The sequence below is a fragment of the Zalophus californianus genome, chromosome 9 (assembly GCF_009762305.2).
Source record: "Zalophus californianus isolate mZalCal1 chromosome 9, mZalCal1.pri.v2, whole genome shotgun sequence".
In the NCBI taxonomy this organism is placed as follows: Eukaryota; Metazoa; Chordata; class Mammalia; order Carnivora; family Otariidae; genus Zalophus; species Zalophus californianus.
The window spans coordinates 4,929,081-5,068,766 of record NC_045603.1 but is presented as its reverse complement, the minus strand read 5'-3'; the positions used below and the strand labels follow the sequence as shown (position 1 = coordinate 5,068,766).

At 58.2% G+C, this 139,686-nt stretch overlaps 2 protein-coding genes across 5 annotated transcripts; both read left to right on the top strand.

Annotated features, from left to right (window-relative positions):
* Positions 1-46,424: 46,424 nt before the first annotated feature.
* LOC113922445 lies at positions 46,425-56,685 on the top strand. Its single transcript, XM_027594335.2, has 5 exons — positions 46,425-46,437; positions 46,875-47,002; positions 49,284-49,462; positions 55,325-55,462; positions 55,721-56,685. The coding sequence occupies exons 1-5, from the start codon at positions 46,425-46,427 to the stop codon at positions 55,917-55,919; spliced, it is 657 nt and encodes a 218-aa protein (XP_027450136.2). The 3' UTR covers positions 55,920-56,685.
* Positions 56,686-70,363: 13,678 nt separating this feature from the next.
* On the top strand, positions 70,364-121,739 carry PRR5 (proline rich 5). Of its 4 annotated transcripts, none has more exons than XM_027595001.2 (9): positions 70,364-70,387; positions 94,304-94,423; positions 103,883-103,963; positions 109,003-109,051; positions 110,177-110,234; positions 114,910-115,001; positions 115,434-115,574; positions 118,962-119,097; positions 120,745-121,739. In XM_027595001.2, the coding sequence occupies exons 2-9, from the start codon at positions 94,314-94,316 to the stop codon at positions 121,218-121,220; spliced, it is 1,143 nt and encodes a 380-aa protein (XP_027450802.1). In that variant the 5' UTR covers positions 70,364-70,387; positions 94,304-94,313; the 3' UTR covers positions 121,221-121,739. The 4 variants fall into 4 exon arrangements, 3 of the variants coding, with proteins under 3 accessions (XP_027450802.1, XP_027450800.1, XP_027450799.1); XM_027594999.2 differs by lacking the exon at positions 70,364-70,387 and adding an exon at positions 70,673-70,720; XR_004819327.1 differs by lacking the exon at positions 70,364-70,387 and adding an exon at positions 120,437-120,660 and having other exon boundaries at positions 94,042-94,423; positions 120,745-120,843.
* Positions 121,740-139,686: the final 17,947 nt, after the last annotated feature.

Here is a 139,686-nt window from a genome sequence, read left to right as displayed (position 1 = left end):
TCACTTGAAAAACGGTTCCTGTTGATTGAAGCATAGATTTAAAAATTTAAAGGCTAGTCTAGTTCAGCGCTGTCCCCTACTAGACGCATGCGGCTCTTGGCCACTCCAAATGGAGATGTCCCTCAAGTATAAAATACGCAATCAGATTCTGAGTCACTTCAGACGTGACTCACCTTTATATTTCTACTGGACGGAGCCGGTCTCGCCCAACCATTACATTTCTGGGAAATGGTGCACAGAGAGGTTAATGAACTTGCTCAAGGTCATACAGAGGCATGTGAGTCTAGAGTCGTGAAGCTGAGCTGCCTCATGAGTTTATAGAGGAAATTCAACGTCCCACTCGGAAAGTGAACAAAACATCAGAGTGGGAGGTGTCTTGTTCCAGCATTAACAACCCCCCCCCACACACACACACCGAGGCCGAGAGGGCTGTGCAAAGAGCCTGCGTACACGAAGGAGAGCAGCAGAGATGGTCAAAGGGGACGGTCTCAATGAGAGCGTGGCTCGCTCCACCCCTACCTGCCTCGTATCTGAAGATCACAGACACCCCCAGGAACAGGAGGAGGCAGAGGGCACTGGCTGCTGGACCCCTCATCTCTGATCCTCCCTGTCCAGGTCAGTGAACGAGGGATCAGGGACTACTCGCCGAGTCAAGGACTCAGTGGGCTTGTCTATTACAGGACAGGTCAGAAAGCCCAACTCACGTGCTAAGTAAAGCAGAAACCCTGCTTGCTCCTCAAATGTCCGGCGGAAGGCATAGTTTGATCCAGATGCTCTCGTGATGCTGACCATGTCTGCCTCTTCCCACTCCCAACTCTATGCCCCTGTGTTTGGGGGCTTCATGCTTCAGAAGACGCACCACATGAGGGTTTGGCGGCAGCTGGAACCCCAAATCCTCCCTCTGCAGCACCCAACCCTCCCACCGATTCCATCAGGATAAGACATTTGTCACTCAAGAAGGGATTGTCAAGCTGAGAGTCATTTTTAAATGATAGGCGTAGTCTCCTGGGGTGCGGGAATGTTTTAAAACATAATGGTATGTTGTACGAATCATACCTCAATTTTTTAAAGAAAATAACACACATGTGCCTTAGACATCTTCTTTCAAATTGACAGTAGCTGATTGTATGTTCTTTTGATGTGGGGACTTTTCTTCGGCGATGATTGGCATGTCTTAGAGCATCTGCTGCAGGAGCCTAGCTCCTGGTGCCTCATCAACCCTTTCCAGCTTCGGTTTCTCCCCAAAGGAAAAACAAAGATAGACCCAAAGCAGTCAGCATGCAGAATCTTCTGGGTTTTAGATGCCCTCCCTACTCTTCAACGGCGCAATTTTAATGTCGTTTCCTTTACCAAGTCTTCGAATACTGTGATTTCTTTTTCCAGAGAAACAAACTCACTCTCCCCACTCACATTGGGTCATTCGGCAGTGGTGAGGACAACTGGCATCAGCAGGTTTGGAAGCAAGCACGGGATGAGTGGGCGATTGAAGCAGCCGGTGGGCTGAGGGGAGTGAGCGTAGGGCTGCCGTGCCAGCCACGTGCCTCTCGCAGAGAAGAGCGTGTGTGCGTGGGGGCCGGGAGGGTCAGCTCCGTGGAGGTCAGTCACGAAAACTTCTGCTGTAGCTACTCAGAGGCATCTGCCAGAACTCTGGCAGGCGGTGCTCAAGCAAGGAAGAGGTGTATTCTTCTTCTTTTTTTAAGTTTTATTTATTTAAGTCATCTCTACACCCAACGTGGGACTCGAACTCACGACCTCGAGATCAAGAGTCGCACACTCCTCCGACTGAGCCAGCTGGGTGCCCCAGAGGTATATTTTTCTGAGGTAACAAAGATTCAGAGTCAATCTATGGCTGATGCTGTTGCTGGAACATGTCAGACTCCTTGTTTGTCATCTGTCACATTTGCATGAAATTTAAAGAGTCAAATAGTTCTATCATCCACTTCCCCAAAACAACAGACTGCCCCCATTTCCCACCCCTTCCTGTTCCCCTTCCCAAGGGCAAGCTATTTCAACTGTTTTAGATTATTGTTTTGGTCTTTATCATATCTCTAAATAACCTGCTTGTTTTGATGATTTGGGGGGTGGGTTGGGGCTTCCTTTTGGCTTTTAGGTTGATGAATTATCTCTGGGCTGTCTGCTATGGCAGATGGGGATACAGCTTTCTTTCACCTGCTACCAACCTCATACTCATGTTATGGCTATTTCATGGTTTGATGGAATCAACAATGAGCGTTTCCATAACGACGCCCATGAAATGCTATGGACGGTCCAGCTGCAGAGTAAACTGTAGCCTTCCCTACCCAAAATTTGTTTTCCTAAAGTTAATATGTTTCTATAAGCAAGCTCCACACTGAGCATGGAGCCCCATGCAGGGCTTGAACTCATGACCCTGGGATCAAGACCTGAGCTGAGATCAAGAGTCAAATGCTCAACCAGCTGAGCCACTCAGGTGCCCCTTCCTAAAGTTAATATTGATTGATGTACTTGTTTTGTTCTTGATCAGTTTTTAAGTTCTTATTATCAGTTTAGCCATAAACTCCCTACTGATAATGTCTACACCCCACGCGCTCTATCCTGGAGGCTTCCAATGTGCTCATGTCTGGTCCATTGGTCTACAACGCCTTGGTGCAGAGCTGGTGTCCGGGACTCTCCTTCTCCTCTTTCCTGTGTTGGATCCTCTATATCCTGTATCCCATATCCTCCTTTGGTTTGGATGTTTTTGTCTTATTTTGGAGTTATGGAACATAGCCTTCAGTTGATTCGTGAGAAAGAGCCTGTAGGAGATAGATGTTTGCCATGGTGCACAACTGGGAAGGTCTCTACCATCATACTTGATGGATAGTTTGGCTGGGTATATTAGATAGATTTGATGGAGGAAGAGAAGCCATGGTGAGAGCTGTAGGAAAAGGAGCTCCTTCCCCCAAGAATTGGGTCTTGCACATTGGAGGAAGGGCTGGGACAGTGGCATTGGGGAAGAGGGAGGTTGGGACTAATGAAGAATCAGTAGGCCAGAGCTTGCGGGGATTCACTGAAGACACACACAGCTAGCCGCCATGGTGGGAGCACCCAAAGAGAGCTGCCGGAGAGGTCTGTGGTCAGCTGCTGCCTACAAGGAACCACCACCTCTGCAGGGGGACCTGGGCCAGTGCTGGTCAGCAGGATCAGTGACAGAGGACTGTCACCTTTGACCAGCAGAGCCCAATGGTGCAGAAACAGCAAATAAAATTATCTTTCTTTCCAGCTTTATTGAGGTATAACTGACAAGCAAAATTGTGTATATTTAAGGTGTACATTGTGATAATTTGATACGTATCGATCATGAAATAATGGCCACAACCAAGTTCATTAACACGTCGATCACTCACATAGTTGCCCTTTTGTGTGTGTGGTGAGATCGGTTGGTCTCTCGTAGCCTTGCCGTCCACAGGTGCTTGATCCAGGGGACTCCAGGTAATGATTCAAGTAACTTTCTTGCCAACATATGCAATAGAGGAGGGGTCTCCTCTTTATCATTAGTGAGTGATGGGGTCATTAATGCCTTTACATCTGGCCAGATCAGAAAACCAATTCCAGATCTCTACTCATACGTTTCTGGAACTGCTTTGGAGGCCAAGACTGTATCCAACAGTGAGCATTCAGGGAGGCAGAGCTACCATGGGTGCTATGGGGATTTATTATAGAAATTAAACCTTGCAGTCTGGGGAGAAGCTGGGAAGTGAAGGTCCAGAAGAAGAGGGGAGGGTCAGAGAGGAGGCACTGACCAAGGTCCCGGGGCAGGATATACATGGTCAGGCCCAGAGTCACAGGAGCCAAGAGCACTCAGCCTTCCACACGGGAGTAAATCAGAGGGGCTGGAGGGGAGGTCTGGGAAAAGTCTGTGACCTCCGGGGCTGGGCCTTGGGCTGCAAGTGGTCCAGAAGGGAAAAGAGGAACATGTGTGAAGAAGACCGACGCACAAGCTGGCGTCCACTGGGTATGTCTGCAATGCCATCCACAGTTCCGTCCACAGAGACTTTCAGAGAGCAATGACTGCTTACCTCCCTCTGCTTGCAAGTCCCACGGACTACCCTCCCCTGGCCAGCTCCAAGGAAACCACACGGAAGGGCATTCTGTTACTGAGCTCACGACAGGACCGTTCTCAGCACACCGGGCATTGGGATCCACAGGAATCGCTCCGTGGTCATTTTGCTCCCAAAGTTGGTCTTGACAAGATAAAGACATTCTCAACCCTGATCCTTTGCCTGTAGCTTTGTCTCCATTCCAGACTGATTTCTTTGTCTCTAGCATTCTGAAAGGTTAAAGTAATATGTTCTGGTGTTGGTCTGTTCTCATTAATTTTCCTGGGCATTCGGTAGACTTGGCAAGTAGAACATTTTTGATCATTTCATGAGTGATGTCTTCCCTCTGTCTTCCCTGGTCTCTCTTCATTCAATTTCAATCTCTGGACATTTACTTCCTCGACTCCTCTCCAGTTTCCTTATCTTTCTTACTTTCCATCTCTGGGTCTTTTCCATTCTGCTTCCTATAGGATTGGGTCCTAGTCCCCAGCTCTTGTACTGGGGTTTAAATTCCTGCTGCAATATTTTTATTTCCCCAGAACAGCCTTATGTCTCTACAGGTCCCTATTCGACGGCATCTTGTTCTCATAAAAGGACCTCTTGTTCCTCTGAGCACATCATTGAGAATCAGCGTGGCCTTTTCTCATAAACACGCCCTGCCTGTGACCACGCAGTTCTGCTTCTATCATATGTCCAACTACAAGATGAAAGCATGTGTCTGCATAAAGACTTGTACGAAAGTGTTCCTCGCAGTTTTGTCTATAATTGCCACAAATTGTCAACAACCCAAATGTCCACCAACTGGAGAATGGATAAATTCAAGTTTGTTATATCTAAACAGTAGAACACTATTCAACCATAAAATAAGCAAACTACAGACCCACGCAGCAACCTGGAGCCCCACAAGCATCCTGCTGAGGGGAAGAAGCCTGACACAGATGAGTATACGCTGTGGGATTCCATGTCCATGAACTTCTGGAGCAGACAGAACTTCCTGATGGTGGTAGAAATCAGAACAGGGTCCACCCGGGTGGGTGCTGGGAACGGGACTAGGCTTGATGGGGCTGGTGAGAGGCTCTCCTGGCTGATGGAAATGTTTGACACCTCCAGACAGGTATGTGGTACACGTGCGTACACAGTTATCAAAACTCATCACACTGCACTCTTGAGATCTGTGCACTACACTTACTTCGAAAAAAGGAAAAGCTAATTGGAACCGCTGGGGTTTGCCGAGCGGGGTCTTCACTGGATGGGCCATTTCCTTGGGGACCATGCAGGTTCAGAATGTTGGCTCTTTTCACTTGGAAAGGTCAGGTTCCCTGAAATGATCTCTGACCTCTTGCCCGCGGAAGACAAGACCTGGCTGCCAGTTTTCCGGCAGGTGCCAGGAGGAAAAAGGCAAGGGATCTTAATATTGAGTGTGATCCCCCGCTGTCAGGGTGGTCCCCCATCCTCAAGTGTTCCTGGTACCCCCAGTGCCTTACCCTTGCTATGGTCAGAATATTTGTATCTCCCCCAGATTCATACGTTGGCATCCTAATGCCTGATGTGATGGTCATAGGAGGTGGGAGATGCTTAGGTCACGAAGGTGAAGCGCTATGAATGGCATCCATGCCTTGTAGGGCTCCCTTGTCCCTTCCACCATGTGAGGACACAGTGAACAGGTGCTGGCCATGGACCAGGAAGAGGGCTCTCACCGGAGTGCGACCATGCGCGAGCTTTGATCTGGGATTTCCCAGCTTCCAGAACTGCAAGAAATAAATTTCTGCTGTTTATAAGCCACTCAGGCTGGGTATTTTGCAGTAGTAGCCTGGAGGAACAAAGACAATCCCCTCTTGAAAATAAGCCTCTGGTTTTCTGCTGGGCTCAGGAAGAGGCAACCGTCCAGCCGAGCGAGCAGAGGGAGACTAACCACCGCTCTTGTTTCAAATAATCCTCCTGCCCTCCCACTTTCTGTCTGGTGGGCCACGGTTCGTCCACAAGTTTTCCAGCTTCCAAAACACTGCTTTGGTCCCCTCTCCTTTTCTCTTGGTACTTGAGAGTGATGGTACCAAGAGGCGAGCTCTTTCAGGTGATCTTTACCATCATTTACTGAGCTTTCAAGAAGAGACATGTGTGCACACCTGCGTCTATGCCACTGGCTCTTTCCCAGATGGCCCATTCTTTGCTCTGTTCTGCCATCAGTGGTGCAGCTTTTATCCTCATGGTTGCAATGTGGCTGTTCCTGCTCTGGGCATCAAATCCACATCCCAGGCAGACTGAGCCCATCCGCTTTGATAGGGAAGCAAGCCAGCTCTCTTCCTCTTACATCACATGGCCAGTCCTAGCTGCAAGGGAGCCTGATAACATCTACTGTTGGGTGGGTGCATTGGCACCCCAACAAAACAGGTTCTGTTTTCGGTGCAAAAGGGGTTATTTCCACATCCTTCTTAGGCCATGTGCCCATTCCTGAGTCAGTCACAGGACCTGGAGGGAATGGGGCATGTGACTGGCTGGCCCAGGTCGTATGCCCACTCCCATGACAGCAGAGTGGTGCGGGGATCAGCCAGCACCATGGGGTGGGGGTGGGGGGCTGATCCCCCAAAGGAAATGTGGTGCCAGCCCCAAAGACAGGGGACGGTTCCTGGGCAGGCAGTCATGGTGCACCCGTGTCCAGCACGGTGTCCAGTCAGCTTCCCACTCCCACCCCGTCTCGGACTCAGGGCGGCCCCTGCCCAGGCCCAGGGTGGGGGCTGCGAGGCGAGGGCCCACACTTTGCTAAGCTTCACGGAACAGTGACCTCAGACCTCTGAGCCAATGATCTCACCCGTTTCTGAAGGAGGCAACGTTCCTGGGTGTTGGCCGAGATGCTAACAATAACCAGGCGTGGTGCGGCCTGATTGCAGCCGCTAAAAATAGCAGCTCATTCCAAAGCCTCATCAGGGGAGAAAGGGCGATGAAAGCAGGTTTGCAGGGGTGGGGGGAGACGGGAAGGCGCAGAGAGGGTCTGGACCCTGATGCCGGAGCCTCAGGAGCTGTGGCCATCCAGGAGCAGCAGATCCGCCAAGCGCCATCCCCTGCCGAAGATGCCCCCGGCCATGACCACAGGCAGCTGGCCACGGGCGTGCTGGACTTCCCTACGGCTCCCTCCCTCCCGTGTCGGCAGATGTCTGCTGCTTGGAGCTTGGCCTGCCCCGGGAAGCAGGAGAAAGTGCCACGTCCTCCAAGATCCCACTACACGACCGGGCCCAAACCTCCCACGGCCTCACGGCACAGACCCTTTGCCATCACCCTGCACATTTCACAGACGAGAAGACCCTGTCTCTGCCATCCTGCAGTGCCCTTCCAAGGTCTGGCCCACGCTCTACGGTCAGCCTGCCTGGGATCAAATCCCACCTCTGCCCTGTATTGGTTGTTGACCTTCAGCAAGTGTCATGCTCTCTCTGGGCCTCAGGACCCTTATCTGTTAAATGGGGAAACCAAGGGTTCCCCCTCCTAGGCGTATTGTGAACACCGAGTGCAGTGATTACCCTTGAGACCTTGGCCCGGTGCCGGGCAGGTAGGGCATGCTAAGTAAGGGCCAGCTACCACTGTCACTGTTCATACTGCGGGCCCATGGCCCCACAGCAGTAAATGTGGGGCCAGGGATCTGCACGCAGGCCTCTCTGCGCCCAGAGTCTGGGCACTTTCCCATGACCCAGCCGCAGAGTCTGGAGCTGGAGGTGATCTGGACAGGTGGGCACAAGAAGCACTGGGTGGGGGTCCACAGTCTTGGCTTCAAGCCCAGAGCCCCTGGTCCAGCGGCCAAGGCCTTGAGTGTTCCCAGGCTTGAACTTCAATCCCCCTTCCCCAGGGAGGCCCCACCTCCAGGGATCAGGAGACCCAGAGGCGTCTCCACAAGGGTCTGCTCCATGACAAATAGCAAAGGCTGTCTGAGGAAGCCGTGTCCAGGGGAAGGGGTATGTGGCCACACCGGGAACCTTGCCGACCGCCCCAAGTCAGCACTGGGCACATCTGAAGAGCACCCTCCATGGAGGCCCTGCCACCCACCCTGTGCCCAGCTGGGGGCCACGGCGCATAGGCTCACCCTGGGGCGTGGCTGCAGGTGGGCACACAGGGGACCTTAGCGAGCTTCCCCTCCTGCCATGGCCCCTACACCCCCCGCGGCTAGGTCCCGAGCCCGGCCCACAGCCAGTGCTCAGTGAGCAGCAAACGGTCACATGCCGGCCACAAACAGGACACTATGCCCACCGCCCAGAACCCAGAGTCTGGGACCTCACAGGGGGAGGCCCTTCACAGTTTACGAGGCCCTTTGGGTCAGTTTCCATCACCCATTCTGCATGGTGGAAGAACACATTTCTGGGTGACAGGGATGCTCAGAGAAGCCAAGCAGCCCGCCCAGGGTCACACAGCAGAGAGTGCCAGGCCAGGCTGGCCCCCAGGGGCAGTCACCTCCCAGGCTTCTACCCCAGACGCTGCCCAAAGAGCAGGTGTGTGAGCTCTCTGGTCCTGTCCACCAGGGACTGACCCTAGAATGACTGCAGAGGTCCCTCACCAGATGCAAACGCCTTGTCACTGTCCACAGCTGTGTCACAGCGCGGGTGGGACAAGCCTGTGCCCCAGAGAGGGAAGCCAGCAGGGCTCAGCCTGGAGAGGCTCCCTCAGGGAGCAGAGAGCTTTCCGGTACCAAAGGCACATTCCAGCTCGGCCTGGAAGGAGCTTCTTCGAGAGGTGGGTAGTCTGGAATGGCAAGGGGAGAACCTTGGGGGGTGGGGCTGGCATTCCGGTTGGAAGGGACAACGTGATGAGCCAAGGAATATTGGAGCTGCCCGGAGCAGGACACACTTGGGCTGAGCCTCAGACCTGGGCAGAGCCTGAAGGCGGGGGCGGGGGGGGGGGGCACGGGGCTGTGGAGCAGGCCTCGGGGATGCCATCAGCTGAATAATGGCCCCCAAAGGTATCCACGTCCCAATTCCCTGTCACTTTGCCCAGTCGGTGGGACTTTGGAGACACTGCAGACAGCGGGCCCCGGGTTAGCCAACCGAAGACAGTTTATGCATTTCAGGGAACCCACCCAGGGCGCCACACCTGGCCAGAAACCCCCACCCTCACCGCCCAGGTGCTCGGGCATGAGTGCCCTGAGGCCACGGCCACCCCCCGGGGCCCACAGTGCCAGGGCCTGGTCACAAAGTGACTTATTTTTATCAGCGGAATCATGAGGCCCTTGAGGGCATCTCTGTAAGACGTTCTGCCCACCACACGTCCTGGCGGGGCTGGCAGGGACCTCGGGGGACAGTGCTCAGCCGGGGGTCCTGCTCCCTGACCGTGCCTGCTTGACCCTGCAATGGACGTCGTTTAGGTATATGACATATGTCACATTTTATATGCACTCCAAATCTGTGCCTTTAACTCTATGTGGGGTGGGAGGGTTGATTGCTGGAAATTTTTCAGTAAGATTTCTGACCCATCCGTCTGCCCCGTGTGAATGGGGACCCAACCTGCTTGGTTCAGGGTCACCGCTAAGTCAGACACTGTCACTGCCCTGAGGACGTTCCTGTTATGGGGCTCATGGGGGAGCCTTAGAAGGGGGCCTGCTCACCTGCCAACCATGGCAGGGAATGGACTCGTTCCAACACCCAGAAAATAGAGGGAAAGAACCCAGCATTTACCCCGCCTTTCCCATAGGGAGACACTGCCTCTTCACCAGATAGTAGGTGAGGGGCCGCCTCTCTCTATAAAATGATTCCAGATGACAAACGAAGGTGGCATGATAGGACCAGACTATTGCCACTCCACAGCCCCCGTAAATCAATGCATGCACAGCCTCCCAGAGCAAGAACACCATTACCAGCCTGAGCAAGCGGGAAACTGAGGGCAGAGGAGCATTCTCAGCAACACCAGGAATGTGCAGTTGGCCCACTGCCGCGGGTGGGCAAGTCCACGGTCAAGCAGCCCCCGCCCCCTGATGGACACAGGTCCCGTGTTGTGGCACAGGTCACGTGGAGGGGTTTCTGGGGTGACTGGCCAAGTTCTAACTCTTGACCTGGGAGATGGTTCCGGCCGTAAGTCATTAAGCTACATGGTTTTTGTATGTGTTTTTTCCATATCTGTGTCTTATTTCACAATTAAAAAGAGCCCTGGCCCAGAGGTGGGGCTGGGGAGGGCCTCGAGGAGCCCAGGGGCCTAGTGGACCCCAGGTTCAGACCGAGCTAGCTGGGCTGGGGGGACTGTGCCACCTGGATCCCACCCCCAACAACTGCCCCAAGGAGGTTCCTGAGACCAAACCAAGCCACTCCACTCCCCATGACTCAGCCCGGCCCGCAGCTTGATCACGGGATCTGGACATGCCATCCTCCTGCTCCAGGCGTCAGGGGCTCGGAGAGCACCGAATCCCCTGTGTTAAATCTCCTCCCGAAGTAAGTGCTTTCTGTTTTCCTAAGTGAACCCTGGAAGACACACCTCATGAAGGCACTTGTTATAATTAACATGATGTTACAATAAGCCTGATTATAGCAATTAGCACCAAATGTGTGCCATTGGACCCTCGCAGGACCCTAAGGGGCTACCTCATTAGGCCACTGTTCCCAGGAGGAGCCTGGGATTCAGAGTCGGGGTGGCAAGTGCGAGGTCCGAAGTCAGCCCCTGGCCATGCCTGGCCCTCCGCCCCACCCGACTCCCAGCGTTCCAGCAACCCTGTTCCAGGCAGCCGCTCCCGTCTGTCTGCGGCCACACCGTCCCCACGCTTACTCCTCTGGCCCCAAACACACCCTGCATCTCCCTCCTCTGGGCCTTTCCCAGAAGAGCCCTTGGACGTCCCTTTCTGCCTGCCTGTTGCCTCCCCTGGGAAGCCCTGCCTGACGATCGCCACCCCCGTGGGGTAAGCCCCCCCCCAGCTCTGGGTCCTACTCTGTGTGACCACCACCCACGTGGGCGGCCGTCTCCCCTACCAGCCTGTGATGTCCTCGAGGCCAGACCTGACTCCCGTCCGTGTCCCCAGTACCCAGCCCAGGGTCTACACTGTCGGACTGCCAGCCTCAGATATCAACCACAAAACCCCTCAATGGCAAATGACAAAGTCAAGGCCAGAGAGGGGAAGCGCCATGCCGGGGGCCACACAGTGAGTAAACCGGGACTCGAACCCAGGTTGCTTGCCTGCTGACTCTTGCTTTTACACCGTACAGCTCCTGGAGGCAGCAGAGGAGGTGAGAGCAGGCCGGCCAGCCGGAGGAGGCACTCAGCTCCTGCAGAGGCCACCCCCACTGCTCCCCAGGAGGAAAAACGAGGCCTGAACTGATCGTCTCTGAAAAGGCAAAGTCACAAATAAAGAACAGCTTCGAGCCTGACGATTGGACGCGTCAGCTTCGTTGCCATCTGTTGCAAATGCCACCGCAAAGACAATCCAAGCGCAGTATGCATCCCTAGCGGGAGCTCGTTCCAAGCTGAAATGTGAGCCCTGGAATCCAGGGAAGACCAGGCTGCTGGGCCTTGAAGTCCATGGGGCCCCTCGTCTCGGCCGGCCCCAAGCTGGGAACCCTGGGCTGTGGCTTCCGAGCAGACCTCAGGGCCAAGCAGCCACAGCTCATGTTTCCGGGCCGACCCCTGGGCCGGGCCAGATACACAGTGCAGGGCAAAGTACAGAGGCCTCAGAGCAGGAACCCTGCCCCGACCTTAGAACAGGGATATAGAACCCTGTATTTATGGCCACGATAATGCCGCACAACAAACCACCCCAAGACTCAGGGCTCACAGGTCAGCTCTCCAGACCGGGCTCTGCTACGTGGTCCCTGCTTTTTGCACGGGGCCCAGGCTGCTTCTCCTGGGGCCACAGAATCTCCCCTCCACGTGGGACCTGGGTAGAGGGTCAGAGGTGATGCCCCCTGCATACCCCACTTGCTCTTCACTACCCAAGGGAGGCAGGGCCGGCTGAGAACCAAGACTCAGAGAGGCCAAGTGATCTGCCTCCTGCCACACAGCTATGAGTAAACTATAGGACTAGAACCTGGCCCACCTGCCTCCTCCTGCTACCCCGGGGAGTATGTGCCTGTGGGGGCTCTGAATCAGGCCAGGGTCAAAGCCACAGCCACCTGCCAGGGAGTCGTAGAAGGGGGCTGCTCCAGAGGGAGTGGGCTGAGAAAGGCGGGAGCTCTGCTCCGAGGAAGACAAGGGCCTTGGTGACTCGTGACAACCACCTGTGTCTTTCTCCACCTGTTTCTCTGAACATCACCCCGTCTCCCTCTAGGGGTCTTTTGGGTGGCACAGTCACTCCCCGGGGACACCCCGTGACAACCTCATGTCTCTGCACTGGGCACAGTTAGATGGAATTGGGATATTACTAAAAGCCACACAACGGGGGTGCCCCGATGCTGGGCTCTGGGAAGGCCAGGTTTGTTGCTGAGATCCTGGGAGGAGCTTCTAATGTCATGGGCTTTTCTACCACTGGAGCGTGGAGAGGGCAGAAGGGAACAGAATGTCACAGAAAATGATGCTATTCCAGGATGGGTCCCCAAGACAGCAAACAACTGGAAGCGCGGGACTAAAGTCCTATCTGTAGGCGCTCCCATCTTCCCCGATGGTACGCATCACGGAATAGGTTGCTATGGTGATGGGATGGGGGTGCTGAGCAGGGTGCTGATGAAGGCATCACAAGTAGAAGGGGGTGGAGTTCCTGCTTGGGACTTCGGACAGACACCCCTCTGCTCTCCCTGGTCCCCAGGAGGTCTGTGCCGGGCCCTGCAGCAGCACAGCAGAGCCCCTTCTCCCCAGCACCCCTTCCCAGCCGCGGGCCCAGGGATCGCTGAGCGCCACCTCGGCAATTTGCCGGAGCTTGTATGCAACTACTAAGTGGGTGACTAGATCCATTGTTCAAAAGTTATCTTTAGACAAGAGCATTTATCAAGTTTAATTAACGTGTCAGGGACTCTGGTGCAAGAGATTGCTCCGAAGGCAGTCCTGATAATACTAATTTTTCTACATTAATGCCAACTCGGCACTGAGCGCTGAGCAGGAAATAGACCGTTAGTGCCACCACCACCCAAAACATAGGGATGATTTCCCTCCCTAAATCAAATTAAACGTGCGTGGATGCCTGAGTGGTGGGTGGGAGGCTGAAAGCCCAGCCAACAGCCGGGCTCTGCCGCTCCCGGGCTGAGAAGTCGGGATGCCCTCTGAGCGGCCCTCGGCTCTGGGCTGGGCCAGGCATCTGCCCACTTTCAGTGGAATCCTCACATCAGGTTGGTATTTGCTGCCCTGATTTTGCAAAGGTAGAAGCTGAGGTCCAGGGAAGCACCATGATTTGTCCGGGACACAGGGTTTAGTTGAGCGTGGTGCCAAGACCATCCGGCTCCCCCGACCTCCAGGCGTGCCGAGCCCGGCAGCCGGCAAACTCCAGCGCCTACTGCACGCAGACTCCGTTCTAGGGGGCGAGCCTCCGGCCGCACACAAGCATACAAGACCACTTGCTCATGGAGCGGACATTCTGCTGGGGGTACAGACAGTGGGGCAGGGGGGGAAGGAGGAGAAGGGGGGGAGGTGGGAGGCAGAAGAAGGAAGAAGAGCAGGAGGAGGCGGCTGACCAGGGCATCCTGGGGCTGGGAGCCCGGTCCTTGCAGAGACTGGGGAAAGGGGACACTCACCCGGGCACTAAGTCACCGTCGCAGAGTTAAGGGTAGAGTTGGTGGAGCCGTCCGCCCTGGGACTGAGATCCTGCTCCCCGTGGACCAGCTGTGTGACCTTGGGCACCTCCCTGCACCTCTCTGTGCTTCCGTGTTCTCATCTATGACATGGAGGAGAGGAAATCTCTGACTTTCAGATTTGAGGAGTTTACAACCTGAGACACAAGAGGGCCCTCAGTGAACGCAGGCCACTGGTATTAGCGTCCCGAACCAGGGGTGAGGCCAGCAAGTGACCACGGGCTGTGGGAGGTATCGGCATACCTCCGGTGGATCCTGTGAATAATTTTGGGCAGGTTGAAGATAAGATCCCAGAGGGATGTTCTAAGGAGACAGACTTCAGCTCAGGAGAGACAGACGGACCCTAACAGGGGCTGCACTGCCTATGTGGGAGTGAGCTCCCCATCACGGGAGGATGGAAGCCAGGTCCCGCAGGTTAGCTGAGTTCAGGCACCATGGCCTCTGCGCTCCCCAGCTCACGCTCTGCACCTGGGAACATGCTTCAGCCCTCCTGCCCTCAGGGAGGACAGGCCTCCGTGGAGTCAGGGGAGAGATAAAGCAAAGGCAGTCTGCAAGACCAAACGGCCAACGCTGCTCCTCAAGGTCGGGAGGTCCAGGGAGCCCAGAGCCTTCAAAAGTTGCCTGCTGCAGCTGGGAGGGCCCAGGTGCCACCAGCCCGACAGTGCAGGGTCCCACAGTCCAGGCCTGTGACGCTAAGTGCTAAACACCGACCTCTCCATAACTGGGACGTTGGCTTGGTGCCCCCTGGCGATCACCTCCCTGGCCCTCTCCGTCTTCTGGGAGTCCCTGGCCCGCCCCTCACTGCACTCAGCTGGGTCCCACTTTGCAAGACAAAGGCCACCGGCTCCTGGCTCCCTGGGCAGCAGCTCCAACAGAAGCTGTAATCTGCTCCCTCCGTCTGGCATCCTCGGTCGGGTCGTGGGCGTGGCTCCCTTACCTGCCAGGGCCTGGAAGTGATGCCAAAGGCCCATGGGTCTTTATCTTCCAGCTGTAAGTGGAGGATTCTAGGGGTGACATAAAATCATATTCAGGGTCCCTATATGGGTTGGGATCCTAGCGCATACACCACCCCCGCAGCTCAGTACCTCCCACTCCCCTACCCCCAGCCTCCAGCAGTGGCCTTTCTGGGCCTCTCTGGGCTCCTTGCAGTCGGTCATCCACCTCTGCATGCACAGACAGGTTCTGGAGGGCCCAGTCACCCAGCTGATAGAAGATTCTAGAACTCAGCCTGCACTATGCCAAGAGCATTGGGCAGGGGGCTGGGAGGAGGGTGCTGTCCAAGCACCCCCACAACTTTGCAGGCACTTTGGGCAGGTCACTGTCCCTCTCTGGGCCTCAGTTTCAGCCCCGTGGGAGGAGGGGTGGAAGGCATGAACCAGGCCCTCGCATCTCTAGGTCTCGGCATTGCTAAGTAATTGGGCAGTGTTAGGGAGCAGAGGAGGCATTCGCTGAGGTTCCCCCTACCCCAGTGACTGGCCTGCAAGGGGGTAGGGGCAGTTCTTCAGGATTGGGGCCTGAATCAATGAAGAAATGAAGGAGGCAACTCTTCTTCAAGGGCTTCACCCCCCGTCCCTCACTGACAGCTGGGGTGGTCCCTGAAACCCCCTGCAGTGTCCAGCCTGAGGACTCCTGAGAGGTCCCCACGTCCTCCTTGGCTCTCTCTGCCTCTTCCTGATCTCACCGAGCCTTGCTCTGGCTCTCTGTCCTTCTAGGAGTTGATGACACAAGATGACTCCCCATTTCTGTCGCCGGGAGGCACCACCGGGAGGCTGTCAGGGCCACTGGGTCCTGATAAACTCCTGCCACGTCTCACTTACATAATCTCCGCAACACTGCACGATGAACAATTTGGACTCAGAGGTAGAGGAAGATGCTAGAACAGTCATGTCCTAGAATGGGCTAAGTCCTAATCATCAAGTACGTGGATATCTCAAATCTCCTTACTGAGCCCCCCAAATTCCTCCTGCATGCTAAAGCACAACCTGACCACATCCCCCCAGCCACCTGGCACTCTGCAAGGGTTCCCATTGCCCGTGGGAAGCTCTCTCTCCCTCTTTCACCAGCCAGATTAGGTCCAGCCAGGTAACAGGAAAACCTGAAAGAAGAGAAGCTTAAACAAAATGGAAACTCACTCATCCTGCAAAGCTCAGCATGATAGCTGGCCACTCCTTGGAGACACTAGCATTTATATTTCTGCTCTACCATCCTCAACACATGGCTTCCGTCCTCAAGGTCACCTCTTGATCCAGAATGGCTGCTGGAGCTCCAGCCATCACACTCTTATCAGACTGGAAGGAAGAGGAAAAGCAGACAGATTACAAGGGCCACTCCTCCAGCCAAGCCCTTAAGGACCAAAAGTCTCAACATTTCCTCTTACATCTTAGCCAAAACTTCATCATGTGGCCAAACCTATCCACCAAGGGGCCTGGTAAAGGTAATGCTTTATTCCCAGAGGTAATGCGCCCATCCAAAGCTTGTCTTGTTTGGTACTTAAAGAGAGGAAGAGTGGCTGTTGCGGAGCATCTGGCAGCCTCAGTTCCTGTCCCATCTCCTCCAGGAACCCCTCACAACCCCTGCCCCTGGCACCATGCAGTCTTGGTCAGGCCCCCTCAGGGCCCTCAGAGCCACCCATGAGTCCCTAACCTACTCCCCGGTGCAGTGGGTCCACCACAATTTTACTCATCTACCGCTCACCGCCCTCAGGCACCTGGCCAGGTGCAGTGACAGGTGCATCAGGTGTGTTTGTGTCCTTGAATCCTTAACTTGGGGTCTGCTCTGGGGAAACCAAACTGGTCCCTGGTGCTTCCTGGCCAGGCAGTGGGCTAGCCACTTAGCCTTGCCAGGAAAGCTGGGACAGGTCCTCTCAGAGTCTGTGGCTCACCTACCCTTCAGCAACCCAGCACCCCTTAACTGCATATAACCACAACACCCCTTTTTTCTGTGTGTAAACCCAATGAACGAATCACAGAACCCATTCAAGAAGAGCTGCTACAACCTGAAACACGATAGAGATTTCTAAAGAGAAGAAAGGAAGGGACACTGCATACAGCTCTACAGGTTGTGCACTGCACAACACCGGGGGATATCATTTACGTAGACCCATTTCTCCCCACGAGCAAATAAGGCTCAGACAAGTACAGTGACTTTCTCAAAGTCGCACAGTTAGGAAGTAGTGGACCAGAGTTTGAAACCTGATCCATCCCCGGCCCCAAGTTCCATTCTCCAAACCCATACCGACTCTAGCACGCTGCTCACACGAGCGCCCTGGCAGACTCCGTGTCGATGCCTGAATGGGCTTCTAAACTGCAGAGTGCCCTCCAGGTGTGGAGAGGGGGGTGTCAATATTATACTTAACGCCTCTGCTGAGAGCTAGAATTCCTGCAGGGCCCTTTTGGGCAGGGGCCACGTGTGCCCACCAGGGGCCTCCTCTCTGTGCACACCCCCCTCCAACACACTTGAACCATCTGCTCCTTGCACATCAGGGAGGAAGCACTTTCAAGAAATACTGATGAAGAAGCTGTTTAGGAACCAGCTTCAGGCTTCAAAAGGCAGGTGCCGGGGAGAATCTAGGGCATAGAGAGGGAGGCGTCTCATTAGAGAGGACGGAGCACAGGGTTAGGGGTAGGGTTAGGGGTTAGGGTTAAGGGTTAGGGTTAGGGGTTAGGGTTAGTGTTAGGGTTTGGACCCTTGTTGGGCCTCGGTGCCACTCCTCTGGACCTTGGCATCCCTATCAGATCTCCAGCCAGAGCAAGAGCGGAGGAGACCACCACTCAGGGGTCCCTGAGTTCCAATATGGAAAGGACCCCTCCCCGGTTTCACAAGCAGATCTAGTGGAGATGGTTACAAGCCTGTCCTAGGAAGGCAAAGACATCTCAGCAGTGGCAGACGTCCACCAGGACTTATGTCCCCATGACACAGATGGGGAAACCACGTGCCCAGAGTCACCGGGGGTGGGGCAACAGAGAGGCAATCGGATTCTTTGATTCTGATTCCAAAGAGCCCCTTGAGGAGACGGGCCCCGCCTCAAAACTTGCACCCACAAAGTGAGCACTTTGTGCAGCACCCGAGGACTGGGATTTCATGGGTGGGTCTCTGTCTCAAACACACAGGCGTGCTGATATTAGGGGTTCCTCAGCAAGGTGAGAACCAGCCTGGCTTCCCCTTGGGGCAGGCCTGCTCTGTGAAGGGACTGGGACTATTTTCTGTAATGACAGCCCGGGGGAGATGGGGTATAAGGCCCAGACAACAACTCATCCTTGTTTGGGGGACTCTCAGCAGGCCAGGGGAGCCCACCTGAAACACAGCACGCATCAGAATCCCCTAGAAGACTTGCTGACCCCACCCCAGAGTATCAGTAGGTCTTCAGTTGGGCCCTAAGATTTGCACTTCCAGCAAGTTCCCATCTGATGCTTGCTGGCCCAGGAACCCCACTTTGAGAACCACTAGGGTAACCAGAAGAGGCCGTGCTGGTCTAGAAGGCAGGCCGTGGTGAGTGGGGTCTCCCTACTGTTATTTCTAAAACACAGACGGACCCCACTTTACAGTGTACAAGGTGTTCTCACATCCCATCTCACACCTCCCCGCCCCCACACAGCCCTGGCTCTTCTGACCGCATTTCCCATTTGCCAGGGATGTGGGGCGACCGGTCGGGGGCCCTCAGGCCTGGCTCAGCAGGTAGCTAGAACAGAGTCCAACCCGGATCCGGTGCCTCTTTCCAACCGTCTTAACTGCTGGCTTTGTTCAGTTCACGGTCAGCTCTCCCAGGAGGATTTGCCACCTTTCCTGAGCACCTACTATGTGCCAGGCACCTCCTCACGCATCACGCACATCGTCCCAGGTGACGCGTGTACCTGATGCCCACGGCAGCCACACAGGAGGAGGAAGCTGAGCTCGGGGCTGGCGACGTCTCCTGCTCCCTAGGCGCTGGGCTCAGGGTTTGAATCCACATCATCTGGCTCCGCGCCCCGGGCTGTCCGCGCCACCAAGCGCCTTCCACACGGATGGCGCCGGAGCCAAGCTGCGGCGCCACCAGGCAAGCAGCAGGAGGGACCCCGAGGGTAATTGGGTTCCTGTGGCCTCGCACACTGGCGGCCAGGGCTTGGGCCCCAGAACGCCTTCCGTGACCACAGGCCTTTGTTCTTAGCCCTTTTCCAAACAGACTCTTCAACCACCAAGTCCCTCCTTTTTAGCTCCCTTTTCTCAGGTCCTCAGGGTAATTATTCCCAGGCTGAAAATGACTTCAAACTCCAGAAACAAGTCATTTCGGATGGCAGAGCTCATTATCTGCGTTGTACACGTGTCCCTGGGAGAGCAAGGGAGATGGGTTCCGGCCTGGAAGCGTGATTATGGGAAACGTTCGAACAGAGCCGCGGTTGGCTCTGGCGTCCACGCATGGCCGGCTCCTGGCAGTGGCGGAGCCCGGCTCCCGTGCCCTTCACCAGGCCGGCAGCCTCTGGCACCCACCGCTGACCAAGTGCCCTGCGGGCTTGAATAGTGTCCCCCGATATTCCATGCCCACCCAGAGCCTCAGAAGGTTGACCTCGTTTGGAAATACGGTCTTTGCAGATGTGATTGGTTAAGGATCTTGAGATGAAATCATCCCAGATTTAGGACGGACAATTAAATCCAATGATGGTGTCATTATCAGAAGAGGAAAAGACATAGGCACTCACGGGGAGAGGCCATGGGATGCTGGGGGCAGAGACTGGAGCGACGCGGCCACTGGGAGCCCAGGAGCACTGGGGCCACCCTAAGCTAGAGAGGCAGGAATTCCCCTCCCCTGGAGTCTCAGAGGGAGCACGGCCCTGCCCACACCTTGATTGCAGACTTCTGGCCTCCAGACTGGGGCAGTGGATTTCCGTTGTTGTGAGCCCCCCAGTTTGTGGTCGTCTATAATAGCAGCCCTAAGAGACTACCCTGGCTGCACACAGCAGGAGTCCTCCCCAACGCTCCTGGTTCTCCTCACACCTACTAACCTGCATCCATCTCTGCCCCCTGAGCCACCACCCGCGCCCCACGTGTGGGCGGCCCTCAGCAGGCTTCTCTTCTCCCCTCCACCCTCTGCCACCCACCCTGCTCATGAGTCCCCATGTCCACCTCCAGCCCAGACTCCAATGTCCAACCACCTGGTCAAGCAGAACCACATGTCTCCTTGCTCCTCAAACACAGCTTCAGCAACCACTCTCCTCAACCTACTGATTGCCAGGCCCTAAGGATGCCCAGGGAGCCAGACCCAGGTCCTAGGAGAAGGAGGTGGCAGATATAATTGGGAGGAAGTTTGGAGTCTGGCTGAGCCATAAATAGACTTCATGGACCACCTGCTCCCAAAAGCCTTCCTGCTCCCAGGTTGGCAGGGGCTTCCCTGAGCTCCCCCGGCCCCTGTTCACAATCAGTCCTGCAGCACTGATGCTCAGGAGTAGACAGAACAGGGCTGGTATCATACTCAGGAAAGTCGTCAAGACCAACTTCTGGCTTCCTATTATGCCTATCTCAGCATGTGCCCCCTCATGGTCACATCATGGCTGCTGTGCATCCAGACATCACCTTCACATTCCAGGCAGAAAGACCCAAAGGCTGAAAGTCACAAGCCATCTCCTTGGAAGGCTTTGCCCTTTCATTAGGAGAAAAAACTCTCCCCAGGGAGTTCTGCCTACCTCTCATCGACCAGCACTGGGTCACATGACCATGTCTAGCTGCAAGGGAGGCTGAGAACTTGTAGGTTTTGCTCTCCAGTTTCTACATTAGAGGAAGGTAAGAGAGAAGTGGGTGAGAGTAGGTCATTCAAGGCCATCAGCTCTGGTTCAAGCATCCCAGTGTCCCAAGCAGCTCCAGGTGTGGCCACTTCCTTCTTCCCATGTACCCTTGGCCCTACTCAAATCCTACCTACCAACCTACCTCCTGCCCCTTGATGCCTGCCTGCTCCTGTGGCTTCTTCAGCCTGGCACACCTGGCTTTCCAAACCTAAAGCATCAGTCACAACCCCTCCAAAAGGCCATTTCCTCCATGAAGCAGTCCCTGACCTCTGCATCCAGCCCCCGGTGGACCCCACCCCTTGCCACCTGCACAGTGTCAGAGTTGCCCGTGCCCTCCTCCTGTGTTTGCTGCTGGCAGAGCCCCCAGCCAAGGTCAGAGGCGGTGGCCAGCTCCGCTCTGTCCACAGCCCCCAGTCCAAGGTGGGCCTCAGCGATCCCCGAGCTGTGATCGGAGCTGAGTCAGAATCAGAGGGCTGTTCCATTCCCTCCCCATCCCGACGCTCAGTGAAGCAGGAGACAGAGAACAGCCACAGGGGGGTGGTGTGCTTGTGTTTTGACCTCAGAAATGAACCAGGATGGTGCTCTCATGTGTCGGCAGACGGGGACAGGGGCCACCGGGCTTTCCAGGAATAACAGACACCCAGCAAAAACAGGAAATTGGTGCAGACGACCTCTCTCCTCCCTGCCAGGGTCCCAAGCGAGTTGAAAGGACATCGGTCACCCCAACTGAGCACACGGGACAACTGAGGCTTTGAGAAGGAAGGAGCCTACTGGAGCCCCTCAGGGAGCAAGGGCACAGCCAGGGATGGGCACTTCTGGGTCTGGAAGCACATGAAAGAGCAGGAAGGACGAGTCCAAGAGCCTATGGAACCTCGTGCCTCCCCGGGCTGTCCTGGGGGAGCTTAGCCCCCAAGCAGCTCAGAGGGCAAAACAAGGGTGCGGGTGGTTTCACGGGCTCCAAACATCACTGGTCATGCCTCCTACAACTTCTAGCCAAAGCCCCCAGCAGCCCTCTGCTGGATACTGCTCCGGCCCTGACTCCCCGGCTGGATACTGCTCCGGCCCTGACTCCCCGGTCTCCGCCTCCCTGCCTCCCCCCGCCCCACCCGACCTAGCCAGAGCGCGGGCTCTCCTCCTGACTTGGCAACTGGAGTGATCATGTTTCTCCATGGACCTTATTCCTGGCCGTCCCGATCTATGCACTACAGAAATGTATAGTTTGTGCACAGTCTCTCCCGACATCCCTGCTAGAATGTCAGCTCCACGGGGTGGGGGTCTCCCGCTGTCCTCCTCTCACACGCCCCCAAGCCCCGGAACAGCACCGGGCACCCGGTGGGCACCCACTCAGTCCTTGCTGGCTCAAAGAAGAGGAGATGGGGCCAGGGTGAATTTGGGGGCAAAGTGTGGTCACCAGAGCATGGCAGGGACGGTGGCCCCTGGGACGTCTCCGAGCCTGGCAGGGAAGCCGGGAGGCTGCCAGAGAAGAGGTTCTCTACACTCAGACCCGCTGGGGAAGTGGAGATACGGCAGTGTCTCCGGAGAGACCCAGGCAATGGGGGTCCCCGAGAGCCAGTCCCAAGGGCAGCTCTGGTCTCCCAGATGGGGGGCATCGGGCAGGCCCCAGCCTCTCTGAAACCCACTTCCTCCTCTGCCAGATGGGGTCGTGAGACCTAGCTCAGGGCCGCCTTAAGGCCCGTGGGGTAAGTGAGGATGAAACAGGCTCCTGGTCACGGAGCATTTGGCCTTTGCTGAGCATGAGCTTCAGAGCGAACCCCTGTAACCATCGGATGAAGTACGCTTGTTACCCTCTGTTGCTCCAACACCCACCATCCCTTGACTCTTCGCGCCGAACCCCTGGAGCAAAGCAAATCTTGAAAACAGCAAGGTGGGTGGTGGTCTGAACGCCATCCTGTCCTGACCACAAAGGAGTGGACGCCACTGAGTGGGCCACCGGGAACGGGGAAAGAACAGAGTGGGGCTGTCTCGGCCATCGTGAAGCCCCTGGAGCCGCACACCGCACCGTGAGGGCACCCCAGATGGGACAGCCCTACACAGGTGGGCGAGCCCCAGGGTAGACATTCAACCCCGTCTCAGGAGGGAGAAGAGCCGGGTTTCCCAGCCAGGACAGCATCACCTCTGCTCTGCCCCAGGGCAGGGCTGCAGGCAGACACCCACCGGGGACGAAAGCCCGGGGAGAAAGAGACCGACATCCAGAGAGAGGGGAGCCGGTCACAGGGGCACCCCAAAGTCACCCACGGTACGTGTGTGTCATTTCACAAATGCTGAGACACGATTTTCAAAGAAAAACCAAAGGGAAAAATAATAAGAGACTCTGGAAGCAAATACGCCAATACACCAGAACAAACAGACTATTAGGGCAGAGTCACCCAAGCATGAGCGAGATGCAAAGATGCCATGGCAACCATGCAAACACACAGCATCCAAAAGAGAAGGGGAAAGGGGGGGGGAGCCTTCGCAGATGCAAAAGAGAGACAAACACCCCAACCCAAACAAGATCCGCCAGGAAACAGAAGGAAAGTCTCCCCGACTGCTTCACGCTGTAGGATAACTGAGTGCAACCGTGAATTCCACGAACGAAAACTCGCGGAGGAGACGTGAAGACAACAGAATGAGCTGCAAAGGGAGATTTCAGACCCAAGGAAAGAAATTAAGGACAAAATATGCTTGGGGACCAATAAATGGGAAGTGGTAGAGAAGCTCACCTCCTTCCCAACTTGGCTCAGATGTCCCTTCTCCCTGAGGTCCTCCCGACAACCCTCCCCCATCCGCTCGACGGGCTCACAGCCCTTACCAACTTCTCTCGTGCTCTAGGATGTGTTCATCCAGCCAGTCATCTCTCTGGCCCCACAATTTCCAAGACGGAGACTTTACCTGTCTTGCTCTTTCCCCCAAAACCAAGAAAGATGCCCGCCAAATAGGAAGCCACCCACGAGCATGCAGTGAATTAATGAACAGAAGAGATGCTGACCACAATGGAATTAACGACGTAGAGGAAAACTCTGGGACAGTACCAGCGATTGCAGCTGAGAAAGACAAAGAGAGAACAGAGAATTCGAGAAGGGTTCACCGATGTGGAAAGCAATACAACACGAGGATAGTTGGCGTCCCTGAATCAAAGCCCTGAGCGTGTGTGACAAATCATGCCGTAAACACCGGATATGGGAGACCATCCTTGGGATGAAGACACCATGGAACCTAAAACTCAAAAGAGCACTCCATGTTTCAGAAAGCTCTGCTGCAGAAGGCTCCACGTATTTCTTAGCGGAGTTATGAATTTCAAGGAAACAGAACCCATCAAGCATTTAGCCTGAAAAAAAATTGTTCCCAAGGAGGAAAAGAACTGCCAACTTAAGGAGCGATCTTTTAAGAAACGGTTCGCTTGAATTTTAATAATTCCTCCCGTTGTTTTTTAATTTTACCTGGAAGTAAAAATTAAATATAATATTTTCATTGAAAGTTTTATGTAATGAGATAATATTTATTTATTTATGGGGGGGGAGTGGCAGAGGGAGAGAGAGGATTTGAAGCTCCACGCCCAGCATGGAGCCCAACACAGGGCTCGATCCCACAACCCTGAGATCATGACCCGAGCCAAAATCAAGAGTCAGATGCTTAAATAACTGAGCCACCCAGGTGTCCCAAGATAACATTTTCATAGAAGTCTCTCTTTCTCTCTCTCCCTCATTCCCTCTCCCTCTCACTCTCTCTCTCTTCCTTCATTTGTCTGGGGTGATGATCACTTCCTATCACGGGTGATCACTTCTGGGTCATAGGGTGTGGGTGCCTTCATACATTCAACACTGTACTTTCTCTGTTTTATCCGCATCCTCTTTGATGGGTGTGTCAGTCATGCGGGCATTCTCGATCTCTCCCCCAGGCACCTGATGGGGTCACACTCCTCTGGCCCTGGGACACCAGGTGTGGTCAGGTAGCGGGCTCTGGCTTAGGGAATGTGAGAAAGACAGTGCTGCCGCCTCAGAGGAGAGGCTCTAATGTCACTGATATTTAGGGACTGTTTGTTACTACAGCACAACCTAAGTTGTTCTGACTGATACAATAAGTACGTATCATTTTATGAAAACAACAGAGCATTTTTTTCAACAAGCAGAAAGAAAGAAAAGAAAATTAGAGGCAAATATGCCGAAATGTTAACACGATTAATTCGGTGAGGTGGAAATCTTTGATGTTTTCATCAGTGAGGGTGAAAGAGGAAGAGAGCAACCAGGAGGGACTGTGGATTTGGGGGAAGGGGAGAGGCGTCGAGACCACATGGGGCCCCAGGCTGAGACCCTGGGAATTGAGAAGTTCCCCGGGGGGTGGAGGTCCCGGACCAGCATTAAGATCAGGGATGCCCCTGATCTTAGGCTGGTGGAGGCCACTGTTTGCTCCTCGCTACCACTTCCTATTATCTAGAACCTTCTGTGTGTGAGGCATACAGTGGCCAGTGAGTCATGTGCTTTGGGGAAATCAAGGATAGAGCAGGTGGGAACCACGCGTGGGTCAGTACCGGCGATAAAACACAAAGGGGCCTCGGGGATGGGTCTGGGAGCTGGAGAGTTTCCACAGAGCCGGAAGCTGAGCCAGAAAAGACCAGATAAAGCACCAGAACATCGTCGGGAAGCGGGGGGCAGGGCGGTCCACAGACGCAACCAAGAGAAGCAATGGGGCCAGCCGAGCTCCAGGTCCCACCCAGCCTAGCTCATCCTGTTCCGTTTTCAACACAGTGAGGAACAGAATATCCGTATGCCCGTAGTACAGACAAGGAAACAGGCTCAGAGAGAAATGTGATTTCCCCCAAGGTCACACGGCTATCAGGGGCAAGTGGGGACCCACCACCAGGCAGGGTCCCCCTTGGCTCCGATGACAGCTGAGCAGGGGCCCCGTTCTGCGAGTGCCAGTTCCCTCACTGGCCACGGTCTCCTTACGCCTTCACTTGGTGCCTCGCTGAGGGGCCTCCTGGCCCTGCAGCTGGAGGAGGACCCCAGCAGGTGTGCAGGACTCGGTCCCAGGCCAACGGGCCAGCCGCTGGGCCTGCAGCAGGTCACCCACGCTGATCCCCTGTCCGCACAGCAGCTGGGAAGGACTTGAAGAATCACAGCTCCCTCCCGATCCTGCCGGAAGACGGATGAGCCAACCACACACAGGTTGGACTTATTCATTCCCCCAAACAGGGGTCCTCACCTGCACCCCAGCTACCCACCTGCCTCGAGCACCAGAGACAGAAGTCGTCTCCTTTCACACCCTGTGGGGGACCCTCCTGCTCTTGGCCACCCTGGTGCCCAACAAACCCTTAGCCCCATTCTGCACCATGCAGGCCCCACGCAGCCCACCCAGAGACCCTGAGACCCCAGGCTCCCCTGGGCGACAGCCCCCCAAACTGTTACTACAACCCTTTGGAGCTGCTTTGTTCTTTGCCAGTGATTTCAGAGCTAAAAATAGGGAGGCAGGTAGGGGAGCCAGGTGTGAGGAGGAGGGGCGCTCCTGTTCCATCGAGCCTTACAAGCCCCACCTGGCAGCAGACAGCCCTTCCTGCTGCGTCTGGGTGTGCAGATGGGAGGAAACCCTGACAGGGACAGAAACAAAGCAGCAGGGAGCAGCCTGGCAGGGGCCCTGGGACCCCTGAAAAATGTGCCCCATTTTTCAGAGAGAAAGCAAGGCTCTGAAAACAGAGGAGGCCTGCTCCAGACCGTGCAGCTGGTAAGGGACAGGCCAGGTTTGGGGCTGGGGAGGGTTTGGGGAGAGCCACCCCTCCCCTTCCCTGGGGGGGGTTCCTCCTGGATGAGCGTCCTGTGACCGTTATAACAAGTGACCGCAAGCAACACAAATTTATTCTCTTGGGTTGGAAGTCCAAAACCAGTTTCCGGAAGCTAAAGTCAAGGCGCAGGCAGGGTGGGCTGTTCTGGGGCCCTGGGCGGACAACAGGCTCTAAGGGCCCCAGCTCCAGGCGGGGCTGCACATCCTTATCCGCCGGATCGGTTCCAGGGAAGTGTAGACCAATAATTTCCATGTTTCCACTGAGGTGGGGAATGTCAACATTCATAAGAGGTTCTTGGGTGTTCCCTATAAATTGTGCAGAAGGTGCTAGTAGGGGTCTTTACATAAGTTTCTGGGAGTCACAAGGGGGCATTGAGAGAGCACGCTGGACGAGATCACCATGGCCACTTGGCCACCCCACTGTCCTGAGGCTTGACCCCTCAGCGCCCCCTGCCCAGCGCATACCCGGGCGCAGGGAGCCCACTCCCCCAGAACCGGCCTGGGTGCCTGTTGGGGAGGGTCCCTTGCACTCCCATGGTTTCCCCACCAGGACCAGCTGTGCCCCGGGAGCCTCAGACCCTGGGGACACCAACGCTGTCCTCTCGGCCGGTGCTGGGGGGAGGGAGGTGACAGTCACAGTCCCCAGGGTCTGTCACCATCACACACATCACTTCCTTTCATGTGTGCACCAGCCTCATGAGGCAACTCGTCAACAACAACAACCACGGCTGTCGTTCACACGTGGTGGGTACCGGCTCTGCACGCGGCGGGCACCCAGCCACCTCACATGACCCTCCAACGGCCTCTGAGATGACACCACCTCCCCCCCTTCACCACGAGGAGCCTTGTTGGCCCAGAGGCCAATTCCCTTGTTGGGTGCTCCGAAGACCATGAGGGGGAGACTTGGAATGTTCTGGAACTGAGAGAAGGCCAGGGTGCCTGGGACAGGAGAGGAGAGGTGTGAGCCAAAGCTGGCAAGGAGGGAGGGCAGGCCACAAAGGACTCAGAGGGCCGGTTCAAGGGTCTGGGTCTGGAAGCAACCCGCGGGGTGCTGCACAAGGAGCCTGAATCGCAGAGCTGACTCAGGTGTGGGGGGCCCAGTCCTGCTGCCGGCCCCCCAGCCGCACAGCAGCTGGGAGGCGCTTGCCTCCCCCACAGTGGGCCCCCTCCAGGTCCTCAGCAGCCCCCCCGAGCCTCCCCCGCACCCCCAGTGCAGCCTCTCAGGTCCCGGGCCTTGACAAAAGCTGTGTCCTTCTCTTCCTTCCCCCGGCCCGTGCTCTCGGCTACCAGCGCTCCCCCCACTGTGCCCAACCCTCAAGGGCTCCTGGCAGAGGCCAGGGGGCCCAGAACTCTGCCACCGGGATCACAAGGGTTCAGAATAATGACAGCGGCCACCGGGCGCCCACTCTATGCCAGCACCCGTGCTGGGGGGGTCACATGGAAATGGGCGTTCTGGTTCCCAGGGCCCCGGGGTCACTCACGCCGCCTCCCCCTCTGCACCAGAGCTGCGGGGGCTGGGCATGCGGGGCTGGCAGGGGGAACGTGCGAGGGGGCTCCCGGGGCAGACAGAGGGCTGGGGGTGAAGAGCGCCAACACTTGAGCCTGGGCCGTTGCATGGGGGCAGTGAGGGGCTGTCCCACTCTGTCACGCACCCGCCACCCTGGCGAAGGAGACACATCCCTGGGGGGTGGGGGGCAGCAGTGGTTAGCCAGCTCGGGGTGGCCCTGGACCAGCTCCCCTAGGAGGCACAGCAGGTGGGGGCCAAGGAAGATGTGTCGGGGTCCCTTTCTGCTCTTCTGGAGATTTTCCAAAATACGTGGGACAGTGAACTTTGGGGAGAGGCCATGACAGAGAAGAGCGAAGGTCTGTGATCTTGTTCTTTCTTCCGGGAGGCCTGGCTCACTTACGTGTGGGTCACACTCTGTCAGCTTTCACTGTCATAAGCCCGGCCCTGGATTCACTCACTCAGAGTAAAAGCCAGAGTCTGTACGAGGCCCCCGGCCCCTGCGCTGCCTGCCCCCTCATGCCCAGGGGAAGCTTCACGGCTTGTCCCCTGGCCTCCCCACCTTGGCCCCAACGTCACCTGATCCTAAGGCCACCTCTTATTTCCAAATTCAAATGTGATGGGAAGATGGAGAGGCCAGACCTTTGCACGGCGTTGCACCTTCCGGCACGCCGTGATCCGACTCAGGTGTCACGGGAGCTGCTGAGGCCGCGGTGTGGGGGCCCGCGGTGTGGGGGCCCGCGGTGTGGGGGCCCGCGGTGTGGGGGCCCGCGGTGTGGGGGCAGGGAGGGAGCGGGAAGGCCCGTCGGGGGTGATCGCAACAATGCGAGAAGTGATGAGTTCAGCCTGGACCCGGTGATGACTGTGGAGGCAGGGACTGAGGCCATTTGCAGCTGAACTTTGAAGACAGAGACAATGGGAACTGCAGTTGGACCGGCTACAGGTGCTAGAGAAAGTGGAGTCGGGGGGGGCCCCCAGACTTTGAGTCTGAGCCACTGGGAGGATGGAGCAGGTTCGAGGAAACACAGGGTGCCTGGGAGTCTACCTCTGGACACCAAGTGGGGACATCGGGTTGGCAGGTGGGTGTTTGAGTTTAGGATTCGGGGAACCTAGGAGGCTGGGTGGGATTTCCCGGGCTGGGGTGTGGAGAGAGGAGCGAACAGGAGACATCGGGAGCAGGGAGACGAGGGGAAACGGCAGCGGAGGCAGCAAGCCGGGGTCCTGCGAGGGGGGACGATGAGCAGCTGGGGCTGGTGTTTTGAGACTCACAGGCGAGGGCCCAGGGAGAAGGAAAGGGCAATGATCGGACGTGTTAGCTGAATTAGTGAATGAATAAATGCATGAGTGAGTGACTGACCAAGAAAGTACAAAGTTCGGTGGATGACCGAGAGCCACCCAGCGACACCCTCCGCCGGTCGCGGGGGTCCCTCCGATGGGGCCCAGGCAATGTGGCCTAGCTGTGCTGTTACTCAGACCTTTGTCCCCAACAGGCGGATGTCCCACGCTCTTGCTGGCAGCTTCTCCTAGGAGACCACCCAATTATGACGCAAATGTCACACGATTTGGTGGCAGGAAGCAATCACGGCGGCTGTTGGCGTTTATCTGCCGCTGTAACTCTGCCCTGTGCCTAATGGGGCGGCTCCTTCCCGGGGCCGTTAACAGCCGCCTGACATTTGTAAGGCAAGCAGGGAGCAGCCCAGAAACGAGGCCAGAGCTCATTCCTGACAGCCGGCTGGCCCGACACGCAGGGTCGGCCAGTGTTGTCACGTTTCTGCATCCCGAGAAGCTGGAGGTGTAGGGGGCATTGCGGGGGAGCTTGCAGGGAGTCTGGGCTGGGGTGTCTGGGAGAGTGGCAGAAGCTTCTGGCTGATGACTGCCATTCCCAGCCAACATCCTGAATTTCGTCCACTTGTCCCATGGAAGTAGCACTTTGTGATTTTAAAATACACTCTTGCAGGGCGCCTGGCTGGCTCAGCCGCTACAGCGTGCGACCCCTGATCTCAGGGTCGTGAGTTCGAGCCCCATGTTGGGGGTAGAGTTTACTTAGTTAAAAAAATTTTTTTTCAAAAAGAAAAACACTACAATACACTCTTGCATTTCCTTTCTAACGTGATCCCAGAAAGGACAGTGTGTGGCAGGGGCTCCTCTGTACCTGGGGCCAAGCAGGGGGCCAATAAGGAGCCTCCCAGGGGCTTCACTGGATGACAAACCCAGAGACCCCCCCCGGGAGAGGATTCGCCTAAAGGAATCACAGGGTAATCATGGCTACTCTGGCCTGACCTGCACGGCCCCGGCTTACTCGCGGCCAGGTCACTGGCCCCCGAGCAAACTGCACCCCAGAGCAAACCATCCCCTTCACCTCCAAACCTGGCCACAGCTGCTGGACAAGGGTGGTAAAAGATTCACATGGACAGCCCGGGCCAACGAGCACCGAACGAGATATGGACTCAGCACCCACGTCATGAGCCCCACATCACCCAGGAGGACACTGAGTCTGGGCAGCCCACAGGTGGTCAGATTTGGCCCCGGGAGGCAGTGGGCTCACCCTCTCGCCCCCTGGGTCTGCTGCCAACACTCACAGTGGGGACTTACAGAGGCTAACCAGGCTGATTCCTGACCCCGTTTGGCCTGCAACCTTGGTGCCTTCTCCATGGTCAAGCCCCAAGAAAGGGGCACCCAACCCCAACCCCACGCCCAGAGGAAGGCACGTCTGTGATCAGTCCAGTAGTGACCTTGAGCTGACGTTGGCTAGTGAGGACTGTGGCCAGCCTCAGCGAAGCAGGGATGGCGTCCCCTCCAGGCCCACAGCGGTGGCACCTGTGGCTTTAGGGGTGGCACAGGGGAGGCTCTCAATCTCCCTTGCCCACCCCCTCTCCCTGGGGCCACACCTGGCTGGTAGATGAGCCAGTGGAAGTCACGGAAGTCAGTGGAAGTCACGGATGGGAAGGCCCCAGGCACAGAGGTTGGGACCTCTGTGTGGTCCCAACACAGAGGCAGGTGTGGACCGTTTTCCTCCTCTGCTGGGCTCTGCCCAGTAGAAAGATGACAGCTGGTGAGGCTGGGGTGACAAGGGCACCCCTGAGCCAGGACACCAAACCCAGCAGTGCCAGCTTAGGTCACAGGGAGCTCACTGGCCTCGGCCAGGCTGCCCCTCTGAGGAGACCCTGGGGCCTCGGGAGCAGCCCAGGCCTGGGAGGGAGAGGGCCTGGCCCTGGGGGTGCACAGCCGGGCCGCTCCAGGGCAAGGAGGACCACAGGGGACCAGCTTGGGGAAGGTGGGTGCTGGGGAGCAGGGAAGACATGAATAAGCAGGAGGCTGGGGCGTCTGGCTGGCTCAGTCAGTAGAACACAGGACTCCTGATTTCAGAGTTAGGAGCTCCAGTCCCATGCAGGGCCAAGGCATAGGGATTCCTTTAAAAAAATTAAAATCTTAAAATAAATAAATAAGCAAGAAGCTGGAGTGGTTGGAATGAGGGAAATACCTACTACGTGTTCCTTAATCTTCACATTAGCCCTAAAGGCTGAGATGATTATATCCATTTCACAGATGAGGGGGCAGAGGTGGGAAAGTCAGGTGATTTGCCCGTGGCCACCCAGTCCGGGACCCAGGTCTGAGGGACGACGCTCTGATCCTGTACGTACCCAGGCCCAGGTGTTTGCCAGCCTCAGTTTCCCTGCGCCCACATGACATTTCCAGCACTTGTGTTTCTTCTGAGGTCAGCGGGAGTGTGTGCCCCCAGCAGGTCCCACACCACCCTCTCTGGGGCCGTCAGAACAGGCAGAGGCTTCTTCCCAAGGCGGGATTGGAGCTTCCAGGTGGACTCCCAGAAGCCAGGCTGAGGGGCTGGCCGACCTCTATCAGGAAGGATGGGTTGTCCTGGCCTGGAGTCAGGAGACCCTGGCTGAGTCCCCTCCCCACTCCCAGCCTCAGTTTCCCCACCTGAAGGGTAGGGTGATTACAGAATCGGCTCCCGGGACGTGGAGAGGACGAGATGAGTCAACGCCCGAGACAGCTCATCGAGAAATGCCAGGTGCGCCGAGGCGCAGGATGGCTCCGGCGGCTGGGCGGTTGCCATGGTGACGGGGATTCTGTGTTTAGTGGGTAAATATCCACGGCCCACTGGAGCAGCTGGTCCTGTCTCATCCAAGGTCTCGGAGACGGGCGCAGCCCGGAGGTGTGCACGGCCCCCAGGCCCTCGGCGCCCGATCCAGGGAGACGGCTCTTTACCCCTCCTTCCCTTCAGAGCGAGCCTGGGGGGGGGGATGGGGGTGGAGGGGGGGAGCTTTGCTGCTTCACTGTTGTCCAGAACCTTCCCCCAGGGCCAGAACCCGCCCTGTTTCCCAAGCACAGCTTAAACTCAGACACAAACTGCCCCCCACGCCTCTGTTTCTGCAGAAAATGTTTCCGGAGAGGGTCCTGGGGCCAAGGGGTGAACCAGACCCCGCTGAGTTCTCAAGGAGCTCATAGCCATGCAGGGGTGGGTAGGAAGAGATCATGGCCCCGGAGTGGGGTCAGGGCTGCAGGGGACGGGGTGAGGGGCCAGACACCAGGCTCTCTGGTGCCCCTTCCAATGAAACCTTCCAGATGCTGAGTCTATGGGTAATCACTGACTGCCGAGAGGGAGAAACTTCTATCCTGCCAAGTACACAGGAAGCTCTCCAGCTTCCCCAGCTATGAAATGGGGATAAGCCTTCACAGCCCACAGAGCAGTGTGGGGCACAGTGAAGGCCGGGGTGCCAAGCCCCGTCCACGCTCAACCAGTCGTAGCAAGGAAACGTGGTTTGGGAAATCTTACCAGACTGGAGGCATCACTGAGCCCATGTTGTGGACTCAGTCATGCGCACATTGCAGAAATGCCCCCTGAACCCTTCTCTGTGCCCGCCAGAGCCTGCTGTGGGCACCGGCCCCCCTCCCCCGCCGGCAGTGAGTGGCCAGCCCGACCCCACCCGAGGGAGATGGGGGACACCCAGACACAGCTCTGGTGGCCTGACACGTGGGCCCCAAAGGGACCATCCCAACACCACGTACTGCAGATGCTTATTATAAGACTAAGACCGGAGGAACCCTGGTGGCTCAGAAGCCCCAAAGACCTAGTATTAAAAGCAAAGAAAGACATGAAAAGGGAAGAAGAAGAGGGGGAGGAGGAATAAGGAGGAGAGGCGGTTCCAAGTCCCCCCATATTTCCAGCATGAGCGTCTTGAGGTCCTCAGCCCAGCGGCCTTCCCCAGGGGTGAACAACGGGTAATGGTGTAAAGCCTGAAAGGGAGTCTCCCTGGGTGTGTGGTGGTCCAAGGACTCAGGCCGTCCCCACGCCCTGGCCATGGAGCCAGTCTGGTGAGACAGTGTGATGTGAGTCCCAGACACGGCCCGTGCAAAGGCCCTGGGGTAGTGCTCTGCCTGCCTCCCGGAGAACGGCAGTAGCTGGGATAGAGCCAGCAAGGGGAGGAGGGAGGGAGGGAGGGGACCAGACCAAGAAGACCCCTGTAGGCCACAGCGGGAGCACCTGGAGGTGTTCGCGGCGACCAGACAGGCCTGTCTTCTATTTCTGCAGATTCACTCTGACCATGGGGAGGCTGAGCAGTGGGCAGCTGCACTAGGGGTGCATTTGGAAGACCCGTGGGATAGCCATGGGCCGATGACACTGAGGCGCCCCCCACCCAGGGGTTGGGGTGGGGCTGTGGCCTCCTGAGCCGCAGGGCAGTGGATCCTCCGGCCCTGGAGGCTCATGCCAGACGAATGGGACCCAGGCTGCAAACCCTGGCAGAGGTGAGGGTGCTCCTGGGGATCTGATCTGAAAATCGTGTTTTAATTACTTGGAAATGATCAGCTTCAAACCCTGGGAGACTTCATTTCCTCCCTTTGGTGGAAAACCACTAAGTGGCTGTGAGAGAGAGCAGGAAGGGAAAGCGTCTTAGAGCTCGGGGCTCAGGGCGTGCTCCAGGGCATGGCCTGGCCCCAGCCCCAGAGCCTCCCCAATCCCAGTTCCTACCTCCCAGCTGGTCAGAATTCGGTCAGTGGGACACTTGCCCTTTTAAACACGAGGCGGGCGGAAATACGTGGCCCCCTATCCACCCAGGCGGTGCCTTTGTGCCCGCAGACATTGACTGAATGTCTGTCTACTCTGTGCTGAAGACTGTCCCAGGCCCTTTGGCGAGCGAAGCCACGCCGGCCCTTGGCCTCCCAGAGGCGGTAACCTAGCAGAGCACACAGCTCCACACACCCCGTCACCTACGCAACTAACGGTAGTGAGTGCGGCAGACGGAAGGGGCCTGGGGAGCACAATCAGGCGGCAGTCAAGGAGGGCTCCGTGACGAGGCGGCAGGACTGGGGTGCAGAGACCCGGGGCGGACATGGGGGAGTGAGGTCAGAGCGGCCAGAAGAGCCAGACCGCAGGGGGTCAACGCTTGCCAGTTTGCAAAGCGCTTTCCCTCCCCGTGATTTATCCCCATTTTACAGATAGGGAAAATGGAGGCTCTGGGGGATAAGGCGAGCCCGAACGAATCTCAGAGCTGGGACGCACTCCCAGGACCCAGGTCAGTCCGTATGCAGTCAGCCCAGGGTCTCTGGGGACGGAGAAGGCTGTTTCCCGTCCTCCCCTGGGACCACTTGGAGGAGTGGCTCTGCCAAGCCAGGGCCAGGAGGAGGTGGGCCTGGTCAGCCGCCGTCCTCTCTCTCCTGCACAACCACCTGCTCCCTGTGCCCAGACGAGCCCCTCCCATTGGCCCATTCCTGGCTTATCGTCCGCAGATGGCTACAAGGGTCTTCCTCTTGCACAGACAGACCCTGCTCCAAACCTCCCACGGCTCCCCATTGCCTTCAGGACAGTCTGACTGGCAGGCCCTGCGAGCCCTGACCGCTGCTGACCGCTCCCTTCATGTCTCCCTGACCCACTCCCTTAATCCTTTCTGGACCCAGACCCCCCCCCCGCCATTGCCAGCCACCTCACCCCTCCAGGGGCGCACCTGTGTCCTGCCCTCTCCCTGTTGTGAGCCATGGTGCACATAAGGGAATGATCGCACAGCCCAGTCCAAGTGGCCCTGTGCCCACAGACACTTGCAGCTGGAGCTTGGGGCCTCTCTCAGCTGCTACAGGCAGCCTGCATTCCCTGCCATGTGGCCCTGCCATCCCCAAAGCCAGCAGTTCTCCTCTGTCTCGCTTGGACAGCCCAGCCCCTGCCACGGACTCACCTAGTTAAGCCAGGCCCACTGAGGATACTTTTCTCAAGGCCAGACGGTCAGGGGCCTTAATCGCATCTGTGAGGCCCCTTCATGGCAGCACCAAGATTAGCGTCTGAGTAAAGAACAGAGAAGGTGCATCTCCGGGGGTGGGAACTTGGGGGCCATGTCGGAATTCCGCCTTCCACATCTAACTGCAAGATCCCGCCTTTCCAGCTGACGCCGCGGACACGAAGCAGAAGAGCCAGCTACGTGCACCTTCCCGTCAGCACATGAAACTCACAGCCCTGCATCTCTGAGGACCACCCCGATTCTCCTGTGAGGGAAGAAAGAAGGACGTCAACACTGAGAAGCCTCCCAATTTCTTAGCCGGCAGCGAAGCCCCAGAAGAGCCGGAATGATCTCTCCCACCCCGTGCAAACAGTCGCTACTCAAACCAAGCAGACCCTTCTCCAAGCTATGAAAAGTTAGTTCTTTTTTTTTTTTTTTTAAGATGTATTTTTATTTGAGAGAGTGAGAGCGTGAGCAGGGGGGGCAGAGGGAGGGGGAGAGAATCCCAAGCAGACTCCCCGCTGGATACAGAGCCCGAAGCAGGGCTCGAGCTCACAACCCTGAGATCGTGACCTGAGCAGAAATTAAGAGTTGGATGCCACCACCCAGGTGCCCCTCAGTTCTTTCTTAATCATGATGAATGAGGCCACCATCACAAACACCACAGACCGGGGCTTGAACAACAGACGTTTATGGTCTCCCAGCTCTGGAGGCCAGAAGTCCAAGATCACGGTGTCAAGCAGGCCGGCTCCTCCAGAGGCCCCTCTCCTGGGCGCGCAGACGGCTGTCCTGAACCTGTGTCTTCTCGTGACCGTCCCTCTGTGCGTCTGTACCCCGATCCCCTCCTCTTATAAGGACGTAAATCCTATTGGATCAGGGCCTCTCGGATGACCTAACTTTCCCTTACTTACCGCTTTAAAGGCCCTGTCTCCAAATACAGTCCCGGTGTGAGGCTCTGGGGGTGGGGGTAGGGAACACGATTCAGCCCGTAACCCACGACAGCCGCGTCCTCATTGGTATACAAGTCTGCTGTGCTAGAAATCCCGAGAGTGCACACAAGTTAGCGGTTTTTATTACCAACTGATTTCCAACAGTTGTGAAAGAGGCACTTCTCAAGCAGGCCACAGTCAAGGAAAGGTTTTCGGATGATCTTCACAGAGGCTAAGGGCCTTCCCTCAGGCAAAGGAAGAAATGCTTTCTTTTGTCTCATTTATACACCTAGAGAATTCGCGGACGGTTTTACTACTTCACCCTCTGAATCGGAGGTAAGCCAGACCACCCACACTCAACTCTGCTCAGCAACAGCTCCAGGAACAGGAAGGTCGGAGAGACCCGGGGCCCTCAAAGGGCTGCTGTCGGCTCCCATACACAAAAACTTTTATTTCTGTGATGACTCCATCTCATAGGGGCGTGCAAACCAACTACACCAACTACATCTGTGATCGAAAAGACCCACGATAGACAAACGTGGTGTGGAACAGGACATGGGGGCCCTCCCAAGCCTGCTGTCACAGTGACGCATCAGCTCAACCAGACCACATCATGGGACCCAGCCATGTAGCAACAGGTGTCGCTAATTCCAGAAGACAGAAGAATCCTCAAGGCAAACGGACAAACAAAAGTAACAAACATAAGAAGATAACCAGAGGGCCTGTCCCCTGCCACCCGATGGAGAGCCCATCAGGCCAGGGAAGGCAGCGTCCAACATCAAGAGTCAGCAAGCAGGCACCAGCCGCAACTGTCAGGAACACGAACGCGCACACGCGTGCACACATGCACACGCGCACACGCGCACACACGCACACACGGCCAGAGCCCCCCCGAGAAGGGAGGAAGGTGAGCTTGCACAAAGAGCCGGGGAGATGCACTGGGAAGGCCGTGCGTTTATGCGACGCTGCAGGACAATTCTGCCGCCTGCCTGTGTTCCTCCCCACGGAGCCTCCCACAACCAAAGAAGGACGAGAAACCCGTTTACTTGCAAAGAGGTTTGCAGACTCAAGGGAAGCCAGACTGACGAAGGCTGCCTCACCAGATAAAAAACACAGCAGGTATTTACAGGGAAAACCAAGGGGCGCCGGGGTGGCTCAGTCAGTTAAGCGTCTGCCTTCGGCTCAGGTCGCGATCCCAGGGTCCTGGGATCGAGCCACACGTCCGGCTCCTTGCTCGGCGGGGAGCCGGGGCTTCTCGCTCTCCTCCCCATTTGTGCTCTCTCTCTCTCTCTCTCTCTCAAATAAATAAATAAAATCTTCTAAAAAATGAAACATGAAACAAAGAATAAAAAAGTAAAGGAAAAAAACCAAGACCTGAGATTACCAAGACTATCGGGGTCACCATTTAGGATGGAAAAGGAGAATTTCCTTCCATGATTAGTATGTCTGCAAAGGTCGTCCCATACCTCCAGAGGGCACGGCCAAAGTCAGGAATAGTGTTCAGAGCACAGGCAGCTGACATGAAGGCTCATGATTTCATTTACTTGGGAGATTTGAAGAACATCGGGCATCACTTTTTGTTACTGTGGTTGTTTGGTGACATTTTATCTCAGGGCCCAGCTGCCCCTTTCCCTTCTCCCTGGCGGCGGGATGTGGTGGCCGTACTTACTCCAGCCGGAAGCAGGAAGGCTATTGGCTTTCATTTCATGGGGGTAAAGGAAGAAAGTCAGGCCTGGAAGCTGCTAGATGCTGCGTGCTCACAGAGGAATATCACGGTTTATTCGACAAATATGTGTTTTCTCCTAAATTCTCGGCCTGGGAGCTCACGCCCCAGCGTGGGAGCCAGACAATAAACCAGAGGATGCGATATGGTGTCAGGAAGGGGTGGGTGCCCGGAAGGGAGAGGGGCAGCCCCTGAAAGGGAGGGTTCGGAGGCGCTGTTTTGGATGGAGAGGAATTCCCATCCACCAGCTTCTCAGACAGCTTTGTTGACAGTCAGGGATTCTAGAGGATTCGAGAGGATTCACCTCTTACAGTGCCTGAATTGGCAGGGCCCTTAGAGGTCATGGCAGCCAACTCTGTCATTGTCAATTTGGGAAAGTCGAGGCCCAGAGGAGGGAAGCGATGAGCCCTTCCTCATAGGCTGAGAATATACTTTCAGAGGCAGAGTGGGATTCGGCCGCCCAGCCCAGGCCCGCGCGGGAGCAAGGGGCGGGGGGGGGGGGGGGGGGGGGCTCCTCGGCTCCTGCCGCGTCCCTCCTGGGCTAGAGAATCCCCCCTTCCCCTCTCCCCTCCCAGACCGGGAGTGGAAAGAACTAAATTCTCACTTAACAGCAGGATGCTTCTGGGCCTCATTACCATGATGCAAATTAATATTTATTATGCAATTATTCATCTTTGTAATTGCTAGAATTTCAAAGGGAGCACAGAGGCTTTAATTAGAACGCTTTGAATATTATTAAAATGGAATGTCAGAATGAGATGTGCCCCTCTCCCCGCTGTCAGCCTTGTGTCACATTGCCTCAGAAGGTTCTCAGGACCCAGGTCCCCATAAGCTCTGCTTCCCCACTCCAACGCTCACTTGGTTTGGGCTCATCTTTTTTTTTTATCCTGACTTCTGGAAGCCGTCTGGGGGCAACTGAGGCCAAAAACACAAGACTCGAGTGCCTGCGGTGAGTGGAGAATGTGGCCGGACCCCTTCAGGACGGGAGGCAGACCGACCCCGGGGGCAGAGGGGCTGGCACGCGGCCCTGTGACGGGACAAAGCATCATAGGACCTCCCCGCCCCCACGACTGCTGCACCCCTGCGCCCACCCAGCTCGGCCCCTCCAGCTCTCCCACAGCACACCACTGGGCCACACCGCTCTTCTCCCCGACGCGGGTCACCCCAGGTTCTCCTCCCTCCCTCCCTCCAGCCCTATTAAAGGGTCTCTTGCCCTTCTAGATTCACAGAATAGTTTCAAATATTGGACTTTTTGGTGGCAACCTAAGAGGATTGGAAGGTGGGCACCAGTTCGTAAAAAGCAGGATTTGGAAAACTGAGACAGCCCCGCCAGTGGCAGCAGGAGCCCTGGCCTGTGTGCAGCCCTGTCACCATCTAAGCAGACCGTCCAGGCCCTGGCCTTGCTTCTTATGCAGGTGCAGGCGAGGGAGAGAACTGCGCACTACAAGAAGCTGAGATGGGGGAGGTGATTGGAGAGGCTAGTGAAGCCTGAACCGCATGGAGCAAAGGGGCTGTTAGCAGCAGGTGGGGGGGGGGGAAGGGGAGGAGGAAGGGAAGGGGAGGAGGAGGAGGAGGGATGGGGAGGAGGGAGGAGGGAGGCCACGCGGGGGGAAGGCGACAAGCTCAGGGAAGTGCTGAGGGGCCCCGTGGGCCTCGGTGTGGAGATGCCAAGGCTGAGGGATGGATGTGGGTCACAGGAGGGTGGTGCAGGCTATGTCTCAGATTAGAGAGTCACCATGACGGAGATGCCGGGAGGCATGGGAGAGCCCAAGATGGCCCAGGGAGAGGCACGGAGACATGCGCCTCTCATGGAGAGGAGGCCTAGAAGGAATGATCAGAGAGGAAGGGGACTTGCAGCTGGGAGGGCAGAGGCAGAGAGGAGAGTGTGATGCTTGAGTTGTGCTCCCCATAAATATGTTACAGTCCTAACCCCCGGTTCCTATGAACGGCCCTTATTTGGAAATAGGGTCTTTGCAGCCGATCAAGTTAAGATGAGTTCAGGAGGGTGGACCTGAATCCAACAGGACTGTGTCCTTATGCGAGGGGCATTTGGACATAGAGACAGACGCGGAGGGAAACCAGGCGAAGGCACAGGGAGAAGACACCTGCGGACAGACTCCGAGGGAGACAGCCCCACCAGCACCTTTATCTGGGACTTCCAGCCTCCAGACTGGGAGATAATAACTGTCTGTTGTTTAAGCAGCCCGGCCTGTGGTACTTTGCCTGGGCCCCAGGACACCAACAGAAGGGTCGGGGACAGCGATGCTGAGACAGTGGACATGGAGGGGGGAGGGCCGCCAGGGCGGGGGGAGGGCGGCCAGGGAGGACGAAGGCACCTCATACCTGCCCCTCTTCTGCAGGGAGAGTTGACAGCCATGGGGGATGCACCCCATAATCTTGGCTTCCTGCAACACCAGCCTGGGCAACAAAGCATTTCAAGTCCCAGGAACCCAGAACAGGAGGCCGGCTAAACCGGATACTTATTATTTATTTCACGGCCTCCAGCCAAGGTGCCCCCCCACCCCACCGCCCGGGGAGACACTGGGGGGTCAGCACTCCCTGAGAGGGAAGGGGTGTCATCCGTGGTTGCATGAAGGACTGTCCTGGGGGGGTTGGGATCCTTGCTTCAGTGGAGCCAGGTTCACAGCCTGGTTCTCACCCCCACCCCCCCAGTGACCTAGGGCCTGGTGCCATCGCTCCACCCCTGGCCTCAGGCACTACATCTGCAAAATGAGCATTAGAAACCCTTCCCTCCTGAATCCAGGAGGCCGGCTCCCGCAGCCCTTTATGGGGTCCCCCGGAGCTGAAATGTCTGGATCCCCAGGCAGCAGGAGACTCTCCCCTGTCCTGAAGGACTTGCTACAGGACACGTCTGGTCCCGCCTCATTTCTCTTGACCACCTGAGCTGTGCTCATCGGGGCCAAGGACAACAGCTAGAGCGTGGACGTATCCCCAAACGCTATGTCGCTATGTCAACGGGACAGGCAGGCCCCCTGCCCCTGTGTTACTTGGGTTCCGCAGTCACCACCCTGCCCTCTACACCTTTATGCCCTGTCTCAGAGCCCCCCAGGTGTGTGCACCTGTGGGCCATTCTCCTGGGGCTCCCACAGACACCCAGCAAGGTGCCCAGTCACTAGGGCGGGGCCAAAGGCGAGTCCCTTCTCCTTCACTTTGCAATGCTCCCCCGTCAGTCGGAGGCGCCTGGGGCTTTAAAGCCGGGAAGACCTGCCTGTCTCGGCCCAGGCGGGATTAATATGCACATATGCTAATCAGCAAAGCCCGGCAGTTCACAGGACAGTTGGAGGGACTTAATCCCTTCTCCGGAAAGGCTTCCAAAAGCAGCTCTGTCCTGGTTCCCCAGAGGCCAGCAGGGGAGGCCATCCTTCCGTGGTGGGGGGTCTCTGGGCCTCTAACAGCCAGCCAGACAGACGGATATCCTGGCCCTCACCCTCGCAGCTTCCACTTAAAGGAGATCTCAAGGCTGTCTTGAGCTGGGGGGAGATGCCCCCGTGGGATGCTCACCTGCCTGTCTCCTGAATTGCTTCCTGGGCCAGGAGCTGCCCTCCCCCCCCCCCCCAGTGTGGCTTGCTGGGAAAGCAGGAGGGAGAAAGGGGGCAGGCTTTCCGGGCCCGCCATCCCGAAGAGGAGGCACCCAGGAGGGACTTGTCGCCACTCACTCAAGGGCCTCTGACAGAGCTTCCGCCCCCTTCCCAAGGTTCCAAGCAGCATGGTCATCCTCAGACATCCCCTTCCCTGCCCTCAGCTCCCTTCATCGGAGGGAAGCCCAGGCCATCCCTCTGGGTGGATCCCCTAGGACGAGGCTGAGTTCTGCTCTCCAAATACTTGTCAACAATGGCGAGAACAGCAATAATAACCCTCACACATCTGCCTGGCGCCACTTGGTCCTGACGCCCGCCAGCAGGCCCCTCGGTGAGCAGTGGGACGGTGAAGCTCAGCGGGAAGGTTCTTGTCCCAGCCCTGCCTCTCATCAGGGTCAGAGCCGACACAGCTGGGGCTCTGGTGGGATCTTGCTTTGCAAAATGTTACCACTGGGGGAAACCGGGCACAAAGGACCCTCTGTATTGTTTCTTACAACTGCATGTGAGTCTATGAGTATCCCAGTTTTTAAAAAAGATTTTATTTATGTATTTGAGAGAGAGCACAAGCAGGGGGAAGGGCAGGGGGAGAGGGAAAAGCAGACGCCCCGCTGAGCAGGGAGCCGGATGTGGAGCTCCATCCCAGGACCCTGGGATCATGACCTGAGCCGAAGGCAGACGACACTTAACCAACTGAACCACCCAGGCGCCCCTCAATTTTTTTTAAATAACATAAAAAAAAAAGATGGCCAAAAGAAAAAAGAAAAAAAAATGCTGTCACAGCCCAGAAAAGCCTAAGGAGGCATGACAGTTACATATGCCATCATATCCTATTTGGGATCCTGGGACAGGAAAGAGACATTGGGGAAAACTAAGGAATTGGAGTAAAGTAGGGACTTTGCCAATAAGAATGTTTGCGTCCTGGTTCATTGATTGTAACGAACGTGACACCCAGATGGAAGACGCTGACAACAGGGGACAATGGGGGGCAGGCGTAAGGGAGCCCCGCACGATCTTTATCATCTCATTATAAATCTAAAACTGCTCTAAAAAGTAAAGTCTATTTTTTTTTAATTTTTTTAAAGATACCAAATGATTACTTTACGAAAAGGTTTGGAAGTATTTATCAAAGCTACATACTCTCCTGCCTTACTGGCCCAGCAATTCCACTGCTAAGTATATTCTCCAAAGTAATGAGATCTTGCACCCACCAAGAGGCGTGCATGAGAATATTCATGGCATCTTTTTTCAAAATAGCCAGAAACTGAAAACACACCCAACGTCCGTTGATAGGAGAAGCATAAGTCATGGTGGTATATTCATTTGATAAAATACTACAACTAAAAATGGGAAAAACACCTGCTGTGTTAAAGAGAAAAGGCAGTTCTCTTGAACATAATGTTGAACAAAAAGATTCAAGCACAGATGACTCCGGATGGCGTGATTCCAGGTGCACAAAGTTCAAGAACAGGCAGAGCCCTCTATGCTGATGGCAGCCATAGCAGATCACCTGTGCAAGAAAGGCATTCAGGGGGAAGGAGATATTCGTGCAGTTTGTGTTATCATCAAACAAGAAATGAAAAACAAAAAAGATCACACGTGTGACAGACTGAATGTTCGTGTCCCACCAAAACTCATGTGTTGAAACCTCACGCCCAGTGTGATGCTATCTGGAGGTAGGACCTTTGGGAGGTCGTTAGGTTTAGATGAGGTCACAAGGGCGGGGCCCCCATGATGCGATTAGTGCCCTCAGGAGAGGAGGAGAGGACATGGTGAGAGGAGGCTGGCTGCAGGCCCAGGAGGGAGTCCTCACCAGAACCCCACCATGCTGGCCCCCGATCTCCAGCTTCCATGTCAGTCAATAGGAGATTTTATATGTACACATGACATATCATGAGGAACTGGCCCACGTGACTATGAAGTCTGAGGGGTCGGTCCCACGATCTGCGAGATGGAGGCCCAAGAAAGCCCAGGGTGGTGGGGTGCCTGGGTGGCTCAGTCGGTTAAGTGGCTGTCTTCAGCTCAGGTCATGATCCCGGGGTCCTGGGTCTGAGTCCTGCATTGGGCTCTTCGCTCAGTTGGGAGCCGGCTTCTCCCTCTGCCTGCCGCTCCCCCTGCTGTGCTCTCTCTCTCTCTCTCTGACAAATAAATAAAATATTAAAAAAAAAAGAAAGAAAGAAGAAAAGCCTATGGTGTGCAGCTCCAGGTGGAGCCCCAAAGCCCAGGAACCAGGAGCACCGATGACCAAGGGCAGAAGAAAAGGGACATCCCAGCTCAAGCTGAGAGAGAGAAAGAATTTACCCATCCTCTGCTCTTTTGTTCTCTTTGGGGCCTCGAGGGCTTGGACGATGCCCCCCCTGCACTGGGGAGGGTGATCTTCTTTACTCAGTCAGCCCATTGCAATGCTGCTCTCCTCTGGAAACGCCCTCACAGACGTACCCAGAAAGAACGTTTTAGCAGCCATCTGGGCCTCCCGGGAGCCCAGTCAAGGTGACGCAGGGAATTAGCCATCATAACCTGGCAGGAAAATAGCAAAGCCAAGCACCTACCCAGACGTTTCATTTACAGCAACTACCCCATACTCACTTGCCCAAAGAGGATTCTGGAGACCTGGCTCCGAGCTCCTCTAGGACAGCGCCAAGAGCCAGCGCACTGTTGACACGTCACGCTAGATAATGTCCTGTGGTGGGCGGTCCTGTGCCTGTAGGATGTCCAGCAGCATCCCTGGCCCCTACACGGTAATGCCCATCGCCACCTCCCCACCCAACTATGACACCCAAAAATGTCCCAGACATCGTCAAGTGTCTCCTGAGGGCAAAAGCCCCTGCTGTTCAGGGGGTTGGCACATACCTAGGGAGTCGGTGCCAGAAAGGGTTGATAATTAATACAACAGTAACAGTGACTATAAAAACGACGATAATTCCGATCATCACAACCAGGACAAGGCCAATCACAGAAGCAGAAATAGGAGCACACATAATCATACGACACAGCAGTAGCGACCATAAACGGCGTGACGTGGACAGAGACGGCGGAGTCTCCAGTGTCCCACCACCCAAAGTACCACTCCGTGTCACCTCCCTTCATGAAGGCCACCTCTCCGATGTCCCAGAGGAAAGACCTGATAGCGCGTCTCACACACCCAAACGGCTCAGACGGAGAGCAAAGTCTGTGCGCAGAGAAGCCTGCACAACTGTCTGGGCCCGCGGGCGAGCAGCCTACACGGCCTTGACCCTGAACGGGAACCTGGGCTGTGAGGGGCGCCCAGGCCGGGCCGGGAGTGCCTTGGAGCCCTGTCCTTCGTTGGTGGCTGTGGAGACTGAGCCTCCCTGACGCACTGGCTTTTCCACACCTGTGCCTCCGAGGGCAAGGAGAGGAGGGGGGGGTCTCTCCTTAAGACTCAAACTCCCTCAGCCCTCTGCCTCCCTGAGATGACCCCACATCCCCCGTGTGTCGCCTCAAATCCTCCAGTGGCTCTATGCACACCATGCCTGAGTCCCCAGCCCAGGCCCTCAAAGGCTGGCCTGGTGGCATCCAGACAGATGTTTTGGGGTCCCTGAGGGCGGAGGGAAGAGGCAGCCCAGGTGGGCTGAAAGTGGAGGGAGGAGGCTGCCAGATGCCAGGCAAGGCCTGTCCCCAAGTGCAAAAGCAGGTGGGCCATAGCTCCAGAGCACATGGGGCCCCAATTCCCCAGCCCGATGACCAGGAGGGCCCCCACCTTTCCGCCTGGGCCAAGAAATGGAGAGGAGGAAAGAGTGCGCAAGAAGGGCTCTGACCTCTAGTTCTGGAATCCTCACCCCACAAACACTCACCCCTCCACCTGGGAAACAAGACCCAGGACAGGGACCACAAAGGTTCAGGCGCAGCAGCGGGGAAGCAGTCTTCCCAGGGGCCCCGAGCCCTCTGCATCTCCCTCCTGCGTCCGGCCCTGCCTCCCTGCTCTACACACATGCACACACAGCACACACATCACACATGTGCACGCACATACCACATACATCACGTGCGCGCACACAGCACATACCCTACACGTGTGCATGCACATAGCACATACATCACACATGTGCACGCGCACAGCACATACATCAGTGTGCACGCACAGCACATGCATCACATGCGTGCACACGCATAGCACATACACCACACACGTGCATGCACAGCACATGCATCACATGTGTGCACACAACACATACATCACACATGTGCATGCACACACAGCACATACATTACACATGTGCACACACAGCAACACATCATACACGTGTGTGCGCGCACAGCACACACATTACACGTGTGCACACACAGCACATACATCACACGTGTGCACGCACAGCACATGCATCACATGCGTGTACACACAGCACATGCATCACATGTGTGCACACAGCACGTACATCACACGCGTGCATGCACACAGCACATACATTACACGTGTGCACACACAGCACATACATCACACACGTGCACACACAGCACATATATTACACGTGTGCACACACAGCACACACATCACACGTGCGCACAGCACATACATCACACATGTGCACGCACATACCACATACACACATGTACACCACACATACTGCACTTGCAGGCACATGCATGTGTGCACACGCACCACAAACACACACCATACTGAGACACACACACATCCACACTTTCACACGCACTCCCACGCCAGATGGACACAGACACAATACACACACACCCTCACCCCGGGCTTGTGGGTGCGACAGAGAGGAGGCACCCTTGCAGACTACACTGCAGACGACTGAAAGTCAGACGACGCTATCCTGCTCTTTTCAAAGGAACGAAGGAAGCCTCTGTCCTTTGAGCCAGCCTGGGAGCAGCCCGCCCCCCCCCCCAGGTGGCTGTACTGTCCCCTCCTTTTCCCAACATCCCCAGGGAGGCCCAGAGAGGAGCTCCTGCCTGAGGCAGAGTGGAGAACGCTCTCTGGCCGTTCCTGGGCCTCTGTGTCTGGGTCCTCCCATGGCTAAACTCAGGCTGCTGTCCGGCTGCCCCAGGCCCGGGCCCTTCCCAACCTGCTCCCTCGTGTCCAGGGGGAGGACCTGCAGCCGGAGATGGGTGTCCCCCTGCTGCGGTATATGGAGCACGGGCAGTGAGAGCCCGTTTGGACTTTCGATTACCTGGGGCGGGAGAGGGGCCGGCGGGACCAGCAAGGAGGGGGCTTCCATGCAGGAGAGGGGTAAGGAGGCAGGGGGAGGGGGCCAAGTCCGCGGAGGTGCAGCTGGGCAGGGGTGAGGACGGCGGGGTCCCAGGAGGGAGTCCGCTTCTCACGACGTGGCTCCCACACAAGCCCGATGGCGTCCAGCACGCGCACCAGACGGCAGGTCACAGGCCTGACTCCACTTGGCAGGGCCGTGTTGTGTTGCGTGCAACGCTGTTGTCATTTAAAATGAGGTACACAGACGGCGGACCGGGAGGCCCCAGGGCTCCCTCTCCTCAGCCTGACCCTCGACCGCCCAAAGTGACCCCGGATGGCTCCACGGACAGCGTCCTGTGGCACTGCTGCTGCTCCCAGGCCCGTGGCCTGTTTGCGTGGTTGCTAGGAGGTTTCCATGGCGACCAATAAGGGATGATGGAAGCCTGGCAGCTTCACACATCCCCCTCCACTGGTGGGAGCTGGGCCCCCGCAGCCCCTCCTGGGATTGGCCACCTGCGCAGGAGCTGGGGTTGGGGGGTGCTGGACCCCTGCAGACCCATCAGAAGCCGACACATCAGGAACCCTGGAGGAGCAGGGGCAGAATGAGGTGCAGGCAGCAGGAAGGGCATGGGTGCCAGGCAGTGGCTGGGCCGTGGAGCCCCCCAAGCAGCACCTGCTTCACTGAGGGTTTGCCATGTGTCAGCTCATCCAGCTGGTCCCTGGGCCTTGTGACAGGGTGGCTGGTTCCCCCCACCCCCCAGCCACAGCTGAGGAAATGGGGGAAACAGCCTGGTCCAAGCTGAGCTCCTTGGTCTGTCATCAGTGTGCCCAGTGCTGGTGGGGGCCAGGAGCCTCTTCTCCTGAATGCTCATCCTCCAGGGCTGTGCTTGGACCACCTCCATCTGACAGCAAGCAGACCCAGACATAGAGATCAAGGGTCTGCTCTCAGGTCATACAGCATAATAGGGATGGCCGAGCAGGAGAGGAGTGGGGAGAGCTGTCTGGCCACAGCCGAAACACCTGGTCCTGAGACGCAGGCCTGTCCAGGGAGTTGCAGCCTGGGGACACGCTGACGTAGATGGGGGCCACAGAAAATCGGAAAGTCGTGTAACAAAATACCTAGGAAACAGAACTGGGTGGGAGAGCAGTGTGCAGGGGAGGCAGCCACTGCCCGGGACTGGACAGAGAAAGCTGAGCCTATCCTCAGTCCCTGGGGCGAAGACCGTGCTCCCCAGGGCTGGGACGTAGGCAGTATCCCCATGCTCCCCAGGGCTGGGACGTAGGCAGTATCCCCCATGCTCCCCAGGGCTGGGACGTAGGCAGTATCCCCATGCTCCCCAGGGCTGGGACGTAGGCAGTATCCCCCATGCTCCCCAGGGCTGGGACATAGGCAGTATCCCCCATGCTCCCCAGGGCTGGGACATAGGCAGTATCCCCCATGCTCCCCAGGGCTGGGGTGAGGGCAGTGCCCCCCATGCTCCCCAGGGCTGGGGTGAAGGCAGTATCCCCCATGCTCCCCAGGGCTGGGACATAGGCAGTATCCCCCATGCTCCCCAGGGCTGGGTGAGGGCAGTATCCCCCATGCTCCCCAGGGCTCGGGTGAAAGCAGTGCCCCCCATGCTCCCCAGGGCTGGGGTGAGGGCAGTGCCCCCATGGTCCCCAGGGCTGGGGTGAAGGCAGTGCCCCCCATGCTTCCCAGGGCTGGGGTGAAGGCAGTGCCCCATGCTCCCCAGGGCTGAGGTGAAGGCAGTGCCCCCATGCTCCCCAGGGCTGGGACGTAGGCAGTATCCCCATGCTCCCCAGGGCTGGGGTGAGGGCAGTGCCCCCCATGCTCCCCAGGGCTGGGGTGAAGGCAGTATCCCCCATGCTCCCCAGGGCTGGGTGAGGGCAGTATCCCCCATGCTCCCCAGGGCTGGGACATAGGCAGTATCCCCCATGCTCCCCAGGGCTGGGGTGAGGGCAGTGCCCCCCATGCTCCCCAGGGCTGGGGTGAAGGCAGTATCCCCCATGCTCCCCAGGGCTGGGACATAGGCAGTATCCCCCATGCTCCCCAGGGCTGGGGTGAGGGCAGTGCCCCCCCAGGGCTGGGTGAAGGCAGTATCCCCCATGCTCCCCAGGGCTGGGTGAGGGCAGTATCCCCCATGCTCCCCAGGGCTGGGTGAGGGCAGTATCCCCCATGCTCCCCAGGGCTGGGACATAGGCAGTATCCCCCATGCTCCCCAGGGCTCGGGTGAAAGCAGTGCCCCCCATGCTCCCCAGGGCTGGGGTGAGGGCAGTGCCCCCATGGTCCCCAGGGCTGGGGTGAAGGCAGTGCCCCCCATGCTTCCCAGGGCTGGGGTGAAGGCAGTGCCCCATGCTCCCCAGGGCTGAGGTGAAGGCAGTGCCCCCATGCTCCCCAGGGCTGGGGTGAAGGCAGTGCCCCCCATGCTCCCCAGGGCTGGGGTGAAGGCAGTGCCCCCCATGCTCCCCAGGGCTGGGTGAGGGCAATTCCCCCTGTGATCCCCAAGACTGGGGTGTAGGCATCGCCTCCCCATGCTCCCCCTGCGGCCACAGCCCATCTCTTTGCTGTCTCAAACAGCCCTTGAGGGGGCAGGCAAAGAAGGCTTGCACTCTGTCACACAAGGAAAGTGAAGCCCAGAGAGGTCAAATGACTGGCTCAGCCACCCAGGTTTTCAGTGGCAGAACGAGCCCCTCAACAGGGCTCGCCTACCTCCTGGCCCTACAAGTGTCCACTGGCACCCTTGTAATTTGCCCTGAACGATCTCTGATCGTGTGCCTGGGGGGGGCACCTGGCCAAGTGCAGTACCTCACAGGGGACAGACCAGGAGATGGACAGCCGGGTGGTCAGGGCAGAGCCCCTCCATCACTTCCCACTCCCCTGTCTGCAGGTGGGGGTGCCGAGGCTTCTGCTCCCTCCAAGGAGGCAGCGTTGCCATGGTGACCACCGTTACCTGGCAACTCATCTCCGTGGTCCTGGGCACCTGCTGTCTCTCCTCTGGCTCGGAGGATGGACGTGTGTCCAGAAGGCCCCCTCGTCTCGGAAAACCCACCTGTGGAGACAAGACAGGTAGGCTGGGGCAGGAGGACAAGCAGAGCCCCTCCTGGGTCTGTGAGAATCAGACGTAGGCTTTCATTTTTTCAAAATTGGGAATACTGGTTTTGATTTATGGGATAACAAAAATAATATTGTGAAGAATCTTTTCCCAACCATATAAGAAATTATACAAAGGTAAGATTCACCGTATCTCCTTTTGGTGGCACCTCCTGTCATCCGTCCCTATGTGTTGTGCCAGGGGGTAACGGTGGATGTGGTTTTTAACAAGGGATCACACACTGCATGGCTCACCCTGCGTCCCCACTTAGCGCCGTGTGTGGACATGTTTCTGGGTCAGCGACTCCAATCTCTCAGCCGGCACGCTGCCAGGGTGCCTGGGGGTGACTTGCTGAGCGTGCCCAGAGCTCTTGTTCAGGGCGAAGGCTGACCCTGTGCCTGGGTGGGGCTTACAGGCCACCAGAACGGGAGAGCCCCAATGTGAGGAAGGAACAGTCCTGCTCCAAGAGAAGGGGCAGGGAGGAGAAAGCATGCTCTGCCCAGAAATCACAGCAGACTTCCTGGAGAAGGCCCTTTTTTGGCTAGGATTAGAAAGATGAACAGGATTACAGTATGGAAGTAAAGGGGCCCCTGGACAGCTCAGTCAGCCTTCAGCTCAGGTCACGGTCCCAGGGTCCTGGGATCAGCCCCGTATCAGGCTTCCCACTCAGCGGGGAGTCGGCTTCTCCTTCGCCGGCTCCCTCTGCCGCTTCCCTGCTTGTGCGTGCACGCGCGCTCTCTCTCTCTCTCTCTCTCTCTCTCTCTGAAATAAATAAAATTAAAAACAAGAAGAATGTGGAGGTGAAGACAGTAGGTGGGATTGTGCTGAGTCCTCCTGAGCAGAGCAGGGAAACAGGGCGCCCTGACCTGCCTTCTGGGGGAAGGCTGGAGGGAGAGCTCCCAGGGAGAACGGGAGGGAGCAGTGAGAAGGGGAGGCAGAATAGGAGAAACTAAGAGAGGGGAGGCAGGAAGGGGGGAGTGGAGGAGTTGGGGATCGGCCCATATGGTTGCCAGGTTCACTTCATACTTAAACCACGGCTCACGTGGGTGCTGTGCTATCCCCATCTTACAGTGCAGCAAACTGAGGGCCCGAGCCATTCGGTAAGACTTTCCAAAGGCAATGGCCAGTGAGTGGTGTCATCCCGGTAGAACCCTCTCTGACTTGAGTCCCCAGAACCCACTCCAGCCACCAGCTCAGGGCCACCCGGTCCCCTGCTACCACTATTTGTCTCAGAACTAGGTCCACTAAGGAAGGCCCCTGGCATGCCAGAGCCCTCTGGGGTGAGTGTGCTCTACAGCCTGGGACCTCTCCTGGGGACGTCTGCTGGGTGCCCAGGCCCACCAGGGCGCATGCCCAGTGGCACCCCAGCTCATCTCCAGGTGCCCCCAGAAGGCCGGGACCCTGTGAACCCACAAACAAGCAGGACTCAGGGCCTCCAAGGGCCCTTTCAGGCCTGCCCCACCCTGGGAAACTGCAAGGAAGGGGGTGCCCAGGGAGGGTAGGCACTCCAGCGGGATGTGGAGGCTCTGAAGGCGCAGAGAGCCCCCGGACCCTGTGGTGCCCACGCCCCTTAGCCCCAGCCCCTGGGCTGCCGCCTGGAGCCCAGTGCGCGGTGCCCAGTGCGCGAACGGAGCGGCGGCGCCCCCTGCTGGCCGAAGTGCCCTTCACACTGAGCCTCTAGCGGGAATGAGGACGGGCGGCCCCCCCAAGCCTGCACCAGGACGTCCGTTAGCCAGGATTCTGGGCGTCCACGGTCTCATGAGAACAAACACAACTACCGTGGGCGTAACCGAGGGCAGCACATCTTCCAGTCTGATCTGGAGTCCCTCCCACACTCTGCCAGGAGACTGGGGACCTGCCTAGGGAAGGCAGCCCGAGGCCACACGGCCACTGGGTGGGAACCCCGCCTGGGACTCTGGGGTCCTGGCCAGTCACACAGGGCCCCACGCTCAGAAAGGCCAGAGCTTGGTTTCAGGCTGTGCTGTCACCATCTTTAAAGTTAACCATTTTGAACAAGGGCCCCTCACTTTCACTCTGCACGGGGCCCTGAACATCATGTCCTGGTCCTGTGTAGGAGCCACCGTGGGAGCCCATGAGCTGGTGGATGATGCCCTCCAGCTCAGGCTGCTGGATGAGCTGGGCCTGGCCCCGTAAAGCCCTTGCTCCCATGGGGACAGCTGTCCCCACAGCTGCCGCTCTGTGGGCTTGAGCTCTAGGACAGTGTCAGAGCGCCTGGAAGCCTCCCTCACGGCCAAGCTGAGCTAGACCACCTCCCTTAGGCTTGCTCACCCCGGGCCTCCCTCCCACGGCCCGGGCCACCCCGGCATTGGGCCCTGAGCCGGCTTCCAATGCCATGGGCTTTCCGGTCCCCCACACCAAGCCGGGCAGCCAGCAGGAAGGGTTTACTGATGCACTGAATGGTGAGTTATACAGGACGTTGAGAGGGTTCAGGGGTGGGTGCTCCAGCTCTGTACCCCACAGGCCAGGTCCCTACACCCAGGCCCAGGTCCTGAGGAGCCCCCAGGATGGGCGGTCAGCCCTCCAGTCCCCAAGGCGGGGCTACCCCGGGTGGGATCTGTGGAGTTCTGCTGCCATCTCATGGTCGATGGGGAGAAGGCAGGGCCCCAACATGGGGAGGCCGAAGGCTGGGGCCCAGCAGTTTAGGTGGAAACTGGGACATCAGGTGGGTGGGAACCGGGCCACCAGTGCAGAGACAGCCAAACCAGCCTCCCTAACACCATTCTCTCTCCACCATTCTGCTCTGTCTGTTCGTGCTGTGGATGAGGAATGGAGGGGAAGCGAGCGTGGTCATGCCGCTAGTGAGTGGCAGGGGCCCCCGGGACCCCCAGGTGGGTGTTCAAAAGCTAAAGCTCCTCCCAGAGCCCCCCTAAGCCAAGACCAGATGACACTGACCCTTCCTCAGGTCAGTCTCCAAAGGCTGTTGGGAACTGGGCCCAGCATCTCCATCAGGGTCTCCTCCTCTGTCCCGGGCTTACAAACTCTGCTTCCAATCCCTTTTCCCACCAGGAGCCCATGCTGGGTAGACAGGCAGGAACCAGCATAGGCTGAGACCCCAGCTCTGCCCCTAGGGAAGCCAAGGGTATCTGGGAGCTGGAGGGTGGTCTTCGGAAGTGCAAATGGACCTCTAGTCCCACCTCTTTGATGTGCCGGTGGTGGTGAACGAGGTAAGGGGAGGGCAGAGAGCAGAGGGAACAGGTGCTTAAGAGGGGGTGTTTTGCCTTCAGACACAGATTCAAATCTCAGCCTGGTGTCCCTTCCTCTCCGTTCAGCCTGCAGGATAGTGGGGAGTTTCCCACCTCTTGGCCCCACCTTGAGGATCAAAAGAGATAACACTCACAGTGTTTGGCCAAGGCTTGGACCCCACCAAGCACCTGCGCTGCACCTGGCTATGTAGCAGCCTTTGGGGGGGGCGGGCAAGTAAATGACTACACACCTTCTCTGCTCCCAGAGGCACCCAAGTTAGTGCCCCCCAAGGCAAGAGAGCAGAGGGGTGCCAAGGAATACCCTGAGAGCACACCTCCAGCCCACTTGTCCATCCGGGAAGTACCACAAAGCTGCCGTGGCCCTGGGGGGGCTCCTTTCCTGAACCCCCTCCAATCCGCCTCCTCGCCTCCCTGAGCCCCCACCTGAGTTCAGGCCGTCTATGTCTTGACCTGGAATTTAAACCACAAGTCAGACCCTGCTGCTCCCTGCCAAAACACCCCCAATCCTGGTCACCTCCCCCATCCTGGGGTAACACCTAACTCCTCCCCAGGGCTCGCTCTCCCCTCCCAGCCCATCTTGGTCCTCTGCTCCAGACCCACAGAGCTGTGCTCTGCGCCACCCCCCACCACCCCCCAGGCTTACATAGGCCATTCCCTCTGCCGGAGCACTCTTCCCCCATGCACCTGGCCACCCCAGCACCTTCCTTCCCCCAACACTGCAGGCAGGACCCCAGAGCAGAGCCACCAGCCTCCCGGGGACAGAGGTCCAGCTGACATTTGCCAAATGGTGGTGCCTAGGTGGCCCCCTCACCCACTGCCCTCAACAGCCCTCAGCGACAGCGCCACCATACCCCTGCTTTGGGCTCCCCAGTCCTGCTGAGGATTTTAGGGGCACGCAGGCACCCAAACTCTGGGTTCACTCTCTAGTTACTTCCATGTCACTTCCTGAATGGCCCAGGGCCGGAGAGAGGATTTGTCTCCTGTCCAGGGCCTCCCAACCAGACCAGCTGGCGGCAACCTTGACCTCCTGCGGCAGCTGGTTAGGTAAGCAAACTGCCGTGCACCTGGGCCAGGAACTACTGGGTGGCAAATCAAAAGAAGTGAGCTACCAAAGCCATGAAAAGTCACGGAGCATCCTCAGATACACTTTGCTAAGTGGAAGAAGCCAGTCTGAGAGGGTCACATACCGTACGACTCCAAACCATACGCCATTCCAGAAAAGGCAGAACTCTGGGGACACTTAGAAGACCGGCGGGTACGGGGGGGTGAGGAGGTGGGCGGGAAGACTAGCTGGAGCACAGGGGGTGTTTAAGGCAGCGAGGACCCTCTGTGATACCATAGCGGCAGATACGCGTCACTTACGTGGGTCCAAACCCACAGAGTGTGCAATCCCAAGAGAGAACCCTCCAGTCAACTCCAGACCGTGGGTGGTGAGAACGTGCCCTCGCAGGTTCATCGCTTGTAACAGATGTCCCACTCTGGTTGGGGATGTTGATGATGGGGGGAGGCCGAGCATGTGTGCAGGTGGGGGGTGGGGTGGGGGAAATCTCTGTACTTTCCACTCAATTTGACCGTGAACACAAAACTGCTCTAAAAAATAAAGTCTATTACTTCAAAATATGTTTTAAGAATCAGGTTGAGAAGTATAATAAAGCAGACATCTCCAGGAGTGGGGACCAAGAGTCTGTAAGGGGCCCCATCCTGCCTGGTGGGCCCAGAAATCACCAAATGATCTGTTGATCCAGCAAAGCCAAGTTCGTATGACAAGAGGGGCCACCCTGGCCAGAGCCTCAGGACTGACTGTCTTGGAAAAAGGAGGTCAAGTCATGGTGGGGGGGGGGGGCGGTGTCGGGTCCGAGTGGAGTGGAGACTGGCTGGCATGGGTCGGGTTCCTGATACAGCAGAATGGGCCCGGACACTGCAAGGGCTGGTTTGCCAAGCCCTTCTTTGTGTGCCAATAGTCATTCTCATGATGAGGATTTTGCCCAACTGAGTAAGCTCTTGTTCAGATAAATGGATTTTCAGGAAGTTGCCGAAACAATAAAGTTCTTTGCAACTTCATTCCCCTGGACAAGAAATTTCTGATGAGCAGTGTGCTTGCAGGCAGTTTGTTGTCAGATCCGAGGGAGAAGGCCCAGGGATCAACCAGCAAGAGCAAAGCAGAGCTCCCAAGTGCAGAACTCACTGGGGGGGGAGGGGGGCGGCAAACCCTATGAGGCCTCAGTCTTCCCATCGGCAAAGTGGGGTTCCAGGCTTGCACGGATTCAGAAGGCCCTTCCAGCTCTGGTGAGTAGGTCTGTTTGAAGCTAGGCTCAGAGGTGCTGGGAAATTGCCCATCAGAGACCACTATGGGACAGAGGCAGAGTCAAATCCACATGTCCCAACAGCAGCCCAGCCCTCTCCTGGCCCCCCTGCCCTGCCCAGAACCTGTGCTGAGAAGGAGGAGGGCCAGGACAGCAGGGGCAGGAACGGGCAGTGGGGGCTGGGTCTCTTGGAGAGGTGACCCCCTCCCTCTCTCCCTCCCTCTCCCAGAAGTTGATCCCAAAATTCATATGGAAGAGCAATGCCCCACAGCCTTTCCTGCTTCGTCCGTCTCTCACTCAAATCTCCCAGGCATATCATCCACCACCCTGGAAAGTCCAGGAAGCCACATCCCTGTCTTGCGGGCACCCTCGTCGCAGCACTATCACCTGGCATTGAGGTGGTCCTTATCTGCCGCCGTCTCTCCCATCCCACTGTGAGCTCCCAAAGGTAAAGGACCACACTGGCTACGCCTGTGTCCATAGCACCCAGCAGGGGCTCCACGGGGCAGGAATCAGACAGTGACGGGTGGGTGGATGAATGGATGGACAAGCGGATTATGGATGGATGGATGGACGAGTGGATGGGTGGGTAGATGGAAGCGGGGGAGGGAGGGAGGGGCTTTCAGCAGCCTAGAAAGTCCATCCAGTGATCCCGTTTGGGGACAAGGGAATTCCATTCACGCCTGTATCTTCTCTCTCCTTCTAGCCCCAACGGCTCCAGGCCGGACAAGGGTGGTCGAGGGGATGGTCGGGGCCAAATGAGCTCCACGAAGGAGGGTAGGAGTCAGCACCACTCTTTGCCCTGGATTTCACAGCCCAGCCAAGCCTCCCTCACCGGGGGCACAGGCAGTGAGAAGGGGACCCGTGGGAGCACCCTCAGAGCAGACAGGCCATCCCTGCTTTAAGCCAAACGGTGCCAAGGGCCCTGGCCTGGGGAGGGGACTGAGGGAGGGCCCAGGCCTGGCCTTTGTGCTCAGCCAGGAGCACACAAAGACTCAGAGGGGAGGAGAGAAGACAAACACACTGCAGACTGGGCTTGGCTGGCTAGATCCGCGTGGATGCCTATCACATCCCCTGTGCCCAAGGGCATGTGCGCACTCACATACTCACCCGACTGCCATCCAGCCACAGAGCGCACTGGTCGGTTCAAACCACAGCCGTGCCCCCAGCCAGCCCGCTCTCAGAGGAGACCTCACCACCACCTTCTGAGGTAGATGTGAGATCACAGAAGCTACGTAGTGGCCTCTACTCGTGGTTCCTGACACAGAGCTCCCGAAGCCCTTGTAAATTCTTTAGAGGTAAAAGCACTAGGAGCATCTCTTGCTCTGGGTGGACTCCTGGGTGGGGCGGGTCACCAGAAAGAACAAGCCAGGATTAGAAGCCTGGAATTTTTCAGCCCCATCCCCCCACCCTCCAGAGAGGGGCCTGGGAGCTGGGAACAGAGTTAAGGATTGATCGCACCTACGTGAGGAAGCCTCCATAAAACCCCAATAGTAGGGGGTTCAGAGAGCTTCTGGGTTGGTGAACACATCCACGTACCAGGAGGGCGATGCACCCCAACTCTACAGGGATAGAAGCTCCTGCACCGGGGACCATCCCCGACCTCACCCTATGTAGTTCTTCAAGACCTGGCTGTTCATCTGTATCCTTATCATAGGCTTTAATAAACTGGCAAACAGATCTGTGTCCTTGAGTTCTATGCACTGTTCTAGGAAATAATCAAATCCAAGGGGGACGAGGTCATGGCAACCTCCGGTTTGTGGCCAAGTCAGAGGAGGTTGTGGCTAACCTGCACACCTACCACTTGCGATTGGCACCTGAAGTGGGGGGCAGTCTAGTGGGACTGAGCCCTGAGCCTGTGGGATCTTGTGCTACCTTCAGGTAGACGAGTCCGAACTGGGTAGAATTGTAGGACGCCCAGCTGGTGTCACAGAATTGCGTGATGTGGGGAAAGAACCCACACATCCGGTGTCAGAAGCATTGTGAATGTCAGAATCATTCGTGAGGAAGGGAGAGACACAGGAGGAAGACCGTAAGCATTCAGTGGGAGAGTGGGGCTGCCTGGCTGGCTTGGTCGGAAGAGAATCCGACTCTTGATCTCGTGGTCATGAGATCGAGCTCCATGCTGGGTTCGGAGAATACTTTAAATAAATCGGGGCCCTGGGTGGCTCAGTCAGTTAAGCATCTGCCTTCGGCTCAGGTCATGATCCCGGGGTCCTGGGATGGAGCCCCATGTCGGGCTCCTTGCTCAGCAAGGAGCCTGCTTCTCGCTCTGCCCCCACCCCCTGCTCATGATCTCCTTCTCTCAAATAAATAAAATCTTTTTTAAAAGATGATAAAAATTAATTAAATTTAAAAAAAAAGAATTCAGTGGGAGAGGCAGAGTTCATGATGCCCATTTCACAGAGAGGCTGACTGAGGTCCCGCAAGTGGAGTGGCTCAGTCAAGAGCCACGAAAACCGAGGATCCTTCAAGAGGAACCCTGCAGGTGTCAACATCCCCCTTGGGTGTGTCCTGTAGAGCCATGAGTGGAGGCAAAGCCTATTTTCAGTTGCTCCCAAGGCTTGTCCCACAGAGGTTCCTTGAGCGCCTACTGTGTGCATGGCACCACCTCCCACACCGAAGATACAACAAGCAGCCAACCCCGCACCGAGGGCTTGTGGCACTGGACAGCTTCAGTGTACGAAGGTCACTCCCTTCCCACCAAGAAGGGCTGGAGGCAAACACAGCCGATACCACCGAGGGGTAGCACCTGGCATCAGGGGATGGGGAGGGTTTTCCACAGGAGGTGCTTTCTCATCTGAAGGCATGCAGCTAAGGGGAGCAAACGGCACAGCACTGGAAACCTGCTGTGCCTGAGGAACGGGAAGCCCAGCCACAAGGCCAAATCCAAGGGCCGGAGATTAAGGTCTTAGCATCTGAGCCGGGATGTGGACCCGCGCTGTATGGCTTGGCTTTGAAGGGATCCTGGTGCTTCCGTTTCAGGTTCAATGTGACCAGGGTCTAAAGGCAAAAGAGACACAGGGATTACAATGTAATTATCTGCAATCCGCTCACCTCCTCCCACCCCCACTCCCTCCCAGGCCCCTAAGCGTCAGCAGCAGGATCTGTGAGCTAGGCTAACAGTCAGACCGAAGCTGGAGAGGCCGGTGATGTGAACCGAGCGGCGGAGAGGGTAGAGAGCCGCGCACGGGGAAGGAAGAGTCTCAGGCGCCTGTGAGGGAAGCAGATCCTAAGCGTGACCAGATCATTTTGATCTGTGTCGTTTTTTTTTTTAAGATTATTTATTTATTTATTTGACAGAGAGAGAGAGAGAGACAGTGAGAGCAGGAGCACAAGCAGGGGGAGTGGGAGAGGAGGGAGAAGCTGGCTTCCCGCCGAGCAGGGAGCCCGACGTGGGGCTCGATCCCAGGACCCTGGGATCGCGACCTGAGCCGAAGGCAGACGCGCAGCCATCTGAGCCACGGAGGCGATCATTTTGGAATGTGAGCTGCGGGTTGGGACTCCATTCTCAGCATAGGGCTTGGGCCAGAGGCTGCGCCAGACTTACCTTGCTTCTCCCTAATTTTGGGTGTGATGCAAGACCCCGTCTTTTCATCCACTGTGTGGCCACCCTTGATCCGCGGAATGATGTGCTCCTGTGCCCTCCCACCCTCGAGACAGTAGGCACTCGTTACCAGGCATTGGGAAATTTGGAAAACCAGGAGCAGAAACGTCCCATACTGCAGGGCAGCAAAGATCATCCCTGATAACAACTCAACGTGTTTCTCTCGGGTCTCATCTCCCCATAACGTTTTGAATCTTGGTGAGGGTTTGTTAAATTCAATCTGATTGCATAAGCATTCCCCCCCCCCCCCCCCCCCGGTCTTCGAAAACTCTTTATAAAGCTGATTCCCTCACTTTCTGGAGAGAGGATGTATAATCACAGCATGCTTCCCTCTTGTTGGGCACGTACCTTTCTACTGCAAATAAGGCTGGCAGGAACAGCGTGAAGGGTTTTGGAATCCCTCCTCCGCATGGGTTTCCAGCGTGGAATTACTGTGTCAGCTCACTTCCTGACCCATGGTGTGCAGCGGGCCTCCCGCCAGGGTGCGGAAGTTCACGTTCCCGCCAGAGGGCTGTGGCCCCCCACCACCCGCCCAGACAGACCTGTTCTGGCCCATGCGGCTGGCTGCGCACCTGAAGCAGGGAGGGGGCTCGCCCCGCTCCAGCGCCCATCCCCCCACCCCCACGAGGATGCATTTCTCACCAGTTCCTCTGGGCCCGGCAGGGGCTGGGGCTGGGAGGCTGGGGAAGCCCACAGATCCGGGTCCATGGCCTCGGCCAGCGGCTTCCCAACCCAGACGCGGTGACGACGGGAGGGTCACAAGAGAACTCGTGGACAGCGGGCACAAGCAGGGTCTGGCCACCGAGTAGTTGCCTCTGCCGGCCCATCCCCCTGGCTGGCCCGCTTCAGGGGGACAAGCTGTTCCCTGGGCCAGAGCCACTCCTGCCTCTTCCCAGAACAGCATCGGATCAAACAAGCTGGGCTCCTGGACTTCGTTAGTGCCTTCTTTATTTCTCCTTGCCTGGCAGGAGTTTCCATATAGCTGGAGAGGTCTTTTTTAAATTACACATCCCCTCTACCAGCCACGCGGTTTGGAGGCGGCGGGGGGGGGGGGGGGGCGGTGTCAAGATCCACGTGTCTCAGAACCTCTTCCTATTTCAGAGGCCCAGGGCCCCATCTGGGGCCGCCTGGCTCCTCTCCCCAGCGGCAGGAGGCCAAGCACTCCCATCAGCCCTGGCCGGAGAGCCGGGCCCAGCTCGGGGAGGCTTGGGTCACCCATCAGCCTGCTCACTCACGCAGTCACTGGCCCAATGTCCCTGGTGTCCTCCATGTTGGAGCCAGGCTGGGGCTGGGGACTGACAAGTAAATCACACAAAACCTTCTCGCCAAGTTGCATCCAGACTCTGGAGGGGAGATGGGTCCCAGAAACATGTAATTACAGGCGCACAGTTGTTGAAAATATATTTTCTGAGCATTTATGATGGGTCACAAGCTGAGCTGAGAGATTCCCATTATGAGAATTCTGTGGGCCGGAACCGAATCTGCCCTGGGCCCTTGCTGGCTGAGGCAGAGACAAGTCCTTCCAGGGCCCCGGGCCCACCCACGGTCACACCCAAGCCCCCAGCAGGAACCCAGGGCATAGGGGGACCTCTGTGGTGAGGCCGATGCCCGATCAGGGGAAGCAAGGAGGCCAGGGCGTTCCTGTCCCCAGGCTTCTGTCAGGGTCACGGACAAAGGCCCCCAGAGCCCCTGGGGCAGGGTCAGCACCTGTCCTGGGGGGCCCGGAGAGGGCTGGGTTCCTGCTGGTGGCAGGGCAGGAAGCAGCTGTGGGAAGCTGGGGGCAGGGGACAGCGGTTACCTCCATAGCCCACTGTCTGCGGAAGCCAGGGCAGGGACATTGCTGCTATGTGAAACTGCTGTGGCAAGGCCCAGCCAGCCTCCAGGGCCTGACAGTGCCCTCTGGTGGGTCACCGCCCCATCCTCCACCTGCTCCAGCCTGATGCCACAATGAGGTGGCAGCTGGCTGGCACCTGTCAGAGGCAGTGGGGGACCTGTGGCTGGCCCTGGAGGATGAGGTGGAGATGTCGGGGCAGAGACGGGGTGGAGGGACCAAAAGACAACACCACCCCAGAAATACCAAGGCCAGCTTCTAAAAGAAATAGAGCAAGAGGGGCTCCTGGGTGGCCCAGTTGGTTAAGGGTCCTGGGTCCCAGGGTCCTGGGATTGAGCCCTGCGTCCAGCTCCTTGCTCAGTGGGGAGTCTTCTTCTTCCTCTGCCGGCTCCCCCTGCTTGAAAGAGCGAGAGAAGTGGCAGGATTTCTTTCCTCACTGGCCTCACTGTGTTTGGGATCCATCTTCCTGCTTTCCTTACATTCCAAAAGGAGGCACCCATCCCCTAGGTGGGCAGTCTAGGTGAGGCACCGGACAGGAGGACAAGGGAAGTAGGTGAGAAAGATCTTTCTCCACCCGAACCCTGCAATGAGAGCTCAGGCAACGGCTGGAAGTAGTGAGCCCAGCATCTCTGGAAGCAATCAATCTGCCCCTGGATGCCGGGGGGCCAGGAGCCCAGAAAGGAGTCTATAAGGGGGTGGGGGTTTAACAAGGTGCACAGGAGGACCCCCGTGGGCAGGGCTCCTTCCAGCATTCAGAGCCACCCAAGGCTTCCGGACGACCAGGGAGTGCCCCAGGAGCCCCCTGGGCACAGACAACACCAAGAAAAGGTGAGCACCTGCCCCACGCCAGGTGCTGTGCCAGGCAAGAGTTCTGCGTGCTTCATCTCAACCATCTCAACACTTGCAAAGTACTGGTTACTCTCCTACTTAGCAGGTGAGGAAGCCGAGCACCAGGGAGGTAAATGCCTCGCTCAGGATCACACAGCTCCCTGGGGCAGAGCCAGGACAGGGACCCAGATCTGGCTGACTGGGTAAGCCCTCCCCTCTAGTCATCCTTGCACGGAGGAGTGGTTACAGGGGGCCTGACCTGTGCTGCGTCCTGGCTGGGTCCTGGTGGGACACAGGTACGTGGAGAACCAAACAGGTGAGGATCTGCCCGCCAGCCCACACACCAGGTTCCCTCCACGCCTTTTCCTTGAGCATTTGCCCAGGCTGCTTATGATTTGACATTTAGCTCATTCAACAAACTTTGACCAAAATAGTGCCTCTGTCTCTCCCCCTCCGTCCCCCAGCTGCATACCTTCACCCACTGACCCAGGCCTGGGGGCGGGGCCAGCGGTATACCAGCATGTAAGACAGGTGCTGGGACCACAGGTGCAGAGGGGAGATGGTAATCCAGATTCTGTCCCAGCCGATACCTGCAGAGCAGGGCAGCAGACAACTTCAAAGTACACATTTCAGGTACGCATGGGACCTTCACCGGCATAGGTCAGATCCTGGGCCGTAAAGCAAGTCTCAGTGCACGCACCGAAATCATATGAAGAATTCCTCCCTCGTCGATGTATAACAACGAAATCAATCTAGGAAAGCTCCAAATGTTTGCAAATTTAAGAAACACGCCATGGAATAACCCTGTGAGTCCAAGAAGAAATCCAAGGAAAATGAGAAAATATTTTCAACTGAACAAAAACAAAAATACATGTCAGAATTTGTGGGAAGCAGCTAACTAACTCAGGGCTTAGAGGGCATGGAAGCTTTCAGTGTTCATATTGTGAAAAAACAGAGGTTTAAAACCAGTAATCTAAAGAAGCTAGAGAGCAAATGAAAATCAAATTCTCCAAAATAACAGCCCCCCGGAGATGTCCGCATCTGATCCCTGGAATCTGACTCCGTGAGGATGGGTGGCTAAGGGGAATTAAGGTGACAGGTTAAATTAAGCCTGCAGAAACAGAGAGATTATGCTCGATTATTCCAGTGGGCTCAGAGTGATCAATCACAAGGGTCTTTAAAAGTGGAACAGGGCGGCAGAGGTTCAGCGTGCTGAGATCCGAGCAGGGCTGATCCCCCCAGTGCAGGCTTTGAAGAGGGAGGCAGGGACCACCAGCCAAGGAGAGTGGGGAGCATCTGGAGGCTGGAAGAGGTCAGGAGGGACTTTGCCCAGTAGCCTCCTTGAAGGAAGAGCGCCCTGCAGACACCTTGATGTTAACCCCGAGAGACCTACATCAGACTTCTGGCCTTCAGGACTGGAAGGTAAAACATTTGCCTTGCCTTGCTGAGCTCCAAGTCATTAGTTACAGCAGCAATAGGAAATGAATACAAAAATCAACGCAGCTGGGGCGCCTGGATGGCTCAGTTGGTTGAGCGTCTGCCTTTGGCTCAGGTCATGATCCCAGGGTCCTGGGATCGAACCCCAGGTCAGGCTCCCTGCTCAACAGGAAGTCTGCTTCTTCCTCTCCCTCTGCCCCTCCCCCAGCCCCATTCTCTCTCTCTCAAATAAATAAATAAAATCTTAAAAAAAATCAACACGGCCAATAATTGGTTCTTGGAAAAGATTAATAAAATAGCCGAAGCCCTGGTGAGACTGATCAAAGAAAAGAAAGAAAGCACAAATTAGCAAACCCAGGAAAGAGGGAACATCATTACAGATCCTACATACATTAAAATGATAATAGGGGAACATTAGGAAAAACTTTGTCAATAAAGTTGGCAACTGATGCGAATCAAACTCCTCGAAAACCATAGATTATCCAAACTGACACAAGAAGAAAATAAGAACATCTAAAGAGCCTCATACCTATTTTGAAAATTTGCATTTGTAGTTCAAACTCTCAGGAGGAAAACTGTGGACGTTGATGGTTTCACTGGTGCATTCTATCAAATATTTAAGGAAGAAATAATACCAGTCTGACAGGAACCCCTTCAGACACTGGAGGAGGAAGGAGCACATCCTAAATTGTTCTAACAAGGTAGAGCCATCCTGATACCGAAACTCGACAAGAGAGAGAGACCACTACAGACCAGTATCATTCTTGAATGTAAAGCAAATCCTCAACACAATTATAACAAATCGAACCCAGCAATATACACAAAGGATAATGAATCGTGACAAAGTGGGCTTTTTGCCAGAAACACAAGGTTGATTTAATGTTCAAAATCAATCAAGGTGATTTGCTCCATTAACAGAGTAAAGGATTTTTAAAAACTGTAGTATATCACAAAAAACATGTGACCAAATTCATTCATGATAAAAAAAAAATTTTTTTTCCAGCCACTTAGGAATATGAGGGAACATCACGAACTAAATAGAGAAACTACAGAAAAACCTATAACTAAAGCCACAGGGAATGGTGAGAGACTGAAGCCTTTCCCTGGAGACCCTGTTGTCCGCTGTCCCCGCTTCCATCCCCCCTCGAGTCCAGAGGTTCCAGCCGGTCTCTACGTGCCAGCATCATGACAGTCCATGCAGAAAACCCTAGTAAATCCACAAAGTGCCCACCAGGCCTGGCCTCAGTGAGGGAGGGATGGTTCTGGCATTGAAGGGAGTGTCCGGGAATGCTGAACTTGGGGAGAAGTCTGCAGGGGCTGCTTCTGCCCGGAAGGCCACCGAGGATGCTGAGTTATTTTAAGGCAAATTGGGCCAGGGTTTCTGCAGTGGCCAGGCTTGTTCTGTTTGAAGACAGCTTCTTGGCAGGACTGCCAGGCCGCGCTAATCCTGCCCCCTGGCCCCGGATGCTTGGGCCGGGTGCAGGGGGCTCCCTGCCAGCTTTTCAGGGTGGACATTGGAGGGGTAAGGGGACAGAGGCTGGCTGTGTGACGGGCCTCAGCCCAGACCCCTTTTATCTCCCCGCCCCCGACCCTGGGTAGGGGAGGGAACACTGTGCTGCCAGAGCCATTCCCACCAGGAATGAGTGGGTCTCTGGAAGGAGAATCTGGCCCACGGGGCCAGCAGGCCGGGTCCTGCCGAGTTCACCCTGTCAGGCACCCCTGCCTTGGTTCAGTGCCCGGATCTGAGCCCAAGACCCTCACCGGCAGGCACCAGGCCTGGGGTACTTAACCAGAGCCTCCATGCTCAAGGGGGCTGGCCTGTGGGGTGAGCACTGGTCCCCGAGTCCCGAGCCGGGCTCTGGCCTCTGTGCAGAACTGCTGATGAACTCCCAGGAGGAGAGGGCCAGCTCCAGCTCCAGCTTAGAGCCCTTGTCACATCAAGTGGCAGAACTGGCTTTAGAGTCTGGCTCCCCTGACCCCAGAGCACCCCCCGGGCTCCCGTCTGCAGCCCAGCCCCACATGCAAACCTAGCATAGATGAGGCACATGGTCCTCCAGTTGAATCAGACTCAGCCCCCTGTGGCCAGCCAGCGGTCTCCCCAGCGCCGAAGACAGAGGGGCGCCTGGGCTTCCGCTGGGACAGGACCCAGAGCAGACGAGTCTAACGCGGGAGCCGGGGCCAACGGGAGAGTCAGGCGGTAGCAGCTCTCTGCCAGAGCCCCCGCCCCTCCAGCCCCGCCTGGCAAGTCAGCCCACTGCCCGAGCTGGGTCACCTCCCCCAGCCAGCCTGCTGGGCCCTGTCACCACAGCAGTATCAGCCGCCGACGGTCCAATGTCGAGCTGGCACAGCCCCCAGCCAGGTTCGAACCTCCCACCTCCCCTCCAGCTCTCTCCCCCCTCAGTCTGAGGGTCTGGAGAAGGAGCCTGTCCTCTTGGTGGTCCAGGGGAAGCCTCCCCATTGCCTAATGTCTCCGGCAGAGGCCACCAGGAGCATCCCTGTGGGTGAGCAAAGAGGGGCCATCACCCGTGGCCTAGAGGGAGAGCCACCACGGCAGCGGGGGGTGCTCGGCAAGGGGGTAGGAAGGACCTACGGGGTGTTGGGCGGGTGCTGGGGGGACACGGGGGGCCTGAGGAGGCGGGGCTCTGCTCCAGACTGGGTGCTGTCAGGAAGGGGGCATCTCAATAACCCTCGTCCAGGGGCCCCTGGCTGGTTCAGTCGGTACAGCGTGCGACTCTTGATCGTGGGGTCGTGAGTTCGGGCCCCACACTGGGCATAGAGCTTACTGGAAAAAATAAATAAATAAATAATAACCCCTAGTCCACAGGGCCTGCAGCCGGCTAGAACTGGGTTTGGTCATTCCTGTGGCCTGCACAATGTTCACGCTGTCGTCTGTGTTCAGTGATGACCGACGGGTCTTGTCTTTGTCTTGATTATCAGCTAGCAGCCTTCTCTGATGTTGTTCTGTGTGGTCGTTTATATTTCACAGGAGGACAAGCTGTTCTGGAGAGGGAGGGCTCTCCAGAGAAGGGAACAAAAGGTGGACCCTCCCCACAGCCCCTCAAATGTTCAGGAAAATTCCCAAATGCACCACATGCTGGGATGGAGAGCTCAGGGGTGGACGTGGTGGACGGGCCAAGCTCTGCACTGAGGTTTCCCGGGTCCCCTGGATTTCCCCTGGGGTCCAGGGACAAGGGGTGGGGGCTACCAGGCAGTCTGGGTGGACTGGAATCCTGGGTGGACGGGGCCGGGGGACAAGAGTGGACACTCCCAAGATGAGAGGTTCAAGGTTGCATCACAAGGAGATAAACTCTTGGTACCTGCTTGTCAAGGTGGGCTCCATCCCGACAGTGCCCTCTCGAGTAGAGCTGGCACTTCCAGAGGGAGAGTCTGGAGCCTCCTAAGAGAGACATAGCTAAGGACAAAGGTCCCCTCAACCTGCGTGGCCCCAGCCTGGCTGGAATCCAGATCCTTCCTGGCTCCCACAGCCTACTTGTCAACCTGAGCTTTGTGCACAGGTGTGATACCCAGGTATAGCACAGAGGTGCAATGTCCAGGTGCCATGCCCATGCATGGTGCCAGGTGTGCCGCGCAGGTGAGGCGTTCATTTGTCAAAACGTCTCTTGGGTGGCAGCTTCATACAACGTTCTGCAAGTTACTTCCGCCATTTGCCAGACTTCCGCTGAGCACCTACTGTGGGCCAAGCCCGGTGCCGCACCCCAGGGACCCGGAGCTGAAAGCCAGCCTCCCCGCTTCCATTCCAGAAAAGAAAATGAGGAGTTGAGGGAAGTACCTCTGAGGCTCCTCCTGTTTGTCGCGGCTTACCAGCACACCAGCTCTGTAACTAACAGGTGCCTGCCAGTGAGTGCGTAGGGACCCGCCTGCTTAAGCAGTGCCATCTAATGGAGCATCTGAGACAAAAGGTCAAGTCCGAGAAGCTGAAGTGCAAAAGGAAAGCAGAGTACACAACGGGGAAACGTATGCAAATGTCATGTTATCATTGCTCAGAAAACCTTATCTCCCCTTCATGTCCCAAAATGCTACCCAGCACCACCCTTTTAAATCTATAATAGCAGATCAGATCTGCAAAGCAAGGAAGAGGGGCATTCTAGTTCTTCCACTGGGTAGGAGAGGCTGGGAGTCATTCTGTTTTGCTTTTTCCATTATTAGTTATTTTATGTATATTTTTTGCTACATGTTAAGCACCCTATGGGAGGAAAGGGAATGCCAAAGCACCCGCCAATCTCTCCAATCTCACGGGAGCCCCTGGATGGAAGGCTTGGAGGCAGGGCTCAGCTGAGCTGCAGGAGACAGCCTCCAAACCCAGCCTTGCTGTGGATACTAGTCTCCTGTGGCCGCTCTAACAAATGGCCACATATTTACAGGCTTAAAACAAATCATTCTCTGCAGTTCTAGAGGCCAAAATTTGGGAGGGGCTGCATTCTTTCTGGAAGCTCAAGGAGAGAATCTGTCCTGTTACCTTTTCCAGCTCCTAGAGACCACCTGCTTTCCACGGCTTGTGGCCTCCTCCTCCCTCAAAGCCATGGGCGTGGCATCTGTCATCCCCCTCCGTTTCTGATCCATGCCACCCATTTCTTCCTCTAGCCCTCCCGCCTCCTTCCAAGAAGGATCCTTGTGATGACAGGGGGCCCATCGGATAATCTAGGATCGTGCCCCCGTCTGAAAAACCTTAATCACGTCTGCAAAGTGCCTTTTGCCCTGAAAGGTAATATCCTCACAAGCTCTGCGGATTAGGGCGTGGACATCTGGGGGCAGGGGGTGTGCATTACAAACCTCGTGTCATACACTATATGACACTGGGCAAGTCACTGCACATTGCTGGCCCCTGTCTCTCTGCCTGCACTGACTGGGGAGGTGTCTCCAAGTGTCCTCCCCATGCAGAGAGCCCTCAGAGTCTGCAGGCTTTCACCCTGTCCCACAACAGACACTCACCCATCGGAGAACTCAATTTTGCACAGGGCTGTAGATTTGCAAAGCACTTTTCTTATGTGCCAGACAATGAGCAAAAGCTCGTTAGATATTTTTCAGTGACTCAATCGACCCATGAATAAATATATAAATACACAAACTCGTGAAATAGCAGGTGTGACCACCCCCATTGTGGGGACAAGGAGCCTGAGGCTCAGCGTGGACAGGTCACCTGACAAGGGCCTCAGCCTTGGTCTCCTAGCTGCAGAACGTGTGTCCTTCCAGCACCAGGACAGTCTGGGCACACGGGGTGGGGGGGGGGCGGGCCACTGGCTTCATCTGCTCGCTTGGAGAGCAAAGGAAGGAAATGGAAGGTCAACCGGCTGCTGTGGTCAGGACAGGGGCCTCACCTGAGCCTCCTGGTGGTTTCCCACAGCCTCACGTGACCCTCGGAGCCGCTCTAACACACACGAGCGCTCGAACTGGGGTTTCCTGCCAGGCCCTAGGGGATACTCAGTTCTCACCGAGTTGCTAAAAGAGGCAGATGGTTATCCTGGGAGTAGTCACTGGCATGCTCTCCAGGGGCTCCTGGGGGTTGGCTGCCGTCTATACCACCCGTGTCTCCTTCATTTTCACTGTTTACCCCCAGACTTGGGCCCCTCAGGGGAGAAGAGCTCAAACCCCCCAAAAGTCAGACATAGAGGCTTCAAACCAAGAGGTCTTTGGGTTTAAGTACTGGCTCTGTCATTATTCACTGCATGGTCTTGGGCATTTTTTTTAACTTAATATTTTTAGAGCAGCTTTATGTTCACAGCCTAAATGAGAGGAAGGTACAGAGATTTCCTATGCCCCCCTGCCCCCCTCACCATGCATGGTCTCCCCCATCATCAGCATCCCCCACCAGAGTGGGACATCTCTTACAACGGATGAACCTGCATTGATGTAGCACCCAAAGTCCAGAGCTGACATTAGTATCCCTCTTGGTGTGCATTCTGTGGGTTTGGACAAATGTGTGACGACATGCATCCACCACCGTAATGTCATCCGTGTGGTCCAAACAAGGGACATACGAAAGGGACTATTTACAGAGGCGTGGGCAGGTTAAGGAAGCACCCAGAGGCTGTGATTACAGGGAGCTGCTACCATCCTTGGGGCTGGAAAGAACAAGCCAAGGACGTGGTGTTTCATATGGAAGCCAGGGGGAGCTACAGCTGCGGGGGGAGGGGGGTCCCAGCAAGAGCTATGATCACAGGGGGCACAGCCAGTGCCAGGGATGCGGCACGTGGTCAGCGGCAGGAAATGCCCCATCCTCTCTCCATCTCCTTCCTCATCTCCAACTGCTGCTTCTGTTGCTGTCCCAGCCCCAACCAGCTACCAGCGGAGGATGCCAACCATCAGCGTGGGCACAGAGCCGGGCAGAAGACGGACCTGGTGGGGGGACAGGGGTGCCACAAGTGAAAAGTGACCAGCGGTGCTCACTATGGGACCATCCATTACCCATTCTTTCCACAAACATCTAGTTGGCACCTTCTAAGTACCAAACACTCTCCTCACCGCTGGGGATCCTTTGGAGGAAGAAAAGAGACAAGGCCCCTCTCCCAGGGAATTCGCATCCTAGTGGACAAACTCAACACGAAAGAAATGACCAATTACAGAATAAAATGCCAAGCCCAAGCGCTAGGAAGAGAACCAAAGCAGGACAAGGGAAGAAAAGAAAAGGAGGTTCTTTGAGATAGTCCGGAGAACATGCTGGACATCCCCAGGACCCACTCGCTACCTGTGCTTTCTCCAACTGGTCCCTCTGTCCAGATGCCCTCCCCACCTTCTGGATGCCCTGGCCCACTGCCCAGGCAGAGGTGCTTGCCCCTCGACCCCAGCGAAGCCCATCGGCACACTCCCTCTCCTGGCCTCCAGTCACCAGGAAGGCCTGCTGCCTAACCTATCCCATTTTAACAAGGGCAGGTGGCTTAGCTTCTCACAAGCACCATCATGGGAGAGAAAGTCCTGAATACAGACAGAAATACTTGCATAATTGCATTTCAAAACTTTAAAACCATCCCTACACTTTAACACACGTCTAAGGACCAGTACCCGCCAGGGAAGGCTCCAGCCAGATGGCCTTGCCCCTGAGGGCACTCTTCTCTGCCTGTTAATCCTGCCACAGAATTCCTGGTCCAGGAGCCACCCTCACCCCTGTCCCCCTTCCCAGCACAGTGTCACAAAGGAGACAGGGTGGACCTTTTTAAACAAAGGATGAAAAGAACCCCTTCTTTATACTCTCGGGTGTGGGACCTGGGTGTTCCATCTGGGGTATGAGATATGGGGTGCCCGACATTTCAACCAGGCCAGTACTTCTCAAACTTCTCGGAGCTTGGGAATCACCCGGAGAGCTTGGTAAAAACCCAGATTCCTAGGCCCCAACCCTAGATTCTGTAAGTCTGGGCTGGGGCCTGAGAACGTGCATAGCTAGCAAGTTCAGGGAGATGCCCCCCCAGCAGATGGGGCCAGACTTTGAGAACCAGAGCCCTGGGCCAGTCAGACGCTGGAAGCATCTCTTTGCTCCATCCCTGCCCCCTCTGCCAGCTGCCAGACCCTGAGCGACCGCCCCCCCCCACCCCCCACCCCCGCCCAGCGGGGCAGGGACTGAATCCGAACGTCTGATTTTTCCTCCCGGCTCGCAGCGCCCCGCGCAGGCGGAGGCTCGAGGAGAGGGCGCTCGGTGGGCGTTAAAGGACCGCCGAGGGGTGGGTTACTGGGTGGCCGGGGACGCCCCATCCCTGGCGGGCACCGCCTACAGCCTGCGCAGTGCACCGGGGTGGGGGATCTGCGGAGGGCGCCCCGGCCCCAGCTCCCCGATCGGGCGGGCCGCTTCCCCGGCGGCCGCAGGTCGCGTCCTCGCGCGGGTCTCGCTCACTCGCATCGGCTGCGGAGCCCGGGCGGCGGTGGCCACGGCCGCGTCCGGAGCCCCAGCGCGGGCCCGGGGGCGGGGCGGGGCGGGGCCTCCGCGGCCCCCTCCCCCGGCCCGGGCTCGGGCTCTGCGCGGTGGCGGCGGCGGCGGCGGTGGCGCGGGGACCGAGGTGAGCGGCGGCGACGGGCCCCGGAGGCCCCGCGGGGGGAAGGGGCCGGGGGGGGCGGGGGAGTCGCACGCGCGCCCCTGAAGAGGCCGGGCCGGGTCCGCCGGAGCGCCGTTTATGTGTGTCTGTGTATGTGTGTGTGTGTGTATGTGTGTGTGTGCGCGCGTGTGCGTGTGTGTGTCTGTGTGTGTCTGTGTGTCTGTGTGTGCGCGCGCGCGCGCGTCACGCCGAGTGCGGGGACATGGGATGGGGTAGGGGTCGGGCGGCCCCGGCAAGGGGCTCCACCTTCTCCCACTACGAGCCCCCCCACCCAGGACCTCCCAGCTCCCCTCTCGGGGTCTCTCCTCGCCAGCCCTCCCCCCCCAACGCCCCGCCCCGCCCCGCCCCGCCCCCTTCTCGTCTCTATCTCTGACTTTCCGTCCCTGCGGGTGGGTCTCTGCGTGTCGGTCCAGCTGGGTGTCCAGCTGCCTTGTTTCCTGATCTTCCTTCCCCAACACTGCCCCCTCCCCATGCCCCTCTTCCCCTCCCTTTACACTGCCCCCCCCAATAGAGCAAACAAAGATGGTCGAGGGAGGGAGAACCTCCTTTTGGAGCCCTGTCCGGTTTCAGCGTGGGGCCCCACCCCTCTGGCCTCTAGCCTGGGCCTCCTGCCACCTTCCTGTGGGGAGCTGGCCCTGCAGAGCCCTGGGTGGCGGGGGGGCGGTCTGGGGCGGCAGGTACATCTGAGGGCAGAAACCCCAGGGCTGGAGCACGGAGGGGTCTGTGGCCTCAGAACTAGGGAACCCCCCTCACATCCCTTGAGAGGTGGCCAGCAGGGCAGACTTGCCTGCCACTGGGTCTGGGCCTCTGGCAAAATCAGACCGTGCGCTGGACCTTGTTCACAGGAGCAGGGCCTGACGCTTTCTAAGATTGTTTCCAATGGAGCCAAGGTAGGGGAAAACTTGCTGGGCTCGGGGAGGGTCCCTGGCCTGGGGGTCACTGGGTGTGGTCTTAGGCCACTTCCTGTGGGCGGCCTCCATTTCCCCATCCAGGCTGCAGGGCAGCAGTGAGATGGTGTAGAGAGGATGGAGAGGCCATCGCTGTCCAGGTGATTAGTGATGCTTTTGGCGGAAGCCCCGCTGGGCCAGAGTTCCCCGGGATTCCAAACGGCATTCCCTGGACTGCATCTGGAGGGGGAGGGGGGCTCCCTGTGGCCTCTCAGACCTCCTGCACCGGGCCCAGCCTGAGAACCCTTCCTGGAGGGGTAAGCTAGGGGCTCTGGCGGCGGGGTCCAGGACCACCAGATTGTCCTCTTCAATGACAGTTCTTGATAAAATGCCAATGCCTGGGCTCTCGTCCTGACCTCTGATGAGGGCACCAGGAATCTGTGTCTTACAGCTCACCCCCCCGAGCCCCACCCCGTGCACATACAAGTGTGAACACTGCTGAGTGGTGGCCTTGGATGAGGGCACAAGATCACATACTCCCTCTGGCCGGTAGGCCGTGGGGTGGACCCAAGAGCAGCCCAACCCAGGGGCGTGGACTTTCTGTGTCCCTGAGGAAGCCACTCCCCTTCCCTGAGCCCAAGTCCCCAGCACTCAGCAAGTTATGGCCTCCCAAGGGTCTTTCCTGCCTCATTGTCTGAGATTTTGAGCTGTTTGTTGAAAATGTGGGGGGTAGGGGAGTGCTCCGGAGTCAGGCAGACCTGAGTCAGCATCGCGGGGCCACTGCTGGCTGTCCGCATGGTCCTGGGCGAGGGACTTTGCTTCTCAGGACCTCCATTTTTCCACCTGAACACTAGAAATCATGCCATTCCCCACTCCTTACAGGCAGTCAGGGGATCCAAAGAGGCCCGATGCCTGACACATCGCAATCCCGCAGTGAATGTGATGTAAGCCATGAGAGTGGTTGGCGTTCTGCATTTCAGCTACCTTACTATCTGGTGATGGGGACATTCGCGTGTCCTTAATTTCTCATCAGCAGGGAAAGCTGTCTGTGCAGAAACATTTGTTAGCTGATGGATTTTGTTTGTTTGTTTATTTCTAATGGATGGATCAAAAGGCCTGGGGATGGTTGAGCGGCATCACCTGGGCAGAGTCGGGCAGCGTTCTATGCGGGTGCCGGGTCTTTCTCAAGACAGGCACTGTGAGATGACACCCGGGTCTCCCAGGCGACTCCCGGCAGAGCCAGGAGGACCTGGGGGGAGGAGAAGGAAGGAGAAAGCCCGGGGCCCTCTCCCCACCTCTCCGGGTGCCCTGAGTCCTGGGCGTTCGTGGACATGAACAAAATCATCTTCTGGGACATCTGTGAGGAGGGTGGGCTCCCAAGATGCCCATAGAGGGGCAGGAAAAGCCATTCATTCCTTCATTCATTCCCTTGCTCCTTCCCACAGGCCTTGGCAGATGGCAGGGGGATCCCCGTTGAGGCAAAGAGACCCACACGTGTAGGGAGAGGCCACAGGTGCGATCTGAACAGGAAGCTGTAGGGTCAGACTGTGGGGTCATTGCTGCTCAGGGTCACACAGCAGGGTCAGGATGTCCTGCTTTAGGCTCACCCAGAAGCCTCGGGTGGGCCCGGGGGACGTGCCGAAGAAGACCCAGCCACGCCCCAAGTCTGAGTCAGGAGATACAAATTAGAGTCTTGGACTGCTATGAAGACGTGGGTTTAGTGGAACAAAAAGGTAACTTCCTGGTGACACCATAACCCTCTTTTTGCCATTTAACCACATCCCTGTGATATGTCTCGGAACTGAATCTCAGTGGGGGAGCACCACTGGGGTGAGGGCTTTGAGATCTGTGCGTGAGCCCAGTTCTGGTGACTCTGGTGACTCTGGTGACCCAGACTTAGGGACAGGGCTCTGGGCAGGGCTGGGAGGAGGAGCCAGCCAGGGCCAGAGAGGGGCCGCAAAGCAGGCTCACCTGCTGTAAATCCTGGCAGCACCATTTAACAGCTGTGTGGCCATGGGAAAGCTGCCTAACCTCTCTGAGCTTCAGTTCTGTCATCTGCATTGGGTAGCTTGGACTAAACTGTTGAGATGATTAAAACCATGGGTGCTGGAGCCAGGGTGCTTGGGTTCGAATCCCGGCCCCACCTATCCCCAGCTGTGTGACGTTGGCAAGTGTCTTGACCTCTGTGTGCCTCAGTTTCTTCGTCTGTAAAGTGGTGAGAATTGCAAGCACTTGGTGCCTAGGGTTGTGGTAAGGATCTGGTGGCTCCATGTAAGGCCCTGAGAGGGACAGTCCCCATGTGAGGATCAAGAGTGGCGGTACAGGCCCCTGCTCCTGCCGTCACAGTGCTCCGGTGTGTGGCCTTTCGCTCAGGCTGGCATCGGCCCCGGAGTTACTGTCCGTATCCACATCAGCGTTGGCGTCGATGCGTACCTCTGGCGTCCCGAGAGCACTCGACGCCTGGCGCAGGGAAGCCTTCAGCTCGTGCCCATCTGTACCCTCCGGAGAGAACAGTGAGGCCACCGACTGTCTACACCCTGGGAAAAGTGGGGGTGGGGGTACAGGCGCCGGGCCGCTTCCGAAAAGATTATCAAGAAAATACATGCAGCTCATTTCAGCACGGAGTACTGCTCTCCTCAGCTTTGATTCCAGGGCGTGGGCTGACCCCCGGAAAGAGGGGGGGCTGCCATTTCCTGAGCATCTCCCGTGTGCCTGGTCCTATGTGCAGACCTTCTCCAGGCACTAGCCAGCCCAGAGGGTGATCGTGGCCATACCCAATTAACAGATATGAAAGCTGAGGCTCAGAGAGGCCAAGTGGTTTGCCTAGAGACCCAGGCAGCAAGGAGCAGGGCTGAGGCTCAAACCTAGGGTGTCTGGCAGGAGGTGTGAATGCCCCCCTTCCATCCCCACCGCACTACCTGCCTGAATGTGAGAGAGTGTCACCAAAACACCTTGACATCAAGAGCTACCACAGTGGGCTCCTCTGACCCCAGCAGAAGTCTTGCTTGTTTTCTGGAAGGTTCTTAAGGTTTTGCTTTCTGTGCCATCCACTGAACTGGTTAAAAACCTTCTATGTGTTGCCCAAGCAGTTTCTCCAGCAAAACCAGTCTGCCCGGAGCCCAGAGGAAAACCCAGGAGGAAAGGCTGGGGGGATGGAGGACCCAGGCTGGGAGGGTGGCCCCCATTCAGCTCCAGGAGACCCGCGTTCTCGTTCCGGTTCTGCCACATACCCTTTGAGTCTGAGGGGTTATTCTCCGTGCCTCGGTTTTCAAATCTGTGACATGGAAATTTCGATGTCTTCCCTGCTTGGTTCCCATGAGGAGGAAGGGTAAGGTAAATCTACAAAATAATAATAGTCAACACATTGGCAGCCCTTGAGATGCACCTGAAGACAGCTTAGAAGCTTACATATTTGCCCTCATGTAACCCTCCAAGGCCATGGTATGATCCCATTGTACAGATGAGGAAGGAAGGCACAGAGAGGTCAGTCTCTCGTCCAAGTCACACAGCTGGTAAGTGTTTAGGTCTGATTAAGATGGACTGAAAGCCAGCCACTGAGGCCACACATTGATGATAATAAACATGATGCCCCCTGCTTGATTATTTCCTGTGACAGGGAGCTCAATACCTACTGAGTCCCCAGGACTGTTAGTCTCGGACTTGAGTAGGTGGTGGTGATGGTCCCTGGCACAGTAGACTCAGCGTGGAGAGGGAAGCCTGGGAGAAGACGCTGAGCTTGGCTTTGGCTATGGAGAGGTGGGGAGCTGTGGTTTCCACTCTGCTACGAAGTGAGGGTAAGACCCCCACGGCACAGGGCTGCTGGGACGTGTGAACGTGGGGATGTGATGTCAAGTATCTGGCAATGGCAGGGGCTTGAAACGTGGTAGCTGTTACTACTGTCATGGTTTTGTTGCCGCTGTGCTTACTATTAGTATTATTTAGGTCCCGTGTCCCTAGTAAAATCGTGGACCCCTGCGAACAGGAGCCAGGTGCTAGATGTCCCTGTGTCCCACCCTGAGACACGCTCAATATTTATTGATTGGATGCCTGGTGTTCAGCTCCCCCCAAAGAGAATGTCTCCATGTGGGCGAGGTGCTGGGAGACCCTTCATTTATATAATCTCATCCTGTGCCCCACGAGTGGGGGTCATCAGCTCCATTTTAGGAACAGTCTTAGATAGTGCGATGGGCCTGCCCGAGGTCACACAGTAAGAAGGGGGGAAAGCCGGGAGTACTTCCTGGGGGAGGTGGCATGGCACTGGGCCAGCGGGATGGGACATGTGCCTGGGCCAAAGGGCAGAGGGCTAGTGCTCCAAGGCATGCTGAAGAGGAATGTGGGAGCTGTCCACAGAGCAGGGCTGAGCCCAGCACCCAGCACCCAGCACAGGGCAGGGTGGTGTGGGTGAGGCTCAGGGGGCATTTGCTGAGCTGAGCTGACCTGAAGTCTCAGCGGAACCGTAATGTGCTAGCAGTCTGGGCTCTTGACCCCACCCTGCACCCCACCCAGCCACTTCCTTCTGTCCGGGCAGGAAGGGGTGCTCTGCGGGCTCAGAGGCTGCCGGCACCTTCCTGGGGACTGCTCTGTGAGCAGTGATAAAATATTTATCCGAAACAGCAGCAGCTGGGCTTCCCTGCACAGGGTACAGCCGTCCCTAGACCTGCAGCCTCCCTGAGTCCTGCTGAGTCACGGGGGAGCCCAGTGGGCCACCTGCCCGCGCCCTCCTTGGCCCCTCTGCCCTTTGGCCATGTGGGAGCCTCAGAGTGTGTAAGTCGTTCAGCTGCCTGCAGGGCGTCCAGCGCAGTTAGCGCTGGGGGCTCCGGAGCTTACCCAGCGGCCAGCGGCCAGGATCGCAGGCAGAGGAGGCCAGCAGGCCGGGATCGCGCCCCCGCCCCCCCCCCCCCCCCCGCCCTGCTCTCACCCCTGCAGGGTCCCACCTCCTTGGTCCTCACGGCGGCCCGCAAGGGAGGTAGGTCCTCTTACACCTCTGTTTCGTGGTGGGGATACCAAGTCTCAGAGCAGGGGTGCGGCGGGTCGAGTCTCCGGCTACTAGTGGCTGAGCGGAGATTTGGCCCTCGTCTGTCTAACTCCTGTCCCTGGGAGGCCATACTCGGTTCTCGCCCGGAATCAGGGGCTGGGGTGTCTGTCCGTCCTGATGCGTCACAGAGTTATGACTTGGGTTTGTGCATTTGATTTTCAGAGTAACAGCAACAACAAAAAACAGTAGCAGATGGCTTCTTCCTACTGCCGTGTGGTGGGGGTGGAAGAGCAGGGGGTTCAGATTCTTTTGTTCACTCATTCATAAAATATCTTCTGGGTGCACTGGCCGCAGGCCAGCATTCGAGGCTCCGCGGACCCATGGGGGACACTGATGCCATGGTTGGGGGAGCCCCCGGAACCGTCAGGGCTGGGTTCAGCGCCCGGGCCCACTCACCACGTCCACGCGGGTTGGGTGAGCTCTGGCAGGCCGCTCCGCCTCTCAGCCCTGGTCTCCCGGCTGTGACTTGGGGGCAAACCTCACTTTCCTGACTGGAGCGCACCTGTGTCCTTGTTTTCCGTCACCTCTGCACACCAGCCTGCTGGGCATTCATTGGCTTTTGGACCGGGTCTGGTTTCCAGAGAGGCCCCAGCAGGCTTTGTGGTCAGCTCTCCCAGGGAGGACCCAGAGCTGGTGCCTGGGAGGGGGCTTGCAGAGCTGCTAGCCTAAGGCAGCGGCTTTTCCCAAGGGGCTCAGAGTTCCCAAGGCAGGCTCTGGTCCTGGAGCCACGCTTGCCTCCAGCAGCTGTAAGAGGGAGCCAGGTCACATGCAAGCTATTGATGAGATACCTGTGGGTGGCCGGGGGTCATCCCCGCCCCCCCCAGACCTCCCACCCCGTGCTGGATCAGAGCCACTGTCGCCCCTCAGTGCCTGCCCGTGCACACAGGGCATCTCGCCTGCCTATTTGCTCCCCACTTTTCCCTCCTCTCGGCCTCCCCTTGTGTTCCTCTGCCTGGAACTCTTCCTGCCCTTCTGCACCTGCCCGGGGGGGGCTTCCATTGGCTCTTCAAGGCCCTGTTGGAAGGTGCCCTCCTCCTCCAGGAAGTCTTCTTGGCTGCCCTGCGTCCACCCAGGCAAGATGGGGCAGCCCCTGGAATGGTTGCTCATATATTTGAGGCAGCATTTAGCACCCCATGCTCATCTGTCCCCAGTCTCTTTCCCTCCAAAGGCTCCCGGGTGGGGCTCTGCCTGATTCATCTCTAGGTCCCTGGGCTCAGCCTGGGGCTGGCACAGAGCGGAACCCCAGGAGTGTCTGGTGAATGAACAAGTGAGCGAGTGAGTGAGTGACATCCAGGACCGCGGCGGGGTTTTAGAAACACGTGGTAAGGGACGTGTGCAGAGCTAGAAGGTGTGCTCTGTGTGGAAACTCACTGCCTTTCTGGAATAGACTCTGTAGACAGGGACTCCATGTACCTGACCTTCCAAGACAATGGACATTTAGCTGGACGGGAAGGATTTCTGGGGCCAGGAGAGAGAGAGGTGGGCGGGGGCTTGTTGCAGAGCCCTGGGGGTCAGGAGGGCTGGCCTCCCGGCCTTGGAGCTGTGTGACCCCGAGCAGCTCATCCCATCCATCTGTCAGGCCTCATGTCCATCCTGCAAACCCAGCATTTACCTGTTGGAGGGAAGCAGGCCGGTGGCAGGGCGTGTTCACGGGTGTTGAGAGGCATGTGCCAAACCTCTGGGAGGCAGGTGCCACAAAGACACAGCTCCTGCCTGCTGGGTCTAGCTCTCCATCGGACTGGCCTGACGTAGTCCGATGAGGGAGGCTGACGGGATGCAGACCCATGCTGTGATGGAGCTGTCACAGAGGGAAGCCCAGGGGAGGCCCCGGGCCAGCCATCGGCCTTGCATAGCTGGCACCTTGCTGGCGGGTGGGTTTGCTAGGAAAGCAGGTGTGCCAGGCCAGTGAGTACTGCATGGCTGGAGCCCTGGGGGAAGGTGAGGTAGGAGTGGTAAGACCCTGAAGGTGAGGGCTGGACGGGATCCTGACTGATGCGGGGGGAGAGGGGGCGTGCCCCCCGAGAGCATCACGAGAGCTGCATCCTCTGAGCCCTGGACGCTCCACCTGCCAGCCTGCCACTGCGGGAGGCACTCTGCACTAAGGAGCCTGTGAGATCCTTGCCCCGACTTTGCAAGGCAGGCACTGCTGTGTCCCCATCTCACGGAATGGGGAAATTGAGGCCAAGTCACAGTAAGTGACAGAGCTGCGCTTTGAATCCAGGTCTGCTTGTCCCCAGAGCCCAACCTGGAATATCCGGCCTTTCCTGCAGCCCTTGCCCCTGACAGAGCCTCCAGGGCTTCTGCTGGGTCATCTGAAGAGAGGGGGTTAGCAGCTGACGTCATACAGCAAGGGAGCATCATCATAAACCTCACCACCTCGAGTCCTCCCTGCGACATGTTCTGTCATCTGTGGTCAGAGCATCGCCCAGGGTGGCTGGTTAGGGGACGAGATATAGCACAGGAGGCACCCTGGGGACAGGTGAGCCCCCAGAAGTGGGAAGTGAGTGTCATGTCACAAGATCAACCAGAAAGAGCTCCGAGCAGCAGTGGGCCCCTGCCACCGAGGTCTGCCCACTGAGTCACAGAGGGGGCGGGGCCAGCACGGGTGAGCCTTCCTCTGCTTTCCCTGAAGGTGAGGAGAACCAGCCAGTGAAGGGAAAAGGCCTCCTCTGTGCTGACGGTCAAGGTCAGGGGCCATGATCTTGGTCTGTCGGCCCCAGGGCCAAGAGGGTGCTCCAGGAGACTACAGGCCCTGGCGTTGGGTGGGGGGAGGGGGGGCGTGTTGCTGAGAATGTCCCTGAGGCAGATGAGCTTCTTCCCTGCACGTGTGCTAACAGGTGCTGTAGGCCCTAGGTGGGCAAGAAGGGAGGAGGGCGGGGGAAGGGGCCAGCCCCAGCCCCAGCCAGGGCTTACCATCCTTCCCTTGCTCCACCAGGCGAAGGTGAAGGTCCCCTACCCCCACTTTCAGCTGAACACGCAAGGTGGGGGTGGGCTGGGCCCCCTGGGTGTAGCCTCGGTTGCTGGGCTCTAGACTCGGCAACATGCCCAGGGCAGGCCTCCGTCCCTGGTTGATAAAATGGGGACTCCTCCCTCCCCCGAACATTGTCTCTTCCTCCCAGAACAGTTACGGTGGTCAGGTAGACACCAAGGCTGGCACAGGGTAAAAGATTTGGCCAAGGTCGGATTCAAATCCAGCACTTTAGCTCAGGGCCTGGCCCATGCTAGGTTCTCAAGAAATACTCACTGAACGAAAAGGAGGGACATACACACAGCCTCTGGCCCTGCCCTCGCAGCCCTGTGTCCCCAGTGAAGGGCTGCTAGCTGCCTGCCCACCCGGGAACACTGTGAGTGAGTGCTAGGTAGTACTTATGACCACAGGAACCAGCCAAGGAAAGTCAGGAACATGTCCTTAATAGAGAGGGGTCTCACTCTCAACCTCCAAGCAGCCTGGGCAGTGCTGTCCCCCAAATGCAGATGCATACGAACTGTGGTGGAGCTCCTGGAGAAGACATTGCTGGGTGAGGTCACCCTGGGCAGGGTTTTGCAGGATGAATAGGAGTTGGCTGACCAGGCCTGGCTTAGAGGAAGGTCTTCCCAGATAGAGTGAAGGGCAAGCATGCGGCCATGAACTGGGCGGGGCCTCCAAGGAGAGCAGCTTTCTCCAGGATGTTGACCTCCATTTTCATTCATCTGGGAGGCCTCAGGGAGGCTCTTGACTCCTCTCTCTCTCTCCCCTCAGACATCCCCAGAGCTGACAGCTTGGTGGGGTACCTGCAAGAGGCTGGGAGCTTACCGCCAACATCCTCTTGTCTCATCCCTGTGGTGTAGCCCTAGAGACCCCTTCCTGTCACCTGCCCCTGCAGTGGGGGGGAGACCGCTGTGGGTTGAGGCGGTATGGGGGAGCAGTGGAGTTTACAGGTGCTGCAAGGCTGCCTCACAGCCTCGGTTCCTGGGCAGAGATATTTCACCTCCGTCCCCACCTTATCTGCCACCCACGCTGTGAACCACAGAGAGACAGCCAAAGCCTCTGTTATGCAAAACCAGAAACCACCGAGAAGACCCGAACAAGGAGCCCCTGGGGGACCAGGCCAGGTGTCTGGGCAAGGCCGTCCTCCCACGCCCCAGACCCAGAGAAGGGCTCAGGGAGAGCAGGTGGCAGGACGCCGTGTCTGCCTCCAGGTCCTGGCTCTGGCCCTGTCACTGGGGGGACTTGCAGACCCATGGGGATCCCTCTCTCTGATTGTGGCTGGCAAGTCATCTGGCTGTACCCCAGGATCCCCACCCAGCCCAGGAGCACACCCCTGCAGCCACTGCAGTCAGAGCAAATGAAACAGGTGACAGTAACAGGGACCTGGGCACACCAGTGGAAGCTGGGGAAAGCCCAAGCTCCTGCCGTTCCTGAGGAGCCTGGTTTCCTGGCTCAAAGGATTCAGCAGATGAGCAGCGGGGACCAGGGCTGGGGAGACTGCATCATGCTCTTGGGGCCCCACGGTGCCTGGATCTGAGGCCAGCCAGCTGACCTCGCCCACGGATACGGGGTTCCCAAACGGATGCGGGTCCAGGAGGGCTGGGGTCAGAGGGGCAGGCTGGGCGCAGGTCCCGGGGCTTTTCAGCTCAGCGAACCACGTGTAACCCCCCCACCCTAGTGCTCACAGAGCCCAAAATATGGGCCCACCTCATCTCAGCTTCCCGGTGGGAGGGGGTTCCCAAAGGCCCCCACGCCTCATTTCGCATCCATGGCCCCTTCCACCTGAATCACCACAACCCCGTGAGGTCCTGCCATCGTCCCCACGTGACATGCGCGTGTTCTCATGCTGGTGATGGTGGGACCAGGTGGGAGACTCAAGCCGGCAGAACCTGGGGGCCGGCCGGGCTTGCGGTGTGGGGAGGGGAGGGGAGATAGCCCATGGCCTCGAGAGGCCTGAACCCCAGGCAGCGGCTTTTCTGAAAACTTCACACACCCCAAGGCCGGCAGCATGGCACACACTTTCCCCCCCTCAGCCTCCACACCCCCTGCCTGGTAGGGCTCTCACCCTTCACACGCCCCACAGGTCTGGTGCTCCCCTGGAATGGCCCTCCCCCTCACCTGACTTCACTCCAAGCCCAGCTCTTGGGGCTCTGGGGAGACAGGGGCCAATCCTGGAGGGAGACCCTGTCTGTCTGAGCTCCAGCTATGGCCCGGTGCCGGGCAGGTCTGGGACAGCAGGTGCAGTGGGTGAAGGGCACAGGAGGGAGGCCCGAGGGTCACCTCCTGACTGCCTGTGTGGCCTTGTGTTTTCCGCGCCCGAGCCTCTCCCAGCGGGCTGCTGGGAGATTGCATCCGGCAGGTGGAGTTGCTGAGCACAAGGCCGGCCCCTGCTGAGGGCGCGGCCCACCGGGCCCTGGCCGAGCAAGGTCATCTTTCCAGGCCTGTTTAAAATGTCACAGCTGCTGAGGGCTCTTCAGGACTCCCCAAGGCAATCTCTGCCCCCCACCCACTGCCCTCCCGTGACTCGCCAGGGAAAGGGGAACGTGGCGGCCTCTGGGCACAGGCTCTGGCATCCACGAGGTGCTCACAATGACTTCATGGTGGCGGCCTCTGGGTCAGAGCTGGGCTCAGATCTCAGCCCTTCCCTTACCTGCTGTGCGCCCCCCAGGGCCAGCCAGTGCCCTCTGAACTGCAGGCTCCTCCCTGGAAAACGAAGCGGGCATTCTGACTGGTAGGGCGGCCCCACGAGGGAGGGAGGTGGGTACCCAGCACCCAGTAGGACCTCAGCATCCCCTCCTTTTCCCCACACGTTAGGACAGTCCTGCCTGTGGGTGACCTGTGTGCCCCACCCCCGCCTGGGGCCTTGGTCTCCCCATCTGTAAAATGGACAGCTGGACTCCATGAACTCCTGGAGCCCTTTGGGCCAGGCTTCCTGCGGGAAGCAGCGGCGTGCGGAGGGCCTGGGGAGGCAGTGTCGGGCAGGGTGGCCCGGCACCCTTCCCTGGGAAGCCCGACTCTCATTTCCTCCTGCTGCTGTGGTGTTGAATGGCCTTTTTTGGAGGAAAGGGGGACCAGGTGGTTTTTGTTAAATGCCTTTCTTAGACACTGTGTCAGTTCCCAAACTTAAACCACGTTCACGGACGGGGGAAGTGTAGCAGCTGTAGACACAGGTGTGTGAGGAGGGGACTGTGTAGGAGGGACCCCAGGGGGTGCGGGAGAAGGTCCCTTCCCCCCCAGACACCTCTGGGAGTGGGATCCTGAGTCTCTTGCTCCCTGCCCTGCCCTCTGTGGTCCCGGGGAGGGAGTCAGGCTGTGGTGGCTCCCCTGCTCTGTGGGCCACCTAGGAAATGCCCCGTCTGCTCTCCCTGACCCCCTGTGTGCCTGCAGGAACATCGCTTCGCCTCCCACAGCTTCAGTGGCCTGTCTACACAGCAGGACTAGGGATACCTGCATCAGAGGGGATTGCGATGCTATGACTGTGTGTGTACCTCCTCGGGCCTGTGCTTGGCTGTTAGAAAAATGTTCATAAAGGCATGCCCGTGGTTGTGTTGTTGCCGTAAGCATTATCAAGATGCACCTCAATTGAAAGAAATAAATAAATAAAGCATGCCAGGAGGTCCAGTATACCTGTGAGATATGTACTGATTTTTGATTATTCTGAGCTTCCTAGCAACAAGAGCAAAGAGAAAAAGAGGGCCGCTCGCTAGATTTGAATGCCCTTAAGGGGAAAGCACGGGTTTTCCTGGTAATGAAACCCGAGGGGTGATCCTTCTAGGAGCCCATGAAGGGGTCCCCGTGTGATGTGCTGAGCAGCATCCTTGGTATTCCTGTGGTCTGGCTTGATCCAAGGACCTGGTGTCTGGAACAGGTCCCCAGGCTCCCCTTAACTGCTGGGGAGACGGGGGGCCATCCTCAGGGGGTCTGCAAGAGGGACCCAGTGAGGTCCCATAACCTCGAGATGACTGAAGCGTCCTGGCTCATCTTCAAAATCCACAGGGATTTCACCTTCATCTGTTATAGAGCCACATATATTTAAGTACAAAAATAATCTTTTCCCTCCTCCAAATCTGTCCCCTCGTGCACACCTAGCTGGGTGCCCGGTAAGCTGGGACCACTGAGCCCCATCCCCAAGCCCAGGGCGCTGGCTTCCCAGCAGGCAGCTGGCTTTTATAACACTGTGCTCTGTTCTTGTTTCCTTGTATGCCTTTGACTGTGTTAAGCAAATTCGCTCTACAGTCTCTTTCCAGCAGTTTCTTGGCTCAAGTTCCCAGGAGTCTTGTCCTGATATAGCTGTAGTCTGTGTCTTCTTCCCTCCTGGTGGCCTGTTTCCTTGGGTGCTGTGTCCTTGGGATCGCGAGTTTATTTCCAGCCAAGGGTTGTCTATGGGCACCCGGCCCGGCTTGGGGGCTTGCCCCTCCAGGGCACCTGGAGGATGGCTCGGGCGGGCAGCCCCGAGCTATCACCATCCTGGTCAAGCCGCGTCCTCTGTGAGGGCGGATGCCCGCACAGGTTCCAGAGGACTTGTGTGCTTTTCCAACTCCCTTGAGCTCAGGTAGAGAAACACCAGTTTTCTTGGTCATCTCTCCTCGCCAGGGGGCCGATCTTTTTCTCAACTACCCGTTGATTAGAGGCGCAGCCCCTCGAGAGCCCTGGCTTTGTGTGAGCTCTGTTGCCTTTCCAGCACTGACCTGCTCGCTCAGCGTCTTCCCTTCTGACCACTGGTTTTACCCTCTGTCTCAACACCCCAGCTTTTAGTTCATAGCCTTCTTCTGTGACGTGCTGATTACAGCACAGTGAGTAGAGCGTAAGACTGAAGAATACAGCTCTGGGAGCCAGACTGCCGGGGCTCGGATCCCAGCTCCACCAGCACGGGATGTGCTCAGTTTCCTCATCTGTGAAATGGGCACAGCGATGACTGAGGTTGCTGGAAGTGCTAAAGGGCTTGATGCACTAAGGCACCGAGAGTGTCCCTCTGCATTGAATGATCGAATCTTTCAAGCACTCTTCAGGCCTTCAGTAAAATCAATACTAAATACGATCTAAGTGTAGGAATAAGACAGTCTGAATGATAAATATTAGTATTATCATTCTGGTCCCTGGTGATTTTCCTCACTTTCTTACAAGCACATATAAAAGTTACGCGTTTAGAAGATGTGCCATTTTTTTTATCTAGCGTTTCTAGGAGATGTGTTTAGGGAGAGAGCTTTCAGGTTGTGTCATTCTTTAAATCGTCCAGCCTCTTGACCTTTGAGTGGTCAATGCAAAAAAATCCTAATGCCCCCAGGGGTGACTGCTTTTTACAGAGCACTTTCCAGAGTCTGCAAAGTACCTGTCTCCAAGGCTCCTACTAAACGGCAGGCTGTCTCCAGAATCCGGTGGAATCCCGCTCAGCCACCGACCCGCTCTGTGACTCAGCTTCCCATCGGTGCAAATCCTCCAACCTCCATCCCTTATCTGAGACCCTCAGGGCCAGATGTGACTTGGGAACTCCTGCTGGATTTTTGAATGATGATTCAACCTGTTGATAGCCCACAAGAGGTTATCAGGGCAACATCCTAGGGACTGTTTCTGTCCTAGATCCACACGGAGTCGGGTACACAAGGACGCCAAAGAGCCTTACATCAGGGTGGATCCAGATTTTGCGGCCAGTGTCTGAAAAAACTTGAGTTTCCAGAGCTTGTGGGTTTCCTAGCTACGGACGGGGATCCGCAGTGGGGGAGAGAAATTAGCCTCAGCTACCCCTCCAGCAAGCAGAAGTAGGGATTTAGGGCCAAGGAGCAGGGCCGGGGCCAGTGGGTGGGGAGGAAACCTGGGGGGTAAGGGGCACTCTTGTGACTACTCGAGGGAATTCTTGCTGAAGGCAGGCCAGGGTGATAAGATAGGGAGAGTGGGGGGTTGGGCTCAACTGGCCCAGCAGGATTCCTGCTCCGACTGGGTCCTGCAAGGACGGATGGGGAGCCCAAGGTCGGTCCAGCAGAGGGCTCTGAGGAGCCCGACCAAAGTCAGTCAAGAAGAAATGTCTTTGTCTGTGTCTACCGGGCACGGCACTTAGCTCGTGCCTCTGCTCACCACAGCCACGGCCTCAGCAAGCACCCAGTCTGAGGGAGGAGGCGGGCCCAGTCAGAGGGAGGACGGCCTGGGGGTCACTGGCCGAGTTGGGTCAGAGGAGAAAGGGCTCTGCATCGCCAGGGTGGGGGCAGCTGTTGATAATGGCTCGGACCGATGAGCACCCACTGTGCGCCTGGCCCGTTTCATATCTGTGGACACATTTTCAGCCTTGGGAATCACCCAAGGAGGAAGGTGTTGTTATGGTTCCCATTGTACAGATGGGGAAACTGAGGCACAGTTGAACAGCAGTCATCAGCCCGAGGTGGACCGCTGTTCACCGGTAAATCCACAGCCCATGCCCTGGATCAAGACACTCTGCTGTCTTAGTATTATTATTATCATCAATATTGCTGGAGAAGAAATTAGTTGGAGAGGGAGGAAGGGCTTCCCAGGTGGAAGGCAGCGCCCGGAAAAAGGCCCAGGGGTGGGAAGCAGGCAGAAAGTCTGGGGAACAAGCAGTCGCTCTGTCTTCTGCTTGGAGGTTGGTGGCAGAGAGGGGCCTGGATGGGCTCAGCGAGGGGATGAAGCAGTAATGGAAGGATTGGAAGCCTGTGTCCAGATTGTGGAGGGCCTTGGACACCAGGCTTGGAAATGTGGAAATCTTGCAGGCAGAGGCCTTCCTCTGAAGCCTCTGAGCTGAGAAGCAAGTGAGTGTGCTCACAGCAAGGTGGACCCCAGCAGGCTGCAAGGCCAGGAGGCCGTGTCTGGGGGCAGGGAGGAGTCCCGAGCTTACAGGGGCTTGTGGGCCCAGAGGGGTGGGTGAGTGGCGGGCACAGGCCTGGGACCGGTGCTCGCTGGACCAGTGGGGGCTGGGAGGAGGGCGGGGGAGCAGTACCTGCCCAGACTTCAGGTGTGGAAGGGCCTGGCCTCCAGGCGGATGAATTCAGTCCAGAGTCCACCGTGCGGTAAGCCAGGGACTGGAGTGGGCACCCCAGTGTCCACCCTGGCCCTGCCCTTCACCGGCCTGTGACCCCGTGGGCAACATCAGGATGTGGGACCTCAGTGTCCACCTGTAGTGGGGAATGAGGCTGCCCAGCGGGCCGGGTTATGGTGGAGATATGTGGGCCAGGGACTCCGGAAGGGGCACCTCCCACCCCTCTAGGGAGATGGAAGCCCGCCCCCCCGCCCCCAACCCCTCCATGAATCTCAGCAGTACTTTCCCCATTCATGAAATCCGTTCCTTCGTGGACTTTGAACCACATTCTTGCAGGAGCAGGGGAATGGCGTTCCACGAGCCTCCAGGGGCACAGCCCCGCACTTGGCAGCGTCCAGATAACCCAATGCCACCTCCTTCCCGGGCTCTTTGGGCTTTATTTATGAAGTCAAGAATGCAGGCCAAGTTTGGATGCCTCCTCTTCCTACATACCCTGCTGGTCCGGAATGCCCACCTGGGGCTAGTAATTCCTAGGGCCCTGGGACCGGCCTGGAAGGGAGCACTGAGTGACAGAGCACTTCCTGAGGCCCCCAGTCCTGCACCAAACCTTCCCATTCTCTCAGGCTCCCCCTCCTAGGCCTTTGTGTTGTCAGTGTGAGTTCCGATATCCCGAGGGGTTGTTCTTTCCAAGGATTCTTCCAAGAAAAGTCTGCTGGCCAAGGAGGCGCCTGAGGGAGAAATAAAGCTGTCCACCCCCAACCCCCTCATCTCCTGGGATTTATGCGTTCCTATTAGAGAAAGCAGGGGTAAGGGAACGAAGGTGTCTCCGGTTGGCTGGCCTTGGGGCCCGACCTGTCCACGTTTGGATGTCGGGTTCCCGGATGCGGAGGTCAAAGCCAGGGCCTGGGGGTGTGCAGACCCCGTCGGAGGGAAGGTGATGGTCGTGTCTTGGGTCCGCCTTAACGAAGGCCCACAGACTGGAGGGCTTGCAACAGAAATTTATCCTCTCGCGGTGCTGGAGGCCCGAAGTCTGAAATAAAGCTGTCGGCGGGGCAGAGACTCCTTCCTTGTCTCTTCCAGCTTCTGGTTGCTGCCGGCACCTCGTGCCGCTCCTCGGCGAGCGGCCACTCTCACCTGTCCGCCTCTGTCCTCACGCAGCTGTCCTGCCGCCGTGTCTGTCTCTCTGTGTCTTCACAGGGTCTTCTCATAAGGACATCAGTCATTGCATTTAGGGCCCACCCTCCTCCAGGATGACCTCATCTCAACCTGGTCACATCTGCAAAGACCCTGTGTCCAAACGAGGTCACGTGCACAGGGACCAGGAGTTAGGACTTCAACGTGTCTTGCTGGGGGACACCAGTCTGCCCACAGCAGGAGAGCCGATACCCCCCGGACTCAGTCCGGCAGGCCGACTGCTGGGTCTGTATCCAAATCAAGGTTGCAGTGCAGTATGGGGCAGGCAGGGTCGTTCTCCGGGAGGAGGCTGGGAGGGACGGGCACCCGGGTGGCGGTGGCCCCCAGCTCCCCCCACCCCGCACGCTGCCGACCTTGCCTCTCGAGGTGATGCTGATTACCTACGAGAAGCAGCGGTGGCTGCCGTTTACTCCAGGCCTGCTCTGTGCCGGGCCCCCGGCAGACACCTGCGACCTCATCAGCGAGGGAGGTCATCGAGTGCACCGACGTGGAGTCCGGGCAGCCTGGGTTCGAATCCTGACCTGGCTGTGTGACCTTGGACCAGTCATTTAATCTTTGGGGGCCCCAGCTGGCTTCCCTATAAACGGGGATGACGGGGGCAGCTGCCTCCGTATAGAATTGCTATGGAAAGTCAGGGTGGAGGCGGTAACGTACCGGCCCCTAGTGAGTGCTCCCCAGGCCTGGTCTGCGGTCACTGCTCTCATGGCACCTCACCCTCATGCTGGCAGGCCCATGGTTCTGTCTCCCCATTCCATTCAACAGAGGAGACAAGGCGCCAGGAGGTTAAGAGGCTGGCAGGAGAGGTGGCCCCCCAGGGAAGGGCCCTGGTTTTGGGGGGGGCCGTGAAGCCTGCAATCTCTGCTCTGCCCCACTCCTGCTCTGCTTTTACCCTCACTGTGCCTCGGGCACCTATTTATAGACCAGAATCGGGGTTATCCAACGCCTGCCCCGGAAGGGCCTGGGGAGCTGGTTGTTCAAGACCTCATTCACAGATGGGAAAGTCGGGTTTGGAGAGAGGGTCATGTGAATGTGGTTACGGGGTGATCGTGTCGGCGACAAGGGACCTCTGCTCATCAGAACCTCCTCACCCGCCCCTAGAACTGGATCCAGAGCAAGCGGAGGGGAAGTATTCGGAGAACAGAGGCCAGAGACCACCCGCTTGGGGAAGAGCTCAGGATGGGGTCCTGGTGGCCGTGGGATGGGGCTGGGGGCTCAGCCGGTCGAGAGGAGACTGGAGGGGCACATGAAGATGTGAGGAGGTGTTGGACAGCACGGGAGCTCACCCCATGACGGCAGAGACCCTGTCTTTCTTGTCCGCTGCTGTATCCACAACACCTAGAACAGTGCCTGGCCTGTAGTAGGTCTGAGATGACCAACCGAATCACGGGCGATGCTGGAGTCACCCAGCATCACAGCTCTGACTCGGGAATCTCCTTCTGCCCCGCGGCCCTAACGGGCACCAGTTACAGGCCCCTGGCACACAGCCCATGGTGACGTGAATTGTCTCATCCCACCTCACCCCCTCGCGGGGCAGGCATGTCGCCACCCCTATCCACCCCGGAGAAGGGAGGAGTGAGCCGGACACTCCTCCCGTGGCCATGGCTCCCCGTGCCCGGCACATTGCTAAGCCGCACCCTGAGTGTCCAAGACCCCAGGGTGCAGGAGGCACTTTCCCAGCCGGCTTCCGGGGGAGCACCAGGCTTCGCCACCAGGGGGCAAAGCTGCCCCCTCATTGCGGGCAGTGCCTGGAAGTGGGCAAGACGCGGGCCGGCTGAGGACAGCGCTAGTGACAGTGACGGAGATGGTGGCCGTCCACCCCCCTTGCCCCCCAAGCTGGCCTGGCTCCAGCTTCCGCTCTACCACTTGCTGACTGGGACTTTGGGCATGTGCCTCGCCCCGCCACCCCCCCCCCCCCAGCCTAGACGACCTGAGGACCCAGTACAGCTCTGGTGTCCGCGCCCATGCCCTGCCGCCCTGCCACTCCCTGGGCCCCCTCACGGACCCGCGTCGGGGTGGCTGACTCCCCGCTTCGGAGGGCACACAGACACAGGCCGGCGTCCTGGAGCTCCAGAACTCTCCCTGGTGACTCGAAGTCTGGAGGCCTGGGGTGCAGAGCTGTCCGTCCAGGAAGTGAGGGGCTGAGCCAGGCTCAGGGCTTTGCAGACCCCGGGGGACCATGAGAGTCCCCTCGTCAGTCCACCACTGACGAGGTGCTCGTCAGTGACCCCCAGGCCCTGCCCCCACAGATCCTGACTGAGGTTCCCAGCAGCAGCTGGATGGGGCATTTTGAACAAACCCCAGGGCGCTTTCTGGTGCGAAGTCTCAATGCCGTGAGCCGGTGGACAGGGGCCAGGCCCGTCCCACAGGTCACCGTTGGTCGAAGACAGAACCTCTGGTCCAGCCCCTCGGCACAGCCATACTGCAAGTATCAGAGACACCTGACTCGCCATCTCTGGCCACGTCTGTGGGGAGCACGTGGCCCCCAAAGGGCTTTATGGTTCTCATTTTCCCCTGTCCTTCAAACTCACCCGTGGACACTTGGGGCAGGGGAGCGGTGACAGGCAGGGCTCCTAACCCTCAATCCCATCTGTGTTATAGACAGGCAGACTGAGGCCCTGGGAATCACCGGACTTGGTGGCAGGGCGGATGGACCCCAGCTCCGGCTGCTCAATCTAGGGCTCTCTCTCCCAACAGAAGGACAAGTCCTGGGGTCCCTCCTGGTGACCAGGGCCCTGTACCAACTCCCGACACCCCACTGGTGGGTGGGAGGGGGGACCTAGAGCTTCGGTCCTGGGGGAGGAAAGGGCATGGTTGGGGCCATCTGGCCTGGCATGGATCCAGAGCAAGGTTACTCTGGCAGTTTGGGGGATTGGGACCCCAGTCTCCCAATCCCTTCGACAGAGGGCATTTCCCTCCCCTGAGTCTCGGCACGGATGGGCCCTGCCCAGGGCCACCCTTGCACAACAGTTGCTCAGTCCCCAAGCCCTCATCAGGCCTGGAAGGCCCCATAAATGAGTGGAGGGCCTGGTGGGCGCCCAGAGCCCCTCTGCCTGCCTGTGGGAGCAGCAGCTCAGCGACGGCCGTCACGTGGGGCCTCAGGCCCAGGAGGCCTGGTCATCTGATGCTTCCCAGGAAGCCAGAAATCAGGGTTTCTATGTCAATCTCTCCACCGTGAAACCTTGGCTGCGTACAGTGCTTGTTTTTTGTTTTCTCCCCCACACTGCAGGCTGTGCAGAACACATTTAGGGGCTTGACTTGGTTCGTGGCCGCCCCGTTGTCCCCGGTCCTGGGGGATTGGGACGGCCTTGTCTCCTCCTGGCCTCTGCCCCAGATTCCAGCCCTGGGGGTTGGCTTCTCCCCTGGGCTGTTGAGCCCCACCCCCATATCCCTGTACCCCTCACTGCCTGTCACCCGCCCAAACACAGGGCAGCAGCACCTTCACCTGAGTCCCCACTGTACCCTGGCTCTGGGCTATCGGGTGTAGACAGATTTTACGGACGTCCTTAGCCAGGGCTAGGGGGCAGTTACAGCAAATTCCTTAACACAGACTGCAGACAGCCTTGAAGTCCCTCAGCCATCCCTACCTCTGGAATTTCTTGCTGGCCGCGTCTCCCAGAACCCTGGTCTCCGCCGCTCCCAGGGCCCCCTTTCCACTGCTCCCGGAGCGCTTCCTCTTCTCCCTTCCTCCCACCTCCCCCTCTGGGCTGCCCTCACCCACATGCCACCCATTTTCCCTTTAATTTCTCATCCGGAGGGGTCCACCTCCCTCCCACATTGAGCTGGCCGCTCCTGCCAGCCTGCCCGCCAGCACCAGAGCCCGTGCTAAGCGCCACCCACCTGAATGTGCCGAGCAAGCAAAGCCAGGCCTCTCCCCTGGCTCGGGAAACCACCATGCATCCCATCCTACCCAGGGCCCACCCCCAGGGCTCTGCTCCGCCCCATTCACACCACTGGTAACCACCGCCACTCTGTCTCGGTGCAGTGGGGCACCTTCCACAAAGCATCTGCACTCCTATGGTCTAACGTAGTCCCTCCACTCCTGTGGACAGATGTTTATCCATCCATTCGCCTCAATCTGCACTGCATGCCTACTGTGCAGCGGGCTTGGGAAGAGAGTACTGAGCCAGTTTAACCGTCCCTGCCCTCCTGGCTCATGGCACTAGGATGGAAAAGTCACCAGATGACCAGAGGGCAACCCCGGAGCCTAACCCCCGGGGTGAAGGCAGCCGGAGAAGGGGGAGATGACTGGCATGGAGGGAGGTGTCTGGTTCCCGGCCTGGGCAGGTGGTGGTGGAGGTAGAGGGAGCATACAGGCTGCCCAGGTGTTTCTAAAGGGGTGAGAAACCGCCAGGGGCGAGGAAGGGGCCAGCTCAGTCCTTCCTGGCCTGTCAGCTCACACCAGGTTGTGCAGGTCTCAGCCTTGGGGATGATGCACTCTGCGGGATTCCACGGTCTCTGGTCTCTGCTCCGTCGATTTTGCGCTCAGGGCCAGGGAGTCTGATGGTCCTGCCTCCTGCCTGCCAAGGGTGAGGGTAATGCCGGCACATAACAGGTGCTCAGGAAAAAGGCGGATTGACTTTAACTGGACCACGCATCCCTGTGAGGTTCTTGTACATTTTATATGGGGCTTTCTTGGCCCTCAAAGCCACGCAAGAAGCTCATCTGCTGCTTGGCCTGATCTTGGCAGACCATCCCACCTGGGACATTGGGCAGATAGAGCCCCGCTTTGGGGGCGAAGCCACTGCCTCCTTCAGACTGATTCCTGTCTCTACACTGCATCAGACTGAATAAGCTAGCCCCCGAAGGAATCGCTTTCTCAGGGGGTGGGTGCTTTGGTTCTGCCATTGAGAGGAAGCAGGAGAGGCACACATCCTGGCATAAAGGACCCAGTGGCCTCTGGGCCTCAGTTCCCTGTTCTGTACAACATGGGGGAGGGGGAGGCTCTGAGCAGCCATCACCTGCTGAGAGTCTAGGATCAGCCCCTCGTTTCTCCCCACGGATTTACGAGGGAAGTGTCTATGGGAAGACGGGGGCAGGGGTTGTGGGGCCACCAGAACTTGCTCAGCACAGGCATGGCCCCAGGAAATGCCCAGGAGGTAGGATGAGGGCAGTGATACTGTGGTGCCCTGTCTGATTTGGGAGGGGGGGCAGGGCCGGGGGGAGCTGTTGTGCGTGCCTGTGCTGTGTGCTTAGGAGGCCTGGGTTGGCCCAGCTTTGCCATTTGCAGATTGTACGACATTGGGCAGGTTATTTCACTTTCTAGGCCTCATCTCCTCAACTGAGAAATGGGAAGGAAGCATTCCTACCTCTGTATCAACTATACTCAAAAATAAATAAATAAATAAATTAATTAATTAATTAATAAAAGAATTCCTACCTCTTAGAGGGAGATTGGCCTGAGACCAAGCGCCCAAAAGTGCTGTGTAAAGCGTGGAGAGCACCAAGGCTGCACCCTCCCTTCACTGGGGTTACTCTCCGCAGCCACAGAGTCTTAGGGGACCCACTTATTTTTACCATCACTGATACCCGGAGGGTGGGTGGAGCACCAGCTCTGCTGGTTTCTGAGGTGGAGAGGCCACTGATGATTCCCCCAGCCCCCAGTCTGTCAACCCCTCCACGCCAGAGGAGGGTGGTTAGGCATGCTCAGGCTGGGCTTAGGTGGCGGGGGGAGGTCCCAGCCCAGTGCCCCAAGGGGGCTGGAGGTCTCCACCAGGTCTTCATGAGAACCTGGGAGGAGTCTGTGTCCACCTGGCAGAGTCTTGAGGGATCTGTGTGGGCACAGCCTTTGTGGGGATGGCAAGGAGGGGGGTGACTCTGGGTGAAGCATTGGCAAAGGGATGAGGGGTGAAAAGGAGTCACTGAGCTTCGTGCGTGTGGCCCCAGTGGCCGCCTCGGGAGGGACGCTTGGGATTGGGTTGTGCGTCCCACGAGTGTTGGTTTCTTGTGGGCATAGGTGGCCCTCGGAAGACCCAAGGGGTCCAAGCGCGACCCGGAAGGGATACACCGAGGGGGCTTTGGGGCAGTCGCAGCCAGGGAAGGGCAGACCCCGCCCCCGCTCGTGATCCCGCCCCCCCGAGCCCGCCCCTTTGCCTGAGGCCCCGCCTCAACCGTGCATAGGTCCGCCCCCGGGGCCGCCCCGGGTCCGCCCCCGGCTCGGGCCCCGCCCCCTCCGGCGCGGCCCCGCCCCCGGCCCCGCCCCCGCCTCCGTTTGCGCCGGGTCCGCGCTGCCGGCCGCGCTCCTCGCTGCGGCCGTTCGGAGCAATGATTAACCCGGCGGGCCAGCCGGCGCGGGGCCCCGGGCGGAGGCGCGGGACCGGGGCGGGACCCCGGAGGGCCTCTCAGCTTCCTGCTCTCGCCCAAGTTTCCTCGTAGAGGACCCAGTGCCGGCCGGGGCCCACGGCGCGGCGTGGCGTAGGGCGCGGCGCCGGGCGCGCGTGGGCGCGGAGCGGGCCGCCGGGGTCACCATGAGGACTCTCCGCAGGTTGAAGTTCATGAGTTCACCCAGCCTCAGTGACCTGGGCAAGAGAGAGCCGGCTGCCGCCGGCGCGGACGAGCGGGGCACGCAGCAGCGCCGGGCCTGCGCCAACGCCACCTGGAACAGGTAAGGCCGCGCCCTCCTGGCGGGGGAGAGGGAGCCTTCCGTCGGGCCCGCAGGCAAGGAACGGAGGCCTGAGCGCCGCGGCACTTCACAGTTCGCAAAGAACTTGCTCCGCCGGAGTTGTGCGGGCGGAGAGGGAAGTTTAGTGCAACGTGTTTCTAGAAGGGAGGGACGAGACCGCGGACTCGGGGATCGTCCCGGAGCGCCCAGCTGGTGGGCGACGGGGTGGGCTTGGAGCCTGCGTGCTTGCCTCCCACCCGGGGGTCTTCCCACGTCTGCGCCCCGGTGCTCATGGCAATCTGGGAGGTAAATAGAGCAGGAAGTATTTTTCCCATTTCGCAGTTGAGCCTCAAGGGCGCTGTCGGTGGGTGGCCGCTGCGCTTCCTGTCTCAGAGTGAAGGTCCCTTTGGTCGGAGGGGGGTGGGCGGGTAGTTTCCCCTGAGCGGCCCCTGTCCTCCCAGCTGTCAGCAGGGGTGCAGCAGCTGCCTGGCATTCCTGAGACGACCCTCCCCCCTGGGGGCCTTTCCCAAACTAGCAGGGGCGTGGGAAGTCACCCCACCCCCAAGCTTTGTTTGAAGAGCAAGGCTGGGATCGGAAAAGAGATGGTTTATGTAGTGGGATTCCCCAGCGTGTCTGCTCCTGATCCCTTTTCAAAGTAGACATTTCCACCAAAAGGAAAAGGGAGGGGAGGGGAAGAGAGTGAGAGGCTGTTCAGGGGGGCTGTGGATGCCGTCCCCCCTCCCCCACACCACACACCTGGCAGAGAAGTGTTGCCAGACGCTCCGCTGGCTGTGGTCCTAGCCCCCAGGAACCCGGCTGTCAGTGTGGCTACACATTGATTCTGTTCATGGAGACTTTGCTGAGCATCCTATGGGTACGGGACCACCAGCCTGAGATCCTTGTCTGGGCACTAGGCAGGACCCCATCATCCACATGCTTGGCTTCTGTCCCCTACCAAGCTGCAGACTGCCTGGGGCTGGGTTTGCCTCAGTTTCCCTGTCAGTGGGCGTGTGCATTCCTCCTTACCGGGCTGATGTGGAGACAGTAAAGGAAGGACTCTCACTGGGGAATCTCAGTGACCCACTGACTGCACAGTGTCCTAAGAGTTGATTTCTCGTCTCAAGAGTTCAGTAGATACATGCCAAGCACCCCCGCCCCCCCCCCATTCTCTGGTTTAGTGGTAGGAGCCAAATAGATTTAGTTCAATTCCCAGCTCTGCCTCTTCCCTGTTGTGTGGCCTTGAGCAAGTCACTCAACCTCTCTGGGCCTTAATTTCCATAGCCATAAAATGGGCTCATAAGGGTGTCCACCTCACAGGGCGGTTGTAGGGATTAAGTGCAAACATACATATTCAAGCCCTCTGTGCGGTGCCCGGCACATGGTAGGTAGTGTGGAACTCAAGCCCAAACTCATGCTGGGGTGGGCCAGTAGGGATGAGGTCGGAGGGGCCCTCAGGAGTCTGCTGGTTCCTGAGCTTTCACCAACAGCAGCTTTGTGAGCCCCTCTTCCCCAAACGGGGTCTCCTGCTGGGGGGTGTCCAGACAGAGGGGAAGGCACTGGCTTAGACAGCCACCTGCCCGTGTGACCCTGGGGCCAGCTCTGAGTCTTGCGGAGCTCAGGGAGGTGCCTGCTGAGAGAGGCTGCCCGAGTCCCTCCACTGCTTTTCACTTAATGGAATTTAGAACTCCAGCACCTGTCAGGCCTCAGAAGAACACGTTTCCTCTCCCCCAGCTTGAGTCTTCCATCCCTTGGGCACCTGGCCGCTCCCACCTGCCATCCTGTTCGCCCGACCCCTTCATGTCCCTTGGTTCACTTTGCCCAGCGAGGGAGTTATTTCTCACATCCCCCCTTTGGAGGTGCAGAGGGGGACACAGAGCACCCAGCAGACCTGCCCATGTGACTGTCACCCATGTAGGACAGGGCCGGGCCTGAGCCCCTTTCCTCCCCAGGCAGAGGGGATGCCGAGCCAAGGAGAGGCAAAGTGCCTTCCTCTGCCCGTCCCTGAGTGGGAACAGTGCAGGGCTGGGGTCTGCTCTGGTCTCTGCCCGCCCACCCCTTCTTGCAGGGCTCCCCGCGGGGCCCCCAGGACAACAGCCCTCATGCAGGACAGCTGTGTCCGGCCCCCGGGGCCTGCCTTGCTGAGTTCTTCACTCCTTGTTTGGACTCCACGGCCATCTGTGCAACCATAGTAGTCTCATAGGGCTTCTGTGACAAATTGCCATGAGCTGGGTAGCTTTGAACAACAGAGATGTATCCTCCTGTGGTTTCAGAGGCCAGAAGTCCAAAATGAAGGTGCTGGCAGGACTGTGCTCCTTCCGAAGACTCAAGGGGGGTATCCTTCGCCTCCTCCAGCTTCAAGTGGTTTCTTGGCTTGTGGCTGTCTGCCTCTGTCTTCACGTGGTCTCTCCTGGGCCGCTGTTACCGAAACTCCCTCTCCTTTCCCTTACAAGGACACCGGTCATTGGCTCTAGGGTCACCCTCATCCAGAATGATTTTTGTCTCAAGATCCTTCACTGACTACATCTGCAAAGACCCTGTTTCCCAAGTAGACACGAATTTCTAGGGGACTCTCTTCAGCCCACCACAGTGACCCTGGGCACATCCCCTAAATTTCCTCCCCAGAGCTTGCTCTCATGAGAACGGGATCCGTGTATTCACTTAGACATTCATCGTTCAGTTCGTTCGCTCATTCGTTCCTTCGCTCCCTGGCACTGGGCGGCCCCCAGGGCCAAGAGTCAGCAGAGAAAGAAGAGCCTCCTGAGCCCGGCTTTGGGGGAAGGAGTCAGGAGGTAAACAGGGACATAAGTAAAGGAATGAGGTCACTGCAGGTCGAGTTTAGTTCCCGGAAGAAGATACACTGGGAGATGGGTGAGTGCTGACCGCGCAGCCGGCCCAGCTGCGCCTCTTTCTTTCCTCCAGAATGTCGGTTCCTGGGTGTGCAGGAAATGTTTGAGTGAGTGCTGGGTGCCAGGCCCCACGGGCCGAGGATTCTCTGCTGGGCGGGTTTGTGCCCGGAGCCAAGCCGAGTGCAGGGCCCCGGACAGGCCGGGGCCCCAGGAGGCTGACCTGCTGCTCCACCTGGAGTCCCCACCCATTCTCCTCTCTCAAGGGCCCGGGCATGGCGGGTGGCGTCCCGCTCTGTCCAGGCATTCCTCCTGGGCCGCCCCAGTTAGCTCCTCACAGGGTCTGGAGGGGTGGGGCCTCTAGTTCCATGAAGATCATGCTCTTGAGCTGAGGGGCGAGAGGGAGCTCCCCAAACCTCAGCCCTAAAGGCCCTAAAAGGCCTGCCTAACACAGGTCCCCTGGGCATGTGTTTGGGCCAGAGGGCGTTAATCGTATGGAGTTAGTGTTAACTCTCGTTCTTTGCGGGCCAGAACCGGCCCGAATGCTTGGGGTTTAGAGAGCCCGGCGCCCACCCCACCTTCTAGGTATGGGAGGGGAGGCCCCAAGCAGGGTGGAGTGTGGCCGCATGCGGGGCCAGGCACACTGCCCTGCGTGGGACACTCCCTCCCTCCCGCGTCATCTCCCTCCATGTAGCTGGGATGATTATCTTCGGCTTACAGAGAGGGAAACTGAGATGGCGTGGGGGCATGGACTTGCTGAAGATCCCACGCTAATGTTAGGGTCTGGGGGTCTGACCCCAGGTCTGATTTGAGGTCATGGCGCAGGGATCAAGAGAGGTGGGTGTTGGTAAGAACCTGGAGGCTGGAGGCAGCCACCTTGTATGCACTCCCCTATCCTGGGCATCCGGGAGCCCTGCACTCAGAGTGCTGACCTGTGCTGGGCCCTGACCAAACCGCAGGCCTGACGGTGCTCCTGTTATTCCCCAGCAGCCCTCAAGGTGGGGCTCATTGGCCCCATTTTGCAGGAGAGGACACTGAGGCTCAGAGAAGTTTGGGAACTGCCCAGGTCTCCCCAGGGAGTCAGGGCAGACGCTAGGATCTAACCCAGGTCCAACTCCGAAGCCTGCGTGTCTACCACCCCCTCGGGGGGGTGGGGTCTCTTGAGGGGCCGGAGGAGGTTGGCTGAAGGCTCCAGGGTGATCCATTGATTGGGGGGTGGGGGTGGAGGCTGCTGGGGGCCTGTGCTTGGCTCCCCCTACCCCACCCCTGCCTATTTGCCGCTCCGGGGCCTGAGCCTCCTGCCCCCCTGAGGCAGTCTGGGTGTGGTCCGCAGAGGAATGGCCCCCCAAAATGTCCACACCCTGGCCCCCCAGAACCTGAGAATATGTTAAAGGCAAAACGGGACTTTGCGAGTGTGATTAAGTGAAGGATCTCGAGATGGGGGTCCAGTGTCGTCACAGGGGTCTTCATAAGAGCGAGTCCCGGGGGACAGGGCAGGGGAGGAGGTGGCCAGATGGAAGCAGAGATCCAAGGTGCCACAGTGCTTCCCGTGAGGGGGGAGGAGCCTGAGCCAAGCACCTGGGCGCGTCTAGAAGCTGGAAAAGGCCAGGAAACAGATTCTCCCCTAGAGCCTCCAGAAGGAGCCCGTCACACCGACACCTTGATCTTAGCCTCGTGAAGCTGAGTTAGAACTTCTGGCCTTCAGAAACGTAAGCAAACACACCGGGGTTGTTTTAAGCCACTATGTTTGTGGCGTCTCTGACGCCAGTACACCTCCCTCCCCCCCGCACCACCGAGCGCTCTGGGCCAGCACTTCTCACACCCTAGCCCGGGCTCAGGGCCGTGTGCAGCCCTCCCTATCCTGGCTCCAGAACCTGCTTCACAGCTGGGAAATGGGGAGCCGCTGAAGGACACGGGCACTCCACTGTGCCCTCCACAGTCCGGCGGGTCAGGGCCCTTGCCAGGTGCCCAGGGAGGAGTGCAGGTGGGCACGGGCCCCTCCTGCTCAGCCGGGAACCCTGTTAGGGCTGGGGGCTAGCATCTGAAGCCAGGTGCACTGAAACCAGGGTGTGAGTGGGACCTGTTTGCTGAGGAGCGGATGAAGCGGACACGGCTGGAAGTGGCATTGTCACCCCAGTTACCAGAGGGTCACGTCGGGGCCTGGCCCGGGGGCACGGTTGGCTTCCAGGTTGCCTACCTCCTGTACCTTTCACCTGGATGTGAAGAGGAAGCCAGCGGGCCCTGCTCCCGGGGCAGCTTGCGCAGAGCCAGGTGGCCCCCCCTCTTAATCTCTCGGGGCTCGGCATGACCCCCAGGTACCAAGGAAGACACTGGGGCTCCATTCAGTCACCCTTGGATAGACAGGGGAGAGGGAGGACTAGAGCCTTGGCTGGCAGCCAGCAGGAGGAGGGGCCTCGGGGGCCTGTGCGGGACCCAGTGGAGCCCAGCTCCTCTGCCCTTCCTCGTTCACTTGACCATCCCTTGCCACGGACTGCAGGCCGGGGGCCGATGAGACACACCAGGCCTGGACACCAGTGGGAGGGCACCCAAGGAGGTGCCCACCCTGCTCAGGGTCTGGATCGGCCTTCTGGGGTCACCTAGTGTCCTCCGAGGCCTCTGGAGGCCATGTCCAGATCGAGGTAGGCACCAGAGAAAGGCCGGGCTCTGCCTCCAGGTCCCTGCCAGGGGCCTCACTCTCTCCAGGGGTCCTCGGAGGTGTATCAGCTAACCGACCAGAGACCGGCCATTCGCTCTCTGCTGGGGCTTCCTGTATGGGCAGGTGGGGGCGACACTGAGAGGCCCTCACATGGGGTCCCCTTCAGCCCGCAGCCCCACGTGGGCTCCAGCCCAAACCAGGGTGGCCGCAGGCAGGTGGCCCCAGGAGCCCTACAGTCAGCCCTCCCTCTCCCAGTTTGGCTCTGCCCCACCCCCTTCCTGGGCCATGCACTCTGCAGGGGCACCCGGGAGCCTCACCAGGGCTCTAGCACCTTCTGCCCCGTCACCCCAGGCCCACCCAGGGCCCAGGCAAGAGATGCTGGGACTCGGCCCTGCCCTCCTGTCCTGCACTGGGGAGGGGGACAGGCTCCACAAAGGACTGCCCAGTGGGGGGCGGCCACGGGTCTCACCCGGAAGTGCCCTTGGAGGCTGCCTGTGGTTTGCACAGGAGCATCTGCCGGTGCCCGCACTGGGCCTGCCCACCTCTGGTCAGGAGGCCACAGACCGGGGTGGCTGGGGTTTCACTTCTATTTTGGAGGGAAGATAAGTCACATGAGGGCTTCTTGTTCCCCACCCTTCCTCTCCCCAAGTGGCTCGCAGCAAGGTTTTTTTTGTTTGTTTGCCCAGCTTGGACTTGGGCTAGAAAGGGAACCTCAGCCCCTAGCTGCAGAGGAATGGAAGGAGGAGGGCCCGTCCGGCTTGGGGCAGCGCGGGAGGCGGTTTCCAAGCCGGCGCACCGGGGTAGGAGGACTGGGGGCCGGGCTCGCTGGCTCTGCTGGGTGTCACGCTCGTGTGAGTCTGGGCAGTCCCTTGGCTCGCCAGACCCTCCTCGTTTCCTTCCATAGCCTGGGGTGTGACAGGCCCCCCGTGTGGTGGTTAGAAGGGAGAGACTGAGAAAACCACAGAGCGGATGGTTGAGCTGTGGTGGGAGCTTCTGGGGACACACCTGTCCTCAGAGTCACTGCCGAAGATGCCCCAGCAAGTGTCCCCCGCGGGGCACGCCACTGCCCAGGCACGGTCTCCTTTGGGCGCTGGAGTTCCGAATCCATGGTGTGGATGGGGAAGCCGAAGCCCAGGTGGCCAGCGTTCACAGTGGGCGGAGAGGGAACGGCGGGTCTCAGGGTGACCCCCTGGGCTGGGCCGGGGGCTGCTCAGATACAGGTGTTGAGAGACTCAAAGCGGGGGGTGATAAACTCCCTCACTGGCTGATGCGCTGGGTGCAGCACCAGCCTGAGCCTGGGGGTCAGGGACGGGGGCAGAAGAGTCAAGCAGATGGACCTCCTCTCCCCTAAAAGACCACTGAGGTCAATTTTTTTCCCACAACACCAGTGTGAGGGAGGAGGGACCCGACCTGGGGGGATTGGAGGAGGGTTTGAGGTCCACGGGGCAGGTGGAGGGCGAGCCTACAGGGGGAGGGACAGCATTCAGAGAGCCGGCCTCACCGTCCAGAGCCACTGCGTGCAGGGTCACCCCTGGGCTGGGGTCCCTCCAGAAGGCTGACAGGAAGAGGAGGAAGGCCCGGGAGAGGCTGCTAGGAGCAGGTGTGTGTGACGAGCACAAGAGGCTGCCCCGGGCTCGGCCTGCGCTGGCTTCCTCCCCGCCTCGGGGTCCTTGGTCCTCTCTGCGCCTCAGGAGCAGCTGGGCCCCCGGGTCCCAGGGCGGTGCGCAGGACTGCCGTGCGCCTCCGGCCCCCCAGCAGCCCCCTCTGGGCCGGGAGCGGGTTCCAGCGTGGCAGCACTGGAGGACCGCTGGGGTCCCAGCGACCGTTAGGCTTCCTGGCCGATTTTTCTCTCTTCTAGCTGTAGATGGGGAGCAGCCTTCCGGGGACACAGTGGTGGGGCTGGGTCCACCAGGGACTTCCAACGGGGGTGAGCGAGGCTCTGGCCAGGCATTTCATCCTCACAGCGGCCCAGGGTTGGGGGAAACAAGTTGGAGGACATGTGTCTTGGACACGCAAGCCAGTGGCATTCTGATGCCAGGCCCGGAGCGGTCGGGCGCCCCAGGTCAAGTGACCGGTGTCCCACGCGGTCTCGGCCAGCACTTGTTGAGAGGCTGGTAATTCCCGGTGGAGCTGGTCTCGGCCTCGGTCCTGGCGGGGACCAGCCGTGGACTTTGGATGTGGCCCCGCACGGCTCATGCCCCCCCCGGGGGCGCAGGGCCCTGCGCGAGCCCTGCCCAGACCCGGCTGCATGGGGACGGGGGGCAGCTGTTGGGTGAGGAGCTCTGTGCCCTCCCAGGGGGACGTGGCTTCTGTGAGCCTCTGTATCCCCATCTGCGAAGTGGGGGGCCAGTCTGCATTCCTGGGAAGCATGGAGCTAATGCCAACGGACAAGGGCACCAGGAGCTTGGTGGCTGCTACCTGGTCTGCGATGTGAACGGCAGCGTGTGTCCAGCTGTCCCCTCCACGCTGAGAATCACGGCAGCAGGTCTGTGAGCTTTAGAGCAGTGACCGGGGCCTAGACGGAGGGCGGTGGAGCCACCCAGACCCGGTTCTCGCCCTCAGGAGTGTGTGGCTGAGCGAGGGTGGGGTGCTAATAGGAAAGTAAATCAGCAAAGTGCCAGGATAGGAGTCTTCCTGGGGAAGGGAGGGGGTCAGGAGGGCTTCTTGGAGGAAGTGGCTTCTGAGCTCAGTCTTCAGTATGCTTACCTCGTATTCAGGGAAGGGAAGGTCCGGGCCGACAGAAGGGGCAGTGGGTGCAGAGACCCAGAGGTGTGGTAGCCTCTGGCCCGTCCAGCAACTCCGAGACTCGAGTGTAGGATGCCCCGGCATGCAGGGAGGGGCCATTCCTGACAAGCCTCGAATGCCATGTCCGGGCCTTGGGCTATATCTGCAGGGCAGTGGATGCCTCACAAGACCCTGGTCGGGGAAGTGACGGCGGGGCTGGTGTAATCAGGTCCAGGCATACAAGGAGGGGCCCTGGCTAGAAGGGAGGGGAGGGGTGCAGCGGAGCTCCAGGAGGTAGAAATGGGTCTGACTTCAGGAGCTTTGGCTTTGGAGGGTGAGGGAGAGTCAAGGATGAATTTTGCTTGGGGCTCCATGCTCTTGGGGTTTATAGACAGTGATAGAAACAATTTAATCAAATCACACAGAAATACGTGGTTACACAGTGACCAGTCTGTAAAAGCTGGCAACAACATGTGATCTAAAGGGAGCAGATAGTGGAAGTAGTAGGAGAGGACCAACCAGCAGAAAGGGCACATGCAAAAGCCCTGTGGCTGGAGGCCGCTTCCCCAGTGGGGCCCATAACACAGGCATTCAGTGCTCAGGGACACCAGGGGTCAGGAGGGGCTGGCTCAGGGGCACCCGGAAGCCCCTGGTAGGTGTCGGGTTGGGATATGTTACAGGGTGCGACAGGTGATCGAAGGTATCCTTGGGGAAAGAGGGTTCAGGAACAAGGGAAGGGGAGCAGAGTGCATGCAGGCCGCAGAAGACATCCTGGAGAGGTGACTCAGGCTTGGGGGAGGCTGGGGCTAGGGGTGCAGGATCTTGGGGTCAGGATGGGAGCTGAGGCTCTGGTATGGACAGGGTTCATGAGGACAGCCAACCCCTGCTCTCCAGGGCCTGCCTTACAAGAGAAAAGACGGGCACCTGCTTCTGACCAGACCCCCTTCTTTTTTTTTTTTTAAGATTTTATTTATTTATTTGACAGAGAGAAACACAGCGAGAGAGGGAACACAAGTTGGGGAGAGGGAGAAGCAGGCTTCCCACTGAGCAGCGAGCCCGACACGGGGCTCGGTCCCAGGGCCCCGGGACCGTGACCTGAGCCGAAGGCAGACGCTTAACGACTGAGCCACCCCGGCGCCCCTGACCAGGCCCACTTCTGTTCCTCCAGCCGAGCAGGGTGGGCTGCTCCAGAGAGGGGTGGCGGGGCCTCGATGACACTCTTCTTTCTCCCGCCTGCAGCATCCACAACGGGGTCATCGCCGTCTTCCAGCGCAAGGGGCTGCCTGACCAGGAACTCTTCAGCCTCAACGAGGGCGTCCGGTGAGTGGCCACGTGTCCTGTCCTGGGCCCGAGACTGGCAGGGAAGGCTGTGTCAGGGCGGAGGTACAGCCAGGCCCTGCTCCCCCAGCCGCACCTGAGATGCCGCCCTTACAGCCGCAGCGGGCAGTGACCACAGGGCCACGCGTGGACCTTGACTGCGGGCCCTGCTCATGTGGCTCTCGGGCCTGGTGGGCCTTCACCCCCACCCATCCTGAGCACTTTCTCCTCGGGGGAAGCAGGGTAGGACTTGGACAAGGGCTTGAGATAACGCCCACATTCCCCGCTGGTGTTGAACATCATGAAGGATATTATTCTGTTAAAGAGGAAGGACCCACCTGCCTAATGACGGGAGTGTCGTTCCCGGAAAGGCAGTTACGGCCCGGCCGAACGCCCCTCATTTCCTGTGGATGGCCAAGCAGTGAGCACTGGTGAGGGAGCCCAGGACAGACCAGCCCCTCCAAGCTGCCACTGTGAGCCGGGTGCCATCTGTCATTCGGAGGGAATCTGCAGGGCCAGCCCCGTTAGTCCTGCTTTGCAGTGGAGGGGGCTGAAGCTCAGAGAGGTCAGGACACTTGCCCGGGGTCACACAGCTGCCTCAAGAAGGCATTTCCTACCTCTGTGCTGTTGCCTTCCCGCCCTGGCCCATGCTACCCTGTCCCTGTGTCAGTATCTGGGAAAAGTAGGCAGCCTCGCTCATCAGCTCAGGGTGAGACTAGATGATGGAGACAGGGATCATTTTCCTACAGGGCTCCCCAGCCCAGTGTGGCAGAGCTGAGAGGGGCCTTACCGACAGGTAGACTGAGGCCCAGGGAGGGAGAGGGGCAGCTGAAGTCACAGCAGGAGCTCGTTGCCTCTCCTGGGCCCCCTATGTGTCACCCGCCCAGGGGGCCCTGCTTTTCTCGGGCTCCCATTTTACAGGTTAAAGAACTGAGGCAGAGGTCACATGCTACGTGTGCTCACAGGGCTGGTCAGTGGAGCTGGGACTTGGGTTCCTGACCCCAGGCCTTGTGGGTCCCTCGGGACAGCCCCCTGCCCGGCCCCCGCCCCCTCTTTTCTATCACTTGGCCACGTTAAATCGAGTGACTTTAATTATGTGTGATACCCATAATTATGCGTGAATCCATCACTGGATTAGCCTTGATCCCACGAGAGAGCCCGGTGACAGGAGCCATTGATGGCGCTGTCACTCTAATGTTCCCCTCGGTTCTCGGGGCCGGGTGGTGAGACGGGCGGTTGGGGGTGCTCCTCGGCTGGGCTCAGGCAAGGCTAAGTCCAGGGAGGTGAGTAGTCACAGGATCCTGATGTCTGGCCATCACCCTTTCTTTCCCATTTTTATATACATATGTGTATACAAGGACATATAATCCAGTCTTAAAACATACGGGTTCGGTGATTTTTGGCATAATCACAGAGTTGTGCAGTCTTCACCGCTATTTGATTCTGGAACATTCTCACCCACTCCCCCCCCCCCATAAAAGCCCGTCCCCATTAACAGTCACTCCCCATCCCTCCTCCCCCAGCCCTTGACAAATGCCAATCAGGTGTCTGTCTCTGTATGATTTGCCTCTTCTGGACGTTTCTCATACATGTCATCAGCCGACATGCCCGTGGCCTTCGGTGTCCGGCTGCATCCGTGACACCTTCAAGGGTCATCTGCTTTGGAGCCTGTGCCCTCACTTCATTCCTTCTCGTGGCCAAATAATATTCCACGCTAGGGAAACCACATTCCGTGTATCCGTTCACCTGCTGCTAGACGTCTGGGCCGCCGCCCCCCCCCCCCCGGGGCTGTAACGCGTACGGCCCTGAACGTGCAGTGCAGGGCTTTGTGCGGGCGTGTGTATATGTGGTTTCTCCTGGGGCCACACCTGGGGTGTGCACAACAGCTGCCCCAGCCTCCCTTCCCACTAGCTGCGTCTGAGCGGCCAGTTCCGCCAGCTTCTTACTGGCACTTGCTACTCTTGGGGTTTTGTATCTGACAGCACTGTGGGTGTGAGTGCCGTCTCGTGGTTGGGGTTGGCAGTTCCCTGATGACTATGACAGGAACATCTTTTCACGGGCTCATTGGCCATCTGTATGTCATCTTCGGGGAAATGTCTACTTGGCCCATTTTTAAATGGGATGACTTACCTCTTCCTTGTTGAGTCGCGGGAGTTTTTCATATATTCTGGATCTAGACCCTTACCAGGTTCTGATTTGCACAGCTGCTCTACCATCCGTGGGTTGTCTCTTGGCGTTTCTGGCAGTGTTCTCCGAAGCATGAAGGTTTGATTTTGATGACGTCCGGGCTGCTGGTCTCGCCTCTCTCTCGACCACCTTCTCCTAAGGCCCCAAAACAGACACACTTGGCATAGTAGTTTTCCCAGATAGAGACTAAGTCACTCTGGGTTGCAGAGGACACCTCTTTACCCCGTTTCAGATGTCATTGCCCCTGAAGGACTCCTCATGCACCCCACCTTCTTAAACAGAATCAGGCCCCAGGATGCCCTAGTTGTGCTCAGCTGTGAAAGGCCTCTTGCCCCGTGCCCAGTGGTCCAGGCTGCTCTATGTTCTCGGGCCTGTCTTGACCCTGCAGCTGCTGCCAGGGTGTCTGCCTCGGGCCAGGAGAATCATCTGGAAGCTTATCGGCAGGAGCTCGGCCACCTGCTCTGCCCCTGAGAGGCCCCTTCTCCTGCCTCCTGGACTCTGGCTGGGATGCAGATTATCTGGCCGTGCCCCAGCTCCAGCCCGATGTCCCACTGGCCCTGTGGCGCCCAGGAGCCAGCAGGCCCATCTGGACAGGGTGGCCCTGGCCTCGGTCTCTGCCCCCCCACCCCCTTTCTGTGGCTGTCCTTCTCCCCTCAGATGACACCCGGGCTGTTCCCCTTGCAGTGCCTTCCCCAGGTGGTGTCCCGGGGTGCATAGGCTGGCCTGGAGGCTCCACTGAGGATATGGGAGTAAGCTAACCAGCAGGCCCCACAGGGACCTCACCACTCGCCCCCCAGGGCCTCAGTCTCCACATCTGTGGAATGAGCATGGTTCCCCTCATCGGCAGCTGGGAGAGCCGGTGGGCACAGCACAAATTGGGGGATGCTTGGCTGGCCATGCCCCTCGCCCTTGCTCAGGGGCTCATGTAGTGAGTTAAGAGGAAATGTTAGGAGGTAAGGGGAGCCCCCGGGCAGCCAGCAATGGGGCAGAGGGTCTGCTAGGCCCTGAGGGAGACAGTCATTCATTCATTCATTCATTCATTCATGTTCATACTCATTGTCACTGACTACGGACCAGGGAGAAGGTGAGGAGGGCTTTACTGAGCACCTGCTGTATATACCAAGTGTAAGCCATGGTCTCACTTGACACCCCAGACCCTCCTCCTCCACCTTCTGGCATGTCTCAGACCCCAGATGAGGGTGCTGGAGCTCAGGCAGTGGAGGGGACTTGCCCAGCATCACACAGTGGACTGGCGGCGTTGGGGCTGGCTCTCTGGCCCCTCACGGGCTGAGGGGACTCACCCAGACTCAGCCTTGGCCTAAGAGAAGACCCTCCCTCCTTGCCTTTTGCTCTCTGGCCTTGCCCAGAGTGGCCCCTTGTGTCATGCATGTGGTGACCCTGAGATAGACACTGAGCTTGGACATGGGGTCACACAGGAGCTGAGGTCATGTTTGGTCCTTGGAGGCGCAGATGATTGGGAGCAGAAGGCGGAGGGACTGTGGCAGGGGCTGACCACAGGGGGCCGCTGGCTTCACACCCCCTCGCTGTCCCAGGTGGAGCTCAGCCTGGTGAGTGTCGCCCCCGTTAACCTCACAGTTACACGGGGATGGCGTCGGGTGGTGACGTGGGATTGGTCCTGTGCTAAGAGAAGCTGCCGGCCAGGGGTTGGGGACAGGGCCCCGGTCGGGGCTGCCACCAGACAGCCGAAGGTGCTCTGACCCTCAGGGTCCTCACTCATCCCATCCAGGGACACCAGGACCACCTGTCAGGCTGTCGTGAGCTTCAAGTCTGTGACTGGCCTGGCGTGGCCGTGGCCCCTGAGAGCTGCTCAGGAAACGTGGCCCTCTTCGTGTCCCCGCCCCACCTTCTCTGCACCTTCCAGATCCTGCCCGAAGCCCTGGGTTCCAGGGATGCCTGCCGCTCAGCTCCTGGGGTGCTGGTCACCCCACACAACCCGCCTGCCCTCTCTCTGCTTCACTTCGCCCCCAGGCCCCCATCCCCCGTGGGGACAGCCGGTCCTGGGATGCCCGCTTTCAGCACCAGGAAGGTAGAGCGTAGCCACCCTTAAAAGGCCTTTGAGGACCAGAGCACCCTCTTCGCGGGTATGGGGGTGGTGAGTTCAGTGCTCCCCAAGTGTGCACGCATGCACGCGCGCACACACACACACAGCTCCAAGGCTGACCGAGGTGAGAGCGGGGGAGGTCAAGTGTTGGGCCGAACGTTGACAGTGCCCAAGTGTCTCCGGTCTGGACCAGGACGCCCACCCTTCTCTCGGCCCCCAGAGGTGTGCGGTGCAAGGAGCTGTCAACCTGAGTACAAAGGACGGGGTTCAGACCCTGACTTGCTGTGTCCTGTGTGGCCTTGGACAAGTCACTGGACCTCTCTGAGCCTTCCTTGCCTCGCTTGTAGAAGGGAAGCGGAATGAGCACCTGCTGCTCGGTTGACGGAGTACAGGAGGGCCGTGAAGATGCCCTCGGGAGCCGTGCTCCCTGCTCGGGGTGGGGTGGGGGGGGAGCGGAGGGTTAGAGGCCCAGCACTGCCGGTGTCTCCCTGAGAACGTGACAGATGCCTGTGGCCCTCACTCTCGCTGTGGGGAGCCTTCCACTTCTGCTTGTGTGAAATGGTGGTGGGGGCCGACAGAGCCACAGCTGAACAGGACGGGGGCCCGAGGCCCACCCCGCCCCCTCCCTGCCCCCGGCCCCCTGCTGGGACGGGGCTGACGGGGCTGTGCCCACCCTTCGCCCCGGGCTGAGCGGGTCGGCCTCCCAGCTGCACCGGTGACCCCCCCCCCCGTCAGCACTGCGTGGTCTCTGAGCCCTGCTGTCCCTCACTGTCCTGTCTCCTCCCGTCCACAGGCAGCTGCTGAAGACAGAGCTGGGGTCCTTCTTCACCGAGTACCTGCAGGTGGGTGGTCTGTGCTCTTGAGCGGGCTGGGGTTGCTTTCTGAGCTGGCCAGAAAGGACAGGGGTCACCTACTCTCCATGGGAACACGGAGCGCTAGGTTCCAAGGACTGCCACACCACCGTGACTCAGTTTCCCCGTCTAGCCAGCGTGGCCGTTGTGCAGGTTAATGATAACGATGCGGGTGAAGTCTTCGCGCTGCGCGAACCCCGGCACGTGGCAGGACGCAGGGCTGGCTTTGTTCAGGGCCGTTCACCTCCTGGAATATAGGGTGGGCTCCCAGACGTCCACGTGTACGTCACTGCACGACCCCAGCGCCCTGAGCCACACGGTGACGCCGTTGGCCTGGCGTCAGCATTGAGAGGCCGCTCTGTGCCTGCCTTTGCATTTGTCACACCTCCTCGGGCCAGCAAGCCTGAAGAGTCCACGCACACACGGAACCACAGGCCCGGGGCACACGGCCAGGAAGGAAGGGTGGGGAGCAGCAGCGGGGCTGGGCTTCGAGCAAGGGCCCACCTGGCCGGCGGAGCGGCCTCCCCTCACGCGGGGTTGGGGTTGGCGGAACTCACGTGCACGGTTTAAAGTGCACGGTTCGGGGGCCTTCAGTGTCCTGACACCGCTAATTCCTGGGTCAGTCCGCGCTTCGCTCCTTTTTTGCAACCATGTGAAATTCCACTGTCCAGAGACACCCGCTGTGTCTGTCCACCCGTGGGGGACGCTGGGACGCTTCTACCTTTTGGCTGCTGGTGGCGGTGCTGAGACCACCAGGTGTCATTCTCAGCCCAGACGCCTGGGGCAGCGTGACAGCATGACCCCCGCGCTTGGGGCGTCAAGGTTCACACGCCAGGACTTGAGGCAGGGGGCCCCTCTTGCTTGAAAGGCCTTCCTCCATCGGGGGCTGCGAAGGCGGCCACCTGCCCTACTCGGCTTGTCTCCGAGGGGCCGTCGCTCTCCTCCCAGGGCGAGCTGAGGTTCAAGCTCTACCGGGAACAGGCTGGGGGGTGGAGGGGGGCATGGGTAAGAGCCCCTGCCCCGGGCCTCGGCTGCCGGCTTGGGAGGGACTCCCGGGGGCCTTGCCGGCCCGGGCACCCCCGCAGCAGTAACGGCTTGCCTGTGTGTGCTTTTCAGAACCAGCTGCTGACGAAAGGCATGGTGATCCTGCGGGACAAGATCCGCTTCTATGAGGGTGAGTGTGGCGACCCCGCAGCTGGGACCGAGTGTGGGGACGCGCCGCATGCCGGTGTCCCTGCTGGGACGTGTGGCCCTCCCAGCCTTGCCTGTGTCCCCAGGGCTCCGGGTGGGAGGGCAGCAGGGGCAGCAAGGCCAAGATCTTACCCCAGGAAGGGACCTTAGTCGGGAGAGCATCTGCTCCCCCACCCCCACCCTGCAGCTTGCTGGGGCCCGAGAGGGCTGAGAAATCAGGGAAAAGGCCCTGCTTCCCCTCACTGCTCCTGGGGCCTTCTCGTGCCAGGGCACCCCATCTCAGCATCTTGGGAGAACCCCGGACAGGACCTTTGAGGACCTATTGTTGCCCTGATGTTCCTGAAGGAGGAGGTGGGAGCCAGGGGCTGCCCCCTGGCTGGAAGGACTTTGGGGCCTGAGCCTGGTGCTGGACCTCCTAGACGGGTTTTCTCTTTTAATGCTCCTACCCACCCATGAGGCCTTCAGGTCCCTGTGCCCATTTTGTAGCTGGGAGCAGCGTAATGATGGCAGGCGATTTGTCTGCAGCCACACTGTGAGTAGAGGGTGGGGGTGCGTTCGAGCCCGGGCCAGCCTGGCCCCAGCGCCCACGCCCTTGGCCCTTCCGGAGGCCCACGAGTTCCAGCGCCAGGGAGCAGCAGCCAAAATGTTGTCTCCTTGTAGGAGTGAATCGGCAGAGAGAAAGCTCAAATTACGGGAGGGCCCAGCTCAAACCACAGTGCCTTTGCTAAGGCCTGCTTTGTGCCAGGCCCTGTGCTGAGTTCTGGCTCCGTGAACATTGGTTGAGCGTCTCCTATGCACCAGGCCCTGGGCACTTGCTTACTCTCTGCTAGACCGTCCTGAGTGTTCTCCGGCTCCTTACTCAGGGCTCTCCCAGCAACCCTGCACAAGAGACATCACTGCAGCCACTGCACATACAGGGAAACTGAGGCACCAGGGCCACACGACACTGTGTGGCAGCCTGGTTCCACTGCCCCTTCGGTTCTTCCTTCGATCCTTCCTCTGATCCTACAAAGAAGGGGTGTTAGCCCATTTCCCAGAAGAGGACACTGAGGCCAGTGGCCTAGTGTGCTCTGGATGAACTCAGCTGCGTGTCCCCTGCTCTTTCTGTGTCTCCCGCTTCTGTCGGGGGGGAAGCTCTGAGGCAGGAGCCTGGGAAGGGCCACCAGAAGCACAGTCAAGGGGAGGGAGAGGCACAGACTGCCAGGGGTCGAGGCTAACTTCCTGGAGGAGGCGGCAACGGAGTCCAGCAGTCAGGGCGGTGAGGATCTGGCACCTGGCGGAGATGCCCTCCCACGCCCCTCTCCTTACTCGGCACATTCCAGCAGTGCCTCTGCCTCCCACCGGCTCCAGCCCAGGGGAGCTGGGAGCTTCAGAGAAGAGCAGCTTTGTGCAGCTTAGTCGAGCCCTGCCTGCAGCGGCCGTGTCTGCCAGGCCACCCAGTGGGGAGTGCCAGCCCCGTCCAGCCTCCCCAGGCCTCGGGGACAGGCACGGAGCCCCAGTCTGGGGGCCATGGGCCCTGGCCTCCAGTTCCCATCCAGCCACAGACCTCAGCCTCAGTGTCCCAATCTTAGAACCGTGGGGTTGGATGGGCTCCACCCGTGTGCTCACTCTGGGTCAGGCCCCAGCTAGCCTCGGGGGGCCTGGAGATGGAGCAGATCCAGCCCTGCCTAGCAGGGGCTGACAGTCCAGTTGGGGACACAGACGTGGACCAGACAGTGACAGTTCAGGGTGATGAACGTCAGGGTGAAAGGAAGCCCCGGGGAAGGAAGGGTTAGTTCCGTCTTGGCAGTCAGGGAGGACTCCATGGAAGCAGTGGTCCTTGAGTCAGGCCTCAGAATGTGGTCTGTCCGGGAAGACGTTCGGCCCCGTTCGGCCCCCATCAGTCCATGCCAGGGGGACAGTCGCTGATGCCACACCCTGAGGGGTGGCCTTTGGAGCCTTCCCATCCACCTCCTGCCCCGGTTTGGCTCCCAGGGCAGCTCTTCCTTGAGACTGCTCCCTGTGGCCAGCCACGTCCTCACCTGTGCCTCTGCTGGAGGGTAGTGGGTGGCCTCATGTAGGCCAGCCCCAGGACCTTGCCGCCCGTCCCTCCCTCCAGCCTCCAGCCTCCAGCCAGGCCTTGGACATCAGCTCCCAAGCACAGCGATTCCTGGAAACAGGAGGCCCGGAGGGACAGCCTTGACATGGAGTCTCCCTCCCGGACCACGCCTAAGGCTGTGGTTCCGTGGTCTCCAGGCCTGGCTTACAGGAGTGGGCTCCGGCTGCCGCCAGGATGACTCCTCAGCGGCCAGAGACCCGAGGACTCCAGGGAGGAGCTCAGGGGCTCCTGCAGGCTCCAGGCCCTGGGCTCAGCCCTCTCTTGTCCAGCAGGAATCCCAGGCTGTTACAGGCCATCCGGCCAAACTCCCCAGTGGCCTTGACACACTGGCCCGGGGGCCTGACTCCACCAGGCCGTCCTCCTGGCCAGCTCTCCTCCTCGGAGCTCCTGCTGTGGCCTTTTCCACCGCCCTGTGGTCATCACGGGGTTGAGACCCGAGCCAAGATCAGCCTGGTGCGCTCCGGTCTCCCGGGCCCTCAGCAGGACAGAAAGAGGAAGACGGACCCGCCCACCAGGGGAGAACCTGGGTTCTGCTGAGCTTCTGCCGGTGGCCATGCCCCCAGCCGACACTTCGTGAGCACTTGCTACGTGGCAGCCTTCCGCCCCGTGCGCACGAGGGTGTTCACACCCATCTTACGGAGGATCACCCTGAGGCTCTGGTTGCCGGACTCCCCGGGGGTCCTGACGCTGTCACCCCCGACAGCCCTGCCACCCACCTCGCCTGCAGCCCCAGACCACGGGCCCCAGCAGAGAACTTGGCCGGTGGGCGCGGCCGTGCTTCCTGGCCTCTCGGTCAGCGTGCAGTTCTGATGGGGCCTCGAGGCGGTGTTTTACAACATCTGCTTTCCACAGCATTTCCGCCCCGTGGGCTGGAGAGCAGCCTGCGGACGCCTGCCTGGCCCGTGCCCAGAGCCACCCCACGGCCAGCCCAGGGAACTGAGCCGCCTTTCTTCTTACCAGGGACGGTGGGGACCTGAAGGGACCTTTGTACAGGCCGAGGCCCGCGGGCGGCGGCACCCACCCATCCTGGGTTCTGCAGAGCTAGGTGTGGGCCCCCAGGGAGGGTCGGGAGCTGGCTGCCGGGCAGAGAGCCCCAGTGCCGGCCGATTGGCCACGCTCAGAGGCCACAGCACCCTGGCCGCCCGCTGGGCTGGATGGGCTTCCTGGGGACGCCCCCAGCAGGCTCCCCTCCCAGAGCCCCCGAACCTACACAGACTTGGGCCTTAATGGGCAGGGAAAGTGTGGGGCCCAGAGCCCATGGAAGTAAGAAGAGGTGAAGGCCTTTGTCCGGCTCCGTGGTTCCCATGGAAGCCTCGAGGCAGTCTCACCCGGGCAGTATAGTCTGGGACGCCGGCCAGCATGTGGCACTTCACCCTCCTCACCCAGAGACCCCGAGCACACCCAGGTTTTCCCCACCAGTCCTTAGTCTGACTTCCAGGTCGGGGGTCCCACCGAGCAGCAGAGGCCTTGGGCGACACGTCCTGGGGCCTGCTTATCCCAGACACAGCAGCTTTCATTCCAGGCAGAAGGGCTGAAGGTTCAGCACTTTGCATTTCCTGGGGGAGCCCCGACCCGGCTCGGGGACACCTCATCTGTCCTCATCCCTCAGGGGCTGCCCATCCTGAGGATGGCATGCTCCTTCTGCAGGGCTGGCAGAAATAACCCAGAGCTTGACCAAATGGCTGCTTTTCACACATCTACTTGTGTGGATTCCGCACTGAGGATGTCCATCAACCTGGCGAACCCAGCGTCCTAAATCAGCTTGGGGAGCACCTCCTCCAGGAAGCCCTCTTGGCCTGATCCTCTCCGTTTTTTCTGCTTCCCTTCCCTACCTGGGACATGCTGTTCTTGGACGTGGCCTCCCTGGCTCCCCAGATCCCACCCCAGGCAGCCCAGGGTGGCAGGGACCAGGGCCCTGGAGGAAAAGGACCTGAACCTCTCAGAGGCTCTGTTTCTCGGTCTGCCCACTGAGGTCACCCCTTCAATGGGACGATGATTGTGCTTATAGTTGCCATTCAGGGTCCTGCTTCCCTGTCCTGGGATGGGTCTGGGGATCTTGGAGGCTCCACTGGGTCCCCAGTGCCCAGTGAAGGTGCTCTGCAAACGCCTGCAGGGGTGGACAGGTTCCCCGCCTGCTGGTGGCCGGGGGGGGCTGTCACGACGGGAATTGGAGGAGACGGGCGTGTGCGGCAACTGCCCTCAGGCACGGGGGGCGTTCCTGTGCGGGTCTGGTGTGGGATGAAGGAGTGGGAACCAGCAGCCAGTGCTTACGAGCTCGTCCTCTGCCCTGGACCCCGTCTCCGCTCGTTTCAGCCCCGCAGCCCTGGGAGGTCGGCCCTCGCACTGTCCTGTTTTATTAGTGGCGGAGCTGAGGCACAGGGAGACTACACCATGGACCCCCGACCACAGAGCTGCTAAGTGCTGCGTGCTATCAACCTGGGGTCAGGGGGGCGCCTCCAGGGCCCGGAGCCCAGCCCTCAGCTCCCATGTCTTCCTGCAGACGGGAGAGAGGACTCCGGCCTGGGGGCTGGTGAGCAGTGATGGCTGTCTGTGCCCACAGGACAGAAGCTGCTGGACTCACTGGCGGAGACGTGGGACTTTTTCTTCAGTGACGTGCTGCCCACACTGCAGGCCATTTTCTACCCGGTGCAGGTGAACGGCCCCTGCAGCCGTGGGACTCCTGGGGCCCAGGCGACCGCCCGTCCCAGCCTTGCTGCACGCTGCCCCCGCCCTGGGGATAGGCTCGTCCCCGGACCTCTCAGAACCGCTTTCCCACCCACAATTTGAAACTAAGGACAGTTCCCTCCTACAGGCCCTATAAAGCCCTGGGCAGCACATAGTAGGCCCTGCCCAGCACACACGGGCTCGGTTTGTGACAGTAACCCTTTCCTTGCCTGAGGAAGCTGACTGGGGCCTCTCCTTGGGACAGGGGTCATCCAGGGAGGAGGACGGGGCGGAAGGGGGCCCGATGGTCTGTGTGTGAGGCCATATACCCGGGATCTGGTCCCAGATCGTCTGATGTGGAGGGAAGCGGGGGTTTCGCGTGACGGCAGCGGGGCGGGGCGTGGCCTTCTGTGTCTGCAGGGCAAGGAGCCGTCCGTGCGCCAGCTGGCCCTGCTGCACTTCCGGAACGCCATCACCCTGAGCGTGAAGCTGGAGGATGCGCTGGCCCGCACCCACGCCCGCGTGCCCCCTGCCATCGTGCAGATGCTGCTGGTGCTGCAGGTGCGTGGGGCCCCGAGGGGGCCACTGCGCACTCCTGTGGCAGGAGCATCCCTGGTCACAAGGCTGGGCTCCCCAGAGGCAGAGCCTGAGGCGAGGATCTGGTTCCATGTGACTTGTCGATGGAGAGACTCTCAGGAGAAACCCGGAAGGAGAGAGGGAAGCAGAACAAGCCCAGAAGGTGTTGGGGGAAGATGGGATTTAACGAGAAGTGGGCCTCAGCCTCATCCCATGGGGAGCCCAGGAGTGTGAAGGGGCCCAGAGTTGTCCCTCGTGGGCAGGGGCTGTTGGTCACCCCCCGCAATGGTTCCAGATGTCTCTGGTGCGGATGGCTCTTACCGGCCAGAGCAGCTTTGGGAAGGGGGCAGCCGCAAGCTGGGGATGAGTGGCCTGCCCAAGACAGCGGGGGATCTGATGGGCCACCAACAGCCTTTACCGCAAACAGGGCCTTTTGCAAACTACTGCATCCCGTCACCGCCCCATTTACGGGTGGGAAATGAGCCCTCGTCTGCCCAGAGCTAACGAGGCCGGGGCTCACCCACATCTGACCGCCCCGAGGTCCTGTTCATTGTTCTGCATCCCCCCATGCACGTGGGTATCCTAAATTAGGGTCTGCGAGTTTGGTCCTAGGGTCCAGGGCAGCCAGTGAATATCCCCGGAGCAAGGAAGGGCCTGATGAATGTGGAGGTCTGAGGGTCGAGGGACTGCACTGGGCATGAGCTGGTGGTCGTCCTGGCAGCCAAGCAGGGTGCCGGGCCTGCTGCTGGGATTTGGAAGGATTTTAGCTAGACCTGGCTGGGTTGAAGCAGGGGACCTCGAAGGACTTTGTGTCTCTCAGCCTCTTTCCTCACCTCTGTGACGGATTGAAACTTCTGCCTGCAGGGCAGGTTCAAGGACAGTGGGGAGAAATGACGTAAAGCCTTCTGTGTGCTTCTGGGAGCCCACAGTGGCCGGACTGGGATTTAGAGCCAAGGAGGCCCCACTGTGATCCCATGAAAGCCCTGAGGTGGGTGGCCAGACTGGGGCGGTGCTGCCCCCTGGTGGCCTCTCTGCCTCACGCAGCTTCCTCCGCTTGGCCCCTGTGCCCCCAAGACTTGCCCTCCTGCCCCTCTGCTGTAGCCCCACTCCCCACCTGGCCGGCACTTTGAGTGAGCTTGTCCCCACTGTTTTCGAGTCCCAGGTGGATCTGAAGTCACAGCTGCTGGTTAGCATGTGCCGAGGGCCTACCGTGTACCCCGTGCTTCGCGGGCAGAGTGACCATTCCTCTCCCAGGGAAGCTGGGGGAGCAGCTGTGCCTCTGAGTGTTCACCAGTAATGCAGCCTCTGGGCCCCCATTCTCTCACTGTGCAGCGGGGAGCAGAGACAGACATCCTTTACAAGTCTGGGGAATGAAACAACGTGAAGGTCACGAACGCCCTGCTGAGCGGAAGCACCTTGCTCATCTGTTGCGCTGTTGCTGGGGGTGGAGGTAGTTCCAGGGAATGTGGGGTTTTCGTTCCTGACGTTAGGAATTAGTGTCGTCTCTTTGGTAGTCACCCTGGCTGGAGGCTTAGTGATGTTACTGGGCTTTTCAAGGAGCCGGCTTTTGGTTGCATCGATTTTTCTCTAAGGATTTCCTGTTTCAGTCTCATTGAGTTCTGCTCTTATTATTTCTCTTGTGCTTTCTTTGGACTTCGTTCTCTCTTCTTTTTCTAGTTTCCTGAGGTAGAAGCTTAGGTTATTGACTTGCGGGCTTTCCCTTTACTAATATATCCGTTCGATGCTACAGTTTCCCTCAAAGCACTGCTTCAGTGCATCCCATCGATGTGGATCTGTTTTCGTTTTCATTTCTTCAAAACATTTTAAGATATTTGTTAAGATTTCCTCTTCGGGGGCACCTGGGTGGCTCAGTTGGTTAAGTCTGCCTTCGGCTCAGGTCATGATCTCAGGGTCCTGGGGTTGAGCCCCGCGTCGGGCTCCCTGCTCAGCGGGGAGTCTGCTTGTCCCTCTGCCTCTGTCCTGCTGCTCACCCTGCTTATGCTCTCTCTTTCTGTCAAGTAAATAAATAAAATCCTTAAAAAAAAAATAGAAAAAAGATTTCCTCTTTGATCCACGGGTTATTTAGAAGTGAGTTGTTTGCTCTCCACATATTTGGGGATCTCCCAGTTACCTTCCTGTTCCCAATTCCTGGTTTCACGCCGCTGTGGCCTGAGAGCAGGCGCTGTATGATTTCTGTCCTTTCCAATCTGTGAAGGTGCGTTTTATGGCCCAGAACATGGTCTGACTTGGCAGGCGCGCCCCGTGAGCTGCGGAACGTGTGTTCCGCTGTCGTGGGGGGAGGCAGTCTGATGGCGATTAGGTCCCGTCGGTTGATGGTAGTGGTAAAGCGCGGTGTGTCCTTCCCGGTTTTCTGCCTGCTGGTCTGTCTCCCCTAGTGGATTAACGATCTCTCCCAAGCTTCTAGTGGTTTTGCCTCCCGTGGTCTGGTGCTCTGTTTTTAGGTGCCGGCATGTTAGGGGTTGTTACGTCCTCCCAGAGGATAGACCTCTGTATTGTTACATAGTGACCTTTTTGGCCCCCTATGGCTAAAGTCCGCCCCGTCTGAAATTAACCTTGAAATTAACCTAGCTGCTCCAGCTTTCCTGTGACTGGCGTCAGCATGGCATAGCTCTCTCAACCCTTTGCATTGATTGATTGATTGATTGGAGGGAGGGAGGGAGGGGCAAAGGGAGAGAGAGAATTCTAAGCCGACTCCGTACGCCGGGAGCCCGAGGTGGGGCTCGATCCCACGACCCTGAGATCATGACCTGAGCCGAAATCAGGAGTCGGCCCCTTAACTGACTACGCCACCCAGGCACCCCTCAACCCTTTGCTTTTAGTCTGTGTGTGTTTTTCCAGTTGAAGTGGGTTTCTCGTGGGCGGCGTTGCCGGGGGCTCTGGCGCTGTCCAGAGCTGTCATGTAACGTTCTAAGAGTATCTTGTGCTGTGAGCAGCTGGCGGCCCCTCGAGGAGGAATGTCTTCCCGTTTCTTCGTGCTCACTAAGGGCCTACTGTGTGCCAGGCCTCTGCTGGGGGTGCTGGGGGCACAGAGCTTGCCCCCCCCGCCGTCAGCCAGACCAAGGCTGTCCTGTGGGCGGCTGCCTTCCTCAGGCTTTGGCTCTAATGGAACCAGAAGAGGTAGAGATCTCCTCAGAGCTCTGGACGAGGGGCGTCAGGGAGGAGAAGGTGGGCAGGGCCTGGCTGGCCCTGGGGGGCAGCCTTTTCTGCCTGTAGCACTCCATGGGATGAGGAGTGAGGGCAGGGGTCCCCAGGGGAGGCCTTCAGTGGTGACAGTCGAGCTCAGCCTGGCTGGGCCAGGGCGGCAAGGAACAGGCTATCTAGTGACCACCTGCCTCCCTCCCTCTCTTGCAGGGGGTGCACGAGTCCCGGGGCGTGACCAAGGACTACTTGCGCCTGGAGACGCTGATCCAGAAGGTGGTGTCGCCCTACCTCGGCACCTACGGCCTCTACTCCGGCGAGGGCCCCTTCACACATTCCTGCATCCTGGGTAGGGCTTGACCGGGTCTTGAGCGGGGAGCTGGGTAACCTCAGGCCCCATCCACCTCTGCCCAGGGTCCAGGCCTCCCAGTGAATAGATGGCCACAACCAGATCCCACTGGGGATTTGCTTTTCGGTCATGCATGAGACTGTCCTGAGCATCCCCCAGCCCTGCTGTGTGCTGGGCCCAGGGCACGCGGGGCCCAGGGTCCCTCCTTCAAGAAGTGAAGGGGACCTGTCAGGCTGACACCGTATATGGTGATGTGATGACTTCCCCGAGAGCCCCGCAGAGGCTGCTGTGTTCCTGGTGAGGTCCCATCTGTGTTCAGTCCTGAAAGGCGGGAGGTGGCCAGCGGAGGGCACAGCACATGCAAAAGCCCGGAGCCCAAGAAACCTAGCTTGTGTGGGGACTCACAGGGGAGGGGAAGGGGGAGGTGGGCGTCCTGGGGCTGCCTGGCCTGCCTGGCAGAAGCCCGCCACGTTGCTTCTTTAACAGACAGCCCATTGGTTCATTCGCCTCTGTAAACCGAGCACCTGCTGTGTGCCTGCCCCCGTTCTTGGCCGTGGGGGATCAGCAGAGACCAAGGCCCACCCGCATGGGCTCTCAGGGCCAGGGAAGGCAGACCAATGTAAACAATCCCCAGATGAGTCTCCACGGGGACCCATACCCAGGTGATATGAGGGCCATGTGGGGGAAGTCCAGACTGGAAGTGACAGGTGAGCTGAAGGAGGAGGAACCAGGCCTGGGGAGAGGTGCACAAAGACCATCCTGGACTGGGGGGGCCCAGAGGCACAAGGGCCACTTGGGAGTGCCCACCTACCTGCTGGTGTAAAGCCCAGCTACCAGGCAGGCCCCAGCAGCTGGAGGAGAGCCCCTGCTTCCCCCCCGCCCCGACTCCGTGTGTCTCTGGACTCCAGGCCTCTGCTTGCCGGAGAGGGGGGGTGCTCTGTCTCTTGCCCTGGAAAGGCCCCTGAGCTGCTCACCGGGCTCAGCCCTGCCACATGGTGGTCACTCGGTGGAACTGCAGGGCCCTGAGTGGGAGCCTGAGATCAGCCCGAAGCCATCCTCTTCTGCCCCCCGCGCCCCCCCCCCCCGCCCCCGGGCACCCGCCACACTCCGAATAAAACCCCAGCCCTGACCACCTCACGTGAAAAGACCCTGTGTCATCCTGCCCCCGCCCTGACACTTAACCACCACCTGACCTGTGGTCCACCTACACGGGTTCGCCCTCTCCACGCACACTGGGACTCCAGGAAGTGCCGCGGGTGGTTTAACTTTCCATAGGTGGGGAAACTGAGGCACGTGCGCATTTGAACCAAGCAGCTGATTGAGCCTCCCCCTCCCCCAGCTCCTGACCATCCAGAGTGAGGCTGGGACGGAGGAAGGAAGGAAGAAGACACACAGGGACAGACCCAATGTCAGAGCCCTCTTCCTCACGTGCAGGGGCATGAGGGGGCTGGGCTGAGGATCTGCACCAATCGGGCTTTTCCCCGTGGCCGCCCTTTGTGCGGAGCTAAGCACACAGTGGCTGCCGGCTAGCCTCTGGCCTCAGGAAGGGCCTGGACCACACAGGTGCCTGGGTTTGCCAAGTGGCCCCCTCCCCCCTGGTGGCCCCTGGCCCCCCGTGCCCGACACCTTGTCTGTCTGTCTCTGCAGAGAAGCACTTCCTGCGCCGCTCCCGCTCGGGGGACGTCCTGGCCAAGAACCCGGTGGTGCGCTCCAAGAGCTACAACACCCCACTGCTGAACCCCGTGGCAGAGCACGAGGCCGAGGGAGCAGCACCCGGCGGCCCCGGCATCCGCAGGCACTCGGTCTCGGAGATGACATCCTGTCCCGAGCCCCAGGGCTTCTCCGACACACCTGGCCAGGCTCCCCCTGGGGCCTTCAGACCGTCTGCGGGCCCACAGTCGGGGCTATGCCCCAGCAGACTCTATCCCCCCACCCAGCCCCCCGAGCCTGGCCCAGGTGCTGCCCGCCCCTCCCCACCCTCTTCCAGTCCAGAGAACCTGGTGGACCAGATCTTGGAGTCCGTGGACTCAGATTCGGAAGGGATCTTCATTGACTTTGGCCGGGCCCGGGGCTCAGGCACATCGGAGTTTGAGGGGGCCGGGGGTCGGCAGAGCATCGTGTGACAGCCTCGAGTTTCTACTGACCGTGTGTGTGCCTGTGGGGTGCGTGTGTGCAAGAGTTTTTTTACTCTGTCCCGTGTGGTCGGCTGTGGGCCCTGGCCACCTTGCCGTTCCTGAGTCTTGGAGGGAAAAAGTGTCACCACCCGAGCCCCCGGCCCTGCTCCGTTCTGGGTGTTGGCCACTCCACCGCCCCGCGCGGGTCACCAGGCGCACCGGTCAGCCCTGTGGGCACCGAACAGACCTGGCCACCCACCCGCGGCCTGCCACAGCCCGTCAGCGTCCACACCCACGGAGACTGAATCCTGTGGCTCAGCCAGGCCTCCGGAACGATCCCCAGGGCGATGGGGGTCGGTAGCACATCCGCCTTCCCCCTTCCCACTCACCTCAGGCCATGGCGTGACCTCCTGTCTGACCCTGTTCCAGGCCCTCCTTGCAGCCTGTCCTCACTCTGCCCAGGGCAGCTGGGGGGCGGGAAAGGGATGGAATAAAGCTGTCTGCCCCGATCCCGAGCTTGTGTCTGCGACGCCAGGCCCCAGACATCCTTCCCTAGTGCTCACCCTCGGGTTGCCCCTCGCCTCGCTGGGGTCTCTCCCCCCCCCGCTCCCAGGGCGGGCAGGCTCCTAGCGTCTGGTTTCTCTGTCCTGTCCTGACGGTGGGGCCCAGGGGCCCCAGAACGAAGAGCTGGAAAGCTGAGTAGCCTCTCAGGAGTGGCTGGGACCATGGCGGGTAAGGGGCTCGCTCAAAGGGTCAGGGGTCAGCGTGGCCAGCAGGGGTGAAGGGCATGTGAGGTTCCTCCTGGGCTGGGTGGGGGATGTTTTTTACACCGGGTTGGAAGCCAACCCTCTGACCCCATTCCGAGTGCTCACTTCGCCTGGAGTTAATTTTCTGTTGGAGGTGGGGAGGGAGTGCCCAGGGAGCAGGCCTGACGGAAGGGGGCTGGGGAGTTCTGTGAGTCAGGTGGTCAGGGAGGGAAGGCTGATGCCTCACCTGCTGCCAAATCACAGGGACCACCAGCCCATGGGGATGGGCGGGAGGAGCCGCCTGCATGCACGAGCTTCTGTCCACTAGGATTCAGTTCACGACGCACGCGTGCGGTGAGGGGCCAGAACCGCACGGAGCTCGGTCTTGTCATTTGTGAGATGGGAGTGTACTGACCTAACGAGCTCCGTGGCCACCCAGCCCTTGGAGGGTGCTCCAGGAACAGGCGGGGGGCCCCAGGTAGGGTGCAGGCTAGGCAGCTGGGAGAACAAGAGTGAGTGACCCCAGCCTCCGGGGAACCGGGCCTGGGGGCTGGGAATTGGGCCAGAAGCTTGTCCCTGGCCTGAGAACCAAGGAGAGCGGCCGTTCGGCTGAGCTGAGGGGGCTGAGATCCCTGAACGACTCTCCGTGGCTCCCAGCTTCTTCATGGAAGCTGGGATAAGCCCGAGACCAGCTAACGTTGGGGTGGGGAGTTGGGGGGGGGGACCACTACCAGCAGGATCCCCTCAAGGCAGACGGGCCAGGCAAAGGGCAGAAATGGCAGGGACCTGTCTGGGCTCTGCCCTCACCGGGGTGCTGAGCCCTCTGTTATGTCCCCACGTCCTAGTGTGAAGGGCTCAATTGTGGAGATCTGAGCATCCCAGGCCTCTGGGGACTCCGGTGCCTTTGTGGGGACCCCTGAGCTCCCTGCCCTGAGCTGAGGGAGGCCCCATATGCCAGCCAGTGGGGCCTCACCTGTGATGGGGAGGCTGAAGCCCCAGGAGGGCGAGTGCTGAGCCTGGGTCCTGAAGAAGCCAAGGGGCTCCTTCCGCTGGGGCTGCCCCCCACCCCCTTAAAGGAGCAGCTCCTCGTCTGCTGGGCTGGGAGCAGGTCTCTGTGTTATATCCAGCCTTGTTCAAAAAACTTTATGGTAATCTACATCAAAACATCTTGTTATAAGTTGGCAAATTACATCCGAAAAATCAGGACCAGGGATTTCATAAATTAGGATAAAGGACCTGCTGCCATAGGTCCCTCCCTAACCCACAGAACCTTTCACACACAGATTTGTGGGCCATGGCCACCGGTGTCCCCTCCAAGAACCAAACTCCCTACAATGAAGGTCACATCCCTGATCAGGTCTCGCTTTGGCCACCAGGGAGCTCAGGCCGAGCCCCGAGCTGGCTGTGGCCAGTGTAGGCCTGTGGCTCTGAGTCTGCGCCAGTGGCCCGCCGTCCTCCCAACCCACCCCATCCCCCGCCTCCAGTCCCTCCACCTGTTCCCTCGAAGGGACTTGTCCCTGAAATCTCAGGGGTGGAAACGGGTGGTGGGACCAGAACCTTCTGCAGGCCTTCCAGTTGAGGAGAAGCCCGTGTGTATGCAACCCCATGGCCTGGAAGAGAGCTGAGCGCAAGAGGGGCCGCTGGGGCTTTAGCTTCGTGAGCTCCTGGGAGACCTGCTCAGACAGAGGAGTCTGTGATCGGTCTGTCCCCCACGAGGCTGCCTGTCCTGTCCGCATTGAGGCCCCAGCCACAGGTCAAGGAGTCTGTTGAGTGAGTGACATCATTGGTTAATAGTTGACTGTGCACGGCGTCACCAGGGAACCTTCTCCGATGGAGCGTTTCCTGTGCGTCTCCGGGGCTGGGCTCTGAGAAACCGTCTCACTGTTTTTCTTTGTCTGTTATAGGTCCTCCGGAGATCGTCCTGCCCCTGCCTCTCAGGTGTGGAGTCTCAGGCCAAGCCCACACCTGCCGCCGCCGACTCTGCACTTCAGCCAGATCCCGGGGGATCCGTGTGCTGTGACCCGCCTGCCGGAAGACTTCTCGTTCCGAGGCAGGTGCTCCAAAAGTCTGAAATGAAAGTCCCCCTAAATAGTCAAAGTCCGTAGCGCTTCAGGCAAAAAAACCTGCCCAGAAGCAGGCCGGGGAGCATCACGGTTGTGGAAACGGGGCACCCGCTCTGCCCGGCAACCTCAGCAGATGAGGAGGTTGGTGACGAGGGTGCGGGGGCCACAGAGGGCCACACAGATCTGGGGGAAACCAAAAAACCATCTGAAAAAAATTATCCGGGGAAACCCCTGTCCGCGCGACAGAGTGGGGGTCCCTCCCTCCATCTCGGGGGTCTTGACGTGGTCTGTGTGACTCCTTCGGGCACCTGGGAGCCCAGGGACACTTTCTTAAAATAGTGTTTTTACAATAAAATACCTAAGATCACGAAGGAAACCAAAACCAACCCTATTGAAACCACTACGTCCGGCGCATCTTTAAAATGTGTCAACAGTGGTATCCACACGTCTCTCCGGACGGGTCAACAGCCAGATCTCACGCGGGGCCCGTGCTCACCGGGACATCAGAGTGGTCGGGAGCAGAGAGGACATTTCGGGGTCTCAGCACCCCCTGGGTGTGACGTGAGCCTCTGTGATCTCTGCTGGGACCAAACCTTGGGGGCTGCTACCTGAGTACAGGACCAAACCTTCACGGGGCTGGGCTTTGTTGACCATGCTCTTCACGGGAGGGAAGCTAACCAAGCTCATGAGTTCTTGTGTGTCCACGAGTTCTCGGCCCCCGAGTTTTATCCGCCGGCAGCACAGGGAGTCTGAGGAGTGGCCCGTCTGGGCTGTCTCTCTCCCCAGCTGCGCCCCCGGCCAGCCAGGCCAGCACTCGGCGGCCAGAGGGGCTGCCCTCCCACTGCCCGCCCAGAGCCCTCCGCTGCTGCCCGGTGCCCTGGGCGGAAGTGTCCCGCTTTGTAGCCTGGGCTGGAAGGCCCTTAACGGGGAGGCCTCTCTAGGCCGCCTCTGGCTGCTGGCTCCCCACGCTCGACTCCCTCCTCCGTGGACGGACAGCACACACACTCACCTCCCTGAGGCCCTTTGCTGCTTCCTACCTGCAACCTCCACCCCCCCATTCTTCGCTTTCCCTGACCCTGGACCCATCTACCTGAGTACAGGATGTTCCCGGTTTCCCTGTGGGGCAACCTGGCCCAGCCTCCCCTGGGCCCCACCCGTACCTAAGGCCTGACATTCCCACGACACCGTGAGCCCCGGGAAGGCAGGCTTGTGCTAATCTGGCTGAAGACATAGGGTGCTCCATGGCCTGGGCTGCCCACCTCTCTTGCACCCCTGGAATCCAGGAGGGGTGAGGGTAAAATAAGGGTCCCCTCCTGGAAGAAGACACAGGACGGGAACAGCGAGCGGCTGGAGCCCAGGCCCCGAAGCAGGACTGGTTCCTGCATCGCATTCTCCCTGAACAAACCCAGTGCACCAGAGCATTCGGGACAGGGGGGCTTTCATGGACCTCCCACAGGGTGGGGGGAGCCCTGCAAGAGGGAGCTTCCACCTCCAGCACCCCCCACACACCTCTGCATCCCCTGTTAGACTTCAGGTTCCCCTCCAGCACATGCTTATCTATGCAGAGATGTGTGTGTGTGTGTGTGTGTGTGTGTGTGTGTGTGTGTGTGTGTGTGTCCTGCCGATGGCACCAAACCATCCTGGCCCCACCCCCTCAGCATCTCCCTCCTTTCTGGCAGAAGAGTTGAGCTCAGTCCCTTGGTCTCAGACTTTCCTACCCAGCCTGCCATCCTTCTTAACAAGCAAAGGCCCTTTCAGCCACCAGGACCCACCTACTTTTGGAGGCAGGAGAACTGGGTGTGTGGACCAAGTCACCTCTGGGGTAGCTCTCCTGGACCCCCGGTAACGACACACGCTTGCTCTGGACCAGTGCCTGCATCGTCCTCCCGTCCCCATCCGCAGGGCCGGCTGCTGCCACCCATCCTACTTCACAGGTGGCAAGGCTCCAAGAGGTGTGAAGCCGGTGGTGGTCCCTCAGTCATGAGGCCGGTGCTGCCCGAACTCACTCGGTCCCAGCTCTGTCCCACCGCAGACCTCTGGTGGCCACCGGCCTGAGCATTCAGGGATGGGGACTTGGGACCCGCAGCTGGGGAACTGCACCCCCCGGGGCCTGGCTCGGGAGGTGCCCGTCCAGCAGGTGTCTGCTGGAGGAGCTGAATGGCAGAGAAGCTCCTCCGAAGAAAGAAGGCCAGGCCAGAGGGAGCCTTGGTTCTTTTCTTGGAAAAGGTAGATGGAAACCCTACGGTACTTTTAGCCCCTCCTCGCCCCTCGTTTCCTTCATGTCGTCCTAGACTTCAGATCAAAATGACACTGGCATTTCTGCATGGATTCGTTTTAGGATGGAGCGCCCCGCAAACACATGGTTCCCCGCAGGGGGTGGAGGGGGTCCCACACGTGTACGTGACTGGCACAGCCTCCAAATTTTACAGGCCAACGGGCACGCACCTCCGGCCTTCCTGGAGCTTGGTCTGGGCAGGCTGAGCAGGGACATGGAGAAGCAGGGCACACCAGTTGGGGCCTCAAGTCCAAGCCCCCCAGGGATGTCTGCTCCTCAGCCTGTTCAAACCGAGGGTGGGCGGGTACGCTCAGCCGGCCACGCCGCCCCCTTCAATCGCTGCCGCCCATTGCTGCTCCTGGCAGCTGGGACAGAGGGTGCAGGACCCACTGGGTGGGGGAAGGCCACACCACGAGCCCTCGTCCTGCGTGGGAGGCACCAGGGCTACCGACCCTCTTGGGGTTACACTCAGAGTTCATCGCTGCCCCATCACGCCGAGGACCTGAGCTCCCAAGGATACAGGTCCCACATGCCCGCACGCTCTCAACAGCCAACATTCTCCCCCCTGCCCCCTCCCCCTCGCTGCAGGAGTTCTAGAATCAACCTCCCATGTGCCTGGAAGCAGCCATCCTGAGACCGTGGGAGGCCCCTTGATCTTGTATCCAAAGAGTCTGTCCCGGTTCCACTGGCCACCTCCTGGTGGGGGGCTGGGAGCTGACGCAGGTGTCCTCCTGGAACAGGAGTCCCGTTCCCCCCCCACCCCCCCCCGCCCCCCGCCCAGCTGCCGCTGCAGCCTCAGGGAGAAGGGAATGCTTGAGGCAGGCAGGGCCACTCATCCACTCGCCCGGACTGCTGAAACTCCTCGCCTCTCTGCATCTCCATGGCCTCCCCAGGAGGCCACTCCAGAGCCTCGCAGTGGGAAGGCTCTCTGGCTGCTCCCCATCTTGCTATCGGTGCCTTTGCCGAGGTCTGGGCCATTCTCTCTTATCTTCCAGACGCACACAGGCACTCACATACACACTACGCACCTACCTGCATTCACATGCGTGCACATGCGTGCTCACAGTCGCACACTCACACATACATTGCACATATACACACACACGGCTCAGAGAGAGGCCTCCCTCCCCACCCCAGGGAGGGGGATTTCTTGCACAGGAGGGTCACAAATATCCCCTGGCTACCTCCCAACTCCCCAGAGAACCCTCTGCCCAATGCCACCTCAACAGAGGGGTAGAGGGATGGTCATTTGAGGCATCCGCCTGCATTTGCTGAGGCTCTATGTCTTAGTCAGCTCCAGCCGTGTAACAAGTCTCACAGGCTGGGGGCCTCAAGCAGCAGACATTCATTTCCCACACTTCTGGGGGCGGGAAGCCCAAGCTCCGGGGGCCCACACCGTCGGGTTCCGGCAAGGACTCTCTTCCTGGCTTGCAGATGGTCACCTTCTCACTGTATCCTCAGGGGGTGGACAGAGAGCTCCTCCTGTGTCTCTCCTTCAGGGCACTAATCCTATGGGGTCAGGGCCCCACCCTATGGCCTCATTTAACCTTAGTTACTTCCTTGGAGACCCCAACTCCAAATACAGTCATTCTGGTGGCTTGGGCTTCAACATACAAGTTTTCAGGGACGTGGAACCCTCCCTGGTGGGGTGATAGGCCCATTCCTCAGGCAGCAAGACTCCCAGGCCCATCCTGGAAGTCGGAGGAGGGTCATCATGGGGCCACGACCCCAGCCCAGTCACAGGAGCCCTGCTGACACTGTGGCATTTAGGAAAACTGAGGAGGGGGGGTGTCATGGTAACCTTCCTTGTACCTTTGCCTGCCTGTACCCTTTCTAAGAGTTAACATTTGCTTTGGGGTGTGTGCACCCCACAACAGCCCCCACTAGCAGGAGACCTCAGTGGGGATGGCCCTGGATCACGAGGCGTCCTCCGAAGTGTCCACTTTGCTCTCTGTCATGTCAGTCTCTAGAAGGACTAACTCCTGCTTTTAAGAAGGTACCACTGGGCGCTGGGTGGCCAGAGGCCCAGAAACCACAGGTGGGCGGAGACCTGTGCTCTGGAGGGAGAGAGAGCAGGGGTTTCCCTCCCTGTGGCGGAGCTGCCTGAAGCTGAGGATGCCCCCAGCAAAGGAGGGGAAGACTCCAGGATAAGGGAGAAGGGCTGGGAGCACAGTGGGTGCCTCTAAAGATTTGACTCATTTGAGATTTCCCATTTGACCATGAAAGTAATATTTGGCCTATAATTTTTATTTATTTATTTATTTATTAAAGATTTTATTTATTTATTTGACAGAGAGAGACACAGCAAGAGAGGGAACACAAGCAGGGGGAGTGGGAGAGGGAGAAGCAGGCTCCTGCCGAGCAGGGAGCCGGATGCGGGACTCGATCCCAGGACCCTGGGATCATGACCTGAGCTGAAGGCAGACGCTTAACCGACTGACCCACCCAGGCGCCCCTTGGCCTATAATTTAAAAGAAAGACTGCTGGGTATAAACCTATAATGGCTGGAAGTGGGTACTTGAAATGATATTTGCATGTATATAGCAGCATGATTCACAGTAGCCGAAAGGTGGGAGCAACGCAGTGTCCGTCAACCAATAAGCAGATAAACCAAATATGTTCCAGCCGCACAATGGAATATTGCTCAGTCTTAAAGAGGAAGGAGATCCTGACATCTGCCACAACACGGATGAACCTTGAGGACATTATGCTCAGTGAAATACGCCAGTCACAATAGGACAAAGGCTATAGGATTCCATGTTATATGAAGCCCCTTGAGTCGTCAAAATCATAGAGACAGAAAGTAGACAGGTGGTCGCCAGGGGCCTGGGGAGGGGAATGGGGTGTTAGTGTCTAATGGGGACAGAGTTTCGGTTTTGCAAGATGAAGAGTTCTGCCCACTCACACCGTGCAGGTGAATGTACTCCACACTTAGAAAGGGTTCGGAAGGAGGGGAGGGGGTGGGAGGAAGGAAAGGAAGAAGAGACGAAGAAAGACCTCCTTCCCTCTCTGCAACACTTCCCCTGGGGAGTGGGGAGTGCCCCACGCTGGCTCCTCTGTTGAGGCCTGAGTGGGGGGAGCATTATTCCAGGAAGGGACTGTGGTCTCCGAGCTCCAGGAGTGTCCATCAGTGACCTTGGGGATTCAGGAGAGCATCAGCCGGGGATGCAATGGGCACGGGCTCAAGCCCCTAATATCACGATGCTCTTCCGCTCTCTGCCTCCTGGGCACATGGAAGGCCCACACTTCCTTGTCTGCTTGTGGTAGGTGGGGCCACGTGACCAGCCCTGGCCAATGAGCTCTATGCAGAAGTGGACGTGGGGCCCTTTGGAGGTGCCAGGTGGAGACTCTCCCGAGTTCATCTTCCCTCTGAGTGGTGATTGGCAGGATTCCAGATGGGACTTGTTCTGAGAGATGGGGTCTTGGGGGCTGCAGACATGTGGTGTGAATGAGAAGGAGACCTAAGTCTGTGTGAGCTCCTGAGCCTGGGGCATGTGTGTTACTGTGGCATAAGCTGGCTTAACCTGACTGATACACTCCTCTTTCCCAAATACTCTAGAAGAAAGTGGTTCATGACTGGGGAGAAGGCTGATTGAGATATGCTATTTTATGTGTTTATGGGTATTGTGTGCCCTCCTGGGTAGAGCCGGGACCCTGGGCTCTGATCCTGAATTGGTCACTGCCTTGCTGTGTGATGTTAGGCAAGTCCTCCATCCTCAGTTTCTGGCGTCTGTAGCAAGGGTTTTTCCAAATATAAAATTCTGTGACCTTGGTGATATTTCTCTGCTTGTCCATGCACTGTGGACACATGCAGAGCACGAATGTAAGATTCTAAGCTCCCAGACGCCAGCATCCCTGATTAAGCAGCTCCATGCAGATGACAATGCACTGGGCAGACAAGCACTTAATGGGTTTTGAACTGAAAGTAATAATGGCTTAATAATAAACGGATGGTCTTACCCCAAGAACTCTTTTCTTCATTGACTGATGTGTTTGCTTAGAGCTCAGAACTGCTTTAACAGGCTGTGAAAAGCTATAAAAATGTAAAGTATCATCCACATCATCACAAGAAGAATTTCTCATGCTGACATTTCTCTTTTCACTATGGGGATTTATGTCAGCCTGTGTTTGGCAGGGGAAGAGGAACGAAAGACCTGGAGGATGTGGCATCAGGCAGCGTTCTCGTTTGCAAGCAGCCGAAGCAGATTCTGGCTGATTATAGAGAAGGAGTTTGTTAAAGGACGTTGGGAGATCCCAGAGTTGTCAGGAGGTGGGAGAACCAACACGGAGGTACAGTTCCCTTCCAGGAATAGTGCCTCAACCCATCCCAAAGGACAGACCTGATGGGAAAACAGCCACTGCTGCAGTCCCTGCATAGGGACACCCCCCCCAGTGCTGAAAGGCCCCCCTGCACAGAGATACAATGATCGCGCAAGATTCTCCTACTGCACGGGGATGCCCTCACTGCACAGGGATACCCCCACTGCACAGGGATGCCCCCACAGCATAGGGATGCCCCCACTGCACAGAGATGCCCCCACTGCACAGAGATACCCCCACTGCACAGGGGTGCCCCCACTGCACAGAGATACCTCCACTGCACAGGGATGCTCCCACTGCACAGGGATGCCCCCACTGCAAAGGGATGCTCCCACTGCACAGAGATGCTCCATTTGCACTGGACCGAACCCATAGCTACCACCAGGACTGATACCAATCATGTCCCAGGTACTTACTTGTAGCTACTGCAGCCTCCCCCACCCCCCACACTGCACATTGCCCAGCTGCCCTTTCCACTATAATATATTCCAGGACTGCTTCCTCCCTAAGCGCCGACATCACAATGGTGGAGCCTAAGTCCCTGTCTGGGCCCTGGTTGCAAAGGAGGCTGGGTAAACCCGTTGTCTGGCCACCTTGCGCAAAGAGACTAGGAAGAGTAGGAATCCCAGTGTAGCAGGGGTGTGTGAACAGCGCATGGGGCCAGAGCACAGCCAGTGTCCCACCCTGATGTCTAATAGGGCATCAAGAGTGTGGCCTGTTCAGTTGCAAATCAAAAGGATTTCAATAATTAGGTCCAAACGATCCCAGAAAACATTGTGGAGGGTGCACAAGGGTGGTTTGCAGTTTGCACGGAGTGCTAACAACCAGATGCATTTGCTCTGAAACGCAGGCGGGGGCCCCGGCTAGGAGGGTGGAGTAGTAAACCTGCCCGGAGCTGGCCTGACAGCTGCAGGGAAGCCCCTGGCCTCGCTGGGTCTCAGGGGCCTGGCCCGTGAGGGAGAGGAGTGGGGCGTGATCTAGATAGATCCCTTTAGGCTCAGTCCAGCCACCGCGCCCACACTCAGCAGGGAAATTCTGGTTTTGAGGTTTTAATAAGGTTCAAAGCAGGGCAAGTCTTGGCTCTAGCAGCTGGCCGGAGAGTTAATTTGCGAGAAAACAAAAGTGAAGCCTGAGACCTTGGACCAAAGGATCTTTATTTCCTCCTTCCTTCAAGCTCTCCAACCCCCAGTGCTTATTAATGTGGAATTTGCTGCTTGGGGGAGAGCCAAATCTCCGACTTCATAAACATTTGTAAGAGCAAATTTAATAAAGCCGGGTATAATGCCATTCAGATGTAATTCCTTCGTTTCGCATTATTATTCTTTGTCTTCTATTGCAAGGCATTTGAAATGCATGGAGTTATTGTTATAGCAACAAAAGGAAATGAGTAACTGGTGGCTTGCTGATTAGACGCACTTGGGGAAAAACAGAAAAAAGAACCTAACTGAGACCCGCCTGGGTTTTGCTGTTTTGCTGTTCCTTTCTGTTTCTCTTTCCTTTTATCATGAATGGTGGAACACACCTGCATTGTTTCCCCTGTAGTCATTCCGTATTATTGCTTTATTGTACATATTTTATTATCACTAAGCTATAGTTGTGGAATTTGTAAGAGATTTTCACCAACACAAATGCGAGGAGGGTGGCATCCCCCCTCCATGTCTTAATACCATGAAATTATGGGGCCAGCCACACACCAACTGGAGGATGTTTTTTCTTACTTCTGTCCAAAGTTGCTTTTTAAAACAGAAAACCTGCAAATTGTCCCTCTTTCGTGGGAGACCGAGCTTGCTTTGATACTAAAAAAAGACGTTTGCCTCTCAAAAAGGAAAAGCGAAACGGCACAAAGCACTAGATCCACCCGATCAAGTGTGTGAGTCGCTGGCATAAATCAAATCCTTGATGTCATTGTCATGTTTTGAGAGCGAAGTATTTGGTGTAGAAATAGGCCCATTCCTGCTCCGTCCAGAGGCTCCGGTGCGTATGTGTGTGAGAAGTTAGCACCACAGTCCCCTCCTGGCTACCTGGAGTCCTTCCGGAGCAAGGAGGGTACACAGCAATACTATGCAGGTGCACTGTTAGTTGAACAGGCCAGCTGGTGGGGGCGGCCACAGATTCTTTGCACAGCTGCTTGCATGATGATGTCCCCGGGGTGCAGGGATGCAAGAGCACCTGGCTCCGGGGCCCCAAACAGACCAGGTGCGGCCACTCACTGCTGACAAGATCCTAAGGCAGGGAGATGAGTGGCGGTGACGTGGGAAAGGAGTTTGTTTCAGTGAGGCCGACGCCGGGAAGACAGCGCACTGACATATCAAACACTGTGCCCAAAGAGCTGAAAAGATGTCCAGGTTCATATAGGGCAAATGTGGGACAAAGGTCGGTGGGTACGTGCGGATGGGCCGTACGGGTCAGGTCAATCATTGTTGTGGGCTCAGTCACCCGGGGGACTTGCTGGCTCAGGGTGGGCCCCATTGCTTGAGGGCAATGGCACTCTTTTTACAAGAAAAAGCCGGTGGAGAATGAGATAGGAAGCCCAGGAGAGGAGCTGGAGCTGCGCTCTCAGGCCTCCACATGGAACTGTCAGGTGGGCAGTTAGAGGCAGGACTCTGGTCAGCAGACAGTGGTTTGGTTCCCATCAGGGGATGCTTTGCCTGCAGGGTCCTTTCCCTGAGTTGAGATACGCTGGAAAGAACTTAGAAGGTACAGAACCGAGGTCAGCATGGAGGCCATGGGAACCCTCTTTCAACGCCAGAAGGAAACTGGGGTCATTCTTTCATTCACATTGGTTGGGGCTGGTGCCAGCTCTGAGCCAAGCAGTGAGCAAACAGCCTCGAGGCCCCGGCCTGCCATGGAATGGGAGCAACCAGCATTTAGAGCCGGGCACCAGTCCTGTCTACACTAATCCATATTCATTTATTTCATGGTTATTATTAGCAAAACTGGTGGGAAGCTGACTGTCTTTACTTTGGGGAGGATAAGGTCTTGGTCTTGGTCTAACTCCCTTCCCACCCCTGGAATGGTTATGCATCTTAGGCTCAGCCAATCAGAAGCCTTCCCTGGGTTTTTTTTTTTTTTTTCTGCTAGTGTTGTCAGGAGAGAAACTGCAATTTGGTTAAATGGTATAAGGGTGTGTGATCAGAGGATGTTTTGGGTTGTAAGAAATAGAAAACTCCAAACTAGCGTAAACAGTGAGAGAATTTATCGGTGCATCCAACTAGAAAGTCCAGAGGTAGGGCAGGCTTCAGGACAGGTTTGATCCAGGGGCTCTTCCGTGTCACCAAGGACCCAGTTCCTTGCCATCTCTGTTTAGATCTCTTTGCCTGTATCTCTGTGTGGTCACAGGATGGCCCAGTGTCTCTAGGGCACCAGACCTCCTCATTTAGCTTGGGAGAGAGAAAAGAAGAAAGCAGGATTTCTTTTCCCCCAACTATTCCCGCTGGATTGGCCTGAACTGCTCGCTGTGGCATGAAGAAGGCCTGTGTTGACTGGCTTAGGCACAGTTACTTCGAGAACCTTAAAAGCATCACCAGTTAAGAGGGGTGATATTATGCCTACTGGCCTCTGCAATCAGATTCCCCCCCAGAGGTAGGGAGAGGTCAGTACGCCTGATTGATTATCTCGGCTGAGGCTTGGTGGCTACTGGGCACCAAAGAGCCCATCACACGCCATCCACCAGCAGCTGTGCCACCTTCCATGCAAGGCAGCCTGGGATTGTGGAGCTGCTTGTCCCTCCCCACCCCTCCTCCCTGAGAAGGGGAGAGGAGGAAGGGTACCACCGGAGCTGGGGCAAGGCACCTCTCATGAAAGGATCCTCTGGCTGCTGTGTTGAAGCAGATCAAAGGGGCCAGGAGGAGGCTGTCGCATGAGCCACGTGAGTGGTGCTGGTGGCCTGATCTCTTTGGGCCAGCTTGGGGGGGGGGAGAAGTGCTGGCACCATCCTATATTTAGAAGTAAGAGCCATCAGGCCTTGCCGAGGGACCACGTATGGGGCGTGAGAACTGGAGACAGCCAAGGATGACCCCAAGGGTCCGGCCAGAGCCGGTGGAGAATGAGATAGGAAGCCCAGGAGAGGAGCTGGAGCTGCGCTCTCAGGCCTCCCCGTGGAACTGTCAGGTGGGCAGTTAGAGGCAGGACTCTGGTCAGGAGACAAGTTAGGGATCATCAGGGTATAGACCATATTGAAAGCAGGACACTGGATGAGATCAGAGAGAGTGTAGGTGCAAAGGCGGTGCAGACACGGCCCTGGGGCGTGCTTCAGGGCAAGGACAGTGACTGCTCCCATGGACAGAAATACAGCACTTGGCCAGGAATGACCCTTTAGAGGCCCAAGTCTTCATCACACTGCCTCCTCCAGGAAGTCCTCCGTGCTCCTCAGAATGGGTCAGGGCCACCTCTGGGATTGACCAGCCGTTGTCTCTGTGGAGTTCTGGGCTCAACGTGGGGTCCCCACCGCAGTCCCGGGAAGGCAGCACCTGGCCCAGAAGACGCCTTGGGAGATTTTTATTCAATGTTTCCTCTCAGCTCCTTGTACATCTCCCTGCTTGGCACCTCACTTTGCAGGTCCCTAAAATGGGGAAGTGGATCAGCAAGGAAAGTGCCAGCCCCAGGGATGGGTGCTGTGCCAAGTAGGGGCTTGAGCAAGGCAAGACTCAGGGACGCCTTCGGAGCTAAGGAAGAGGGGCTCGGCGCTCGCGGCACCTCCCCCTTCGGCCCCGCCCACCAGGCGGGCTCACCTGTGCTACCGGGGCCGGCCCCGCGGAGCCCCGGCGACCCCGGGGGGTCCCTGCTCCAGAAAAGTCGCGCCGAGCGGGCAGGGGCGGGCCCAGCGTAGGGGCCACTCCCGGGGCGGGGCCAGGTGAGGCGCCGGCGGGGCTGTAGGCAGGTAAGGCCCTGTGTCCCCGGGAGGGAGCCCGCCTGTGCCTCGCGTGGGGACGCCACGCGGTTCCGAGGGTGTGAGCCGGCGGCCGGACTAGGTCCCCGCTCAGGTGGGCGCGGCGACATGTGACGTGGCGCAGGGACGCGGGCGAACCCAGAAGCCTCGCGGGAGGGGGGGTGTCCCTTGCCCTCCCCGCCCTACCCCCCTACGCCCCCCTCTGGTTTTCCTCGAACACGCTCCTCCCCCTCCTCGCCCTGCACCCACTCCCCTCCTTGCTGTTTGCCTCTCCTCCCCTTGCTCGCCATGCACCACCTCCCTCCCTGCTCCCCTCTCCTCTCCCTCACCCCCTTCCCTCCCTGCTCCGGGCCTGAGCCCTCCTTTTCTCCCCGTCCTCCATCCCCCCTCCATTTCCCAGCCTTCTCCCCGCCTCTTCTCCCCCTTCCCTGCTCCAGGCCTTCTTCCCTCTCCTCCCTGCCTCTCCCACGCTTCCTTGCCGCCTTGCGCGCCCTCCCTTTTCGCCCTGCACCCCACCCTCCCTGCTCCCCTCCTCTCCTCCCCCTTCTGGCCCTGCAGCACTTCCCATCCCCCATTTTCGTGTTTCAGTCTGGCTGGGCTGTCTCAGTCCAAACTTTCACTGGCCCCCCCATTTTCCTCCCCTAATTGCACACTGTACGGGCCCATCAGCCCCCTCATCCCAAACCAGGGAGGTGGCAGGCATCTTTCCATTTCACAGATGAGAAAACCGAGGCTGAGCAGGTGCTAGGCTGATTCAAACCCAGGGCTCTGGCTGGGCTGCTGGCTGGGTCAGCACCAGGGTTGGAAAGCCAGGAGTTAGCGGGCCAGACACAGATCACGCAGCTCGTCAGTCTCCAGAATCAGTTAGAGGAGAGGCCCTGGCTTCTTTCACTCTTCTCCAGCCCTGGCATGGGGCCGCCCGAGAATTCCCGGGGTCGCTGACTGCAGCACTGGCTTGGGGGGGTGTGCAGGGGGGCTCCTCAGACCCCTGGAGAGGGACCTGCAGAATCGTCAGGAAGCGGGCTCAGGGGAGGAATTCTTGTGGGGTGGGGACATGGCCTTGGCCATCTGGTGGCCGCAGACTTGGAGGTTTTGTGTCAGAGGCTGTGTCCGTTCCGGAGAGCTCACTCTGAGTGCTTCCGGGTGGCCGTGAAATGCAGGGTTAACATTCGTCCACGTGAGAACTCAAAAGTTAAGACTCAACGGTGAACATCCTTCGGTTGGTGTCTGTTGGCAGTTTGGGGGTCTTGTTTGTAGGTTTCTCCTTTAATACAGTGACTAACCATTCCTCAATCTAACACTGCAGGTGGGGGGGGGCGGGTGAACAGGGAAACGGGGTACTGGCCTGAGCCCAGCTGTCCCTGCACACAGGGGCTAGTGGGAGGTCAGGGAGGGCATCCTGGAGGAGGCAGCCATTGAACTGGAAGATGGATGGGAGGTGGGCATGGAAGGGATGCATGTTGAGGTCACACAGAGGCTGGGGGATCATTCACCTGTAAGATGGGTCAGAAATGCCTGTGGAGGACCTGATAGGTGGAGCCGATAGGAATTTACTTGGACGACGTCACTGAGTCATTGAAATGTGACCTCAGTGAGGTGTTTTAAGATCTGGAAACTTACTCGAATAGACATCCTGGGGACACATGGCATCTCCCTAGCAAGCTGCTCCAGGCTGAGTCGATCGTGGGCATGCCATAAATGGTGGCTTCAGTTAAAGAGGGGACAGCAAGAGCTCAGACCACCCTGGAGGTGCCTGGGGTGCTTGTCTTCACCACATCCAAGAATCCATCCCATTCTTTGATTTTTAACCCTCTTTTGGGGATGGGGAAACTGAGGCACAGAGGCAGCAGGAGGGGGAAGGAGCTGCAAGAGGAGGCAGAGACCTAGTTTTTGAGCAGGTCACTTTCTCTCCCAGGGACTCAGCCTCCTAACCTGTGAAATGGCCCCGTTGGCTATTCTTCCCCAGAATAGTCATGGTCACCGTCACTAAGGGCCATCAAGCCCTAACTGCAGGCTCGATTGCCCCACTGCAGGCTCACAGCGGCCTCACGAGGCAGGACTGTGACTGTTCCCTTTTACCGATGAGGAAACGGAGGCAGGGAGGCTCAGGTGACTTTCCGAGGTCGCAGGGCCAGCGGGCGGAGAGCTGGCCTGATGCCCGCTGTGCTGAGCTCCGCCTTCTCGGTGGAGATGTTCGAAGCCTGCCGCTGACCGCCCTTCAGAGCTCTACGAAGTTAGCCTCGGGATTTAAGAATGATGTTTTCAGTTTCTTTTCAGATAAATCGTTAAACTTCTCCATAAATCCTTGGGTTGACATGGATGCTCAGGGAAAATGGACCCTGTGTATCCAGGGGCTTCCTGGGCCTCCTGGAGCACATTTGAGGGGAGCCCTTCTGGGCCCGGCACAGGGGGGCGGGGGTGGCCTGGAAGATGCCCGTGTGGGGCTCTTGCAGGTGACACGCTGCTCCCGAGTCCTGCCCGGCCAATGGTGTGGAGGCTCCTGGAACTTCTGGCAGCCAGCTCTGGGTGCTGTTCAGGTTTCTGGGTCCCCGGAGGGCAGGAGACCTGGCTGAGTCATGGTCCCTGTTTTCTGACCTCTCAAATGGGCTACCTCAACAGCAGGTTGTCCCGAGGCTCCGAGGGGACAGTGTGAGCACTCAGTAGGATTAGGGGGCCTGAACTCAACAGCTGGCCCTGGAGCCTGACTCCCTGACCCCGGCTGTGTGACCTGGAGCTGCTGGCCACGCTCTGTGCCTCAGTTTCCCCACCTGTAAGATACAGACAATGTTATTACCTACTCAGAGGGTTATTGGGAGGGTCAAATGCGTTAGTTTGCACCAAGCGCCTAATACAAGGTGTGGCACCTTTATAAGTGTGTTTGTCAGCATCGGTTCTACCCAGGGACCATGGGAGAGCATGAACTTGGGTGCAGCCTGTTCCTATCCCTGGCTGAGGGCAGCAGTTCTTTCTTCGGTGACCCTGGACACGTGAGCAGTTCATTTTCTGTTGAGCCTGGTGACTGTCCGTCAGAAGGAACTGGTTTGGCAGGTCAGGAGTCCAGAAACTCCTGGGGAGCTGCCTCCTCCCCTCCTCCCACTGGTGGAGGGTTAGGTAGGCAGGCTGGGCGGGCACATTTGTTATCATCGACAGGAAAGCTTTGGTGATTGAAGCCAGGGAGGCTTTTGAACCAGCGGGGGGTGTGGGTGGGGCTTCTGGAAAGTGCCTCTTCTTTAGGGATTCTTCTCTATTAAGTTCTTGGTGCCTCTGAGGCCCCTGCAGCTCCCAGGTTTGGGAGCTGGGAGTGAGAGAGGGACCACCTTTGGTTTTGTGCTGTTAAAACACCTTGCAGTTTTTTATCCATTTGTGTTTTCTTATTTGTGGAGAATCTCAGACATCTGGAAGTAAGCAGGACGTCCCAGCGTCGGGCGCTGCTGTGGCCTAGGCTCACCCTCACCTGCTTACCCCCAGACCTCCACCCCACTCCTCGCCACCTGCTCGCTCCTTCTTCCTTTCCTGCTCCTGTACGATTTTAAAGCAGTCCCCAGACCTCAGACTCCATAAATATCACGGTGTGAATCCCCTTTTTTTAACATGACCACAGTACTATTACTACACTTAAAACAATGAACACAAGGGCGCCTGGCTGGCTCAGTCAGTGGGAACATGGGACTCTTGATCTTGAGGTTGTGAGTTCAAGCCCAACATTGGGTGTAGAGATTACTTAAAATGTTAAAACGCAACATAATTCCATAATATCCAATGGCCAGTTAGTTAGTATTTGGATTCTCTTTTGCTACAAATACCAGTTGTATTTATTTATTTAAAGCTTCATGAGTGATTCTTTTTTTTTAAAGATTTTATTTGTTTATTTGTCAGAGAGAGAGCGCACAAGCAGGGGAAGCAGCAGAGGGAGAGGGAGAAGCAGGCTCCTCGCTGAGCAGGGAGCCCGATACGGGACTCGATCCCAGCACCCTGGGACCATGTCCTGAGCCAAAGGCAGACGCTTAAGTGACTGAGCTACCCGGGCGTCCCAGTTTTTTTGTTTGTTTGTTTTGTTTTTTTTAAGTAGGCTTCATACCCAGCGTGGAGTCCAGAGTGGGGTTGGAACCCATGACCCCTGAGATCAAGACCTGAGCTGAGATCAAGGGTCAGATGCTTAACTGACTGAGCCACTCAGGTGCCT

What these genes read in the sequence shown, in the direction of transcription:
- PRR5 (XM_027594998.2), top strand. Translation starts at nt 94,287, where the DNA reads ATGAGGACTCTCCGCAGGTTGAAGTTCATGAGTTCACCCAGCCTCAGT. An exon ending in AGCCTCAACGAGGGCGTCCG is followed by an intron (nt 103,964 to 109,002) that starts GTGAGTGGCCAC and finishes TCCCGTCCACAG; the next exon opens with GCAGCTGCTGAAGACAGAGC. An exon ending in AGATGCTGCTGGTGCTGCAG is followed by an intron (nt 115,575 to 118,961) that starts GTGCGTGGGGCC and finishes CCTCTCTTGCAG; the next exon opens with GGGGTGCACGAGTCCCGGGG.
- LOC113922445 (XM_027594335.2), top strand. An exon ending in AGGAGCAGGGGCAGAATGAG is followed by an intron (nt 47,003 to 49,283) that starts GTGCAGGCAGCA and finishes CCCTGTCTGCAG; the next exon opens with GTGGGGGTGCCGAGGCTTCT. An exon ending in CACCTGTGGAGACAAGACAG is followed by an intron (nt 49,463 to 55,324) that starts GTAGGCTGGGGC and finishes CAAATCTCCCAG; the next exon opens with GCATATCATCCACCACCCTG.